Source organism: Saccostrea cucullata, unplaced genomic scaffold (assembly GCF_032062105.1).
Source record: "Saccostrea cucullata isolate Sc308-1 unplaced genomic scaffold, CSIRO_AGI_Scuc_v1 ctg3636, whole genome shotgun sequence".
Classification (NCBI taxonomy): Eukaryota; Metazoa; Mollusca; class Bivalvia; order Ostreida; family Ostreidae; genus Saccostrea; species Saccostrea cuccullata.
The window spans coordinates 1-123,927 of record NW_026940898.1 but is presented as its reverse complement, the minus strand read 5'-3'; the positions used below and the strand labels follow the sequence as shown (position 1 = coordinate 123,927).

The window sequence follows — 123,927 nt, the reverse complement described above, 5'->3', positions numbered from 1 at the left end:
GAAAACAAAGTGTTATAATTTACCAAAACCGCTAATTAAAGTAAACTATTATTATCTAATGCATAAAGATAAAAAATGTTTAAAGCAATGACGTGCACCCCCACTACGGCATCACGTGACTTCTATTAATAGCAAAATTTTCCTTAATAAAAAAGCTAACAGAACAACAATACATCGGAGTTTGATAATTTCTTTGAGTAAATAATGTTGTTGAAAAATATCTGTTTTGTCGAAAAAGTTCTGCTAGAATCCAACTGTTCCGTTAGTAAAATAATTATTCCACACATTCGCACGAAACCTTACCCGGTGTTTTGAATTTTTTACATGTGAACCCTGTTTTTTCATAAAACCATGCTTTACTCGGGATTCTAGCAGCACTTTCCAACTATTTTAGGAGGCAAACGTTCAATATGTACAAATCTTAAGTTTTGAAATATACAGCTTATTGTTGTTCTGTTGCAATTTTTGGTCTCAAATGACAGAGGAAAGGCCGACCGGGAAACATATATAGCTGGCTGTATTTGAAAGAGAATAAAATAAATGAAAATAACTTAGCATACCTGTATTATTAACTGAACTCCATATGAATATCACAAAATATTAACAATATTTGCTGCTAAACTCCATTTTATGTATCTTTGTACATGCCGTAATAGCCAAATTCTCTTTACACGGCATGATCAATTCCCGACTTTCTTGATGTACACATATGACGTCATCGGTGGTAGATTTTAATCAAAATGACAGAATACAGCATAACAAAATAAGGGCATTTTATTTTTGTTAATGTTTACAAGTTTCTATTCATTTTCTAGAGTTAAATTACATCTCTAAATGCCAATATTACGAAAACTTGTGTTTTAAAATTGACGTCATCTCGCCTACTATGACGTCATAATGTAGCACTGATTTAGTCAGGGTAGAATATTTTGTATGCTTCCTTATCCCCCCTGCGTTCCCCTTCACCCATAGATGCTGTATACCAAAATTGTTTGAAATTGGTTGGGTGGTTTCAGAAAATAAGGTGAAAATTTTCAAATATTAATAAATGCACAATAGACGACGACCAATGGATGATGCATGACGTAGGTCAGTTGCTCTTGTAATTCAAACTCACAACCTTCTGATCAAGGAGCAAGTGTTCTACTGACTAACAAGTATCATCAAATCAAGTTTAAGAAAATATCTTGAACAGTTTCTTTAACATTTAGCTAAACACTGTTTAAAACAAGAGGCTCATGGGCCTAATAGGTCACCTGAGCATCATGCAACAACTTTACAACGATTGAATTTGGTTCATGTTTTAAACTAGACATCATGGCATTCACAATTTTGAAAGAGGCACCATTCCTTATCATAAATTCACACTTAGCCTGTTTAGTTTGGTTACTTTAAATACCCACAGACAGAGTAGGGGAACAAAAAAAATCCATTTCGACTTATCAGTAATATTCAGCAATAATCAGTATAGTGCCACTACCACACATGAACCCCTGACCCTTGGTCCACGCATTTTACAATTTTGGAAAAGGCACCCTTGCTTATCAAAAATATTTGATTAATACATGCACAAAGGAGAAGGTTTCAATCAATTAATTCATTTCCAGTATATACGTAGAGCCACCCCCCCCCCACTCCCCCTATGATACCCCTGACCCAAGGGCGTTGATTGATTGATTGATATTTTACGCCGAATCGGCAATATTTCAGCCATATATCGGCGACCAGGGGCGTTGAAATTCACAATTCAGAAAGAAAGGCCTTTGCTCATCATATTTATATAGGTAGTTCATCTGCTTAATATCTAGGAGCAGAGATTTTCAAATAATTTCTGCATTTTCTCTATAAAACCAATAGATCCCCGCCCTAACACCAGAAGCCCCGACCCTGGGGTCATAAAATTCACAAAGGCATTCTTCTTCATCATGACTATGTACTTAGTTAGTTTATTTAATACTCAGGAGCAGAGAAGAAGATTTTCAAAGAATTAATGTATTTTCACTATATAATCAATAGATCCCTGCCCTAACATCAGAACCCCTGAGCCTGGGGCTATAAAATTCTGAATTTTGGAAGAAGCATTCTTGCTCATCATATCTATATACTTAGTTAATTCATTGAATATCCAGCAGCGAATAAAAAGATTTTTAAAGAAATAATGCATTTTCACTATATAATCAATGGAGCCCCGCCTCTTACACTAGAACCACGGACCCTTATAGGTAACAATTTTGATAGAGGACACTAATTTTAGTCGTTTTGGCCACATCCCTCAGGCCCCAGGGGGCAGGGACTATGAAATTTACAATTTTTGTTCCCCTTCACCCATAGATGCTTTGTGTAAAATTTGGTGGAAATTTGTTGAGTGGTTGCAGAGAATAAGCTGAAAATGTTCAAATGTTAACACACGACAAACGACGACAGACGAAAACGGATAGCAATAGGTCACCTGAGTTTACTCATGTGACCTAAAAAGGGAGGGTGGTCAAGTCTGAAGAAATGGTAAAATGTTGATGTGTATATATAAATAGTTAACATCAGTATGTATTATCAAATTAAGTTTTATAAAAATATCATGAAGGGTTTCTTGAAAACTGATCTAATCAAAAATTTAAGAAAGTTGAGGTAAAGGTTAAAGGATTAGGGTCAAAGTAAAAGTGAGGTTGAAGTCAAAGATGATGCAGTTGCAAAGCTTACATATGAATGTATCAGCATAACATGTTTGATTACACTAATGAATGGTTTCTTTGAAACTGAGCAAAACTCTAATTCAGGAAAAGTAAGGTCAAGGTAAACGGAAAGTCAAGGTCAAAAAATGCTGAAGCAATTTATAGCTCTCATCAGTGTGTTTCAATACTTGAAGTTTCATTACACTATCTTAAAGAGTTTCTTTCAAACCAAGCTAAATGCTAATTCTAGAAAAAAAATCAAGGTCAAAGGAAAGATCAAGGTCAAAAGATGATGATTTAGTTGAATAGCTCTTATCAATATCTATCAGCATAGGAAGATTGATAAAAATATCTTGAATAGTTTCTTTGAAACTGAACTTTGAATTGAGATAAAAACAGAGCCGAATGGTAGGTCTGGGAATAAAGACATGAGAAACCCATTGTGGCCTCACCATAGCCCCTGTAAAGGGTGGGGGATGTCATGATTTGAACAAACTTATGTAATGGGCCCAGTCATTTCTCAATGCAAGAAGAAGATTTTTAAAGATTTTTCTCATGTATTCCTATATATGTGTTAAACTTTTATCCCCATTGTGGCCCCACCATACCTGTAGGGGTCATGATTTACAATCAACACTATCTGATGATACTTCAAAATGAGTTTCATCTTTCTTGGCCAAGTGGTTCTAGAAAAGATTAGCTTTTTAAATGATGCCATTAATTTTTCACTTATTTATTAAATCCCCTTGGAAGAGGGCGTGGCCCTTCATCTGAACGAATTGTGAATCCCTTAACCCAAAGATACTTTGTGGCAAGTTTGATTGAAATCGGCCCAGTGGTTCCTTAGAAGAAGATGAAAATGTTTAAAGTTTACAGATGGAGGGATGGTATATACAGACAGATGGAAAGTCAGACATTCAAACTTTCTGCTCAGGTGAGCTAAAATCCCTCAAAGAGAAAGTATAATGTATCATAATGATTATGTATTTGTAAAGAATGAAATTAAGGTGCAACCTACCAAAACATTAGTACTAATAATAAGAAATCTGTGATCCAATGTTCACAAGAAATACCCTGCTCTGATGTGAATAAACACTTTCATGTTAATATTAACATGAGTTCATTTAAGGGCAAATGCACAGAAAAATTATGAAGTTGAAGTGTGAGATTCACATAAAAATTAATCCCACCATATAACACATCTCAACAAACAGTGTACTAAAAATTTCAAACAATATTTTGCTATGAATAGTTGAAGAAAAAAACTGCGACGAAAATTTCTTATGTATGAAACAGACAAAGTAACAAAGAGAAAAACAGGAAGTTGACATTTATTGCCTGTCTGAGAGAGGACTAGAACTGTCCAAACGGGACAAAATACCCCCCGCTGGGTTTTTAAGAAGTAAGTTTTTCCATAATAAAGATCTGTATCAAACACGAATTATGAAATTTTTCTTCCAATGACCTTAAACTTCCCCAAATGACCTTGGGTCAAGGTCATGACACACCATTGGGTCATGGACAATCTTTGAGTGAAATAAGAACCTACCAAGTTTATCCATAAGAAAGATATGGACAGGACACGAATTATGAAATTTTTCTTCCAGTGACCTTGAACTTCCCCAAATGACCTTGGGTCAAGGTCATGACACACCCTTAGATCATGAGCAATCTTAGTGTGGAGTAGTAGATTCTAATGTCCCTCTGTAAGAAAGATATGGACCGGACACGATTGCACAGACAGACGGACAGCTAGACAGACAGACAGACGGACAAGGTGATTCCTATATATCCCCCCAAACTTTGTTTGCAGGGGGTATAATAATGTGTTAAAATTTCAAGCATCTACAATGAAAAGATGCTGAGAAAACTGTGACGAAAATTTGTTGTGTATGAAACGGACAGACGCACAGACAAGCAGGAATTGGCATCAGATTTGAACAAAAATGTAAAAGCTTCTGCAATGATCAGTTTCTGAGAAAACTAGTTAAACTACGATGAAAATTTGTTACGGACAGACATGCATATGGACAGACAGACACACAAGGGTAAAACAGTAAACCCCCCCCCCTCTCCTTCAGATCGGGTTATCAGATATTATTTAGTTTTTCTACGAATGAAAGTTTTTTTTCGTTATTCTCTCTTATTTGAAATCAAATGATGCACAGACTTATGACCGAAAAAGTTTGTTGTGAAAGCAATCAATCACTTTTGGAGTTTCCAACAACTTTTCCATAAAAGGAAAGGCTGACCAGAGAATAGCCGATTCACTTTAATTTTACCCATATTTGTCCCCTGAGGCAGCAATGTGTCTAATATGAAAACTCAGATTTGTAAGTCGGAAGAATGTAAACCATCAACAGTAACAGAGCCTGATACTCCTATTTCTGTTCTTGAGTCATTTGTTTGTTGACAAAAACCGAATGGTAAGAAAAAATAACAAGAGGCCCAGGGGCCACAGCGCTCACATGAGCACATCGGGCTTGAATTTACTCCCCCCCCCCCCTCCAGGCGGTCATCATTTGAACAAACTAGAATATACACTACCTGAGGATGATTCCATATAAATATCACAAATTATAGCTTTGAAGAACTTGAAAAGAAGATTTTAAAAGGTTTCCCTATATATCCTTATGTAAAACTTGGGTCGGCCATTTTGGCCCCACCTTAGCCCTGGGGGTCATGATTTGAACAAACTTGAATCTGCACTTCCTGAAGATGATTCCACATGAGTTTCATCTTTCCTGGCCCAGTGGTTCTGGAGAAGAAGATTTTTAAAGATTTTTCCCATATTTTCCTATGTTAAACTAGGGTCGGCCATTTTGGCCCCACCCTTGCCCCGGGGGTCATGATTTGAACAAACTTGAATCTGAACTACTTGAGGATGATTCCACATGAGTGTAATCTTTCCTGGCCCAGTGGTTCTGGAGAAGAAGATTTTTAAAGATTTTTCCAATGTATTCCTATGTAAAACTTGGGTCGGCCATTTTGGCCCCACCCTTGCCCCAGGGGTCATGATTTGAACAAACTTGAATCTACACTACCTGAGGACGATTCCACATGAGTTTCATCTTTCCTGGCCCAGCGGTTCTGGAGAAGAAGATTTTTTAAAAATGCCATTAATCTTTAACAAATTCCCTTGGAAAAGGGCGTGGCCCTTCATTTGAACAAACTTGAATTCCCTTTACCCAAGGATGCTTTGTGCCAATTTTGATTGAAATTGGCTCAGTGGTTCTTGAGAAGAAGTCGAAAATGTGAAAAGTTTACAGACAGACGTACAGACGGACAGAAGGACGCCGGACAAAATGTGGTCAGAAAAGCTCAATTGAGCCTTCGGCTCAGGTGAGCTAAAAAAGTTGAAAAATTTTATGTGTTTATTAGTTTTATTTGATTCATTTCAATGCTACTCGAGAAAAAAATATGTCAAGGTTCCAAATTATTTTCATTTTTATTTTTTGACTGCCCAATGCATATTTTTGTGTCAAAAAATTGTAAACCCCCCAAAGATAAATTTGGCATAACCCTTGTCTTCACAACCTAAATGTGTTAAGTGAATAAACTAAAAGTTTCAATATTTATGAAAAGAGAGGTAGATTCTGTGAGACAGACAGACAGACAAAGTGATTCCTAAGCAACCCCCAAATGTGTTTGAGGGGTGTTGAATAAAACTAACAGCTGTACCAGATTATATACAAACAGAGAGGTAGATTCTGTGAGACAGACAGACAGACAAAGTGATTCCTTAGCAACCCCCTAATGTGTTTGAGGGGTGTTGAATAAAACTAACAGTACCAAATTATATACAAACAGAGAGGTATATTTTGTGATTTTTTGACTTACCGGGAAGCCCATCACGTAGTCGGCGTGCCACGCAGGTGGACGCCGAATCCTCGTAGACCGTCGAAGCTCCATCTACATAAAAATAAAAGTTCATCAGTACATTGTCCTCAAAGTTAAGATTTTCCTTAAAATTTAAAATAATTGGCACTATAGAGCATCCAGGAGTGTTTCTGGTGCATTAATGTCAAATAAAAGAATTACCTACTTGGTAAGTTATAATGGCCAATTTTTTTTCTCATTTCAAGTCTTATTTTTGCAATGAAGGTTAACATGTATTTAATTCTCAAATTTCATTTATCACTTCCTACTCACTAATAATTGAAATATTTCTTTCATGTTTTTAATTATCCTGAAGAAATATTCATAATTTATAGTTACACACAATACTGACAAACCAATGCAGAGCAAAATCATGCATATACTGTAAAAGCACAAATATTCGTTGGGGATTTAATTTCGTTTATTTCGTTGTTAACGACTATCAATGAAATTAAATCCTACATGAAATTTTTTATGACTTTAAATTAAATAGGGTTATTTTCTAAACAACGAAATTAAATCCCAATGAAACTATTTCTGATGGCAAATCAATGAAATTTTATGCCCATGAAAATTTGTGCTTCTACAGTATGCAGAAAGGGAAGGTTAAACTATATTAACAATATGATGGATAATACTGGATAGGTCATGCATTTACATGTATATCTACCAGTCATTGTTATTTTTCCTATATAATATCAATTAACTTCCAAGATTAAAATGTTAAAAGCTTAATAATGATTAAAACATAAACAACTGTTACAGACTTTTGGTACTCTTTCAATGAGGTAATTGTTGCCTCTCGTTCAAGGGCAAGATCAAAGATTTTAAAAAGTAGGTCAAACTTCAAGATCAAGGTCAAAAATCTTAGTGTATTTAGAAAGGTCTTGTCACATATAATGTAAGTTTTAATATGAAAGCCCCACCTCTTCTCATTCAAAAGTTTTGGCCAATTTTAAGTTTTTTTTTTTAAGAAGGTCAAACATCAAGGTGATGTCAGTTCAAAATTGGTGTATTTAAAAAAGATCTTAAATTGTCACATTCAACACACAGGTCTGATATGAAAGCCTCTTCTCTTCTCAATTTAAAATGTCATGATCAAGGTTCTTTTTTGAAAATTAGGTCAAACCTCAAGGTTATTATAGTCATGAGGGAAAAAATCATAAGAGTTCTTGTCAAAAATAATATACATATTTTCATATGTGAGACATGAAAGCCCCACTCCTTCTCATTCAAAAGATATGACCAGGTTTGAAGTGGAGACAGATAAACTGTCAGACTTACAGACTGACAGACGGACAGACAAATGAGATTTAATGTGACTTCCCTCATCTTTGTGAAAGTGGCAGACAAGAACGTCCAGGCAAAACTATTTTGAATATTTTCTTTAATATTAAGCTTCTACAAATCTAAAATTACTGTCAAGCTCATTAAGAAGGTCTACTAGACCAAATTAAGTCCACAGTTGCATGTATATAATTTTAGTTATGCCATAATTGAGTGATGGTCAATACAATTCATATTTTGAAAAACTGTTTACAGGGTAACCGGCACATGCACATACAGACAAATGGAGGGACAATGGACAAATAAGTCAAGATCTTCTGGTCTAATCAGTTAGTAGAAGAGCCATGTTACACAGATTGAGACCTGTTTGTAAACAGTCCAGTACGAAACAGTCTGGGCGGCTTGGACACGGCTCACGCACAGATTACGTCTCCAGAAACCCGTGCTTTAGCAGGTGGAGAGTTGCAAATTTTGTCTTATACTCGGCACTTACAGGGCCATTGAGCAGAGAGGGGTCTTTTTCTTGCCAGCACCTACTGCGACATGGGATCTCGCTTAATACAGTCTCATCTATTTAAGACCGGACTCCCATCCCACAATGGGATTCGAACACGGGACGTTGGATTTGACTTCTTACTCCACGCCTCTACAGCCTCTACAGCAGACGCTCTAACCATTGTGCCACACAGGCGACTTCAATAGTGTATACAAATCTGTGCATGATTATTTATTTATTTTCTTCTCAACTTAACGTGTACTGTATTTTTTAACTAAGTACATTTATGTAAGGGCCATCGGCCCGTGGCTGATATTTGGTGTCTCTGGCCACTCTCCATATGAGTGAAAAATTCTCGAGAGGAATGTTAATGACAACTTAAAACAATTAACCACACAGATTTGAGAATTTTATATTAACAATATAATAATGGTAAACATTATAAATAATTACAGCTGGTTGGTATTTAAATAATCAACTCTGCATATTGTACAGTTTGCCTGCATTATACCAGCTAGGGACATATATACTATATTCCAGCATGCTAGAGGTTCACGGCGAAATACTTTTGACTTGGCGCCGCGTTACCTCTAGCATCCATTGTAAAAATTCTCGCCGCTGAAACCCCAAGTGGAAATAAATTATTTTATTAAGAAATAAGGCTTAATTTGTATATTAAGGAATGGTACAAAATAATAAAATCCTCAATATTTAGGATAAAACTTACGCATAAAATACTGTTAACCTCTCGTATTAGCAATAAATCCTTTATTTTTTAATTGAAACAATTCGTCTGTTTAAAATTCAGAAATGGAATTCAGAAAATCTGAAGAAACAAAACTTAAGTGTAATGCAACAAAAATTTCGTTTTCTGACAACCAATCCGCAAAATTAATGTGAAGTCAAATCGAAAGTACTTCTGGTGACAAATTGGAATAATGACAATTTTCTTTAATTAACAATATTAATAATGCACACTGAATAAAATGGATTTTATTATTTCTTGTGGCTTTCATACCCCATGCAAACACGTAGGTACCTGAAAATTATTTGTTTACAGTTTATTTCAAGCATAATACGTTCCGCTCAAAATCTCAGGCAGAACGAGCTCGTTAGAAAATGGCCTTCGGATGAAAGAGTCCGAGGTACACAAGGAGCGTAGGGACGTTAACCGAGGCTCTTACTTGTAGGAGAAATATATACTAGTACATAGGTCCCTGATTATAGCGAGCGCAGCGAGGCGGCGCGAAGCGCCGCGAAGCGCCGCTCTGGTAGCGAGCTCAATAGACTTATGTGTACGAACGGAGGAAATTAAGGTTGAAATCTGCACATTGTTCCAAGAAATTTTTATCTCACCGCGTGAAAAAAATCCAAACTCCCAGTAATGCTTTGTGGTGCATAGCAACTTGGAGGATAAAACATAGCAACAACTTACTTGAAAAAAGAAAATACAAACAACGATTTAATGCAATCTCCATTCCATAAAACTATCGTTTGCGTACTAAGTCAACAGGACTTTTTATCTGACATCATTCTTTCGTCACTTCAACGTTTCGGGAATTTCCGATTTTGTCGGAAACTTTCGAGAAGTTTGGAATCTCGATCCCGATGCATGGGAAGTGATATATTTTCATTGTTTCGTTTTCTTGTTTGATATAGACAGTACATGTGTAGGCTTATGATACAAATAAACTGCGCTCGCCCCAACGGTCACACCGTAAAACATATTACATTTATACTGTTACGTATACAGTGCAATGTTTCCAAGTTTTGACTTTTGTTCTAGATGAGGCCCCCTAAACAGTTATACACCCTTATAAATGTGGATCTATATGTATGCCAGGCCAGGATGATCGACCTTTCATTATTTACTCTAATTGGACAGTATCTATGTGCACTCACTAAACCTACCGGAAGTCCAATTTTCACCCAAAATGCCAATACACATGTCAATATTTAATTTGTAGATTCACATTAAAACTAAAAAATGTGACAAATGGTACCTAATATACACGTGCATACATGCGAACAAGTATTTCCAAGTGTTAGTACCAGTCTAGCTATAAATCTCTGTTTTGCTGCAGGCCAACAATGGCGTCAAGAATGTTCGACTACTCACTGCGAGAATTGTTTTCCACAAAAACCCTTATAAAGTAATAAACTGATTAATATAACTACTTCAATATAAACTTACCTCGCCCAGAAGAAATCTTCTTCTGTGCAAGATGTCTTGAAGAATGCTGTGAAAGCGCTGAGTAGATGCAATGCAGAAGCAATGACAATAGTGACCGATATTGACAAAATGGCAATTTCAATCTGACCTTATAACCCAGGTCACGTGATCAAAGTTAGACAGTCCCCATGCAGAGCGTAGTGATTTTGGAAGATCTATCCACCTTATTCTATGAAAAGAAACTTGAAGGTGCGATATGCAATGTAATCCCTAAAAAAATATATAAAATTCTAAATCTACTCCTCTCGGGAACCAATGCATGAATTTATGTAGTTACCTGGCAAACCACAAAGAAACCGGGAAGGGGGGGGCAAGAAGGTCTTGAACAGCTTATTTTCTTAACAATATGTATAGCTCTTTTCCCCAACATGTTCTTTGAAAGGCACAAGTTTATGAACCCCGCCCACATCCCAACTTTTTGTTTTATCGTTATTAAATTATGGCTATATGATATATCAAAAATAGTAACAGTTGAAAATGTAAGTGTACAACCTACATGTTATTTGCGGATCTATGGAGGTTTAAGGGTTTGGACCCCTTTTTCAGATACAGAGAGAAAGAGAAAAGACAGAGAGAGAGAGAGAGAGAGAGAAAAAAAAGACAGAGAGAGAGAGAGAGAGAGAGAGAAGCGATTTCTGTCATATAGAATGATATTTTTAGGTCTATTTTACAAAAAAAAATAGTACTTTAAGTTCTGTCCTTGTAATTAATTTCCTCTGTGTTGCCTAGGCCACCAAACCATGGCTAACTTCGAAGACTCCGACCACCCACAAGTAACATGCATGCAAGGTTTCACTTATACCCCATTCATACGACAAAACTTTGTTTATGTGTGAAAATTTACTTCAGAAATTAGGTATCATTTTTAAACATCTATCGGGATATAAATACGGGTTGGTCACGAGATTAAATTCCATAAAGCTGCACAGGCATGCACGTAGCATCATTTTTGAAATGGGGGGGGGGGGGGGGGGGGGGCAACCTGAGAAAATTTTTTGTTTACTCTTTTGAAACGTTGACAAGCAAAAAAAAACAAAACCGGAAAGTAAAAGTTGCCCAAACTCGAAAATCCTATTTCGTGGGGGAGGGGGGGGGGGGAGTCATTTTCATAGCCAGTTTACTATCACTTCCAATTTTTTCCTTACAATCCTTCCTATCACTATGCTATGGTTATAAGGGGAGGGGGGCAACCATCCTATCAATGTACATTTACTATAGTAAAGGTTATGTTGGGAAAAAAAGAGGGGGGGGGGCAAGCCCCCCCCTGCCCCACGGATACTACGTTCCTGAAGCAATCAATAAAATCAATAAAGAGAAAGGTTAATACATAATTGGCCCCCACAGAATGTTGTAATATGTAAGTTTTAATTTGGAGAGTCCCCACACCTCTTGTTGCTGAAATGTCAAAATACATTAATTTCGCATTTAAATACCACAAACCCCTTCCCCGAAGAAGGGCTTTTAGAATGAGGTGCACATGGATTCTTTTTTATGCCCCCGAAATCGAAAAATCGGAGATATATTGTCTTTGCCCTGTCTGTCCGTCTAGCTGTCTGTTTTCCGCAAAATTTTAACCTTGCCCATCACTTTTGATTAGATGGGGCTATGACTTTCATATTTCACAAGTGTATTTCTTTCTATGGGTACCAAATTTTGACCTCTGACTTTGATCTTGGGAGTTTGACCCACTTTTACAAAAAGAAAACTTTAACTCTGGCCATAACTTGTGAACAGTTGATGCTAGGACTTTAATTCATACATCGCATGAGTATTCATTGCGACAAGATCTTTCAACAGGTATAATCATTGTTTACCCTGACCTCAGACGTTGATCACTTGTAAAAATCTTTATCATTATCTACACTGACTTTTGATCGAACAGGTACATATAGTTCTAGCTAAGGCTTTCGTGTTTTACAAGTGTATTCCCTCTGAAAAGAACTTTCTTTGAATACCAACTATTTTGACCTTTTGACCTTGACCTTGAGTTTTACTTGCAATTGAGAAACTTAAACCTTCGTAATAATTATAAACTGCCATATGGGGGCATCATCGTTTCACAAACATATGAGGGGCATTTCAAAAGTTCTGGCAACTGTTTATTAATTAAAGATTAACCGTTTTACGGAAATTATTGAGTTTTATATCATTGGAAAGATCAGAAAAATATATACCTATTGTGACGTCACTTTATAATTTTTATGATGTAATAACTCCGAAAATGACGTCAGAATATAAAATGTTTAGCGTACTGACCATAAAAGTGACGTAACGAAAGACACAATTAGATCAAATTAAAATTTGCAAGACAACTTTTGCTCATTATACTCAGACACAAGTTAACAGACGAAAATGCCAATTTGTGGAATGTTTACATAGACTATAATCTATCATATGGTATTTTATTTTGGAGATCTTTTTGTTCTGAAATGGTGTTAGCGAGTGTCAAAATTTGCATGGTTTTATCAAATCTCGCTCAAACTTTTACGTAAAAGAGACCTAAATGTTAGAAAAAGACAAAGTTGACAATCGAAGCAAAATAGGCGATCGTGTTACAAAATTCGATGGCATGAATTCGTCAGGTGTTTTACCAGATTTGTTGGGTCGAAGAAGCCGCAAGAGAAGTTAAGTTTAGTGTGCCCAATATTTTCTCGAAAAATCCAAAATGGCCGCGGCGCAATGTAACCCCACCGTACCTCCATATATTCGCAAATTTTAATGCATGGTTAATAAATAAGACCACAGGAGTCTGAAATTTTTATGGTCAAAAAAAAAAAAATCCAGAATTTTTTTTCCTACCCTTAACTAGTACGGAAGTGTATTGCTGCCACTTAAAAAAAATATTGTAAGTCGTACGAACGACATAATAAGTCGTACGTACGACATAATAAGTCATACGAACGAGATACTATGTCGTACGTACGACATACTAAGTCGTACAAACGACATAATAAGTCGTACAAACGACATAATAAGTCGTACGTACGACATAATAAGTCGTACGTACGACATAATAAGTCGTACGAACGACATGATAAGTCGTACAAACGACAAAATAAGTCGTACGAACGACATAATAAGTCGTACGAACGACATGATAAGTCGTACGTACGACATAATAAGTCGTACGTACGACATAATAAGTCGTACGTACGAGATACTAAGTAGTACGAACGAGATACTATGTCATACGTACGAAATACTATTTCGTACGTACAACATAATAAGTCGTACGAACGACATAATAAGTTGTACGTACGAGATACTAAATTGTACGAACGAGATACTATGTCGTACGTACGAGATACCATGTCGTACGTACGACATAATAAGTCGTACGAACGAGATACTATGTCGTACGTACGACATAATAAGTTGTACGAACAAGATAATATGTCGTACGTACGACATACTCAGAACGTAGCTGCAGCTTTATGGTTTTGTATTTTAGATTTTGGTCATATATTAAATGCAAATAATAGGCAATCTACGGCGCAAGATTTGAACACACTTTTGGGAGGAATTTTCACACTTTCCAGCATTGGTCTATCCCTAATTCTAAACACATTTTTTAACCAATATGTTTATTTTATCAACCCTCTAGCCCTTTATACGTTTATACGTATATTCGTTTCAACAGGCGATAATCTCGCTTGATTTGAATTTTCTGTTGGATTGCAGAAAATTCAAATCAAGTAAGTTTATCACCTTGCAAGATTCGAACTTGTGATTTTACATTGTTTATTTCATATCTATCTGCAAAACTGTTTATTACAATTCATAAATTATACACTAGGAAGGATAAAGATTTTATTCAATATGATATATTTATTCTACCCCTGACCCCGCATATTTTCAAAGCCTATAAATTTCGGGTTTAAAATGGTATGATCAAGAGTAAATGGCTATTTAGGATACCGTTTAGAAAGTCTGAAAGAGTGTTTAAATGTAGAGAGAAATTATAAATTACTTTTATAACAACAAGTTGCGAGTGGTATAATGTCTTTGGCACGTCAGTTAGTCCGTCAGCCCTTTTTTATTTCTTTATTTTTTTATAAGCAAAATTATTCTTAAACAGCTGCATAAAATTTCATGAAAAATTGTAGATAATTACGACACAATGTATAAATATGCATATTACTAAAACTGGCACGTAGCAATATTATTAGTCCCCTACCGGTGAAACCGGAGGGGACTATAGGTTTCCTCTGCGTCCGTCCGTCCGTCCGTCTGTCTGTCCCCGTCAGTCTGTCCCACTTGGTTTTCCGCACTTTTTTTCTAAACGCTTGCAGATATTGAGCTGAATTTTGGTACGTGAGTGTATCTGAATGAGTTACAGATCAAGTTTGAATTTCGTTTCGCTTTCATTGATTTTTGACAGAATTATGGCATTTCGAATATTTTTCATTCCCACTTGGTTTTCCGCACTTTTTTTCTAAACGCTTGCAGATATTGAGCTGAATTTTGGTACGTGAGTGTATCTGAATGAGTTACAGATCAAGTTTGAATTTCGTTTCGCTTTCATTGATTTTTGTCAGAATAATGGCATTTTGAATATTTTTTTCTTAATCGCTTAATTAAGATCGGGTTCGAACTGCGCTAACTTCCGATTGTCGACAAAAATATGAAGCGAGGAAAAGACGATGGATAAATGAGTTGAATTGTCGTCTTAATGTTTATTCTTTTATTAGATTTAAGGCATTTACAACTTGACAATCTTTCAGTTTAACCTTGGACATGACTTTTGCACATTAAAAATGACATCTAGAAGAAAAAGGGGAACCCGGTAGGGGACATGTATTGCTTATGCAATACTATCAGAATGCTTGTTGTTTAAAATTTGCATTGAAAGGCCGGTTGCCCCTTCCCCCACTTTGTGATACAGTAAAGTGAAATAAGGGTAATGTACATGTAGCATTTTTATGGGGGGAAATTGTACAGAAAGAAGTTTGAACTTTAAAAAGACCCCCCCCCCTCCCAAAAATAATGTTTTCTTGTTAGGGCAATTTTTACTTGTCAACTTTTTCAGGTAAGTTTTTTTTCTCTGGCTGCCCCCTTTCCCCTTTCAAAAACGATGCTATGACACTGCAAGAAATCTTATGCCCTGTTCACACGGAGAGTTTAATTCGAATTAAACGTAAAGTTACTGCGAATTAGCTTCGCTTAGCGTTCACACGGAGAATTTCATGCTAATTATTTTACTTCGCATTAGTTTACTGCACATTAAATTACTTCGCATTAGCTCCGTGTGAACGCTAAGCGAAGCTAATTCGAATTAAATTTTGGAGCATGCGTAATGGCAAAATTAAGTAAAATGCGTCATGTCGGTGGTCAGCTTTGAGTACTTGTGCTATTTTTGAGTGAAAAACTAAGAAAAAATGTGTTAATCATTAAAATATGTCTCCAGACACTGTGGCATGATGTCAAATGCATTTCCTTCTGCATAAGGTGACGTGATTTGCAAATGACGTCATAATAGCCTTCCTCACGCCTGACTGTTGAAGTAAAATTTTATTTTAATTCGCATTAGTTTACTTCGCATTAGCTGTCGTGTGAACGCAATTTAATTCGCATTAGTTTGATTCGCATTAGTTTACTTCGCATTAATTTACTGCGAATTAAACTTGTCGTGTGAACAGGGCATTAATTTCTTTATTTTTCTGGGTGAGCACTTTGTATGCGCAACTCTGCTTAAGAGGGGTGGGGTGGGGGGGGGGGGGCTGACGATGCCATTTTAGACAATATTGCTCTCCTTTAGAAGAAGAGCTCCATATGAAAATGATTAAATTAAACAGTTGTTTTCTACGGAAGCCCATTGGTGCCACGTATGAAAAATATTTTATCTGGCGGCCGCCACATATATATCTGGCGGCCGCTACTTATTATTTGGCGGCCGCCACTTATATATCTGGCGGCCGCCACTAATTATTTGGCGGCCGCCACTTATGTATCTGGCGGCCGCCACTTAATATCTGGCGGCCGCCATTTATTATTTGGCGGCCGCCACTTATATATCTGGCGGCCGCCACATAATTTATATGGCGGCCGCCACATAAATTATTTTGCAAAAGGTGAGTGTTATTGGGTTAAGAAGATGGATGTTGACACAACAGCTGCTTATTGATAAAAAAAGTAAATGATAAAAACGAATTCTGAAATATTGGAACACCATTCTTGGAAATCCAAAATGCAAAACTTCATTTAATTCTCAACCAATCATAGCTTACAGCAAACACCATGATTTATGTCAGTGACCCCTGATGAGGCTTCTTAATAATCGAAACACTTTACAAATACTTGCATAATTCAAATCAAATATTATCTGCTCTATGCAAAAACATATCTATTAGAAGTGGGGATTGGAGAGTTGGTTCATAATAAATCTCTTACAAGTTTGGTTGATTGATGTTGCTATTATAATTTTTACAGTGTATCCACCTCTTAAACCACATATTAAAACATGCGCGCAATTCAGGAAGCCAGGTGTTATCTGGCAGCCGCCAAATGTTATGTAGCCGCCGCCAGATATATAAGTGGCGGCCGCCAGATAAATATTTGGCGGCCGCCAATTAAATGAGTGGCGGCCGCCAGATAAATCATGTGGCGGCCGCCAAATAATAAGTGGCGGCCGCCAGATGTTATATAGCGGCCGCCAGATAAATTATGTGGCGGCCGCCAGATATTATATAGCGGCCGCCAGAAAAATATGTGGCGGCCGCCAGAAAAACTATGTGGCGGCCGCCAGATATATAAGTGGCGGCCGCCAAATAATAAGTGGCGGCCGCCAGATAAAATATTTTTCGTACGTGGCACCAATGGGCTTCCGTAGTTTTCTTATCATATACTACCCCCAATATTAGTTTACGGCTTATTTATTTGATAAGGAAACATTTCATGTATACAATGTATACATTAATTTTAGGGTGGCATCTTTGCTTAAAGTCATGATTTAAAATCTAAATAGCATGCATTCTGTTACGGCCCCGGGTCTTCAAGCTGATCATATACGTAAAACCTGTAAGAAAAATGTTATCTTCGCTTAATAGTTCAATAATCTTCTTAAAATCAAATTTAGAGGATATTCTGTCCCTCACATCATGATCATTTACTACTTCTGCGATTATTTTGATTTATTCGTTTGGAAACTTTTCCGAGATTAAATGTATTAGATTAATCACGCATTCATTGTTTTTGTTTGTTTGTTTGTTTGTTTGTTTGTTTTTTGTTATTTTTTTTTTTGGGGGGGGGGGTGTTTACTATAGGATCAACCGCATGTCATTCATGTTTTGTGTTTTTTTTCTCTTTTTTTTTTGGGGGGGGGGGGTTGTGTGTGTCTCCTTCATCGTGAGGAAGAATGAATAATTCTTGTCCTCAAACAATGAATGCTTACACTGTGGGATGTTTTTAGAGAATAATATTTCTGGTCTAAATTCTCATAAATGTCGTTTATCTCTAAAGAAAAATAAATCATTTATAGAGGAAAATTAATTGAAATATACAAGTCTGTTTTAATAGAAGTAAACGTGTGCCACCATGTGATTCGAACCAGGCCACAGTAAAAATGTTGAATGTCAGTCTCAAAACATCCGAGCTTTTCTAATGAAAAGGACATTAAACATAAATATTAACCATATATATAATTAAAAAAATATATTTTTAATTTTCGGGATTTTTGTAATTTTCACCCACATCGGTACCCCCTGAAAAGCTTAATTTATCATATTCTTTCGATAAAAACGTATCAAATTTTCAGATTCCTTGAGGGGTGGAGGGGGGATGTTTTGGATAGGACTTCTTAGTCAAAATGTAAAATTGACTTTTTTTAAAGTGTTAAATAGATTCGCCTATAGCAAGATTAATTTTTTCTTAAATGGAACTTCAATTAATTGGTACCAAAAGTAGGGTATTTTCACTGGAAAACAATTGTGAAATTTGGAAGTCGGCCAATGTTAAAGTTTTTTCATTAAGTACAAAAATCTCCAAGTTCAAGGCCAAAATGTCATGGTAATATGTATCCAGTGAAAAGTCTTGACACATAGAATAATTATGTAGAGTATGGAAGTCCTAGCCCTGACCGTTCAGAAGTTATAATCAAGGTTCATTTTTTTAAAAAGTAGGTCAAACTCCAATGTCAAAGTCAAAGGGTCAAAGCTCTTGTTATCAAATGAAAGGCCTTGTCACAATGATTAAATATGTAAAGTATATGAAAGCACTACCCTTAACTCTTAGAAAGTTATGTCAAGGTCAAGGTCAAAGGGTCAAAGTCCTTAGAATCCAATGAAGGGTCTTTTTACAAGGATTACAAATAATAAGTATAAAATCTCTGTCTCTTATTGTTCAAAAGTTATGGCCAAGGTTAAAGGCTAAAGCTTTTTCACAAGTACGGATATCTCCAAAGTCAAAGGGTCAAGGTTTTTGGTATCCAATGAAAGGTCTTTTAACAAATAATACATATGTGAAGTAAAATTGTCCTGGAACCTATTGTTCAAAAGATATGGCTAAATTAAAAGTGGGTCAAACTCCAAGGTCAAAAGGTCAAATTTAGTGGTACCCAAAGAAAGGTCTTGTCACAAGAAATACACTACACACTTGAAATATCAACGTCGGAACCCATAAATGCAGTGTAACGGAGAGAAAACCCGTGGGTTCCGACGATGTTGAAATATGAGAGTCATGGCTCCACTAAAGCAAAAGTTATTGGCAAGGTTAAAGTTTTTGCAGATAAACAAAAAGACAGACGGAAGGACACGATAAACGAAATGTCGTTTACGGGAGCATAAAAATTCTTACAAAATTATTGGCAATATGTACCTTTGAGCAAGCAAAACGCCAAATTCTACACACGCTAAAGAATCCGCTATACGGGACCTTTGGAGGGTACATTAATTCACACATGGTCTCTTAATTATTAGGGGTACAAACGACACATGATGGTTTGAAATATACTTGCGCAGAATAACAGAGTATCATATGACATTAATTAAAATTAAATAAAAAAAACATGGATTGTAATAAAAACTTACATGTAATCTAGATAAAGCTTGTGGGTATTTGTTTCTATGCAACAGTCTTAAACAAGAAAGCCATTGGCCACAATGTTCACCTTAGTCAATCTAATTGCCAAACTGTTCGTCAACAACATTTCTAACAACTTGTACATTTATATATTTCCCATCTTAATCTTTAAAATTTTGCAGCCCCATCCTATACCCTGAGCCTGGGCCCAGGGTGATGATTTGAACAAGCTTGAATTTAAGTTACTAGATGATGCTTCAATACCAATAAGTCTGATCATAGATTATCTGATAGTGACCTTTCTGTTCTTGAGATGATTTTTGAAATTTTTTCTACATGATGGGGGGCCGGGGGGGGGGGGGTTGCACTGCACTCTTACCCTAGGAAACACACCCTTTATAAAAGAAAGCCACTTTTCAGACAAAAATGAATGATGCCCGGTTGCAACCACTATTGAAATAACGAACATTACTTAATTATTTCAATAGTGGTTGAGAGTGCTAAAATAATAAACATAGATTGCAACCTCTATTGACATAGCACCACTATTGAAATTATTGTTTCAATAGTGACTGAGAGTGCTTTTCATTAGTTTTCAATGACAAACAGATTGCAAACACTATTCAAATACGACCACCTTGGAAACTATAAAGTTGTTTTTATGTTGTTTTTTGTAGAAATTCAAATTAATACACGGACGCTTTTTTTTATGTTTGGTGACTTTGTTGGCTTCGATTTTTTCCGCGCTTTTTCCAAGCTTGAAGGAAGCGCTGGAACCTGTACCCTTGGCTCTTTGAGAAGTCCCTTCTTGACATTAGTGGCATCATTACCGATTTTGTAGTTGCCCATAATATACTAGAGAATAGGCTTAGCTTGTCTCGAAGAACCTCCTCACACCTTCAGAGCAGCCACGGCAGCGCTCATGGCGCTGATTACTTCGATGTACTTGGGATGGGCCTGGGCGATCTTTGGTTTGGAAAACTTCTTGACGGAGGACTTTGCTGGTGCGGTATCTGCCATGTTTTGTTTTTCAGATATGAACGACGTTTTCGGCGGTAAGGAAATGAACTTCCAACTGCCGACTGTCTTATTTGAATATATGCAGCGAGCGCGGACGTCTTTGAAAACTCCCCAGTTGTTGGCAGTGTTCAGAGGACCGAATTTGTTAAACTCCTGATTCAATACCTATTATTTTTCCGATATCACTCTCCCAATTTCATGGTATGCTCTCAAATATGCCACGGAGCATTATCTTAAAACATTTTACTAGACGACCGATATTGTTTAAAAGTTTCTATCTGTCATTTTGAAATAAAAATAAATTGTTTGTTTATTCGGAAAACTCGCAGATTTCTGTACTAGCCAGAAAAGCTTCGCCCGTTATATGCAAATTATTCCATGTTTCCACTAGTGTTGATGCCCTGGCATACTATACTAACTATAGACAGTGATTCCTTAAATAATCATATGATAAGAATATACATGTACATAAAACAGTTTTAAAATGCTATCTCTATCTGTACGTTCGTCTGTCTGTCACGCTTCGGGGTACCCATCTCTTATTTGCAACTCCTCTTATGCCGTGTACTGAACAGAAGTGACTAGATATAAGCTAGGACTTAGTGTCCATTTACAGACTTGGTGCCTGTGGACGGCAGGGGTTGCCATAACTGAAGAGGTCCCATACCTGCACCAAGAAACTCTAAGGATTAGGCCTCCGTGTCCAGGTCCAGACACTCTCGTCTCAGAGATCTCGTCGACGCTTCCCTAATCCGGGGGGGGGGGGGGGGGGGGTTAGCGGACAGTATATAAGGAACTTATACTGCCTCGCTATAGTGAGCCAGCTTTTCAGCAACGGTGAGTCTGTTTAACCCTTTGATGGGTGACTTCTTCACGTTACGAAAATTACATGTACAATTTACATTATATAAGAAGGCCTTCAAAATTACAGAGAGAAATTATGTCCAATTGCCATAATGTCAATATTAACCTTCATTTATTTGAGCTTAGCATTTCTCTTATTCTTCTATATGGTTGTGAAATTTGGGGGGGGGGGGGGGGGGGCCTTCAACCCCTTTGCTTCTAAATTTCAAAACAAAGTTATTACATTATTATTATGGACAAAATATTCAACAAATTAAAATGTGAAACAATGCACATGAAATATTGCAAGGCTATTCTTGGAGTTCATAGAAAGTCAACAAACTTTGCAGTTCTATCTGAGCTAGGTAGATTTCCACTGTATCATTCGGTTATTAAAGCTATGCTAAGTTACTGGTTTCAAAGCTATGCTAAGTTACTGGTTTCGACTAGAAACATTACATTCACCTTTTGTCTACTCAAAGAAGCATACTCCGTCTCAAAAACCTCTTTTTACAAAATTAACCATCATAGTTTGCTTCCATTAAGACAATTTTGGGTCATTTAACTGCTTTCAAAAATATTGACTTATCAAAGTATAGTACTTGTTCATTTAAAAAGAAGTCATCGTGTATTATAAGACAATATCTTTAAACCAATGGTATTGAGAAAATAGGCAGCAAAATGATGGTAAACTAAGAGCTTATTCCATCTTCAAAACCAATTTTGGAAGAGAACACTATCCCCACATTGTCACTATGATCAGAGGAAAAATATAACTAAACTTTGCATATCTGTACATCAATTAAATATTGAAAGGGGAAGATATGCAGGACTTCCCCCTGAATCTAGAAAGCAGGGGCGTAGCTTCCATTGTGGCAATGAGGCAACTGCCTCACTAGATTTTTCAGCAACACCCCTTTCCCGTAATTTAATACATCACAGAAAATAATTTATTTGTTTTTTTAGAAAAACGTAACTGTTTTTATTTATCATTTAGACAAATCAAGAAATTATTGTACTTTCATATCAGTATGTTCTAGTTCAAAATTCACGAGATCGGGTTCTATTTTTAAAACACAGGCACTTGTTTTTGTAATAAAGTTTTGACCCATAGTACATCGTCGCTAGCCAAGGGTTTCTGATATGCAGAAACCCTTGGCTAAAGATGGCCATAGTATACTAAACTAGAGGTACTGTGATGAGCTCATTAAATGATACCCCCCGCCTCCCACATGGTTATAACTGGTGAAAAATGTTTTCCTGTTGCCGGGAAACCCAAATATGTGTCGGATCAAAAAGTAAAATAGGAGGTGCACAATGGCAATATGTAATAAAGATTCTGTGAAAGTTTCATCAAAATTCATTCAGTGGTATGAGAGGAGTTGCGGATAAGAGATGGGTACCCCAAAGCGTAACAGACGGACGGACGTACAGACGGACGGACGGACGGAATTAATGATTACTATATACCCTCCCGCTTTTCAAGCGGGGGGTATAATTATTATACTATGGGTCAAAACTTTTTTACAAAAACAAGTGCCTCTGTTCTAAAACGTAAAAGTATTTTTTGTGGAAAAATAATCGGCAAACAAAGGGGGATAGACGCAGTTGACATCCTTTCTAAGAAAAGGAAAAAATGAAAGTCTAGAAATTATAATGAACGTCATAAATTTCAAAAACCCTGTAAGCTAGTGAATGATTCTTTTACTAGTATCTTTCCAAATGATGCCAAAATTAATATATAGATATTTTAAAAAATGTGTTAGAAGTTCGAAAAAAGCATTTTTTTAAACCTTAAATACGTTTAAATTCAGTACGTACATGCAGTGTCATCTGAACTGATGAATGCTAAAGTTATAAAACGGGGGGGGGGGCGAAATTTCTGCGCAGGACAGTATTATTTTTACATTTTAAAATCCACCCAGACCCCCGGCCACAATAGTTTTGCCTCACTAGAAATTAAAGTCAAGCTACGCCCCTGAGAAAGTGTTTTCAATGCAATACACCGGAAGTAGAAGATAAACAACATTTTTTGCTCATTTGTCCAAAATACAGCATTGAAAGGTTGCAATTAATTGAAACAATATTAAAAATCAACCCAAACTTCTCTTCTTTGACACCTGATGAAAAACTTATATAGATATTGAATAATGAAAATAAAGAAATTTTATGCTTACTTTGAAAATTTATTTCTTAAAATGGTAAAAGATCCAATGTATAAATACAAAGACTTTATCATCATGTTTATTAAACGTAAGCCATTTAAATTTATACATGTATAGCATCACTTTTTAAGCGGTTAGCTACAATGTAGCTAACCGCTTTATGGCATGGGCTCCAAAAAGCCGGAAACTTCCATAAGGCGCTACCTATCGACATCGCTTTATCGCACGTAACCTTATCCTTCTGCAACCAAAACCGGAAACTTCACGAGGCGCTACCTATCGACCACGGTAACTTCAGCAAAGCGCTTCCTATGATAAGTATACTGTTGGCGTAATACGCCCCCTGGTGAGAGATTGACAATATGCTGTGTACGAAGAGTGGCTATTATAACGATTATATCGAATTCTTGTTTAAGTATTTACCAAAGCATTGACAATACTTAGAATACTAACTTCAAAGAACTAAGAATTTCGTCCTTATTACATGTACATCGTGCGATCGCGATTTATAGCAAGTGTTAGTTTATTTTTGAAAGTTGAACAATGCGGTTAATTATACAGCAGGTTGAAGGTTATTACAGACTGCAAAAACATCAGCAAATCTCTTGATCGAGTTTGATTTTTCTTGCCAAAGTATTAAGAAACACCATTTATTAAGTCAAGTCATACCTGGAAAACGTTTTTATAAAAACACCGAATACATATGCAAGTTAAACACTTTTTGTAACGTTTTTATGGAAACAATAGGATTGCCTTCACAATGAAACGTTTGTTTTCTCCTCTGTCTAATAAACAGTTATAAAAGCTCAGCTTCCAGGGGTAAATTCTCTGCTCCGTCTTTGATAATTTATTACAGATACAAACGATCATAAGGGATCACTTACTTTTCGTTTTGAAAATAATAATGGGGAACGCAAAGTAGTAAAATTAATTTTGAAAAAATAAATTGATAAATATCTTTTAATTTTAATCGGCATTGTGACCCTCTTCTAAAAATCAACCGATATTATGATTCACAGAAGAATGAGGTTTGAAAAATCTTGGCAATTAGCAAAAATTTAAAATTTATACCTAATGTTTATTTATAAGTTTTGAAAATTTGATCAATTCCTAGGGAACATATTATTAGCTGTGAAAATATTTTTTAAATTTGAATTTGTCCAATTTGTCGATCATTATTTCGAGCGTTTGAGAAGAATTAAATTAAGATACAGATACAGATAAAAATCAACCGATATTATGATTCACAGAAGAATGAGGTTTGAAAAATCTTGGCAATTAGCAAAAATTTGAAATTTATACCTAATGTTTATTTATAAGTTTTGAAAATTTGATCAATTCCTAGGGAACATATTATTAGCTGTGAAAATACTTTTTAGGGCTTTTCGACTTTTGTCGAAAAGACCTATTGTTTTCGTGTTGTTTATTAGGGCTTTTCGACTTTTGTCGAAAAGACCTATTGTTTTCGTCTTTTTTATTATTATTCTTATTATACTTAGCACTTTTTTTGCTCAGCGTTTAGGGATTGTCTTTAAAAATACCTATTTTATTTTATAACCACTAAATAGCAAATGCAAATATCTCCCGTCTAAAACAAGATAAACTTCCGGTAAGGTCACTTCCGGTTTATACTAAAGAAAAACTAAATTTCCTACAATACCCTATATCATTTTTATTTTTAAAGTCTACTCTCTCAAATTTAAAATATAAATTCTAAAGAACTAGTACTATAAAAAAGTGCGCGTACAGGATTTTTGACCACAGATACTTTTTGAGATAATGAGACTTCAAACATTCAAGAAGGGGGGATGGAATTTTAAAAAGTCACAAAAACATTACTAAAATTATTTTGAGCATAGAAACATTTTGAAACTAATTAGTAGAACAAATGCTATGAGTTTCATATCAATCAGAGCAGAACTTCCGGTTTTATGGGTCTTTGAAATTTGTCTACGGGAGTTTCTATGTTAAATTGAAATCAGGCATCACACGTTTTCTCTTAAAATGGTCAAGACATTTTTATGAAATTTTGAGGGTGAGATGACTCTGATATTGTCCCAACCTGATTAAATTATAAAAATGAAATACAAAAAATTAAGGGATTTCTAGGGGCCAACATTAAAAACAGACTTTTTTCCGTAACTTTTTTATTTCTCAGTGGATTTTCAAATAGTTTTCAGATTTGAGTTTAGCATAAAGAGGACAATCTAAAAATTATGGTCCATGGGGTCACTTTGTGACCTCTTATAGGAGTTTTAGAGACCTGAAATATTGTATTTTTAAGTTTTTTAGGAAATATTTGTGCAAGAGTTATCTTCCTTTGCCCACCTGTTTGGAACGTTATATGCTGTCTCTGTTTCAATTTTGGTATGCATCTGAAGAGTACTTCCGGTTTTATAAGTTCCTTTAAATTGTCTATGGAGATTTCTATTTTAAATTTGAAATCACGTAAGTTCCATTATCTCAAAAGGTAGGCAAGCATTTCTAGTGATATTTCATATGAATATTGACTCTTGCATTGCCTCCAGGTGGAAATGTCATGAAATTAAAAATCCCCAAAAATAGAAGGGATTTTAGGGGTCAGTGCAGAAAATGGCTATTTCTCTGTAACTTTTTAAATTCTCAACCAATTTTCAAACTAATTTTCGTATTTCATCACGCATAAAGAGTACAGTTTAAAAATTATGGGCCGTAGGGTCACTTTTTGACCCCTTATAGGAGTTTTAGAGACCTGAAATATTGCATTTTTAAGTCTTGTAGAAAATATTTAAAGAAGAGTTATCTCCCTTTGCCCACCTGTTTGGAAAGTTAAATGCTGTCTCTGTTTCAATTTTGGTATGCATCTGAAGTGTACGTTCGGTTTTATGAGTTCCTTAAAATAGCCTACGGAGATTTCTATGTTAAATTTGAAATCACACTTTTTCCATTGTCTCAAAAAGTAGGCAAGGAATTCTCGTGAAATTTCATATTGATATTGACTCCATCATTGTCTCCAGGTGGAAAGGTCATGAAAATAAAAATCCCTAAAAATAAAAGGGATTTTAGGGGTCAGTATAGAAAAAGGCTTTTTCCATGTATCTTTTTAAATTCGCATCCAATCTTCCAACTTATTTTCGTATTACATCAAGCATAAAGTGTACAGTTTAAAAAATATGGGCCTTGGGTCACTTTTTGATCCCTTATAGGAGTTATAGTGGATTGAAAAACAGTTCATTTTCGTATATGTTTAATAACCACGAAAGAGTTATGTTTCTTTGAGTAGACACTGATGTACAAAGAGAATTGTTATGTTTCCAACTAAATATTGATCTCAAAAACACTTTTGCAATATTGTATTATATGATTATTTTTATATTGTAAAATATTGATTTTTCTTTTAAGATTCTTTATTTTAAGGGGTCGAAAAGCCCTCCGTTTTTGTTGAACGACAAAAAGATCTAGTTATTAGGGCTTTTCGACTTTTGTCGAAAAGACCTATTGTTTTCGTTTTGTTTATTATTATTATTATTATACTGAACACTTCTATCGTTCAGGATATGGGGAGTACCTTTAAAACTAGGTGTTTTATTTAATAACTAATAAATAGTAAATTTAAATCTCACGTGCGTGAAACAAGAACAACTTCCGATATAGTCACTTCCGGTTTCTACCAAAGGAAAACTGAAATTTCTAAAGAAGCCAAAAACGTTTTTAATTTTAGTGTCTAGACTCCCAAATTTAAGATATGAATTCTAAAGACAGAATCCAATAAATAAATGCGCGTACGTAACTTATGACCACAGATACTTTTCAAGATATAAGACTTCAATCATTGAAGAAGGGGGGATGAAATTTTTGAAAGTCACAATTACGTTACAAAAATTATTTTGGGCATAAAAATATGTTAGAACTCATTAGTAGAACATATACTGTAAGTTTTATATCAATCAGAACAGAACTTCCGGTTTTATGGGTCTTTACAGTTTTATTTTAAATTGAAATTAATCATGCCACATTATCTCTTAAAGTAATGAAGATTTTCTTGTAATATTTTGCATATGAAATGGAGCTGATGCTGTTGTGACATCATTAGATAAAAAAATTAAAATTCTGGAAAATAGGGGATTTCTAGGGGCCAACATTGAAAACGGACCTTTGCCTGTAACTTTTTTATTTCTCAATGAATTTTCAAATAGTTTTCAGATTTCACTTAAGGATTAAAAGGACAGTCTAAAAAATATGGTCCGTGGGGTCACTTTTTGACCCCTTTCAGGAATTTTAGAGACCTGAAATATTGTATTTTTAAGTATTTTCATCAATAATCAAGCAAGAGTTATCTCCCTTTGTCAAACTGTTTGGAGTCTTATATGCTCTCTTTGTTTCAATTTTGGTATGGATATGTAGAGTACTTCCGGTTTTATAAGTACCTTAAAATTGCCTATGGAGATTTCTATGATAAATTTGAAATCATTCAATGTCCATTATTTTCAATGGGAAGCAAGCAGGTCTCATAATATTTCACATACATAATGACTTTAGCATTGCCTTTCGATATTTAGATCATGAAATAAAATTTCCTAAAATAAAAGGGATTTTAGGGGTCAGTACAGAAATTAGTATTTTGTTTATTTCTTTTTTATTTCTCCATAGATCTTCAAACTGATTTCTGCTTTGAGTTAAGCATAAAAAGGGCAAGTTAAAAATAATGGTCCGTGGGGTCACATCTTGACCCCTTAAAGGACTTTTAGAGACCTGAAATTTTGTATTTTAATGTATTTTCAAAAATAATTTTGCAAGAGTTATCTCCCTTTTTCAACCCATTTGGAGTCTGATATGCTCTCTATTTTTCAATTTTGGTATGGATATGTAGAGTACTTCCGGTTTTAAAAGTACCTTAAAATTGCCTATGGAGATTTCCATGTTAAATTTGAAATCATGATTGTTCCATTATCTCAGTATGTGGGCAAGCAATCCTTGTGATATTTCATATGAATACTGACTCTGGCATTGTCTCCAGATGCTAAGGTCATAAAAATTAAAATCCCTGAAATAGAACGGATTTTAGGGGTCAGTGCAGAAAACGGCTTTTTCTCTGTAACATTTTTAATTCTCAACCAATATTCAAAACAATTTTGACACTTAATGAAGTATAAAGTGTACATTTTAAAAATCATGGGCCGTGGGGTCACTTTTTGACCCCTTATAGGAGTTTTAGTGGATTGAAAATCAGTATATTTCCGAATCTGTTTTATAACCACGAAAGAGTTAATTCTCTTTGAGTAGACACTGATGTACAAAGAGAATCGTTATGTTTCCAATCAAATATTGATCTCAAAGTAAATTTTGCAATATTTTATTTTAAGATTTTTTAAATTGTAAAATATTGTTGTTTTTTTTTTCTAAAGATTATTCATATTAAGGGGTCGAAAAGCCCTCCGTTTTTGTTGAACGACAAAAATAAGGTCTAGTTATTATTATTATTATTATACTGAACACTTCTATCGTTCAGCATTTAGAGAGTACCTTTCAGAATAGGTATTTTATATTGTTACCAGTAAATAGCAAATTTAATTCTCTCGTGCGTGAAACAAGAACAACTTCCGGTATAGTTACTTTCGGTTTCTACTAAAGGAAAACTGAAAATTCTAAAGAAGCCAAAAAGATTTTTAATTTTCGGGTCTAGACTCCCAAATTTAAGATATAAATTCTAGAGACCTTATCCAATAAAAAAGTGCGCGTACGTAATTTTTGAACACAAATACTTTTCGAGATATAAGACTTCAAAGATTGAAGAAGGGGGGATGAAATTTTTGAAAGTCACAATTGCGTCTTCAAAATTATTTTGAGCATAGAAATATGTTAGAAGTAATTAGTAGAACATATACTGAAAGTTTCATGTCAATCCGAAAAGAACTTCCGGTTTTATGATCCTTAAAAGTTTTCTTTTAAAATGAAATTAATCGTGGCGCATTTTCTACTAAAGTTTTCAAGATTTTCCTGTTATATTTTGTATACAGAATGACTCTGATACACTTCTGACATCATTAAAGTATAAAATTAAAATTTTGGAAAATAAGGGATTTCTAGGGGCCAACTTTGAAAACAGACCTTTCCCTGTAACTTTTTTATTTCTCAATGAATTTTTAAACAGTTTTCAGTTTTGACCTAAGCATACAAAGGGCAGTCTAAAAATTATGGTCCGTGGGGTCACTTTTTGACCCCTTATAGGAGTTTTAGAGTCCTGAAATATTGTATTTTTTAGTTTTTTCATTAAATGATAGTGTAAGAGTTATCTCCCTTTGTCAATCTGTTTAAAGTGTTATATTCTTTTTATTTTTCAATTTTGGTATCTTTATGAAGGGTACTTCCGGTTTTATAATATCCTTAAAATTCCCTATGGAGATTTCTATGTTAAATTTGAAATCACTTTTGTTTTTTTTTATTTCAAAGTACAGCATGCAATTCTTGTGATATTTCACATGAATGATAATTTTTGCACTATCTTTAAGGGGTTTGGTCATGAAAACAAAGTTCCCCAAAATAAAAGGGATTTTAGGGGCCAGAATAGAAAAACAGTTTTTTGACTGTAACTTTTTTATTTCGCCCCATATCTTCAAATTTATTTCGGTTCTGAGTTAAGCATAAGAAGGACATTTAAAAAATTTTGGTCCGTGGGGTCACTTTTTGATCCCTTATAGGACTTTTAGAGATATGAAATATTGTATTTTTCAGTAGTATCAAAAATAATTGTGCAACAGTTATCTCCCGTTGTCCACCTTTCTGGAACCTAATATTTCCTCTATGTTTCAATTTTGGTATGTTTATGAAGAGTACTTCCGGTTTTATGAGTCCCTTAAAATTGTCTAGGGAGATTTCTATGTTAAATATGAAATCATACAATGTCCCATATCTCAAAAAGGAAGTAAGCAATTCTTGTGATATTTCACATGAATAATGACTCAATCATTGTCTACAGTTTGTAAGTTCATGGAAATAAAATCCCTTAAATGGAAGGGACTTTATGGGTAAGTACAGAAAACAGCTTTTTCTCCATAACTTTTTTATTTCTCAACCAATTTTCAAACTAATTATGGTTTTGCATTAAGCATAAGGAGTACAGTTAAAAAATTACAGGCCGTAGGGTCACTTTTGGACTCCTTATAGGAGTTTAATTGGATTGAAAATTAGTACATTTTCGTATGTTTTAAATATTTATGAAAGAGTTATTTCTCTTTGAGTAGACACTGGTGGACAAAGAGAATCGTTATGTTTTCATTTCAGAATTGATCTCAAAAGAACTTTGTGCGATATTGTATTATTTGATATTTATTTTTACTGTGTAATATAAGACTCTTCTTTTTAAGGGGTCGAAAAGCCCTCCGTTTTTGTTGAACGACAAAAATAAGGTCTAGTTAAATTTGAATTTGTCCAATTTGTCGATCATTATTTCGAGCGTTTGAGAAGAATTAAATTAAGATACAGGTGTTTAGAGGCACATTGATAGAAATGAAATCAGTGTATATTGTTTAACCGACATATTGAAGAAAGTGACACTGACTTTAAGTGTACATTTGAATTTTCAAATACTAGTATTTTTTTATTAGACAACTTTCTTTTTCACATGTTTTATTTGAGAGCAATATTGCATGAAGAGTATATGGCAAATACACATTATATGTCCTTATCTAGACATATTGTGCAAGACTTCTTTTAAATTATTCTCATATACCATTTACTTTATTCGAATTTACTTGTTTGAAAAGTCAATAATGTACATTTCATAAAGCTTGATAATCTTGTTTACTCGCCAGTCTTCCCGTAGAAGTAGTAGTTCATAATATTACTAAACGGAAGTATTCAGTATCTGTATAAAAATACAAAATGATCAATGATCGAGTTAAGAAGAAAAGCTGACTCCTGAAAGTTAAAGAGGTGGGATCCGCTGCCTACAAGAAGTAAGCATCCCTCGTTGAATGGTTATACCTGCGATGAGCCTACACAACTGGAGATCTCTGATGTCAATCCATTTACAAAGTCTCTGCTCAGTCATCCTTTTTTGTCTGACTAGCCATCTGTAGATCTACACTACTCCAAATCCATTATTCTAAAGAATTTAATTTGTCATTTATTTAGTTGTTTGCTATATTAGGCTTTACAATTACCTAACTTCAGATTCAATAGAGCATGAAAGACAATTAAATTTTGAACATCAAAATAATTGTTTTCATCCAGAAAACAATAGGATGCCACCAAGAGAAAACTTTTAAAAATGCACTTCCTGTCTTTCAAACTGAAGAAATCTCATGTTTAAATTTTGAAACATGCATTTCAATCTAATTAAAATTTATTTTAATGTTCCAAATCCGCTACTGCAAACATCTAACATCCCATTCGGGGTCACATCAGAGCGACCTTTCGATTATGAATACACGTATTAGTAAACACAAAAACTTTGGCCTTGTAGATTCACGCCTCGGTAAACAATTCTCAAATTAATTCCACGGCTACATATCATCATTATTGATACTGTCTTACGTTGAATTAAAGTAATTTTGGAATCAATTTCATTTTTAGTCTACAGTGTGGCATTTGCACGTGAATAATGCAAACGAAAGGGCACAAACTATACAAGATACCCTCACGTCAAACATAACACAGCTTATGAAATGCATATTTTGTTTTTTACAAAACTCCTCGGGTGTTTTGGTTCGGTGGTGAAAACAAGAAACCCATCTGAACTATAAGCCAAAATTTCGGAGGAACCGTTTTCTTTGGCTAATCGAAGATTCACTCTTACATGACCCCAAATATGATGTTGTTAGATGTTTGAGAAGCAGTAGCGGATTCGGAACATCTAATTTTAATAAGATGGCATCCATTAGTGACATCAGTTTGGAATGTTATTGGTTTTACTATTTAGTAAAGTATTACAAAAAACAGAATGCCTGTTATTTTTTACTCTGATGACATTGGACAAAGATATGCATACTTAAATATCATCATTTCATGCACTTTTTTCGGTACATATTACATGTAGATGAAAGCATGCTAACCGCTTTTCAGTACTTTGATTTGTATTGTTTTGTGATCATTGACATTCTTCTGGAGACCTGTATTATGTATGATCATTGACACTGAGAACAATATTATTATGTAACTTGCTCATCTATATAACTGTTTTAAAAAACATATTGTAAAAAGGGGGGCCCTTGATTGGTAAATAAAATATCTTGTATCTTGTATACTATTAATCAAAGTACTGAAAGAACTGAAAAGCGGTTAGCATGCTTTCATCTAATATGTACCGAAAAAGTGCATAAAATGATGATATCTTTGTCCAATGTCATCAGAGAAGAAAAAAACCAGACATTCTGTTTTTGTAATACTTTACTCAATAGTAAAACCAATAACATTCCAAACTGATGTCACAGATGGATGCAATCTAATTAAAATTAGATGTTCCGAATCCGCTAATGCTTCTCAAACATCTAACATCCTATTTGGGGTCATGTAAGAGTGAATCTTCGATTAGGCAAAGAAAATGGTTCCTCCAAAATCCTGGCTAATAGTTCAGATGGGTTTCTTGTTTTCACCACCCAACCAAAACACCCGAGGAGTTTTGTAGTAAAAAGATATGCATTGCAAAAGTTGTGTTATGTATGACGTGTGGGGTATCATGTATAGTTTGTGCTCTATCGTTTGCATTATTCACGTTTAGATGCCAGACTGCAGAAGATACATGAAATTTATTCCAAAATTACTTTAATTCAACGTAAGACAGTATCAATAATGATGATATGTAGCCGTGGAATTTATTTGAGAACTGTTTACCGAGGCTTGAATCTACATGGGCAAAGTGTTTGTGTTTACTTGTGCATGTACGAGGGTTGTCCCGTAAAATCGTGGACAAGTTGTCTAGTGTGAGAAATAAACATCACTGCGTTCTGAAATTTTCACTATTATCTAGTACATATTTTTGTAATATACACAGCAAATTTCAGATAAATATATGCATAAATAAACAAATTATGAGATTTTATGCCATGTATTGTATCACCTTACGGCGCATGGATTATAACGTCAAAGTGTCTAAAACAGCGTCACGTTTTATCTTTGCTGAAAATGAAGTTGGATGAGTCCGACTTAAATTTAGGAATTTCATTGATACACATTCTTTAGTCTCCATAAACAGTCGAAGAACCAATTGGTACCCTCGTGCGATCTTCTGAAGATTTATTAGTAAGGTACGGACAATATTCTCACCATCATTTAACTAATAGAAAATCTCATATCGGCGGTCTACTGTGACAGCGTCTTTTGCAGTTACATTATGAGTTTGTTCGTATGTTTTGTACTCCCCAGGGACTCGATCAAAAAAAAAAAATTCGCTAAGAAAACTCCTATTTCATTTGTATACTTAAGATATGGTGATATTTTTATAATCTTTTTTCTTCTATTGTCATTTCAAGTCTCTAAAGGTGTCATTACAACATCGAAATAAAACTGAACTGTTCTCCGGTGCGCCGTAACGTCATAAAACGTCGCCATTTTTCATGTGTTGTGTTTACCACTTTCCCATTTCAAATGCTCAGAAACTGCCAAAAATTAAGCAAATGCCTTAAATTTTTTACAAAGACTACAAAATTGATTGTGGAATTGAATTAGGATAATTTTAATCCAAATCTTATGTATTTAAAACTTTTATTTTGAATTCAAACTTGTGTATTCTTTAATAAAACCTTGGTTTTTTGACCGTGCGCCGTAGGACAATACCTCGTGCACATTCAAGCATAATAAAGTCTTTATTTTTGCCTATATTTTATCAAAAATATTATCATGCACTTAAGTATGATAAATAAACATTTACTGAAATTTTCAGCTTAGTGCGCCCATTACTTTTCGAGAAAAATGCTTTGTCCACGATTTTATGGGACAACCCTCGTATTCATAATTGAAAGGTCGCTCTGATGTGACTCCGAATGGGATGTTAGATGTTTCAGAAGCGGTAGCGGATTTGGAACATTTAAATAAATTTTAATAAGATTGAAATGCATGTTTCAAAATTTATACATATGAGATTTCTTCAGTTTGAAAGACAGGAAGTGCATTTTTAAAAATTTTCTCTTGATGGCATCCAATTGTTCTCTGGATAAAAAAAAATTATGTTGATGTTGAAAATTACATTGTCTTTTATTCTCTATTGAATCTGAAATTTGGTAATTGTAAAGCCTACTATAACAAACAACTAAAAAAGTTAAATTCTTTAGATTAATGGATTTGGAGTAGTGTAGATCTACAGCTGGCTAGTGAGAGAAAAAAGGATGGCTGAGGAGAGACTTTGTAAATGAATTGATATCAGAGAGATTCATTAATTGTGTAGGCTCATCGCGGCAATATAATTAACCTGTCAACGAGGGATGCTTACTTTTTCTAGGCAACGGATCCAACCTCTTGAACTTTCAGGAGTCAGCTTTTCTTCTAAAATCGATCATGATCATTCTGTATTTTGATACAGATACTGAATACTTCCTTTAGTAATATTATAAACTACTACTTCTACGGGAAGACTGGCGAGTAAACAAGATTATCAAGCTTTATGAAATATATTTTATTGACTTTTCAAACAAGTAAATGTTCGAACAAAGTAAATGGTATATGGGAATCATTTGAAAGAAGTCTTGCACAATATAAGGCACAATATCTAGATAAGGACATATAAGGTGTTTTTATCATATACTCTTCATGCAATAGTGTTCTCAAATAAAACATGAAAAAGAAAGTTGTGTAATCAATCAATACTAGTATTTAAAAATTCAAATGTACATTAAAAATCAGTGTAACTTAAGAAGTTATCAGTGTCACTTTCTTCAATATGTCGGTTAAACAATATACACTGATTTCTTTTCTATCAATGTGCCTCTAAACACCTGTACTTTAATTTTATTCTTCTCAAACGTTTAAAACAATAATCGACAAATTGGACAAATTCAAATTTTAAAAGTATTTTCACAGCTAATAATACGTTCCCTAGGAATTGATCAAATTTTCAAAACTTATAAATAAGCATTAAGTATATATTTTAAATTTTTGCTAATTGCCAAAATTTTTCATACCTCATTCTTCTATGAAAATAATATCGGTTGATTTTTAGAAGAGGATCACAATGCTGATTAAAATTAATATATATTTCTCCATTTTTTTTTCAAAATTGATTTTACTACTTTAAGTGCTCCATTATTTTTTACAAAACTAATAGTAATTAATCCCTTATGATCGATTGTTATAAATTATCAAAGACGGAGTAGAGAATTTATCCCTGGGAGCAGAGCTTTTATAATCTGTTTATTAGACAGAGAAGAAAAGAGAAGAAAAACAAACGTTTATAGTGGAGGTAACCCTATTGTTTCCATAAAACGTTACAAAAAGTGTAAAACTTACAGATGCGTTCGGTGTTTTTATAAAGGCGCTTTTCAGGTATTAACTTAATAAATGGTGTTTCTTAATACTTTGGCAAGGAAAATCAAACTCGATCGAGAGATTTGCTGATGTTTTTGCAGTCTGTAATAACCTCCAACCTGCTGTATAATAAACTTTCAAAAATAAACTAACAGTTGCCAGAAATCGCGATCGCGCGATACACATGTAATAAGGACCAAATTCTCAGTTCTTAAAAGTAAGTGTTGTAAGTATTGTCAATGCTTTGGTAAATATACTAATAAGAATTCGATATAATCGTTATAATAACCACTCTTCATACACAGTGCTCATATCCCTAACAAAAAAATACTATAGTTAACTATAGTTAACTATAGTTTACTATAGTTAACTATAGTAAATCAAAGTGTCAAAGTTTTCGTCAAAGTTTTTCAAAGTGTCAAAGTTTTCGCCAAACTTTTTCAAAGTGTCAAAGTTTTCGTCAAAGTTTTTCAAAGTGTCAAAGTTTTCGCCAAAGTTTTTCAAAGTGTCAAAGTTTTCGTCAAAGTTTTTCAAAGTGTCAAAGTTTTCGCCAAAGTTTTTCAAAGTGTCAAAGTTTTCGTCAAAGTTTTTCAAAGTGTCAAAGTTTTCGCCAAAGTTTTTCAAAGTGTCAAAGTTTTCGCCAAAGTTTTTCAAAGTGTCAAAGTTTTTTGTCAAAGTTTTTCAAAGTGTCAAAGTTTTCGCCAAAGTTTTTCAAAGTGTCAAAGTTTTCGTCAAAGTTTTTCAAAGTGTCAAAGTTTTCGTCAAAGTTTGTCAAAGTTTTCGCCAAAGTTTTTCAAAGTGTCAAAGTTTTCGCCAAAGTTTTTCAAAGTGTCAAAGTTTTCGCCAAAGTTTTTCAAAGTGTCAAAGGTTTTGTCAAAGTTTTTCAAAGTGTCGAAGTTTTCGCCAAAGTTTTTCAAAGTGTCAAAGTTTTCGCCAAAGTTTTTCAAAGTGTCAAAGTTTTTGCCAAAGTTCTTCAAAGTTTAAGAATTTGATAAAGTTTTTCAAAGTATCAAACTTTTCGATAAAGTTTTTCAAAGCATCCCAAGTTTTCGATAAAGTTATTTAAATTTTCAAAGTTTTTAATAAAGTTTTTTAAAGTGTCAAGGTTGGCAATTAAGTTTTTCTATGTGTTAAAGTTTCCAAGTCTTCGATAAAGTTTTTTAAATTTTCAAAGTTTTCGATAAAGTTTTCAAGTTTTCGATAAAGTTTTTCAAAGTGTCAAAGTTTTCGATAAAGTTTTTCGAAGTGTTAAAGTATCCAAGTTTTCGACAAAGTTTTTCAAAGTGTTAAATTTTTTGATAAAGTTTTTCAAAGTATCCAAGTTTTCGATTAAGTTTTCCAAAGTATCAGAGAATTCGATAATGTTTTTCAAAGTGTCAAAGTTTTCGATAAGTTTCTCAAAGAATAAAAGTTTTTGATAAAGTTTTTCAAAGTATCAAACTTTTCGATAAAGTTTTTCAAAGCATCCCAAGTTTTCGATAAAGTTATTTAAATTTTCAAAGTTTTTAATAAAGTTTTTTAAAGTGTCAAGGTTGGCAATTAAGTTTTCAATGTGTTAAACTTTTTCATAAAGTTTTTTAAATTTTCAAAGTTTTCGATTTTCAAGTTTTCGAAAAGTTTTTCAAAGTGTCAAAGTTTTCGATAAAGTTTTTCGAAGTGTTAAAGTATCCAAGTTTTCAAAGTGTTAAATTTTTTGATAAAGTTTTTCAAAGTATCCAAGTTTTCGATTAAGTTTTCCAAAGTATAAAGTTTTTTTCAAAGTGTCAAAGTTTTCGATAAGTTTCTCAAAGTTTTTTGATAAAGTTTTTTAAAGTGTCAAAGTTTTCAATAAACTTTTTCAAAGTTTTAAAGCATCCAAGTTTTCGATAAAGTTTTTCAAAGTGTTTTCGATTAATTTTCGCCAAAATTTTAAAGTTTTTTGGAGTATCAAAGTTTTTGATAAAGTTTTTTGAAGTATCAAAGTTTTCGATAAAGTTTTTCAAAGTGCGAAATTTTCGCCAAAGTTTTTCAAAGTATTTTTCGTCAAAGTTTTTCAAAGTGTCAAAGTTTTCGCCAAAGTTTTTCAAAGTGTCAAAGTTTTCGCCAAAGTTTTTCAAAGTGTCAAAGTTTTTGCCAAAGTTTTTCAAAGTGTCAAAGTTTTCGCCAAAGTTTTTCAAAGTGTCAAAGTTATCACTATAGTAAATCAAAGTTTTCAAAGTGTCAAAGTTATCACTATAGTCAACTATAGTAAACTTTAGTAAACTATAGTTAACTATAGTTAACTATAGTATTTTTTTGTTAGGGATACTTCGTTATTACGAAGTGATATAGTAGGGGCTGGCTTTAGTCAGACTTCACAGCATATTGTCAATCTCTAACCAGGGGGCGTATTACGCCGACAGTATACAAATCATTTGCTGAAGTTACCGTTGTCGATAGGTAGGTCCTTGTGGAAGTTTCCGGTTTGGGTTGCAGAAGGATAAGGTTACGAGCGATAAAGCGATGCCGATAGGTAGCGCCTTATGGAGGTTTCCGGTTGCCGACACATGCCATATAGCGGCTAGCGAAGCTAACCGCTTAAAAAGTACTATACTGTAGTAATGAAACCGAAACAAAGTAATGCATAGATAATGTCTTAGTTTAATCAAAAATAAATCTTTAATAGAAGAAAATTAAAGGAAAATGCTCGCATAAAAAATGTGATAATTATGTTGCAGTCAAGATTTTATACGCAGTAATTAAAAGCACATTTTCCACTTTCAAGGGGGAATTGTGTAAATACATAATAATATTATAATTATGTAAGTACCAAATAAAAGGTAGGCATGATTGTATGGTATACTGGTAATTCAAAATTTAGTTTAGTATTTTGATTAATATCGGGAAATTAATATTAAAATTGGGAAATGGAGAGGGGGAAAATTCTTACAATAAATATATTCGCTTTCTTGGTGAAATAGTTTTTTTTTTCGGAAAATTATCACCTTAAATGAACCACGGTTATTGTAAATATCAATTCAAATAGAGAAAAAAAACCCAGAAAAGTTTAGAATAGATTAAATAAAAAAATAAACGTTGAAATTTGATAACGCCATGTGAACGTCATGACATTGTCAGTGTTATATTTTTTTAAAGAATACATTGCATTTATGGTATAAGTTGTGTAGGGAAAACAATTCGAGATATTTAAAAAAAAATAAATAGATTTAGAACAGGAGTATCCAAGACACACTATTTTAAATATTAATATAAAATACTATCACCAGATGTTGGGACTAGGCGGATTTTGGTCACAGTGCCTAACGTACCTTCTTTTTTATGATACTTTCATAGAATCTTTATTACATGATGCCATAGTGCACCTCCTATTTTACTTATTGATCCGAAACATATTTTGGGTTTCCCAAAACATGGACACTGCCATTATATTCTTACCTATGAGTGAGATGTAGCGACTTCTGAATAATATGAGACACCACGAGTTATTCTTTGCACGTTGCCCCCCCCCCCACTTTTCCCCCCGACATTATCTTTAATTTAGTAAAATTAATGTTCATTGAAAGGATGCCCCCCCACTTTTTACCATAGTATATAGGGATATGAACGAATTGTATGGAAAAAATTGAAAGAGAAAGTAACTTGGCATTGGAAAAGTTGGCCCTTAGAAATAGAATTTTCGAGTTTTGGTAACTTGTAATTTTATTTTTTTTCCATTTTCAACTTTTTTAGGTGAGTAAAAATAAAATTTTCTCTGGTTGGCCCCCACTTTCAAAAACGATGCTACGTGCCTGCTGAAAGCTTTTAAGAAAGTTTTTGTTAACATCATACATGTACAAATATAAATTTCATTAAATCTAGGCTTTACATCAGCTGCAGATGACGGGGGTTATTCTGCATGGTCTTCTTGCTGCCGTGGGTGGCGCTGCCTGTCAACTGGAGCAGCCAAGAACTCAAAAACAAAAAAAAATGAGGGGAAAAGAATCTTTTTTTTTCATTTGTAACCGAACAGCAAATAACCATTGATATTGAAAAATTTTTTTTTTTGACAATTTAAACATCAATGACCTTATGCGATAATTATACACTGCCAAAACTGCCTTGGTTAATAATCAAACAGTTTTCTTTTTTTAACATGTTTAAGTAGACTGATGTGTGTCATCGCCAGTAAGGAGATCACTCATACCCACAATACTCAAGACATCAGTCTAATAGCATCATCAAGATGAACAAGAAATTAAAGAAAAAAATTCTTTTCCAAAAAAAAAAATCTAACTTCATATGTTTCTTACCATAGTTTCTGTAGGAATATAGAATATATAAAGGGGCTTAATTTACTCTATAATTCATAATGCATTGTTATTTTACGTTAATATTCATAAACAAAATGTTTTAATTAAGTGGATAAATGTTATGCAATTTATTCATTCGATTATCTTTGTATTGTGAACACTATCACATTTACTAAATAAATAACGTTTCTCTTAACGCTCTCTTAGAGGCATCTATTCGAAAAGTGTGGGTGGCGGTCAAAGCGCGGCCGTTTGTTGGTTTTTCATTTCTGTCTTGACATTCAAGCATTTTAACCTAGCTTCAAATCCGTCTTAGGTACATGTACGTCCTTGTTTACAGGGCGTAGACCACGTCCAAAGCTGTGACAGTCTTCCTCCTGGCATGCTCGGATCACGTTCTCCGGGGGTAACCTCAGAACTCCACGACTTTCCTCGTATATCAGAGCGGAGATTCGATCGTTTGACACCACCACAGCGAGCGTATAACCGGCTTGGTGATACCCTGTACGTTGTCTCTCAGGACTTTTCTGTGATGCTTACCGGCTCGATCCTTTTCCGAGACCTTTTTCTCCTTTGCCCTGTCTAGCCACCTTCCTTGATCAGCCGATGGTACTGTTGTGAGGACAGCGTGTAATTCGTTTTATTTATAGGCCAAATTAACGACCCGTTAGAGCGCATGTTGCTTTGAAAAGTTCGGTTCATTACCGAAGCTGCATTTGTTACACACTTTCTCATTGGTCAGCTTGGGTTTCGGAATTTTTACATTTCTTACCCCAAGGTGAATTATGAATTTCAATCATTTTATTTTTTCTTTTAAAATATTTTTTGTTCCTACAGACAAAAGCTAAAACAGTCCGAATAAAATGAAAACCATTGTAGCCGCAGCTACTTTTACCACTGAGAATGATCATTGAAGGCGGGTTCTCCATCCACTTTTTGGTGCAGTGTACTCAATTAAAAAAGGGTATCCTTGGTATTATAAAATGAAAAAAATTGTACTGAAAGAAGTTTGACCCCCCCCCCCCATTATCCTACACAAAAATAGGATTTTCGGGTTTGGACAATTTTACTTTCCTTTTTTGAATGCAGGGGATTTCTTTTGCAGGATTGATCCCCCCTTTTTTCAAAATCGATGCTACGTCCTTGAGTTAAATTAAGTCAATTGTACATGTAAACAACGTATTTCATATGCTATATGGGGTATATAAAATGTACATCTTAAGCATTTTTTGCCATAAGTCTGTTTAATATGATATAACCGTTGCTATAAATGCCAAGACTCTGATAGCAACCGTAAACTAAGAAACTCGTGTTTTGTCCAAATATATGTGTCAAAAATTACTTTTTGAATATTTTTAATCATTTCTAAGTATAATATATATATAATTAATCGATAGACGCATTGTCACAATTCAAAACGAACACACATTTTTTTGCTGACTAATTTTTAGGATAGCATATTTGAAGCTAAAAATCTGTTCCCCAAATCACATTGCAACAAATCTTTTTGAAATTGCTTACTTTCCATGTATATTGACTTTTAAAAACTTCTTCTGACTCGGTATGTCTTATCTAACAGCCATCGTATAATATTGTCACTTGAAAACTTTACTATTTCTAAATTATTAGAAGACTCTCCTTTAAAATACACATTGCAACATTTATAGAAATTCCTTACTTGTCCCGTGAACATGCACTTTTCCAGAGACTTATAATGAATTGAATACATATGGGGGTCACTATAGGGAATCAAAAGTTTTACGTTGAAATATATAGAAAAAATCTTTTATTCTTTTTACAGGCAAACTTGTAAAAAAAAGAAATTCTAACTTGTTTCTCTGGTTAACCCCCGGGGGGCCAGGAAAAAATTAAACTTGTTGGAAACATCCTTGACTACTGTGCCAAATTTATGGGATGTATTGTTCAAATTCATAAAAACCTGGGGATTTTTCTTTTAAATCAAAACGCCTCCAATTTTTACATAAAAATAATTCTGTAATGGTAAAAATCCTTTAAAATTTTAAGAGTTCAAGAACCAATTGGCAAATGGAATAATGATTTTTGTGCTGTTTTGAATAAGCATTTCTGTTTGCGGTAATGTATCTAATTCTAAAAATTGTTAAATCATGACCCAATTGGCCATAAAAGTTAGTAGGGCATATCCTGGGAGGGGGTACATCCACATTTTACATTGAAATTAAACATTTGGAAAAATCTTCTCAAGAAAATCTTGCCAGAAAAATTTAAATGTACCTGTATTTGAAAGTTACATCCTAAAATTTTAATGCATATTTTAAATTTTGAAATCCCCTCCCCCTATGGTGTAAAAAAATAAGGTCAATTTGGCAAATTTCAATTTTGCATTGAATATAAATTGTAGATTCTAAGTTGTTCAAATCATTGCAACGGGGAAAGGGCAATTAAATGGCACTATTAACCCAAGTTTTACATTGGAACATTTTGCTGACATTTAAAAAAAATGATATTTTAGGCCCGATAATCATGTTTGTAACGCTTTCGTTACCACACGATATCTCGGGAACCCTTTGAGCTTTTGCAATGAAATTTAGCATAGCAACTCCCTATGGACTAATGAATAAACCTGTTGATTTTGAGGTCAAAAGGTCAAGGTCATAAATAAGCAAATTCTGTCTGTTATAACACTTTCGTTTCCACACGATATCTCTAGAACCATTTTAGCTATTGCAGTTAAATTTTACTTAACAACTCCCTGTGGCCTAATGAAGACCCCTATCGATTTTGAGGTCAAAAGGTCAAAGTTCAGTCTTAAATTGATACATTCTGTCTGTGTGTAACATTATCATTTCCGGGCTATATTTCAAGAAAGATTTAATATGCAATGTAATTTTATACCAAAACTCACTAGGACCTCTTTTACCCCTCTCAATGTGCCCCGCCCCGTTTGTTTTATTAGTAGCTATAGTATTACATGTCGCTATTTTTAGCACAGGGGCATGAGGCATGAGGAGAAATATTGCGTATAAAACAGGTTCTCGGCGGACTTTATGTTCTTATAACATCTATAAGAACTGTTTAATAAAGGCTTTCAAATATATCAAACACCATTATTTTTTGATTTGAAAATCTTGAATAAGTCATTATCTAACTAAAATACCCATAAAAACATATCTTTGCAGGTTAATTTTCATGCAACATGTCTCGGAGTATATACCTCTAAAACTTCAGCAGTCAAAATTCGACATATAGAAGTGTAACATCATATTTTATTTAGCCATGTATACCAAATCACATCCAATTATTGTTAAAACTTAGGAAAATCATAAATATTCATTTGTCAAGGAAATATTTGAAATTTCTATTTGAAAACACTAAAAAATTGATGTTGATTGTGTCAAAATCTTTCAGAGAAAAAGCTCAAAATATCTTTATTTTAAATATTTCTCAAAATCTTTTATGTTTATATGGTATTTTTTCTTCACAATTATTAGAATTATATCTTAGGTTAGCAGAAAAACATACTTTATTGTGGTTGACCAGAAAATTTTTACAAAACAGCCTTTTGAATACCCATACCCCCATTTTTGGAATATTTATCTTTTCAATCGTTCTTCGCAAAACTTATAAAAAAGTAAATTTAAAAAGATGATATAGGCTAAAAATGAAAGATAAATAGATCTCAAGTTAGTTTGTTTAAAAAAAAAATAAAAGCTTTAGGTCCATAACGGCAATTAAGAATTCTCTGTCTGTGTATGTACTACATTACATATATAAATCCTATGGACAGAGTGTAAAGTGGTTATTCCTATAAATAATGTACATAAAATGCTTTGTGTGCACAATGACACTATAATAAACAAATATATACTTGGTAAATCATTTTCAATCATCCAAAAAGATTTTATTTCAATAGACAAGGATAATCAAAATTTTATATTGGTGTGTAAAATTAAAACCGGATCCGTAAAAGGGTGGACCTGCCTTAATAAAGGCTAAATATATCAAACACCATGGATTGTGTAAAATTTTGACAATACCGAACATGAATACTCAGCTACTTACTCTCAGCCATGAATTATTGGAGAATTTACACTCAAACACTCAAACTGATTTGATTATACTGGACTTCTCAAAGGCATTTGATAAGGTGCCTCACCAGAAGTTGCTGAGAAAGTTGGATAACTATGGAATACGTGGTAACACCTGGAGGTGGGTCTCTGCTTTTCTCAGCAACAGAGTACAACAGGTTGTCCTTGATAGTGAGGTATCCAGTCTAATGCCTGTGGTCAGCGGGGTTCCTCAAGGGTCAGTCCTTGGGCCCCTTGTATTTTTAATCTTTATAAATGACCTACCATCTTCTGTTACATCAAATACAAGGCTCTTTGCCGATGACTGTATCTTGTATCGACCCATTCATAATCAAAATGACTGTGTAATTCTTCAAAATGATCTTGACTCGTTAGCTAATTGGGAACATATCTGGGGAATGCAATTTCATCCTCAAAAATGTAATTCACTCAGTATTACCAGATCTTGCACACCAGCAAAATATACCTATAATCTGAAAGGACACACATAAGAATCTATAAAGACAGTAAAATATTTAGGGGTAACATTATCCTACAACATGTCCTGGGAACCGCATATTAATAATATAACTTCTAAGGCAAATAAGATACTGGGTTTTCAAATTTGCAGGTAAAAAATGAAGAAACAAAATCTTTGGCATATGAATCAATGGTCAGGTCTAACCTCGAATACTGTTCTTCAGTTTGGGCACCTCATACAAAAAAAGACTGAAAGATAAACTACAAAATGTTCAAAGACGAGTTGCAAGATATGTCACACATAGATATCACAATACTAGCAGTGTCTCAGATATGTTACACCATCTAAATTGACCAACATTAGACAATAGAAGAAATATATGTAGACTTATATAATAATGCTATTTAAAATTACATACAAATTAGTGGCTATAGATCAAAGCCTTTATTTAGTACCCCAGACAACGACCATTACACGTAATACTAGTCCTCTTCACTTTCAGACCTTCAGTACACGAACAGATTATCATAAATTTAGCTTCTTTCCCTTGTGGAATTCTCTCCCACATGCTGTGGTGGCAACGGCCTCTCTGGACCAGTTCAGAACTCTGGTCCCAAGCTATGTCCCATAACTCTTATATTTATATAAACAAGTAGTACACAATGTAAATACACATTTTTCATGCACAATTTTGTAAATTGTTTTTCATTGCACTAGGTTTATTTATACCTTCTATGGCACTTAGTTTTTTTTTCACAAACGTTTTATAATTAACATTTAGAGGTCCGTTTGCGCAGGGCCAGCGTATAATCATCAGGGTTGATGGAACGCTGTAATATGTAGATGTAGATGTGAATATATACAGGTATGTGACTTCACTTCTGCATATACTTAACAACATGTAAAGCGATTCCGTGGTCTAGTGGTATGTTTCTCGCTTCCCATGTGAGAGCTCCCGAGTTTAAATCCCGTACGGACCACTTTTTTTCCCTCTATTTTAGAAATGCTTTTTTCTTACTAAATAATAGTATTCAGCACGCGAAATGAAAAAATTACGAGGTATGGCTTGTATAACAGTGATGATTCTGTGAATTTGCTAAAATATCTGAAATAGGTTGGGGGTCGAGGGGACGAATTTAAGCATTAGTAAACCCCAAAGAGACTTAAATAATTGACACAAAATTGAAGATAAAAGCTTTATTTTATTCAAGAGATAAACACTTAATTTAACCCAGTTTGGCTTTTTCAATTTGCTTCTCAAAGAAAATGTTTCTGGCCCTTTTAGAAGCCACTGTGAGTGTTTCCTTTGCTTTCCTTTTCGACACAGTGTTTCTCTTTATTTGCAAACCTTGTTCTTTTGTAACTTTATGTCTTTTTTCTCTTAAGTTCTAGGGTGTAGTTTCTCAAAAAATAAACACTTACCATGTTTTTGCACAGGTTGACATCAATTTTTTCATGTAAAAAGTCTTTTTTCTGGAAATATTGTACTGCTGTCTTTCCTGATGCTGAAAGTTCATACCTTACTGTCTGTATAGCACTGAAAGTTGTGGCATTAAGTCGGTTGGACTTGTTGTCAATGATATCCGTCATTGAACTGAAGGATGCTTCTACCTGTGGTCCATGAAAACAACAAAGGACTGCTTTTACCATTCTTGTAAGTGATGGATATTTCTCCGATAATGCAGGATTTCCCCACCAATGGTCAATCCTTTCCTCATCCTCAATGTCCTTCAGCTGATCAACCTGGAAACGGCGGCAGTCTCTATCATATGGTTCCTCATCATCTAGAACGTTTGTGGCCAATTTAGGCAGATTTAATAACAACTTCAAAACTGATGAATGTCCTGCATCTGGGTGGATTGCTGCAACTGATCTAATGAATTTGTTTGTGAGAGGCAGCTTGTCTGTCAATGTTTTCCCACAGGACTTATAAGCTTCTATCACCTATGTGCAATTAGAATAGAAGTAAAATTCAGATTCAAGTTGGCCCAAAGGGAATATCAATAATGACAATACAGTTAAATTTATTAAGATTGAGGCTTGGGGTATCTCAAAAACTTTTTTCTAAAACACTTCTACAATACACATATTAAAACACATTAAAGCTTGATCATATTCATTATACACTGTTGCTAAAAACTTCTCAGCTATTCAAGTAAATAAAGTATTTTTCATAAATTTATTGACTTTGCATTTTTTTGTACCTGGTCTAAGAAGCACTTTACTGTGTAGTCTCCTGCTGAAGAACTGCTCACAAGATTCCTGGCTTTACTTCCAAGGAATATCTGTTCCCTTGACATAAGGTTTTTAGAGGAAGTAACATCAATGGCTTTTAACTTGCTTCCTGATGAAGCCTCAACAACCACCTCTGGTTTCACGAAACAAAGAAAGAATTCTTTCACCAAATCCATCTGTATAAAATTTTATGAATAATGATATAAGACCTTTATTTCTAAGATAAAAATTGTGCATGAATATGAATGTAAACATAAAGTTGTAAAAAATTTATTATCTCAAAACATTTAAACACATTTAAATATGATTGTATTATTTGCATTGCAACGTTTTACAACTGCATGTCACAGAAGTTACATATAATGATATACTGGTACCTGTCGTTCATGCAGCTGGTGAATCAAGGGCTCTTTCATCTCGAACAATACGACAAATTCTTTTAGCATGGGTAGGACAGATGAATACAGTCCGAGGATCAGCTTAATGCTTTTCCTATCCACAAATAGCTTCTCTACAATCCTCCTTTTCCTGTCCTTGCCGTCTTTTGTTAGATTCTTCTTCTTTAGTTCCTACAAATGTTCTTGATACTTAATGAACTGATCATTTTAAATCTAAAATTCTTTCAGTTTGCAGAAGTAATTTTGAGATCAAGGACCAACCTAAGGGACGACTGAGGCAAAAATGTCGCTTTGGAGCTCCAAACTTTGTTATAATTTATCACTGAAGTAAAGTTGAAGTCACCTTAACATTTGTAACCCCTTGAAAATTGATGTCATGCCGAGGATGTTGGACATGATTTCAGATCATTTTATTGTCAAATAATTAATTCATGCTGTGAATACAGAGATAGTTTACTGTTAAATGATGGAGTTACTGTTTAGGACAGATAGATGGGCAGATAGACAAGAAACGTTAAAAATTGTTCATGACAGGTGTTGCTTACCAAAGAGGTTAAACAAAACTGAGGACCTGATTCTTTTGATCTGCTACCTGGTGTAAATTCTGGTAAACTGTATGAAATAAATGTTTTTAATAAATGCTTTGAAACACCATGCAGTTAAATTTAAGTAAATGCATACAAATGAATGTTATTATTAATATTAACTAAAACAACAGAACTAAAAGACATTTAAATTTAAACAGCAACCCTAAAACTCAACGAAAAATACTACAAATCTTACCGTCATGATGTCATTTATCCGCTGCCTGGATTCCTTTGGAACTTTGAGTCGATGATAAACTTCCACCACAACAGGTAAATATTTAACTTTATCAAAGTCCAAGGAAATGACCCATGAATAGTAGAAAATGGCAAATGCATCAAACATCCGAAGTGTGTCCATGGTAACATCATACACGGATAGCCATCTATGGCTCACGTAACGTTGTGGCATAGTGAATTTTACACCTAGCATGAGACAGATTTCCTCCATACTTTCTCTGAGATCAGGTGACCACTTGAAGTCACTGAAAATGTCCAGGAACAATGACTCTACCACTATAAACTCATAAAATCATCATTACAGTGTGATCAATATTCAATATATAAAGAGACTTCTATATACATAATAAAGAATAAGCAATTAAATCTTTATATCCATAATGGTATATTTTATTTGCTTCAGTATACATGCATGTATACATTTAATAATTCTACAAATTCAGTGAGGGGGATCCGACTCCCTCCCCTTCCCCCGAACCGCGCATGTTTTACTTTTTCCTTAAGCGGGGGACACAACTTCTCTGAATTAGCTTGTTCTCGTTTAGTTTGAAAGACCTTGTGAGATTGTAACATTTATGTCCGTTTTTCGTAGGGGGTACTAAAACATACCCGGAGTAATGTTTCACAAAAAATAAACACCTAAAATATTTAATGCATAGATGCATCAGGCGCGGATCCAGAAATTGAAGTTAGAGGGGGCGCCAAAAGTAGGCAAGGGCGGCCTTGAGGCCCCCATGGTGGGTCCAGGGCAAAGCCCTGGTGGGGGCTCAGGGGGCGAAGCCCCCGGAAGCTCCTGGATTCTAGAGATTTTGAAGTGTAAAAAAGAGGTCTACCAAGTATACATATTTACATTTTCTAGACCAAACTGTGATTTACGTAAATTTTGACAATTTTAGGGGGGGGGGGGCTTAAATCCGCCACTGTGCATGATACGTGTTCATGTACAATATAGAATAGAAGATTAGAATTGATTTCGCTCGAGAACCAAACTGAGCCAAAATTTATCTAATATATTCAAAATTTAAATATATCAATGCCTAAAAGGAAACGACAAAACAAATGGTTGTTTGCATTAAAAAAAATAAATCTCATGCCAGGCTCGAACCAAAAAACATATAACTGTAAGCGCACTGAACAGGTAGCCTTACTTACTGAGCTATCTCCGCTACTCAAATCTATGAGATTCATAAAGGACAAAGAAGCACCACATTCACACATTTGGATTTTTTGGAGAAAAGTTCATTTTTCGGGGTCTCTGGGTCTTCTCTCAATTTTTTAAAAATATGTATTCGTTTCTTTGAATTAAAATAGTTAATACACACAAATAACGTTTCAAAATCATGGAGAGAAGACCCAAAGATAGAAAAATTTTAGAAAAACGTATTTAAAAATTTACCTTTTGTACCAAATGTCTGAACTGGCCAATTTTCAAGTTATTTTTTAGCAAATCAAAGCTCAATTTCGGGAAAAATATTATCCTTTCCTGTTGCACAGGAACCCGATAAATAAATAAAATAAAAAAAATCAAAATTTCATGTGACATGTCGATAACATTTTCACGTTTCAATTACGCCCAGATTCGTGCCGAATGCCAATCAAAAGCGCCCTCGTTCTTTCAATAATGAGAACTGAAATTAAATAATTCACAAATTTTATGTAAATTATTTTATAACATCTGAAGCTTGAAGCACTCTGCACGCCTTGTGCCGTCTTCTCTCTGGATCCGCGCCTACAGGGGCAATGATTAAATGATTATGAATCTCTACTATTCCCCAGGAAGATTTATTCCCCAGGAAGATTTTTCATGGTCCAGTGACTATTGGGAGCACTGTTTTACGTAGAAATATATAGGAAAAATCTCTTAAAAATTAGCTTCTCTTCGAACAGCAAAACCATAATTGGCCATATTAATACACAGCATCAAATCATGCTATCCTCCCTTGGGGCTGAGGTGGGGTCTCAAGGAGGGAACAAATTTTGAAAAAGAAATGAACGGAAAAATCTAGAATAACATTCCTCTCAAAAACTATAAGCAGTGACTGATATATGCACATGTATTTGGAGGAATTAATATGACTTTCATAGATTTGCTGTTCTTAGGAAGATTTTTAATGATTTATCCCATGTATTCTAATCTTTAACTTCAATTAGGGTTCCTCTTAAATGTAAAGAACTCGAGAAGGTTTCCATATCAATAAGTCTAATAATTGCTTAACTCTTCTCAAAAAGAATTTTTTATAAGCAGAACTAATCAAAAAATCATCCATTGTAGCTCCTTCCAATACCAAGGGCCAGGATTTAAACAAACTTGAATTTACACTACTTGAGAACACCTGAATTTGAAGTTCTTCAGATTTTAAATGTTATATCCTAGATGTAAATATTTCTATGTAAACCTTCCCTTATTATGGCCCCATCCTAGCCCCAGGGGTAATGATTTGAACAAATACTGTATGTATCTCCCTGTGGATGCTCAAGCATCCCCAGATAAGGTATATTCATATTTCTTTAAAGCATGTTCCTGGGGCTAGTGCAAGGCCACAATAAATGTACATTTTAAAAAAGCAATTAAAGCCATGATTAGAAAAGATATATGAAAGCTGCCTTGGGTAGTGTAGATCACAGTGTGGATAAATCACGCCCCTTTCCAGGAAAAAAGGGAACAGGGTGGGTATTTTTAATGACATATTCTTATCTTTTCAATGATAAACTGATGTCTACTCAGGTGAATGGTGTGGCCCGTGTGTCTCCTGTTTTCTGTACATTCTCAGTAAATCTTGGATTGTCCGTTAAACCTACCACTACTACTGAGCTGAATCAATTAGAATCAGCACTATGTCATGAAGTTTATAAATTTCCTTTTTTCAACCTCAAAAATTCCAGAGGACTTGTGGAAATGCCAATACAAATACAGGCACACACCATGGATGATCAGTAAAGCTTACATGTCAGCTGGTGAGCTAAAAATGGTCTTGTTTCAAAGAATTCCAAGAAAAAAAAACTCATATTACAAGTAATATTTTATTCAATCAAAATTTAACAGTTATGAGTGCATGTACTGAGATAAAATTACCAATACTAAATGTTTTAATCTAAGGTGAAAATTAAAGTTTGATACAGTTTGTACTTGAGCACTGTTGAGTGCTGTTTTGTGAAGTCCATTACAAGCAGATAATGTGTACTTGAGTACCGATTCCATTAAGGACTCCATCCTTGCCTGATAGTCCGGTAAACAATTGGCTGGTTTTTCTTGTGGAAAGAACATTGTAGGCGACTGAAAGGGACCTTCCAACAAGTGTCAGCAATCTGAATTATGTCATCATCCCTCTAAAACATAAATAATCAGAGATTATATTACAGAGCTAAACAATAATCTAGAAGTGTGCATAACAGGAAAATCTAGATGCAAGATTCATAATGTGCAACTTTTGTGTATCATCCATGAAAGTTTGAATCATCAATTCTTCATGGTTACTGCCCCAAAAACTTGAACCTGTTTACTCATCTGGAAAATGTCACATCCAGTGTAACCCTGGTATGCAACTTTAGATGTACCATTATATGAAGTTAGGTATGATTTCTTCTAAAACACAAGTGTGGGTTATCTGTATTACTTGTATTTTCAACCCCCCACTAATTTCTAAGGGAACTTAAAAATGGGTTGTACATGCACCATGTGGAACAAAAGATTTTTTTTTAAAGCCACAATTTTTAAAAAATATTCTTAAATGAAAACATGTCTACTCAGGTAATGGTGTGGCCTGTGTGTCTCCTGTTTTCTTACATTCTCAGTAAATCTTTGGATTCAAAACCTACCACCAGGGCCTATGAGTTGAATCAATTAGAATCAGCACAATGTCATGAAATTTATAAATTTCCTTTTTTCAACCTCAAAAATTCAGAGGGCTTGTGAAAATGCCAATACAAATACAGGCACACACCATGGATGATCAGTAAAGCTTACATGTCAGCTGATGAGCTAAAAATGGCCTTGTTTCAAAGAATTCCAAGAAAAAAAACTCATATTACAAGTAATATTTTATTCAATCAAAATTTAACAGTTATGAGTGCATGTACTGAGATAAAATTACCAATACTAAATGTTTTAATCTAAGGTGAAAAATAAAGTTTGATACAGTTTGTACTTGAGCACTGTTGAGTGCTGTTTTGTGAAGTCCATTACAAGCAGATAATGTGTACTTGAGTACCGATTCCATTAAGGACTCCATCCTTGCCTGATAGTCCGGTAACACAAGTGGCTGGTTTTTCTTGTGGACAGAACATTGTAGGCGACTGAAAGGGATCCTTCCAACAAGTGTCAGCAATCTGAATTATGTCATCATCCAGCTATAAAACATAAATAATCAGAGATTATATTACAGAGCTAAACTAATAATCTAGAAGTGTGCATCCCAAGATCACTCATCAGGAAAATCTAGATGCAAGATTCATAATGTGCAACTTTAGACGTATCATCCATGAAAGTTTGATCATCATAGGCCTCATGGTTACTTGGGAATGAAACCTGCACCAAAAACTTGAACCTGTTTACTCATCTGGAAAATGTCACATCCAGGATCTGATGCAACCCTGGTAGTATGCATCCTTAGATGTACCATTATATGATAGTTAGGTATGATTTCTTCTTTTGTTATAAGTGTGGGTTATCTGTATACATGTTTAACCCCCCACTAATTTCTATACTAGTACTTAAGTAATTCCGCCCCTTGAGTTGGAACAAAAGAGCATTTCAAAGAACTATAAAGCCACAATTTTTAAATGAAACAATCATCCGGACTAGTTATACCAAACCTATGAGACTAAAAATTAGAAATTGTAGACAGCATTATGTTATTATAGTCAATGAAAAACTTGCATTTTATACTACAACTTTTGTTAATAAATGATTTTTTTTTTCATTTTTTGGTTTATTTTTAAAAATAGTGTCAGGATCAAGGTGCCATTCCCTTAGTATGGGGAAAATTGGTAACTGATGTCTTTGGTGTCTCTTAAAAAGATTTCAATATCCCTCCTAATGAAACAATGAAGAAAACATATGGTACATACAAACAAAAATGTTCCCAGCACTTAAATAACTAAGTATTCTAGTGTAAAGTAATTAAATTTTGTAATTATTCACTATTAAATGTACATATTTTTGATAAGTTTACAAAATTGCTAACTGTAAATTGTATTTATATGCAAATATACATAGATGTATATCAATAATACAATTGTCATTAAGAGTTTAGTGTTTTAAGTTTAATAATTCCTGCTACTGGCAGTTTCAGTCCCCCTAGTAGTGCTGCTGAAGGGGAACCCAAGGACTGAGCCAGTCTATGTGATCTCCCCTTTAAACAACATGGGAATGTGTATTCATATACTCTTCTTTTCTTCTGAATGTAAAATTAATATTTCAACTTTTTCAATTGCTCATATTATAGATATTTAAAAAAAACACCATTATTAACATAATGTTGTTTAAACAAAACAATATAATTATCATTACTTATGTACATTTTTTTGGATTTAATTATTATGTGTTAAATTATCATATGATCATCCTGCAAGGTGATGTAGGATAAACATATGTAATATTATTGTATTTAGAAGAATAAAAAAAAAATTAAGATTGGGACTACTCAAAATTGAAAAAAGTACTTCTAGTATTGAATCAAAATTTTGTGTTGAGATCTAGTGGATTTAATTTTCAATAAAAAAGGAAAAAAAATAACAAAAAGAAGGCCCTCTGTTTCACATTGCAGGTTGCTTCTGAGTTCCCTGATATCGTCTTTATGCCTAATAACTTTGACAATGATATGCATGGGAAAATCATTATAAAACTAAAACTTATCATCATTATACGCCATGCCAAAAATCCAGCTACAGGTGTATTCCACAATTAACTTTTAAATTTCCTAGCTACCCTTGATTTTTAAATGACTGAACCCAATTTTTTACCGTTTCTATCAGCCTTGAATGTTTGAATTGCCCTTTGTTAGGAGCAATATGGGGAATAAATTTCACAAACTGCACACCACTGTAGAGGCATGGATCTTGCTGAGTTTGGGTTCTGTATCAGAGTTTGACTTTGAGTTTCACTAAGTACATTCATAGTCTTCACGATAGGAAGCCAAAATAAAATTTTGATTTAGGTGTTTGTTCTTTTTATATCAATAATGTCACAAATGATTGAATCAAGAACGCATATACATGTATATTGCACTTTAAGTAACAGTGCTGAAATTGACTGTATTTAGTTCTAGATCTTTACTAAAATTTTTGATACAAGTAATTTTTTGGATCAGGACATCTTTAAAGAAAATGTTTGGTTGCCCTCTCCTGACTCAGGGTAAAAATATAGGGTCAGTAGGTAGATGGGAAAATCTCTTTTAAAAGAAATTCAACATATTTGTTCATAGAATAAGAGGAATAAATAGAACATGAGATGTTTGTAAAACACTTATGCCTCCCTCTTCTAAATTGAATTTTTTCCAAGTCCAAGGGGGAAAACTCTAAAAAAAAATTAAATTGGCACAATCGTAACCAAATCAGAACTTGACCTAGATCATATTTGCCAACCTTTGCCATAAAAAAATCTGGTCATGACCAGATTTGGAAAGTAAAAAATCTGGTCATAACGCGTAACACCATTCACAACATGATTAAATTACATATATACAAGTATTTGTTTATTAAGAATTCTTTTATTTAAAAAAGGCTTTAACTTACAATGACAAAAAATTAATATATATTAAATTTTCATGTTAAAAAAGTGCATTCAAGGTTTCAATATTCAGTAATGACCTGATTTAAGTGTACTTTTTTTTTTAAAAGAAAGTCAACTTTGTGTTAAATTTGAAAATGTTCCAGTCGTGGGTTTGAAGTTTTTTTCTCTCTCTTAATAACAATGTAATTTAATTAACAAGTGCATGTCTTAAATGTACAGTCAGGCCTACAACATCTTAGCTCCCTTTTTTCATAGTATGAAAGTTGTTTTCCAAGATTCAAAGTTTAACTGATATATACATAATTAAATAGTCACCCGCGTGGCGCAGTGGTTAGAGCCTCTGCTCTAGAGTCGCGAAGTAAGGAGTCAATCCTTACCTCGCAGGTTCAAATCCCACTTTGGGACATTGAGACCGGTCCTTTGGATGAGACCATATAAACCGAGGCCCCATGTTGCAGTAGGTGCTGGCACGAAAAAGATCCCTCACTGCTCAAAGGCCCTGAGTGCCGAGCATAGGAAAAATTTGTATCCCTCCGACAGCAAGTGGTGGCGTCTCCATATGAGTGAAAAATTCTCGAGAGGGACATTAAACAACATACAATCAATCAATCATAATTAAATATTCTCTTTTTCTTGCCTATCTTGGTTCATTCTGTTCCTGTTGGTTTTGATACAATCTACTTCTATCGGAAGTCATTTTAAATTGACTTCAAACTTTGATTTGTCAAGACAACTCCCTATAAATTGTTTACACCTGCACTAAAAATTTACTGGTAAATGGCCTACTGAGCATAGTCATCGGAATTATGTATATCCAAGCTTGGGTTGTAACTGAAAGTTAAAAGTGCAACATAATTAACGAACCAAATCCGGAATTCGGGACTCTGTAGTAGCCCTTTTGCATTGAGCTAATAAAGAGTACTGATGTGAAGAGACAATATTCTTTACCTGAAACAGTAGTGCAGAATGAAATATGTCCATGGGAATGTTTGCGCTGAGTTGCCTGTTCTATGGAACATTGGTGAAAGCATCTCTTGTACAATGATGCAGTCTTTCTGAAAGAAAATAACTGGACATGTTTCAAATGAACAGTAAGGGCAGGGCAGACTAGAGTAATTGTAATGCCTTCTTATCAAAACACACTAAAGAAAAAAAGAATTCATGTACAATATCATCATTTTCTAAGCATTTGAAATTTGGGAAAACTCTATTCACATTATTATACAACTTAATTACATGTAAGAATTTGAATGTAGACCTCAAATTATCCAATTAAACAAAACTCAAACTATCAACTCCCCCCCCCCCCTTAACTACTCTACAATACACCTAAAGAGATGGGAATCAGGACAAATGGTGTAACAAACTCTAAACACTTACCCAAAACCTAACTTATCACCTGACAGACCCACAACCCTATTAACCATTAATGATGGGAAGATGCTTAGAGCAAATGACTAAAATTTACTAAATATGAACATTTAACCTAAAACCTACACTATCAGCTATTAGAACCCCAGACCATTTTAACCCATGTAAAGGGAGAGAAAGTGGGAATACAAGAACCTGAAACATGACAATCCTCCCCAAACTAAATATCAAAATATCCAATTTAACCAAAAACTATCATTTTTATGGACCCCACTCCCTTTTAACCACTAATAATGGGGAAATACAAGGAAATACTTTAAATAAACAAGACTCTAAAACCCCAATGGAACCCCCAGAACCAGTCAATGAAATGACTTTAACACAGATAAGGGATAAACATTTTCTAGAAAGCTGACTGCACACACCGAAAAAGCACAGCCTTCTAGATAATACGGGGCCTAAACTGTACCTAACGAGCGCAATCCCTGGGGACAGAAACAATGGCAGAAAGGACAGAGATACTCTAAACCCCCAGAACCTCACCTCCCCCTCGCCCTTAGCCCCCCCCCTCCCAAATACACCTATGTTGATGGGAATATGAACATTTAACCTAAAACCTACACTATCAGTTATTAGAACCCCAGACCATTTTAACCCATGTAAAGGGAGAGAAAGTGGGAATACAAGAACCTGAAACATGACGACCCTACCCTACCTAAATCTCAAAATATCTATACACCTGGGAGATAAGGAGAAATACTGCCAAAACCTCTAACACTTAACCTAAAACCTAACCTATCACTTAACTGGAGCCCCTCCCTTTTAACCATAAATAATGGGCAGATAATGAAATAAACTCAAAATCTAAACCCCACAAGAAAAGAAAGGACAAAGATACTACACTCCCCCCTTAAGCCCCCCTCCCACTACAATACACCTAAAAAGATGGGAAAATGATGTTACAAACTCTAAACACTTACCCAAAACCTAACTTATCAACTGACAGACCCCACAACCCTATTAACCATTAATGATGGGAAGATGCGTAGAGCAAATGAATATAAAATTTACTCCAAAATATATAAACCCCACAAGCTAACTACAATGGCAGAAAGGAAAGAGTTACACCCACCACACCCCATTAGTCCCCCCATCCCCAATACGCTTATGTTGATGGGAATATGAACATTTTAACCTAAAACCTACACTATCAGCTATTAGAACCCCAGACCATTTTAACCCATGTAAAGGGAGAGAAAGTGGGAATACAAGAACCTGAAACATGACAATCCTCCCCAAACTAAATATCAAAATATCCAATTTAACCAAAAACTATCATCTTTATGGACCTCCTCCCTTTTAACCACTAATAATGGGGAAATACAAGGAAATACTTTAAATAAACAAGACTCTAAAACCCCAATGGAACCCCCAGAACCAGTCAATGAAATGACTTTAACACAGATAAGGGATAAACATTTTCTAGAAAGCTGACTGCACACACCGAAAAAGCACAGCCTTCTAGATAATACGGGGCCTAAACTGTACCTAACGAGCGCAATCCCTGGGGACAGAAACAATGGCAGAAAGGACAGAGATACTCTAAACCCCCAGAACCTCACCTCCCCCTCGCCCTTAGCCCCCCTCCCAAATACACCTATGTTGATGGGAATATGAACATTTAACCTAAAACCTACACTATCAGTTATTAGAACCCCAGACCATTTTAACCCATGTAAAGGGAGAGAAAGTGGGAATACAAGAACCTGAAACATGACGACCCTACCCTACCTAAATCTCAAAATATCTATACACCTGGGAGATAAGGAGAAATACTGCCAAAACCTCTAACACTTAACCTAAAACCTAACCTATCACTTAACTGGAGCCCCTCCCTTTTAACCATAAATAATGGGCAGATAATGAAATAAACTCAAAATCTAAACCCCACAAGAAAAGAAAGGACAAAGATACTACACTCCCCCCTTACGGCCCCCTCCCACTACAATACACCTATAAAGATGGGAAAATGCTGCAACAAACTCTAAACACTTAACCCAAAACCTAACTTATCATCTGACAGACCCACCACCCAATTAACCATAAATAATGGGAAGATACGTAGAGCAAATGAATGAAATTAACTCCAAAACAAACCCCACAAGCTAACTACAATGGCAGAAAGGACAGAGATACACCTACCCCTCCCCCTTAGGCCCCCCATCCCCAATATAAACCTATGTTGATGGGAATATGAACATTTAACCTAAAACCTACACTATCAACTATTAGAACCCCAGACCTTTTTAACCAGTATAAAGGGAGAGAAAGGGGACTTACAACAACCTAAAACATGACAACCCTCCCCAATCTAATCTCAAAATATCCAATTTAACCAAAAACTATCATCTTTATGGACCTCCTCCCTTTTAACCACTAATAATGGGGAAATACAAGGAAATACTTTAAATAAACAAGACTCTAAAACCCCAATGGAACCCCCAGAACCAGTCAATGAAATGACTTTAACACAGATAAGGGATAAACATTTTCTAGAAAGCTGACTGCACACACCGAAAAAGCACAGCCTTCTAGATAATACGGGGCCTAAACTGTACCTAACGAGCGCAATCCCTGGGGACAGAAACAATGGCAGAAAGGACAGAGATACTCTAAACCCCCAGAACCTCACCTCCTCCTCGCCCTTAGCCCCCCCTCCCAAATACACCTATGTTGATGGGAATATGAACATTTAACCTAAAACCTACACTATCAGTTATTAGAACCCCAGACCATTTTAACCCATGTAAAGGGAGAGAAAGTGGGAATACAAGAACCTGAAACATGACGACCCTACCCTACCTAAATCTCAAAATATCTATACACCTGGGAGATAAGGAGAAATACTGCCAAAACCTCTAACACTTAACCTAAAACCTAACCTATCACTTAACTGGAGCCCCTCCCTTTTAACCATAAATAATGGGCAGATAATGAAATAAACTCAAAATCTAAACCCCACAAGAAAAGAAAGGACAAAGATACTACACTCCCCCCTTAAGCCCCCCTCCCACTACAATACACCTAAAAAGATGGGAAAATGATGTTACAAACTCTAAACACTTACCCATAACCTAACTTATCAACTGACAGACCCACAACCCTATTAACCATTAATGATGGGAAGATGCGTAGAGCAAATGAATAAAATTTACTCCAAAATATATAAACCCCACAAGCTAACTACAATGGCAGAAAGGAAAGAGTTACACCCACCACTCCCTATTAGACCCACCGTCCCCAATACGCCTATGTTGATGGGAATATGAACATTTTAACCTAAAACCTACACTATCAGCTATTAGAACCCCAGACCATTTTAACCCATGTAAAGGGAGAGAAAGTGGGAATACAAGAACCTGAAACATGACAATCCTCCCCAAACTAAATATCAAAATATCCAATTTAACCAAAAACTATCATCTTTATGGACCTCCTCCCTTTTAACCACTAATAATGGGGAAATACAAGGAAATACTTTAAATAAACAAGACTCTAAAACCCCAATGGAACCCCCAGAACCAGTCAATGAAATGACTTTAACACAGATAAGGGATAAACATTTTCTAGAAAGCTGACTGCACACACCGAAAAAGCACAGCCTTCTAGATAATACGGGGCCTAAACTGTACCTAACGAGCGCAATCCCTGGGGACAGAAACAATGGCAGAAAGGACAGAGATACTCTAAACCCCCAGAACCTCACCTCCCCCTCGCCCTTAGCCCCCCCTCCCAAATACACCTATGTTGATGGGAATATGAACATTTAACCTAAAACCTACACTATCAGTTATTAGAACCCCAGACCATTTTAACCCATGTAAAGGGAGAGAAAGTGGGAATACAAGAACCTGAAACATGACGACCCTACCCTACCTAAATCTCAAAATATCTATACACCTGGGAGATAAGGAGAAATACTGCCAAAACCTCTAACACTTAACCTAAAACCTAACCTATCACTTAACTGGAGCCCCTCCCTTTTAACCATAAATAATGGGCAGATAATGAAATAAACTCAAAATCTAAACCCCACAAGAAAAGAAAGGACAAAGATACTACACTCCCCCCTTAAGCCCCCCTCCCACTACAATACACCTAAAAAGATGGGAAAATGATGTTACAAACTCTAAACACTTACCCAAAACCTAACTTATCGACTAACAGCCCCACAACCCTATTAACCATTAATGATGGGAAGATGCGTAGAGCAAATGAATATAAAATTTACTCCAAAATATATAAACCCCACAAGCTAACTACAATGGCAGAAAGGAAAGAGTTACACCCACCACACCCCATTAGTCCCCCCATCCCCAATACGCTTATGTTGATGGGAATATGAACATTTTAACCTAAAACCTACACTATCAGCTATTAGAACCCCAGACCATTTTAACCCATGTAAAGGGAGAGAAAGTGGGAATACAAGAACCTGAAACATGACAATCCTCCCCAAACTAAATATCAAAATATCCAATTTAACCAAAAACTATCATCTTTATGGACCTCCTCCCTTTTAACCACTAATAATGGGGAAATACAAGGAAATACTTTAAATAAACAAGACTCTAAAACCCCAATGGAACCCCCAGAACCAGTCAATGAAATGACTTTAACACAGATAAGGGAACATTTTCTAGAAAGCTGACTGCACACACCGAAAAAGCACAGCCTTCTAGATAATACGGGGCCTAAACTGTACCTAACGAGCGCAATCCCTGGGGACAGAAACAATGGCAGAAAGGACAGAGATACTCTAAACCCCCAGAACCTCACCTCCCCCTCGCCCTTAGCCCCCCCCCCCCCCCCTCCCAAATACACCTATGTTGATGGGAATATGAACATTTAACCTAAAACCTACACTATCAGTTATTAGAACCCCAGACCATTTTAACCCATGTAAAGGGAGAGAAAGTGGGAATACAAGAACCTGAAACATGACGACCCTACCCTACCTAAATCTCAAAATATCTATACACCTGGGAGATAAGGAGAAATACTGCCAAAACCTCTAACACTTAACCTAAAACCTAACCTATCACTTAACTGGAGCCCCTCCCTTTTAACCATAAATAATGGGCAGATAATGAAATAAACTCAAAATCTAAACCCCACAAGAAAAGAAAGGACAAAGATACTACACTCCCCCCTTAAGCCCCCCTCCCACTACAATACACCTAAAAAGATGGGAAAATGATGTTACAAACTCTAAACACTTACCCAAAACCTAACTTATCAACTGACAGCCCCACAACCCTATTAACCATTAATGATGGGAAGATGCGTAGAGCAAATGAATATAAAATTTACTCCAAAATATATAAACCCCACAAGCTAACTACAATGGCAGAAAGGAAAGAGTTACACCCACCACACCCCATTAGTCCCCCCATCCCCAATACGCTTATGTTGATGGGAATATGAACATTTTAACCTAAAACCTACACTATCAGCTATTAGAACCCCAGACCATTTTAACCCATGTAAAGGGAGAGAAAGTGGGAATACAAGAACCTGAAACATGACAATCCTCCCCAAACTAAATATCAAAATATCCAATTTAACCAAAAACTATCATCTTTATGGACCTCCTCCCTTTTAACCACTAATAATGGGGAAATACAAGGAAATACTTTAAATAAACAAGACTCTAAAACCCCAATGGAACCCCCAGAACCAGTCAATGAAATGACTTTAACACAGATAAGGGATAAACATTTTCTAGAAAGCTGACTGCACACACCGAAAAAGCACAGCCTTCTAGATAATACGGGGCCTAAACTGTACCTAACGAGCGCAATCCCTGGGGACAGAAACAATGGCAGAAAGGACAGAGATACTCTAAACCCCCAGAACCTCACCTCCCCCTCGCCCTTAGCCCCCCTCCCAAATACACCTATGTTGATGGGAATATGAACATTTAACCTAAAACCTACACTATCAGTTATTAGAACCCCAGACCATTTTAACCCATGTAAAGGGAGAGAAAGTGGGAATACAAGAACCTGAAACATGACGACCCTACCCTACCTAAATCTCAAAATATCTATACACCTGGGAGATAAGGAGAAATACTGCCAAAACCTCTAACACTTAACCTAAAACCTAACCTATCACTTAACTGGAGCCCCTCCCTTTAACCATAAATAATGGGCAGATAATGAAATAAACTCAAAATCTAAACCCCACAAGAAAAGAAAGGACAAAGATACTACACTCCCCCCTTAAGCCCCCCTCCCACTACAATACACCTAAAAAGATGGGAAAATGATGTTACAAACTCTAAACACTTACCCAAAACCTAACTTATCACCTGACAGACCCCACAACCCTATTAACCATTAATGATGGGAAGATGCGTAGAGCAAATGAATATAAAATTTACTCCAAAATATATAAACCCCACAAGCTAACTACAATGGCAGAAAGGAAAGAGTTACACCCACCACACCCCATTAGTCCCCCCATCCCCAATACGCTTATGTTGATGGGAATATGAACATTTTAACCTAAAACCTACACTATCAGCTATTAGAACCCCAGACCATTTTAACCCATGTAAAGGGAGAGAAAGTGGGAATACAAGAACCTGAAACATGACAATCCTCCCCAAACTAAATATCAAAATATCCAATTTAACCAAAAACTATCATCTTTATGGACCTCCTCCCTTTTAACCACTAATAATGGGGAAATACAAGGAAATACTTTAAATAAACAAGACTCTAAAACCCCAATGGAACCCCCAGAACCAGTCAATGAAATGACTTTAACACAGATAAGGGATAAACATTTTCTAGAAAGCTGACTGCACACACCGAAAAAGCACAGCCTTCTAGATAATACGGGGCCTAAACTGTACCTAACGAGCGCAATCCCTGGGGACAGAAACAATGGCAGAAAGGACAGAGATACTCTAAACCCCCAGAACCTCACCTCCCCCTCGCCCTTAGCCCCCCCTCCCAAATACACCTATGTTGATGGGAATATGAACATTTAACCTAAAACCTACACTATCAGTTATTAGAACCCCAGACCATTTTAACCCATGTAAAGGGAGAGAAAGTGGGAATACAAGAACCTGAAACATGACGACCCTACCCTACCTAAATCTCAAAATATCTATACACCTGGGAGATAAGGAGAAATACTGCCAAAACCTCTAACACTTAACCTAAAACCTAACCTATCACTTAACTGGAGCCCCTCCCTTTTAACCATAAATAATGGGCAGATAATGAAATAAACTCAAAATCTAAACCCCACAAGAAAAGAAAGGACAAAGATACTACACTCCCCCCTTAAGCCCCCCTCCCACTACAATACACCTAAAAAGATGGGAAAATGATGTTACAAACTCTAAACACTTACCCAAAACCTAACTTATCAACTGACAGCCCCACAACCCTATTAACCATTAATGATGGGAAGATGCGTAGAGCAAATGAATATAAAATTTACTCCAAAATATATAAACCCCACAAGCTAACTACAATGGCAGAAAGGAAAGAGTTACACCCACCACACCCCATTAGTCCCCCCATCCCCAATACGCTTATGTTGATGGGAATATGAACATTTTAACCTAAAACCTACACTATCAGCTATTAGAACCCCAGACCATTTTAACCCATGTAAAGGGAGAGAAAGTGGGAATACAAGAACCTGAAACATGACAATCCTCCCCAAACTAAATATCAAAATATCCAATTTAACCAAAAACTATCATCTTTATGGACCTCCTCCCTGTTAACCACTAATAATGGGGAAATACAAGGAAATACTTTAAATAAACAAGACTCTAAAACCCCAATGGAACCCCCAGAACCAGTCAATGAAATGACTTTAACACAGATAAGGGATAAACATTTTCTAGAAAGCTGACTGCACACACCGAAAAAGCACAGCCTTCTAGATAATACGGGGCCTAAACTGTACCTAACGAGCGCAATCCCTGGGGACAGAAACAATGGCAGAAAGGACAGAGATACTCTAAACCCCCAGAACCTCACCTCCCCCTCGCCCTTAGCCCCCCTCCCAAATACACCTATGTTGATGGGAATATGAACATTTAACCTAAAACCTACACTATCAGTTATTAGAACCCCAGACCATTTTAACCCATGTAAAGGGAGAGAAAGTGGGAATACAAGAACCTGAAACATGACGACCCTACCCTACCTAAATCTCAAAATATCTATACACCTGGGAGATAAGGAGAAATACTGCCAAAACCTCTAACACTTAACCTAAAACCTAACCTATCACTTAACTGGAGCCCCTCCCTTTTAACCATAAATAATGGGCAGATAATGAAATAAACTCAAAATCTAAACCCCACAAGAAAAGAAAGGACAAAGATACTACACTCCCCCCTTAAGCCCCCCTCCCACTACAATACACCTAAAAAGATGGGAAAATGATGTTACAAACTCTAAACACTTACCCAAAACCTAACTTATCGACTGACAGCCCCACATAACCCTATTAACCATTAATGATGGGAAGATGCGTAGAGCAAATGAATATAAAATTTACTCCAAAATATATAAACCCCACAAGCTAACTACAATGGCAGAAAGGAAAGAGTTACACCCACCACACCCCATTAGTCCCCCCCATCCCCAATACGCTTATGTTGATGGGAATATGAACATTTTAACCTAAAACCTACACTATCAGCTATTAGAACCCCAGACCATTTTAACCCATGTAAAGGGAGAGAAAGTGGGAATACAAGAACCTGAAACATGACAATCCTCCCCAAACTAAATATCAAAATATCCAATTTAACCAAAAACTATCATCTTTATGGACCTCCTCCCTTTTAACCACTAATAATGGGGAAATACAAGGAAATACTTTAAATAAACAAGACTCTAAAACCCCAATGGAACCCCCAGAACCAGTCAATGAAATGACTTTAACACAGATAAGGGATAAACATTTTCTAGAAAGCTGACTGCACACACCGAAAAAGCACAGCCTTCTAGATAATACGGGGCCTAAACTGTACCTAACGAGCGCAATCCCTGGGGACAGAAACAATGGCAGAAAGGACAGAGATACTCTAAACCCCCAGAACCTCACCTCCCCCTCGCCCTTAGCCCCCCTCCCAAATACACCTATGTTGATGGGAATATGAACATTTAACCTAAAACCTACACTATCAGTTATTAGAACCCCAGACCATTTTAACCCATGTAAAGGGAGAGAAAGTGGGAATACAAGAACCTGAAACATGACGACCCTACCCTACCTAAATCTCAAAATATCTATACACCTGGGAGATAAGGAGAAATACTGCCAAAACCTCTAACACTTAACCTAAAACCTAACCTATCACTTAACTGGAGCCCCTCCCTTTTAACCATAAATAATGGGCAGATATAACCACCATATAATGAAATAAACTCAAAATCTAAACCCCACAAGAAAAGAAAGGACAAAGATACTACACTCCCCCCTTAAGCCCCCCTCCCACTACAATACACCTAAAAAGATGGGAAAATGATGTTACAAACTCTAAACACTTACCCAAAACCTAACTTATCGACTGACAGCCCCACAACCCTATTAACCATTAATGATGGGAAGATGCGTAGAGCAAATGAATATAAAATTTACTCCAAAATATATAAACCCCACAAGCTAACTACAATGGCAGAAAGGAAAGAGTTACACCCACCACACCCCATTAGTCCCCCCATCCCCAATACGCTTATGTTGATGGGAATATGAACATTTTAACCTAAAACCTACACTATCAGCTATTAGAACCCCAGACCATTTTAACCCATGTAAAGGGAGAGAAAGTGGGAATACAAGAACCTGAAACATGACAATCCTCCCCAAACTAAATATCAAAATATCCAATTTAACCAAAAACTATCATCTTTATGGACCTCCTCCCTGTTAACCACTAATAATGGGGAAATACAAGGAAATACTTTAAATAAACAAGACTCTAAAACCCCAATGGAACCCCCAGAACCAGTCAATGAAATGACTTTAACACAGATAAGGGATAAACATTTTCTAGAAAGCTGACTGCACACACCGAAAAAGCACAGCCTTCTAGATAATACGGGGCCTAAACTGTACCTAACGAGCGCAATCCCTGGGGACAGAAACAATGGCAGAAAGGACAGAGATACTCTAAACCCCCAGAACCTCACCTCCCCCTCGCCCTTAGCCCCCCTCCCAAATACACCTATGTTGATGGGAATATGAACATTTAACCTAAAACCTACACTATCAGTTATTAGAACCCCAGACCATTTTAACCCATGTAAAGGGAGAGAAAGTGGGAATACAAGAACCTGAAACATGACGACCCTACCCTACCTAAATCTCAAAATATCTATACACCTGGGAGATAAGGAGAAATACTGCCAAAACCTCTAACACTTAACCTAAAACCTAACCTATCACTTAACTGGAGCCCCTCCCTTTTAACCATAAATAATGGGCAGATAATGAAATAAACTCAAAATCTAAACCCCACAAGAAAAGAAAGGACAAAGATACTACACTCCCCCCTTAAGCCCCCCTCCCACTACAATACACCTAAAAAGATGGGAAAATGATGTTACAAACTCTAAACACTTACCCAAAACCTAACTTATCGACTGACAGCCCCACAACCCTATTAACCATTAATGATGGGAAGATGCGTAGAGCAAATGAATATAAAATTTACTCCAAAATATATAAACCCCACAAGCTAACTACAATGGCAGAAAGGAAAGAGTTACACCCACCACACCCCATTAGTCCCCCCATCCCCAATACGCTTATGTTGATGGGAATATGAACATTTTAACCTAAAACCTACACTATCAGCTATTAGAACCCCAGACCATTTTAACCCATGTAAAGGGAGAGAAAGTGGGAATACAAGAACCTGAAACATGACAATCCTCCCCAAACTAAATATCAAAATATCCAATTTAACCAAAAACTATCATCTTTATGGACCTCCTCCCTTTTAACCACTAATAATGGGGAAATACAAGGAAATACTTTAAATAAACAAGACTCTAAAACCCCAATGGAACCCCCAGAACCAGTCAATGAAATGACTTTAACACAGATAAGGGATAAACATTTTCTAGAAAGCTGACTGCACACACCGAAAAAGCACAGCCTTCTAGATAATACGGGGCCTAAACTGTACCTAACGAGCGCAATCCCTGGGGACAGAAACAATGGCAGAAAGGACAGAGATACTCTAAACCCCCAGAACCTCACCTCCCCCTCGCCCTTAGCCCCCCTCCCAAATACACCTATGTTGATGGGAATATGAACATTTAACCTAAAACCTACACTATCAGTTATTAGAACCCCAGACCATTTTAACCCATGTAAAGGGAGAGAAAGTGGGAATACAAGAACCTGAAACATGACGACCCTACCCTACCTAAATCTCAAAATATCTATACACCTGGGAGATAAGGAGAAATACTGCCAAAACCTCTAACACTTAACCTAAAACCTAACCTATCACTTAACTGGAGCCCCTCCCTTTTAACCATAAATAATGGGCAGATAATGAAATAAACTCAAAATCTAAACCCCACAAGAAAAGAAAGGACAAAGATACTACACTCCCCCCTTAAGCCCCCCTCCCACTACAATACACCTAAAAAGATGGGAAAATGATGTTACAAACTCTAAACACTTACCCAAAACCTAACTTATCGACTGACAGCCCCACAACCCTATTAACCATTAATGATGGGAAGATGCGTAGAGCAAATGAATATAAAATTTACTCCAAAATATATAAACCCCACAAGCTAACTACAATGGCAGAAAGGAAAGAGTTACACCCACCACACCCCATTAGTCCCCCCATCCCCAATACGCTTATGTTGATGGGAATATGAACATTTTAACCTAAAACCTACACTATCAGCTATTAGAACCCCAGACCATTTTAACCCATGTAAAGGGAGAGAAAGTGGGAATACAAGAACCTGAAACATGACAATCCTCCCCAAACTAAATATCAAAATATCCAATTTAACCAAAAACTATCATCTTTATGGACCTCCTCCCTTTTAACCACTAATAATGGGGAAATACAAGGAAATACTTTAAATAAACAAGACTCTAAAACCCCAATGGAACCCCCAGAACCAGTCAATGAAATGACTTTAACACAGATAAGGGATAAACATTTTCTAGAAAGCTGACTGCACACACCGAAAAAGCACAGCCTTCTAGATAATACGGGGCCTAAACTGTACCTAACGAGCGCAATCCCTGGGGACAGAAACAATGGCAGAAAGGACAGAGATACTCTAAACCCCCAGAACCTCACCTCCCCCTCGCCCTTAGCCCCCCTCCCAAATACACCTATGTTGATGGGAATATGAACATTTAACCTAAAACCTACACTATCAGTTATTAGAACCCCAGACCATTTTAACCCATGTAAAGGGAGAGAAAGTGGGAATACAAGAACCTGAAACATGACGACCCTACCCTACCTAAATCTCAAAATATCTATACACCTGGGAGATAAGGAGAAATACTGCCAAAACCTCTAACACTTAACCTAAAACCTAACCTATCACTTAACTGGAGCCCCTCCCTTTTAACCATAAATAATGGGCAGATAATGAAATAAACTCAAAATCTAAACCCCACAAGAAAAGAAAGGACAAAGATACTACACTCCCCCCTTAAGCCCCCCTCCCACTACAATACACCTAAAAAGATGGGAAAATGATGTTACAAACTCTAAACACTTACCCAAAACCTAACTTATCGACTGACAGCCCCACAACCCTATTAACCATTAATGATGGGAAGATGCGTAGAGCAAATGAATATAAAATTTACTCCAAAATATATAAACCCCACAAGCTAACTACAATGGCAGAAAGGAAAGAGTTACACCCACCACACCCCATTAGTCCCCCCATCCCCAATACGCTTATGTTGATGGGAATATGAACATTTTAACCTAAAACCTACACTATCAGCTATTAGAACCCCAGACCATTTTAACCCATGTAAAGGGAGAGAAAGTGGGAATACAAGAACCTGAAACATGACAATCCTCCCCAAACTAAATATCAAAATATCCAATTTAACCAAAAACTATCATCTTTATGGACCTCCTCCCTTTTAACCACTAATAATGGGGAAATACAAGGAAATACTTTAAATAAACAAGACTCTAAAACCCCAATGGAACCCCCAGAACCAGTCAATGAAATGACTTTAACACAGATAAGGGATAAACATTTTCTAGAAAGCTGACTGCACACACCGAAAAAGCACAGCCTTCTAGATAATACGGGGCCTAAACTGTACCTAACGAGCGCAATCCCTGGGGACAGAAACAATGGCAGAAAGGACAGAGATACTCTAAACCCCCAGAACCTCACCTCCCCCTCGCCCTTAGCCCCCCCTCCCAAATACACCTATGTTGATGGGAATATGAACATTTAACCTAAAACCTACACTATCAGTTATTAGAACCCCAGACCATTTTAACCCATGTAAAGGGAGAGAAAGTGGGAATACAAGAACCTGAAACATGACGACCCTACCCTACCTAAATCTCAAAATATCTATACACCTGGGAGATAAGGAGAAATACTGCCAAAACCTCTAACACTTAACCTAAAACCTAACCTATCACTTAACTGGAGCCCCTCCCTTTTAACCATAAATAATGGGCAGATAATGAAATAAACTCAAAATCTAAACCCCACAAGAAAAGAAAGGACAAAGATACTACACTCCCCCCTTAAGCCCCCCTCCCACTACAATACACCTAAAAAGATGGGAAAATGATGTTACAAACTCTAAACACTTACCCAAAACCTAACTTATCGACTGACAGCCCCACAACCCTATTAACCATTAATGATGGGAAGATGCGTAGAGCAAATGAATATAAAATTTACTCCAAAATATATAAACCCCACAAGCTAACTACAATGGCAGAAAGGAAAGAGTTACACCCACCACACCCCATTAGTCCCCCCATCCCCAATACGCTTATGTTGATGGGAATATGAACATTTTAACCTAAAACCTACACTATCAGCTATTAGAACCCCAGACCATTTTAACCCATGTAAAGGGAGAGAAAGTGGGAATACAAGAACCTGTAACACTAAATATCAAAATATCCAATTTAACCAAAAACTATCATCTTTATGGACCTCCTCCCTGTTAACCACTAATAATGGGGAAATACAAGGAAATACTTTAAATAAACAAGACTCTAAAACCCCAATGGAACCCCCAGAACCAGTCAATGAAATGACTTTAACACAGATAAGGGATAAACATTTTCTAGAAAGCTGACTGCACACACCGAAAAAGCACAGCCTTCTAGATAATACGGGGCCTAAACTGTACCTAACGAGCGCAATCCCTGGGGACAGAAACAATGGCAGAAAGGACAGAGATACTCTAAACCCCCAGAACCTCACCTCCCCCTCGCCCTTAGCCCCCCTCCCAAATACACCTATGTTGATGGGAATATGAACATTTAACCTAAAACCTACACTATCAGTTATTAGAACCCCAGACCATTTTAACCCATGTAAAGGGAGAGAAAGTGGGAATACAAGAACCTGAAACATGACGACCCTACCCTACCTAAATCTCAAAATATCTATACACCTGGGAGATAAGGAGAAATACTGCCAAAACCTCTAACACTTAACCTAAAACCTAACCTATCACTTAACTGGAGCCCCTCCCTTTTAACCATAAATAATGGGCAGATAATGAAATAAACTCAAAATCTAAACCCCACAAGAAAAGAAAGGACAAAGATACTACACTCCCCCCTTAAGCCCCCCTCCCACTACAATACACCTAAAAAGATGGGAAAATGATGTTACAAACTCTAAACACTTACCCAAAACCTAACTTATCGACTGACAGCCCCACAACCCTATTAACCATTAATGATGGGAAGATGCGTAGAGCAAATGAATATAAAATTTACTCCAAAATATATAAACCCCACAAGCTAACTACAATGGCAGAAAGGAAAGAGTTACACCCACCACACCCCATTAGTCCCCCCATCCCCAATACGCTTATGTTGATGGGAATATGAACATTTTAACCTAAAACCTACACTATCAGCTATTAGAACCCCAGACCATTTTAACCCATGTAAAGGGAGAGAAAGTGGGAATACAAGAACCTGAAACATGACAATCCTCCCCAAACTAAATATCAAAATATCCAATTTAACCAAAAACTATCATCTTTATGGACCTCCTCCCTGTTAACCACTAATAATGGGGAAATACAAGGAAATACTTTAAATAAACAAGACTCTAAAACCCCAATGGAACCCCCAGAACCAGTCAATGAAATGACTTTAACACAGATAAGGGATAAACATTTTCTAGAAAGCTGACTGCACACACCGAAAAAGCACAGCCTTCTAGATAATACGGGGCCTAAACTGTACCTAACGAGCGCAATCCCTGGGGACAGAAACAATGGCAGAAAGGACAGAGATACTCTAAACCCCCAGAACCTCACCTCCCCCTCGCCCTTAGCCCCCCTCCCAAATACACCTATGTTGATGGGAATATGAACATTTAACCTAAAACCTACACTATCAGTTATTAGAACCCCAGACCATTTTAACCCATGTAAAGGGAGAGAAAGTGGGAATACAAGAACCTGAAACATGACGACCCTACCCTACCTAAATCTCAAAATATCTATACACCTGGGAGATAAGGAGAAATACTGCCAAAACCTCTAACACTTAACCTAAAACCTAACCTATCACTTAACTGGAGCCCCTCCCTTTTAACCATAAATAATGGGCAGATAATGAAATAAACTCAAAATCTAAACCCCACAAGAAAAGAAAGGACAAAGATACTACACTCCCCCCTTAAGCCCCCCTCCCACTACAATACACCTAAAAAGATGGGAAAATGATGTAACAAACTCTAAACACTTACCCAAAACCTAACTTATCACCTGACAGACCCCCAAACCCTATTAACCATTAATGATGGGAAGATGCGTAGAGCAAATGAATGAAATTTACTCCAAAATATATAAACCCCACAAGCTAACTACAATGGCAGAAAGGAAAGAGTTACACCCACCACACCCCATTAGTCCCCCCATCCCCAATACGCTTATGTTGATGGGAATATGAACATTTTAACCTAAAACCTACACTATCAGCTATTAGAACCCCAGACCATTTTAACCCATGTAAAGGGAGAGAAAGTGGGAATACAAGAACCTGAAACATGACAATCCTCCCCAAACTAAATATCAAAATATCCAATTTAACCAAAAACTATCATCTTTATGGACCTCCTCCCTTTTAACCACTAATAATGGGGAAATACAAGGAAATACTTTAAATAAACAAGACTCTAAAACCCCAATGGAACCCCCAGAACCAGTCAATGAAATGACTTTAACACAGATAAGGGATAAACATTTTCTAGAAAGCTGACTGCACACACCGAAAAAGCACAGCCTTCTAGATAATACGGGGCCTAAACTGTACCTAACGAGCGCAATCCCTGGGGACAGAAACAATGGCAGAAAGGACAGAGATACTCTAAACCCCCAGAACCTCACCTCCCCCTCGCCCTTAGCCCCCCTCCCAAATACACCTATGTTGATGGGAATATGAACATTTAACCTAAAACCTACACTATCAGTTATTAGAACCCCAGACCATTTTAACCCATGTAAAGGGAGAGAAAGTGGGAATACAAGAACCTGAAACATGACGACCCTACCCTACCTAAATCTCAAAATATCTATACACCTGGGAGATAAGGAGAAATACTGCCAAAACCTCTAACACTTAACCTAAAACCTAACCTATCACTTAACTGGAGCCCCTCCCTTTTAACCATAAATAATGGGCAGATAATGAAATAAACTCAAAATCTAAACCCCACAAGAAAAGAAAGGACAAAGATACTACACTCCCCCCTTAAGCCCCCCTCCCACTACAATACACCTAAAAAGATGGGAAAATGATGTTACAAACTCTAAACACTTACCCAAAACCTAACTTATCGACTGACAGACCCCAAAACCCTATTAACCATTAATGATGGGAAGATGCGTAGAGCAAATGAATAAAATTTACTCCAAAATATATAAACCCCACAAGCTAACTACAATGGCAGAAAGGAAAGAGTTACACCCACCACACCCCATTAGTCCCCCCATCCCCAATACGCTTATGTTGATGGGAATATGAACATTTTAACCTAAAACCTACACTATCAGCTATTAGAACCCCAGACCATTTTAACCCATGTAAAGGGAGAGAAAGTGGGAATACAAGAACCTGAAACATGACAATCCTCCCCAAACTAAATATCAAAATATCCAATTTAACCAAAAACTATCATCTTTATGGACCTCCTCCCTTTTAACCACTAATAATGGGGAAATACAAGGAAATACTTTAAATAAACAAGACTCTAAAACCCCAATGGAACCCCCAGAACCAGTCAATGAAATGACTTTAACACAGATAAGGGATAAACATTTTCTAGAAAGCTGACTGCACACACCGAAAAAGCACAGCCTTCTAGATAATACGGGGCCTAAACTGTACCTAACGAGCGCAATCCCTGGGGACAGAAACAATGGCAGAAAGGACAGAGATACTCTAAACCCCCAGAACCTCACCTCCCCCTCGCCCTTAGCCCCCCTCCCAAATACACCTATGTTGATGGGAATATGAACATTTAACCTAAAACCTACACTATCAGTTATTAGAACCCCAGACCATTTTAACCCATGTAAAGGGAGAGAAAGTGGGAATACAAGAACCTGAAACATGACGACCCTACCCTACCTAAATCTCAAAATATCTATACACCTGGGAGATAAGGAGAAATACTGCCAAAACCTCTAACACTTAACCTAAAACCTAACCTATCACTTAACTGGAGCCCCTCCCTTTTAACCATAAATAATGGGCAGATAATGAAATAAACTCAAAATCTAAACCCCACAAGAAAAGAAAGGACAAAGATACTACACTCCCCCCTTAAGCCCCCCTCCCACTACAATACACCTAAAAAGATGGGAAAATGATGTTACAAACTCTAAACACTTACCCATAACCTAACTTATCAACTGACAGACCCACAACCCTATTAACCATTAATGATGGGAAGATGCGTAGAGCAAATGAATATAAAATTTACTCCAAAATATATAAACCCCACAAGCTAACTACAATGGCAGAAAGGAAAGAGTTACACCCACCACACCCCATTAGTCCCCCCATCCCCAATACGCTTATGTTGATGGGAATATGAACATTTTAACCTAAAACCTACACTATCAGCTATTAGAACCCCAGACCATTTTAACCCATGTAAAGGGAGAGAAAGTGGGAATACAAGAACCTGAAACATGACAATCCTCCCCAAACTAAATATCAAAATATCCAATTTAACCAAAAACTATCATCTTTATGGACCTCCTCCCTTTTAACCACTAATAATGGGGAAATACAAGGAAATACTTTAAATAAACAAGACTCTAAAACCCCAATGGAACCCCCAGAACCAGTCAATGAAATGACTTTAACACAGATAAGGGATAAACATTTTCTAAAAAGCTGACTGCACACACCGAAAAAGCACAGCCTTCTAGATAATACGGGGCCTAAACTGTACCTAACGAGCGCAATCCCTGGGGACAGAAACAATGGCAGAAAGGACAGAGATACTCTAAACCCCCAGAACCTCACCTCCCCCTCGCCCTTAGCCCCCCCTCCCAAATACACCTATGTTGATGGGAATATGAACATTTAACCTAAAACCTACACTATCAGTTATTAGAACCCCAGACCATTTTAACCCATGTAAAGGGAGAGAAAGTGGGAATACAAGAACCTGAAACATGACGACCCTACCCTACCTAAATCTCAAAATATCTATACACCTGGGAGATAAGGAGAAATACTGCCAAAACCTCTAACACTTAACCTAAAACCTAACCTATCACTTAACTGGAGCCCCTCCCTTTTAACCATAAATAATGGGCAGATAATGAAATAAACTCAAAATCTAAACCCCACAAGAAAAGAAAGGACAAAGATACTACACTCCCCCCTTAAGCCCCCCTCCCACTACAATACACCTAAAAAGATGGGAAAATGATGTTACAAACTCTAAACACTTACCCATAACCTAACTTATCAACTGACAGACCCACAACCCTATTAACCATTAATGATGGGAAGATGCGTAGAGCAAATGAATATAAAATTTACTCCAAAATATATAAACCCCACAAGCTAACTACAATGGCAGAAAGGAAAGAGTTACACCCACCACACCCCATTAGTCCCCCCATCCCCAATACGCTTATGTTGATGGGAATATGAACATTTTAACCTAAAACCTACACTATCAGCTATTAGAACCCCAGACCATTTTAACCCATGTAAAGGGAGAGAAAGTGGGAATACAAGAACCTGAAACATGACAATCCTCCCCAAACTAAATATCAAAATATCCAATTTAACCAAAAACTATCATCTTTATGGACCTCCTCCCTTTTAACCACTAATAATGGGGAAATACAAGGAAATACTTTAAATAAACAAGACTCTAAAACCCCAATGGAACCCCCAGAACCAGTCAATGAAATGACTTTAACACAGATAAGGGATAAACATTTTCTAGAAAGCTGACTGCACACACCGAAAAAGCACAGCCTTCTAGATAATACGGGGCCTAAACTGTACCTAACGAGCGCAATCCCTGGGGACAGAAACAATGGCAGAAAGGACAGAGATACTCTAAACCCCCAGAACCTCACCTCCCCCTCGCCCTTAGCCCCCCCTCCCAAATACACCTATGTTGATGGGAATATGAACATTTATTAACCTAAAACCTACACTATCAGTTATTAGAACCCCAGACCATTTTAACCCATGTAAAGGGAGAGAAAGTGGGAATACAAGAACCTGAAACATGACGACCCTACCCTACCTAAATCTCAAAATATCTATACACCTGGGAGATAAGGAGAAATACTGCCAAAACCTCTAACACTTAACCTAAAACCTAACCTATCACTTAACTGGAGCCCCTCCCTTTTAACCATAAATAATGGGCAGATAATGAAATAAACTCAAAATCTAAACCCCACAAGAAAAGAAAGGACAAAGATACTACACTCCCCCCTTAAGCCCCCCTCCCACTACAATACACCTAAAAAGATGGGAAAATGATGTTACAAACTCTAAACACTTACCCAAAACCTAACTTATCGACTGACAGCCCCACAACCCTATTAACCATTAATGATGGGAAGATGCGTAGAGCAAATGAATATAAAATTTACTCCAAAATATATAAACCCCACAAGCTAACTACAATGGCAGAAAGGAAAGAGTTACACCCACCACACCCCATTAGTCCCCCCATCCCCAATACGCTTATGTTGATGGGAATATGAACATTTTAACCTAAAACCTACACTATCAGCTATTAGAACCCCAGACCATTTTAACCCATGTAAAGGGAGAGAAAGTGGGAATACAAGAACCTGAAACATGACAATCCTCCCCAAACTAAATATCAAAATATCCAATTTAACCAAAAACTATCATTTTTATGGACCTATGGACCTCCTCCCTTTTAACCACTAATAATGGGGAAATACAAGGAAATACTTTAAATAAACAAGACTCTAAAACCCCAATGGAACCCCCAGAACCAGTCAATGAAATGACTTTAACACAGATAAGGGATAAACATTTTCTAGAAAGCTGACTGCACACACCGAAAAAGCACAGCCTTCTAGATAATACGGGGCCTAAACTGTACCTAACGAGCGCAATCCCTGGGGACAGAAACAATGGCAGAAAGGACAGAGATACTCTAAACCCCCAGAACAAATATACTACTACCCCCCCCCCTTCCCTCCCCCCTCCCACTACAATACACCTAACAAGATAGGACAAATGGTGTAACAAACTCTTAACACTTAACCTGTTTTCTATAAAATATATTGCCTACAGTGTATCTTACAACCCACTTGCCCAGGGACAAACAGCCTTACCTTTATGCTAACAACACACGTTACTGCTTGGATTCCATTTGTATCTGTTATCAGGGATGGTTTGAAAAGTTTGACAACCTTTATTCAACAGAACCTGTAAATGAATATTTTTCAACAAGAAGACAATTATAGATATATATATAAATTTTTACACATATTTTATATTATTTAATTAATTGGTTGTAATCTCAGCAGATAGTTCATAAAAAACAACTGATGTTCGTGAAACTCTTATGCCCCCTACATGCCTTGAACATGGATTTTTTTAAGTCCAAGGGGCATAACCCTGTAATTGCTTGATCATTCCTAAAACAGATCTTGACCTAGATATTCTATGATATTTTTTTTTACAAAAGTTTATTTCTGTATCTGCAACCTGTGCAAAGAAAATGAATGGAAACTGAAAATAAATGGAATTTTTTAAGGTGCATAACTTTCATCAGGTCATTCCCAAAATAAATTTTTACCTGGTTACTGTAGATCACTTAATTTTCGCGACACCTTATTTTCGCGAGTTAGTCATTAACTCTTGATTAGCGAGACAAAATTTTCACAAATTGTGGTTATTGCTCTATATAATCTTAAGGAATACTATTATACGCGAGAATTAAATTTTCGCGAGCAGTGTCTCGCGTAATTATGCGAAAATAAAGTTATAGCAAATAAAAAGTGATTTACAGTATTCCGATAATAAATCTGTATACAAAATTTCTTTTCTGCATGTGCAAAAAAAAAAATTGACCAACAGACAGCAGCAAAGCAATATGCCCTCATTCCTTCAAAGGAGGACATGAAAAATTAAGATTAATGATTTGACAAAATTTGGAATAAAATGAAATACAGCTAAAGTCACTTTAATGAGATAATTGACCATTGTTGACATATACTTACCTAATAAACATGTACATGTGAGTTTCAGAGACTGCAAATCATCCAGGCAGTTGCATCATGCACACCTATTAAAAAAATTATGTGGGATAATTTTACCTAAGCATTATATGAGTCCAAAGAAGAAGGTATGGTTTTAGCTTTATTGCGCCCTAAAAATTTAATGACATCAAAAAGTTTTGAAACTGACTTAATTAGTTAAATAAATGACTCTGATAAATCAGGAAAGAATATGGCATAAAGGTTTACCATTCTGCAAATATGTATCATTAATGTGAAGCATTTCTCTATTATCAACAGAAAAAGCCTCAAAATGGCACATTTCAAGGGTGATTTTCCTTTAGAAAACAGTGTCCACAGCTGTCGCCCACGTTAATTTTTTGATATTTTGTGCAAAATTCAATAACAAATCACATATCTCAAGTTCTTTGTGGGCAATGCCTGTGGACAATGTTATCAGAAATAAAAATCAATAGAAAATTGGTGTCCTCTGCAACTTTTTAAGAAAATACGGAAAAATGCACATGTTTATGACGTCATAATTAGCATTTAAAAACATGTGAGAAAAACGTCTTGTATGATTTTTATGTATTGAATTTCAATTATTTAAAAAGCACGAGTTTTCAACTTTTACACCAGTTTCATTTTTTAGAAAATCACAGGTCAAAATTTGTATGGAAACCGTACCTTCTTCTTTAATAGTCTTAAAAATAAGATTCCAAAAAAGAAATAGGGAGCTATAATTGAATAAATACACTTTAATTGGCTCTATCTTTATGTAGGATCTTTAAACCAACTATAAGTTTATGGAATTAAATGTCACTGTCATCATGTCATACAATTAAATGTCATGTTAAAGGAAATTTGCAGAAAATATCTTAGTCATACAGTTAAACTTGTCAAAGTGGTCACTTCTATCCAGCAGTCACCTTATTTGGCTCTTGGCTCAGAGATGCTTAAAACAGGGTTGTGGTTAACCACTTGCCCACTTGCCAATGTGATTAAATTTTCAAGTGGGTGATGAAGAAATCAAAATTTGATCGCCCACATGGTGAGCGTCTTGATCCCAGAACATGACCGTGCTTTGCTTGTATTTTTAAAATCCACTTCCTTTTTTCATAACAAACACTACGCTAACCATGACTTTTGGTGTTGTGTGCAAACTATTACATTTGTATACGATACAAGCAGTACGTTGCGTGACCTAGACGTATGCTAAGTGCCTGCTCAGCATTTTCAAATATTTTGTTGATGAGGTACCGGTATGTGGGCCTGTAAATCACATAGTGGGCCCCTAAACTTTGAAAAGTAAGGGGCCCACATGGCTCCTATGATGTAAATGGTTAACCACAACTCTGTTAAAAGGAAGTCTTCCACACCAGAGTTTTTGAAATAAATAAAAATTCACTGGTCAAGTGGACCAGTGATTTGGTGAAATTCACCCGTCCATACAAATATTCACTGGATCATCAGCATACAGATATTAAAAAACCTGAAAATTGTTTTAATTCCAGTTGGGCCTTAAAAAATTAATGGGGTCAAACATAAAGACTGAGTTAACCAGGTAAGATATTTACAGTGGATACCCAACATGGCTGTCTACAGTAGAAAACAAAGTTCTAAATGTTGTGGGGAAAATGTTTAATGTAACAATAAATTATTATTACTCTTTATATTTAAGGTAAATGATTATTAGGTTGACATATATTGCATCCCAAATAGAGCAATAATTAACTTTCTTTTTAAAATTATAATTGAATCAGCTGACTGAAATAACACAGATATCCATAAAAGAAAAAAATCACCCAGGAGTAATTTGAATGGAAAATGATTTTCTTCTACGGAATATATTAGGTCATGGCACTGCCATTTTATGAAAAATTAACTGTTTTAAAAGTCCTTCAGTTTATTCTATCACAGACACAGATTCAATCCTTTTGACAATCTCGCAAATTAACTAAAATTCCAGAGAAGTCATATTTTTTACATGAAGAAAATTACTGGACTTTTAAAATATTTAACAGTTTTGCCTGTGAGACCGGTGAACGGCTAGGAAAAAGCACATATCAGATCAGAACTGAAAGTTTACCGAGGTGGGGGGGGGGGGGGGGAGGGAAGGGGGGCTTGAATTTTAATCCCTGTAGGGAGTCATGATTTGGACAAACTAGAATCAACACTACATGAGGAAGTACTTGAAAAGAAGATTTTAAAAGGTTTCCCCATATATTCCTATGTAAAAATTTGATTTGCCATTTTGGCCCCACCCTACCTCTCAGGGGTCACAATTTGTACAAACTTGAATCTACACTACCTGAGGATAATTTCACATGAATTTCATCTTTCCTGTTTCAATGGTTCTTGAGAAAAAAATTAATAAAGATTTTCCAAGTTTCAGCTCGTTCTTAAGAAGATTTTTTAAAGATTTGTTCTATATATTTCTATGTAAAACTAAGATTCCCTATTGTGGCCCCGCCCTACCCCCTGGGTCATGATTTTAACAATTTAATATCTACACTACCCAAGGATGCTTCCACATAAGTTTCAGCTTTCCTGGCCCAGTGGTTCTTGAGAAGATTTTTTAATGACCCCTACCTATTTTTGTTCTTTCTTGATTATCTCCCCTTGTAAGGAAGTTTAAACTTTAACGCCGACGCCCATTACCCAAGGATGCTTTTGTATAGCATGAAAATTTGATTTATTGGTTCTTGAGAAGAAGTTGAAAATTTTTACAGACAATTTCAAAAATTTTGTGGGATAATTTTACTTGAGCATTTTAAGGTGAGTCCAAAGAAGTTTAAGGTATGGTTTTTTCTTTATTGTGATAGGTAAAAATTTATTTGACATCAAAATGTTTTGAAACTTTTAATTAGTTAAATAAATGATTGAAAATCTTAAGAATTGGCATTTAAATTTAAATTCTGCAAATAAATTGTATCATTAAGAATTCTGAAGAAGCATTTGCCAAAAAAATTTTTATCAACTGAAAAAGCCTCAAAATGGCACATTTTTAATGGTAATTTGTCCTTTAGAATAACAGTGTCAAAGCTGTAACAAAGTTAAGATTTTGTGCAAAATTTAACAAATCACATACTCACTAAAACCCACAGCTGAAAGTGGCAGCACAGCTTCCGTGGGCAATGCCTGTGGACAATGATCAGAAATTAATGTGTTAAGAAAATTGTCCTCTGCAACTTTTTAAAAAATGACGGAAAAATGCACATGTTTAAACGTCATTTGAATGTTTGACATTTGAAAAACATTTGTAATCAAAAAAGATATTTATTTATAAACTTTTTATGTATTGCAATTTGCTGTTTAAAAAGCACATTTTCAAATTTTGCAATTTCATTTTTTAGAAAATCACAGGTCAAAATTTGTATGGAAACTTTATTTTGAAAATTTTTTAAAGTTTAAAAATAAAAATTCACTGGTCATTTTTCCATGAAATAACTTCCTCTCTTAAAATATTTAAAAATAGGGAGCTAAATTTTATAAATACACTTTAATTGGCTCTATCTTTAACACAAATTTCTTTAAACCAACTATAAAAATTTTTGATATTAAAATGAAAATGTCTTTATATTTCATGTAAATGATTATAATTATTGCTTAAATTCTTAATAATTAACTTTTTTTAAAATTATAATTGAATCAGCAAAATTGAAATTCACAGATAATAAAAGAAAAAAATCACCCAGGAGTAATTTGAATGGAAAATGATTTTCTTCTACGGAATATATTAGGTCATGGCACTGCCATTTTATGAAAAATTAACTGTTTTAAAAATCCTTCAGTTTATTCTATCACAGACACAGATTCAATCCTTTTGACAATCTCGCAAATTAACTAAAATTCCAGAGAAGTCATATTTTTTACATGAAGAAAATTACTGGACTTTTAAAATATTTAACAGTTTTGCCTGTGAGACCGGTGAACGGCTAGGAAAAAGCACATATCAGATCAGAACTGAAAGTTTACCGAGGTTGGGGGGGGGGGGGGGGAAGAATCAAAAATTTTAATCCCGGAGTCATGATTTGGACAAACTAGAATCAACACTACATGAGGAAGTACTTGAAAAGAAGATTTTAAAAGGTTTCCCTATATATTCCTATGTAAAAATTTGATTTGCCATTTTGGCCCCACCCTACCTCTCAGGGGTCACAATTTGTACAAACTTGAATCTACACTACCTGAGGTTAATTTCACATGAATTTCATCTTTCCTGTTTCAATGGATCTTGAGAAAAAAAATTAATAAAGATTTTCCAAGTTTCAGCTCGTTCTTGTGAAGAAGATTTTCTAAAGATTTGTTCTATCTATTTCTATGTAAAACTAATATTTCCCTATTGTGGCCCTGCCCTACCCCCTGGGTCATGATTTAAACAATTTAATATCTACAGTACCCAAGGATGCTTCCACATAAGTTTCAGCTTTCCTGGCCCAGTGGTTCTTGAGAAGATTTTTTAATGACCCCTACCTATTTTTGTTCTTTCTTGATTATCTACCCTTGTAAGGAGACTTGGACCTTTATTTTAACAATTTTAACAATTTAAACTCCCTTTTACCCAAGGATGCTTTGTACCAAGTTTGATTAAATTTGATTCATTGGTTCTTGAGAAGAAGTTGAAAATGTGAAAAGTTTACGGACAGACAGACGAATGGACAGACAGACTGACGGACGACGGACAAAATGTGATCAGAAAAGCTCACTTGAGCCTTTGGCTAAGGTGAGCTAAAAAGTTTACAGACAGACAGACGGACAGAGGGACTACAGACTACAGAAAATATTATTAGATAAGCTTCCTTGAGCTTTCAGCTCAGGTGAGCTAAAAACCCCATTCAAGACTGCTAAGGCCCCATTCAGCAGTCATATCTTTCCAGGAAGAACCAAGACCATAAGAAAATTCATGAAGAGAAAATTTGCCATGAACAATGATGCAGGACTGAATACAAGAATTCCTACAAACACCACCCTGGGAACTTACCTTTAATGAAGCATGCTCTGTCTACTGCTGTTCCATCATAACCTGCTACCAGGGACAGTGCGGAAATTCCTGTCAACATTATTCCTTTTCCTGTCATGGACTGAAAAGCAATATGTGGAAATCTTCAGTGTTTCCTAATGACTTTGAATTAAAACTAGATATCATTGAGATGGTGACCATCTCAAAAGAAATGTAAGATTAAAGCAATATGAGCTGCATGTTTGACATTTGAAAATTTTATTTAAAATTTGTAATCAACTAAAAGATAATTTATTTATAAACTTCTGTTGCTCATATTTGCAATGGATTTTTTTTTTGATCATTAGCTTTGATTGAATTGAATTATTGCACATGTACAATAATGATTTCTTATATAAAACTGTATATTGACAAAATATTTTTCTGAAACATTTTTAAACTTTATTTTGTCATTGATCATAAAAGTTTAAATTACATACAAATTGACATTATAGCACATCATAAAAAAAAAATTCTCAAAGATACATGGGCTCATATTGCTTTAAGTTTAAAAGGTATATATTTGAAAAGGAACATTTGTGAGTGAAAGTGAAAGATTGGGCCAAGGAGAGAGAAAATGCTCCAATTTTTCAGATATAAGTTATCCTTTGTAGAAACTTGTTATATAAATTTACTGGTATTAAAAGGTGAAAAAATTATGCACCAAGCAAAGATTTTAAACATTTTCACACAATTCTGACTATGACCTTGAAACTTTGACCTAAAACATGGTTCAAGGTCACTACACATCCACTACCAATGGGCACTTTGTGGGTGAAAAATGAGCCAGATTGGGCCAAGGAGAGAGAAGATATGCTCCAAACAAGGATTTTTCACAAATTCTGCTATGACCTTTTTGACCTAGAAACATGGTTCAAGGTCACTGCACACCGGTTACCCAAAAGCACTTTGTGGGTGAAGTATGAGCCAGATTGGGCCAAGGAGAGAGAGAATATGCTCTCAGAGAAGGAAGAAGTAATTTGCTTGGACAAGTTTTCACACAATTTTCATATGACCTTGACCTTTGACCTAGAAACATGGTTCAAGGTCACTGCACACCAGTTACCCAAGGGCACTTTGTGGGTGAAGTATGAGCCAGATTGGGCCAAGGGGAGAGAAGATATGCTCCGGACAAGAGATCTCGGACGGACTGACGGACAGACTGATTACTATAGGGCGCCCACCGAGCGGGGCCCTAATGACAGGAAAAGACAAATATTTCTTAAAAGACTGTAAAAATTTGACTTTAAGACAAAGTAATCTTAATATATCATACTTTTACACAAAAATCTGAATCTGTAAATAGGGAATATTTTAAATCAAATCCAAAATGTATTACAAGTAGTAGAAATTTTGAAATTAGAATACATAAAGTTGTGCACTCACTGAATAGGGGTCATGGAAACTCAACACTGGAACTTTGTGAATCTGTAGGGGCACCTGTTGTAAAAGGAAGTAGAGTGGTCCATCATCTAAAACAACAACAAAATAGACAAAATTACTTTAAATTGAAACAGAAACTGTTAAAAAATAAATCTTAAGAAAATACTACAGAGATTTCACCTATGGAGATAAAATTTTTAGACACTTAAAGTAAATTATTAACAGATCCAAATTTTAAAAGGAATTTAAGTTGTAAAACTGTGAAGAGGGGGGATGGGGGTGACTTGATGATTTGTATGTCAAATGTATGAAAATTGTATATAAAATACATTTTGTGAATTGTCTAACATGTAATAAGTAATGCTATGTTTTATTATGCACTGAATATTTTCAACTGTATAAATGGAAAAATGTGGACATGTAAATAATGTATTATCGTATGTGTAAAATGTGACATTTTCTTATATGAGAGAGTCTATACCCGTAAAAATGTTATATACTTTTTTTAAAAAATCTTATTTTTCTTACCTGTGTGATAAACACAACAAAGATTACAGAGGTGATTGGTAGAAATGAGGGTATACGGGTGTTAACTCTCTGTTGATGACCAGACTGCTACATTGTTTATCAGCCATTATTGATCTTTAACAGGAGAGACTCCTCCTGAAATCAGATAAATTGTAGTCAAAATGAGTAGGGCTGGGCAATAATATGAATATTTCAATATAGTACAATACAATGATAAAAAATATTGTATTGCAATACGATTTTGTAATATTGATATATTGGCAATATACTAATTAAGGAATTAAGAATTTCAAAAATTCATTACATCTTAAATAGGCATATATTTTTGATAGAAAAATACTAATCAAAACTAGGGAAGGTCGCTTTCATTAATCTGACTGCTTTATTAATTTCTCCTAATTTTTTTCAAGTGTAATCAATATTTTCTGCATTGCCTATAATTTTCATGAAGTTATTTGAATTAAGAACTTATTTTGTAACCAATTTTCAAAGTAAATTTAATTTTTAGAGTTAACTGCGTACTTTTACCTTAAAGAAAAATTTTAAAAAAAAAAAACTATTCTGATGAAAAACGATCAAATGTATATTTTATATAAAATTCCTGTATTTTTGTGAATTGTCTACACATGGTGTATAATTACAACTAATGGGCATGTTTATTTTATGCAATGAATATTTTCATAACTGAGTCAACATTTATAAATGTTTTTATGTAAATTCTGTATATATGTGTTAAATTATAACATTATTCTTATATGAGAGAGTATGTATAATTAAAAATTTTTATATATACCTTAAAAATCTTATTTTTCTTCCTGTGTGATATTTAACACAACAAAGGTTACAGAGGTGATTGGTAGAAATGATGACGGGTGTAAACTCTCTGTTATATACCAGACTGCTACATTGTTTATCAGCCATTATTGATCTTGAACAGGAGAGACTGTCCTGAAATCAGATAAATTGTAGTCAAAATGAGTAGGGCTGGGCAATAATATCAATTTATATTTTCAATATATTACAATACAATGATAAAAAATATTGTATTGCAATACATATTTTGTTTAATATTGATATATTGGCAAAAATACTTAATTAAGGAAAAGGTTTTCATTAATCTCGCTGTGACAGATTAAGAAAAGCCTACTAAATTTTCCGGAGGAAATAATTAATCCCAAGATTAATTATACCTATCAATTTTCTTCTAAAGTTACAATAAGAACTTTTTCAGTATTAATGATAGAATGGGATTTTTATAAACTGTTAAAAATTAATAACACTTGAATATACATAAAGGGAAAAAAAACAAACCTAATCAAAATATTTCTTTGCCAATTGAAATAAAAAATTTTTTAAATTATTTATTGTTTTTAGAACCACAAAAAAAGTATTTTAACAAAAAACATCCGAAATTTTCATTTGTTTTCTACATAAGAATGACAGAGGACAGACTTTTTACCCTCACATTAAGGAAATAATTTCAACCTAATATTACTATAAAGCTTGAATTAAATTATTTTTTATTAGACTCTCAGCAAAAAATTCATTAAAGATAAAAAAAATATTAATGCTTAAAAAAAAATTTGAGATCATAAAAAATATGCCTTTTGCGGCTTTTAATAAATAAAATCGACAGTAAACATACCTACCCCGAAATGCACGTGGGATTCACATGTTGACAAACAGCCTACACACCATCCAGGAAGTTGCATCATGCGCACCTGAAAAAAGAGTGCCTTTTAATTCAGTGGGATAATTCTGCTAAAGAAATGATATTCCTAGTACATGAGTCCAATTTTAATACTGTAGGCCTAAAACAAATTGCCAAAAATGAAAAAAGAAAAAAAAAATTCTCTATATATATATTGAACTTCAATTGACTAAGTTCATTTTGATTGGCTATTTCCTTGCGTATCCTAACAGATTATTGAATTTTAGGCTAAATTTCTGTAAAAATTCATCTTTGGCATATTAATTTCAAAACTTGAAAAAATTTAATGAGTGAATTATTGAGAAAAAAAATTGAATGAATTGAAAGCTGAAATATTGTAGTTTTTGGAAATATATGCTAAAAAATAATTTCAACTCTAATTAATGAGCTCAAATTATCAAAGAAACAGGAAGTTAACTGACTTTTAAGGAATTAATTAGCAAAAAAGTGAAAATCTTAATTCTAAAACAAAGTCAGAGACTGGAAAAAATGGTTTAAAAAGAGAATTCAATAATGTACCTTGGAGCTTTGATAACAGTGATCACTGATTAATGGCTGGTGATTAAGATAAGGGGTTCTTAAGCAGTGGGGGGTGATGAGGCTTTTCCATCAGTCATCAAAGAATGGAGTTTCTCTAAGAAGTCCTTGCAGCTCTAAAATAAATAAACAACAAAAAAGTTTACAATACTTAAAACTGTGCACCACATACAATAACATATTCTTAGTAAAAGTCTACAAGTATACAGTTAAATAATTACCATGCCAAAAAAAGGACCAAGATGGTTGCATCAACATCAATAAAAATCAAAGTACTCAGAAGTACTGAAAGCCGCGCTCATTTACAGGGTAATGAACAAAGACCGCAATGACAGTTTATGATTCAGACATTGAAAAGATGATTATATAATTATATCATATATGTCATATATAGCATTAAAAAGCTTTAAAATTAATTAAAATGTAGCTAAATTTAACAGCGTAAAAAAATTGTCACACGTATCGGATTTCGGGGTTTTAATACCAACAGAAGTAAATAAACACTGATGCAGCAAGATTTTTAAGGTCAAACAATTATGCACAGATGGGTGGAGCTGGTGAGTTTTGCATCAAAAAAACATCAAGTCATTAATGGATGTTCCCCGCATTTGTATAAGCCTGATAGTACATTTAATTTATAGAATATGACGCAGAAATACCTGATGAAAAAAAAGAGAAAATAAATAATTTAACAAATGATTAATCATCGAAAAAATATGCCTTAAAGTATTTTATTATAATTATTTTTTAACAATTTCAGATAACTATAAAATAATTCAGTGTTTGTTTTGCTTCAAAGGTGATTAACAGTACTACATAACTCGTAAATTTATTTGACGGTGAAGAAGCAGCATTTTCTGTTGCTCACCATCGCAATAGCCGGGCATTTCTCTACGAGAAATGAGCCCGGCTAAAAAGGAAGTATTCCTCACAACAAAGGCCAGAAGAAAATAGGGACCACTAGCCCAGTCCAATCTCTGGTTCCCATAAAAAGACTAAGTAAAGAAGAATTTCAGGACATTGTACGGCCACAGAAAAATGGGGTGTTTGCAGTTATAGATGCCAAGAGCCGAAGCAGCGAGATGAAGTTTTAACGACCCGGGCCAAGTGAGGTCCAGCCAGTGGACACCTACATGGAATCTGTGTCAGATGACCCAAATTCATGAAAGAAAAAGTGAGCTAGCTCACATACCCCACGCTCCCCCAAAAATCTTCACATCAAAATGTCTTGCACATTACGACATTTAAATGTGGAATGAAATTTCTAGATAAATAATTGAATCAAAATTTCTTGGCATTGCAAATCCAACATTAATTTGACTGCATAGGTTGACAAAAAACAACAGTTAACAGGAGTTTGCTGACAAACTGTTCATCTCTATATTCAAAATAGGCCAAAAAGTCTAAGTTAAAAAGAGACGGAAAAATTCCCGGAAAAAATAATGAAATCGAAATTTCCTGGTAATATGCACATCAACACATTGTGTCCTAAATACCTGCAAAGTTTGACGAAGATAAGCGGTTTATGAAGAGTTGTGCTGACAAACTGTTCATCTCTATATTCAAGGTATGGCCAAAGTCTAAAAAAAGTGTGAAATTTCTCTTAATGAAATCCAATATGCACATCTACACATTGTGTAAATAACACTGCAAAGTTTGACAATTCTGTGCAGCGGTTTAAGGAGTTGTGCACAAACTGTTCATCTCATATTCAAGATGGCCAAATGTCTACAGTATAAAAAGTGCGGAAATTCTCGGAAAAAATAATGGAATCGAAATTTGTTAACTGGTAATATGCACATCTACACATTGTGTCCAAATACCTGCAAAGTTTGACAAAATTCTGTGCAGCGGTTTATGAGGAGTTGCGCTGACAAACTGTTCATCTGTATTTTCAAGGTATGGCCAAATGTCTAAGTTAATAAGTGCGGAAATTCTTGGAAAAAATAATGGAATCGGAATTTCCTGAAAATATGCACATCTACACATTGTGTTCTAAATACCTGCAAAGTTTGACGAAATTCTGTGCAGCGGTTAATGAGGAGTTGTGCTGACAAACTGTTCATCTGTATATTCAAGGTATGGCCAAATGTCTAAGTTAAAAAGTGCGGAAATTCAAAATTTAATGGAGATGGAATTTCCTGGTAATATGCACATCTACACATTGTGTCCTAAATACCTGAAAGTTTGACGAAATTCAGCGGTTTAGAGGAGTTGCGCTGACAAAAAAAAGAGGACTGACCTACTGTGAATCTGTGTCAATGCAACTAAATAAAAATTATACAAGGTACTTCACCAAGAAAAGACTGCTAAATTGTGGAACAATGCATTCAAAGAACACTTACAGAAGTTTCCTGACTGTGATGGTCCACTGGACTGGAATCAGCATGGGGAGGAAAAACGAGGCCTGGCATGGATCCTTTCCATTCGATGTAAGAAGTGCCACTATACCAGTCACTGAGAAAAGCTTTACGAAGAGGTGAGAAGATCTGGAAGGGGACGAAGAGCTGCACAGCTGAATGTGGCCATGGCTGTCGGTCACCTTGGTATCAGTCTTACAACAGAGGGTATGCGTGGTATGCTTCTTGGTGCAAATATTGAACCAGCGTCAGCCGCCAACATGCAACAGACCTGCAACAAAGTGGGGAAAATTATAACCGATGTAAATAAAAACAGTATGAAGAAAATTCGGCAGAATATTCAAGAACTTAATGAAAAATGTGGACTTCCGGATACCCCCATCAGAGCGGAAGGAGATTCTCGGTACAATAATGCCACCTTCAGTGCCATTGAGAAAACCCCATTCCAAGCTGCCACCCAAGTGACGTATACCGTAAGTGAAAATGCAACTCAGAGGAAGAATGTGGTAGCAGTTTTCTGTGGGAATAAACTATGTAAGAAAGGCGCACACCTACGAAGCAAAGGAAAAGAGGTTACCTGCCCAGGACACGAAGACTGCACTGCAACCATACCTCCGGAGACCACCATTGGAGACGAGAAGAGATGGGCCGCTAATTGTGTTGGTGATTTACAGAGTGATGACCGGCCACTGGTAATATCCCATTTCACCAGTGATGGAGACAGTGCCGCTGCATCTGGTGCATCTGAAAAACAAGGACATGTGATTGAAAACCTTAAGGACCTGCGTCACTTCTTTGACTCTCAAAGAAAACAGACTGCTAAGGCTCCATTCAGTAGTCAAATGTTTCCGGGAAGAACCAAGGCCATAAGAGAATCCATTCAGCGAAGATTTGCCTTGGACTTGAAGCTTCGATGCAGGACAGAGTACGAGAATTGCTACAAACACTACTCCGGCGACTTACCTTTGATAAAGCGTGCTATGTCTACTGTGGTTGGTTCCCTCATAAACTGCTACCAGGGACAGTGCGGGAAGTCCTGTCAACTCTACTCCTTTTCCTGTCGTGGACTGAAAAGCAATAAGTGGAAATCTTCAGTGTTGCCTAGTGACTTTGAATTAAACATGACAGAAAAAGACAAATGTTTGTTAAAAGACTGTATAAATTTGACTTTAGTACAAAGTAATCTTGATAGAATGAAATATCATACTTGTACACAAAAATCTGAATCTGTAAATAGGGCATATTTAAAATCAAATCCAAAATGTATTACAAGTAGTAGGAATTTTGAAAGTAGAATACATAAAGTTGTGCACTCACTAAATAGGGGTCATAGAAACTCAACACTGGAACTTTGTGAATCTGTTGGGGCACCTGTTTTAAAAGGAAGTAGAGTGGTCCATCATCTAAAACAACAACAAAATAGACAAAATTACTTTAAAATAAAACAAAAACTGTTAAAATATAAATTTCAAAGAAAAATCACAGATCTAAAAGATATCAGCTGTATGATAAAAAATCTAAAGACACTTACAGTAAATCATTGACAGATCCAAAATTAAAGAGGAAATTGTAAGACTGTGAAGGGGGGGGGGGCATTGATGATATGTACATGCATTTCAAATGTATAAAATTTGTATTTAAAAATATATTTTGTGAACTATCTTTAATACATGTAATAATTGTTTTTATGGTTCATTATGCATTGATTATTTTCAACTGTGTAAATGGGGAAAATGTGGACATGTGAATAATGTATTATTGTATATGTAAAATGTGACATTTTCTTATACGAGAGAGTCTGTACATGTAAAAATGTTATATTCTTTATTATTTAGCTCATTAAAATTTTTTGAATTAAAAGTCTTGTTTTTCTTACCTGTGTGATGAACACAACAAAGGTTACAGAGGTAATTGGTAGAAATCCAGGTATACGTGTGTCAAAACTGTCCGTTGGTGACCAGACTGCATGCCGCACTGTTTATCCGCCATTATTGATCTTTTCAAGGGGAGACAACTCCTGAAATCAGAGAAATTTTAGTGAAAATGAGAGTTACCTGTCCCTCTTTAGGTCTCACACAAGGAAATAATTTCACTATATAGCTTGAATTAAATTATTTAATTTATTAGACTCTCCGCAGAAAATTCATGAAAGAGAAAATAAATATTAATGCTTAAACAAAAATTTGAGATCAGAAAAAATATGCCTTATAATGCGGCTTTTAAGGAAGAAAATCGACAGTATAAACTTACCTACCCGAAATGCATGTGGGATTCACATGTTGACAAACAGCCTACACACCATCCAGGAAGTTGCATCATGCGCACCTGAAAAAAAAAGAGTTCCTTTTAATTCAGTGGGATAGTTCTGCTAAAGAAATGATATTCCTAGTACATGAGTCCAATTTTAATACTGTAGGCCTAAAACAAATTGCCAAAAATGAAAAAAAAAAAAATTGTCTCTATATATTGTAGCAGGTCTGGTGTTCATATAGCCTGTACTTCGCGTTGTGTTTATTTTTTTTTTTTTTGAGACGACTTTCTGAATATAAGACCTCTACATTAGATTATACATTGGAAATATTTGTAAATTGTAATGAACTATAAAAGAAAATAAGATTAACAAGACTTTACAATTTATTACCAATCTTACAGTACGTTATAATAGTACACAATATGAAGACCTTATTTCCCCAACCCAAATATGGCCTAACTTAACCCAAATATAGTCTAACCTAAGTAGTAATAATTAATTAAGACAGACGAACAAGGGACGATTCCAGTATATGAAGAGTTTAGCTAGCGAAGCCAGCTGTCTCCCTCCCCAATCTAATAGTTACATAGCTTTATATATGAAAAAGGAACAAAAGAAACTGTCAAAAACCTTATTGGCCGAAAGATAAAAGTGGGCCTTTCCAAATAAAACGTGGACAATTTACATCGGGATTGAAATGAAATAATTATGAAAACGTAAGTAAACCTAATCTGTCACATTCCTCCCCCCTAAAAGACAAATGTTATACATTTGACTATAAAATTAGAAGAAGAAAAAAAATCTCAAAAATATTGAATACCCCCTTCTTTTGTCTATTTGCTGCTTTTCCCAACTGACTATGAGCCAGCTCAAATGATTTATTTATAACTGACTGTACCCATTCAACATATTGAACTGAACATCTAACTTGTCTTTGATCTGGGGGTAACCCAACCATTAAGTCAAGAGGGCAGTTAATTAATATCCCTACCAAGCATAAGGAGGTTTGGCGTACACTTGGTGCTATTATGTTCTGTAGATCTATAAGCCATTAACAAATATGGCAAATGTTCATCCCAGCTATGGAAATTTTCATCAACACAAATTGAAAGCATCTGAATGAGGGTACGATTAAATCGTTCGACGAGCCCATCTGACTGGGGTCTGTATGGGGTCGTTCGAGTTTTATGAATACCAAGGAGGTCAGAAATACAACTAAACAGTTCAGACTCGAATTCCCTCCCCTGGTCAGTATGAATTTGTTCTGGGCAGCCAAATCTACAAAATACTTCAGTGACCAGTTTGTCGGCTACTGTTACCGCAGAGTGATTAGGTACTACAGCAAATGCTTCCTTCCACTTAGTATAGTAATCCCCAAAGACAATTATGTATTCATTATTTTTGTCTGTAATAGGCAATGGGCCGACTATGTCTACTGCTACAATTTGCATAGGGGCACTAGCATGAAATTGCTTTAATGGAGATTTCCCCAAACCAGGGCCAGGTTTTCCCCGGACACACCCATCACAATGTTCACACCATCGTCTAACATCATCATTTTGTTTAGGCCAATAGAATCGCTGTTTTACCGCTTTAATCATCTTATCTCTACCTAAATGTCCCCCAGTTCTGTTGGTGTGTAAATGTTGGAATAACACATTTCTAATTTCTTGGGGCGCGACAAGTCTTGAAATTTGGATACCCAAAGAGTTATCTCCCTTTAGATAGAGCAGATTATCTGATATACTGAGCATTTTGCACATTGCACAAAGTGACTTAGCCTCATCATTGAGAGTACTTATTTCATTCTCAGGGGGTACTGTTCTCCCATCTTGTTTCCACAATAAGATTTGTTTTATCCCTGGATCGTTTAATTGCATTTCTAAAATTTCCCCATTACTCCAAACATCTAACCAATTCGGATTTTCTCTCTCCCTTATTTCTGGTACACTAGTATCTGATATTGTTGTTATTAGTATTTACATGCTCATTGTCAAAAACTTGATTTTTACTGTTTGAAACTTGAACATTTTGAACTTCATTGATTTTATTGGAAGTTATTTGATCTGATGACAGTTTTTGTACACATTCAGGACAATTGGGGTTTTTAGATTGTCTGTTTGGAATCCTACTTAACCCGTCAGCGTTTCTATGCTTATAACATGCCCTGTACTGTAACTCAAAATCAAAATTCTCCAAGATAGTAATCCATCTAGCATACATCCCCTCGGGATCTTTGAAGTTTGATTTTTATCCAAATCAAAGGGGTGTGGTCTGTTCTTAATAGAAATTTCCTGCCTATCAAATAATGACGAAACAACCGAACAAAACAAACTACAGCTAAAAGCTCCCTTTGTGTGGTGCAATAATTCTGTTGTGCTTTGTTAAGTGTTTTACTTGCATAGGCTTAAATACGGTACTCTCTTCCCCATTCTGAATTTGACTAAGTACAGCTCCTATACTTTCTCTACTTGCATCAGTGTCTAACACGAAAGTTTCAGTTTCAGTCGGAAAAGCAAGAATAGGTGCACTTATAAGACAATTTTTAAGAATATTGAAAGCATATCCTCACATCTTTCATCCCACTTAAACTTTGATTTAGCACGAGTGAGAACATTCAAGGGATAAGCTTTAAGAGAGTAGTCGGGAACAAAACGTCTATAATACCCAATTAATCCCAAGAAACTTTTCACTTCTGATTTGTTTTCAGGTCTGGGTCAGTTTTTTACAGCATCAGTTTTTGAAGGATCACACTGAACACCCTTTTTGGAAACCACATGTCCCAAAAAACTCACTTGCTCTTGAAATAATACACACTTGGATGGTTTCAGTTTTAAATTAGCTCTTCTAAAACATTCAAATACACTTCTAAGATTCAATAAAGCTGTTTCAAAATTCTGACCAAAAACAATCACGTCGTCCAAATAACATAGACATTTATGCCAGTTAAATAGGTGTCCTAACACTTTTTCCATTAAACGTTGGAAGGAGGCTGGGCCATTTGATAACCCAAATGGTAGCACATTAAATTGAAACAACCCCCTATGCGTGGAGAAAGCAGTTTTTGGTTTATCTTTTGGGTGCATTTTAATTTGCCAGTACCCACTAGCAAGATCAAGAGTACTGAACCATCTACTGTTTGATAGGGTATCTAATGTATTATCGATTCGCGGCAAAGGATATGCATCTTTACGAGTAACCTGATTCAATTTTCTGAAGTCTACACAAAATCGCAATGACCCATCTTTCTTTGTGACCAAACAAACATTTGAACTCCAAGGACCTTCATTGGGTTCGATAATCTTTTCTTGTAACATTTTGTTTAGTTCTTTATCTATGACCTCTTTTTGTTTTAAAGGAATTATCTACGCAGTGGGATTTTAACTGGTTTTTCATTCCCTGTATCTATTTCATGTAAGACTAGATCTGTTTGACCCAGAGGCCCATCAGGCTCTTTAAAAATGTCTCTGTATTCCCCTAACAATTTTCTCAACTCATATTTCTGTTCTTCGTTCAAATTATTTGACACATTTTCTAATAGGGGCTGAAGATGTTCCGGTATTTCTTTTTGTTCTTTTTCAAATTGACTGGCCCTAGAGCAAATTCTTTCAATAGGGTGTATCATTCCTATTACAGTGTCAGATTTTATCTTGTCAGGTTTTTCTCCCAAGTTAATTAGGGACAAAACAATTTTACTTCCGGGGCTTACTAAGGTTTTAGCTAAAAGAAGTTTTCTCCCTTTTAAGAATTTTGCAGGCTCTACTAGACCCACCTCAAGAAAACATGGTTTATCTTGGCAACATTGAACAAGAATCTCAGAACAAGGGGGGATGTTAACACTTTCACATAACCTGACTGACTGGTTATACCGGATTCTAAGTTTGACTTGAGCCATACTTTGAACTTTCCAAGTTTAAGTATTTTCTTGTCTATGTCTACTTTCCCCTGATTTTGGGCAAGGAAATCCTTACCAAGAATTCCTTGAAACATTACAATATCGGCCACAAGAAATTTTTGCGATATCTCTTTACGACCTACTGAAAAAGGTAAAGTGACGCAACCATGCACATTGATCTTTGCGTTATTTGCTGCAGTAAGAGTTGTATCTGAGGGTTCGTATTTTTCATTTGTAACACCCAAGGAGTCAAACACTTCTTTAGATATTAATGATTTTGTCGAACCTGTGTCCACAAGCATCGAAATAAGTTTTTCACCTATTTTACAAATGGCAAACAAACACTGGTCTTTACTCAAATTTATTTTAATATGGTCAATTGCATTGTTTGTTTCAAATCCGGACGGCCGACTCTGTTCAGTTAAGGGTCGAACGGTCTAGGACTGACTCCCCGGCCCCAGAGCCAGTCCCTGTGAGTTTTCCGAATTCAAATTTCTGGGCGATACTCGCATAGGTTCTTGTGTTTGCTTAAGTGGACAACTCGGCGCAATATGACCAACTTCATTGCAGTAATGACAGATAATTTGAGATCGTCTTTCACTATTTACACTTGTCTGAGTGGGCTGTTGTACGTTATCGCGTGTTCTGACAACATTCTGTGACGAGCGAGAGTTGGACTCATTTCTAAAATTCATGGTATAAGTGTTCTTTGTATTTTGTCTCGCACGATTTTTGCAACTTCGTCCTTATCAACAAAGTCTCGGGAACAATATGCACTTTCGTCAAACCTAACACAGTTTAGACTGGGCTTTCTTATTTCACCACACTTTCCCACAAAACTTTCATACTCAACTGCCAGGGCTATTGCCTTGTCAATGGTCAATGGATGATTAAATTGAACATGTTTCCTAAGATCTACATCATCGAGACCGTAGATAAATTGGTCAATAACATGCGTTTCTAAAGAGCTGAACAAACAATCTGGGTACGCTTTAGTTGCAAGCCTAAAATCTTAAAGAATGACCATAATCTGAAACTAATTCCCCAACTTGTCTACTTTTAGTTTTAAACTCAACTTTATACAAGCTTTCTCGTTCTCTAGGATTGAAACGATATTTCTTAAAGATTCGATCCTTAAGAGCGTAGAAGTCGTCAATTAGTGTAACACTAATCTCACTCAAAATCTGTCTTGCTGGACCCTTCAGACTCATAATCAACTGACTTGCACATTCTCTCGATGTCCATTCATTCCATCGGGCTCCTTCTTCAAATTGCATGAAAAATTCTGTAATTTCACAACTTCCATCAAATGAAGGGGTTTTTATTTCCTTACGTTTATTAGCAGACCCACTAATTACAGTATCCCATCTTATATCTGACCTTTGACCTCTAGATAGACTAGTATCTGTATAACAAACACTCTCAGATTGTAAATATCTCTGTCTAATCACTCTCAGAATGTAAATTTCTAAATCTTTCAGAATGTAAATTTCTAAATCTTTCAGAATGTAAATCTCTAAATCTCTCTTCCTCAGCTTTCATTCTGTTTATCTCTTCCTCTAACCTAGAACATTCAGCAGTAATATTTTCAATCTCTCTGTCTAATTCTCTCAAATTCAAACCTCGAACTCTCTCTTGCTCAGTAACAAAACGAACGCTTCTGTTAGAGCGTGCTGGAGTAGATGTCTCAAAACCCCGACCATATCTTAAATCCTCCGACAACATTTCTAATTTAATTCAATTCTAATTAAACTAAACTATTTCAAAATAAAGTAGTTGAAAAAATATCAAAGTTTGAAATCCACAAGTGAAACTATTTACAACATACCTCACTCTAAGCCCAAGCAAAAGTGAATTTATTTTACCCAACAATAAAAAAAAAACAGGTTTTACTACACAAAAGATTTCAGCCAAGCCCGAATCACTGAACAGGACTCGCATCATGTAGCACGTGTCTATACAAGGCACTACCCGCGACAACCCAGGTTCGAATCCTGGTCACGGCACCAAATAATTGTAGCAGGTCTGGTGTTCATATAGCCTGTACTTCGCGTTGTGTTTATTATTTTTTTTTGGAGACGACTTTCTGAATATAAGACCTCTACATTAGATTATACCTTGGAAATATTTGTAAATTGTAATGAACTATAAAAGAAAATAAGATTAACAAGACTTTACAATTTATTACCAATCTTACAGTACGTTATAATAGTACACAATATGAAGACCTTATTTCCCCAACCCAAATATGGCCTAACTTAAACCAAATATAGTCTAACCTAAGTAGTAATATTTATTTAATTAAGACAGACGAACAAGGGACGATTCCAGTATATGAAGAGTTTAGCTAGCGAAGCCAGCTGTCTCCCTCCCCGATCTAATAGTTAATACATAGCTTTATATATGAAAAAGGAACAAAAGAAACTGTCAAAAACCTTATTGGCCGAAAGATAAAAGTGGGCCTTTCCAAATAAAACGTGGACAATTTACATTGGGATCGAAATGAAATAATTATGAAAACGTAAATAAACCTAATCTGTCACAATATATATGGAACTTCAATTGACTAAGTTCATTTTGATTGGCTATTCCTTGCACAAGACCTTTAAGACATCTAATTGGTACATTGTGTGCTTGAAAGGTGTGTCTAAGCTGTCACTGACGGATGTCAAAGATACAGACTTCCCCTTATCGTCCTCTAGATATTAAAAGCTGGTGATGTGGTGCCTATTCAATAGTGCTGGGTATCGCGGCTGAAAAATCGTATCGCGATATATTGCAATATTTTATTTTGTATTGCAATATATCACAATATACATGTTAAAATTTTAATAAATTTTGCTTTTCATCAATGTAAAATGAAGACACAAACTCAAATTACATGTATTCTCCAGTTAATATTGCAACTGCCTGATCACGTTGTGTGTAAGCAAGTGGCAAGCAAATTTTTTTGTGGCACAAATTAAGGTAGGACAAAACACCCGTGGATTCTATTTTAACCAATTTCTTAAAAATGTACTGGATGAAAAAAAATAATGTTACTATATTGACAACGATGAATGATCCCTGAAAGAACAATAATAAGTTTTGGCACATTTGCGTTATATTTTGTGAAAAAATCAGAGAATCCTATATATTGGTCACTTGGGAGCTTACATTTTGGAATGTGTTTACACTATCTAAGTGCAATAAACAAGCATTTAACAGTCTGTTATAAAATGCAGTGCAACTTTTGTTCCATAAAAAGTAGAGGGGTGATATTTGGACACATATATAAGAAGTCTATATTCTTTATGTACTACAAAGGTCAAGGTCATATCAGGAGGTCAAAGGTCAAATATTGTGACGTCATCTACTGAATCTTTTAGTTTTTGTCATTGATTTTTTTTTTAATCGCCAAAATATCTGAAACCACCAGTTCAATTTTCTTTATTTCTACACATTTTATTCTAGGACCCATTTGAATCATTCTTTTCATTTTTTGTAAAAATTGAATTATACATTTTCTCTTAATAAAACTTAAACTGTCGGAAATTTACATGTGAATTTTCAGTTCCTGACACAATGTATGTTCTATTTTACTTAATATTTTACCCAAATTTTCCAGTATCAATGTGACTTACTGATTTAAAGTAACAAAAAGGTTATCTTTATTTAAAGTATTACACAAATTTGCAATAGATCAATAGAAATTCTAAAATAAGGCTCATTCTCAAGTTGAATGACTGATTTCACAATTTTCTTACAGGGGTCTGACAGACCATATTTCAGACTATGTGGGCAAAAAATGTGCGGTTGAATTTCTTTCATATTATATATGAATAAGAGAGATTTTGTATCCCAGAACAAAATATCAAAGTTTCAGAAAAATTGAATTTGAGGAAAAATTTGACCTATCTATTTGGTCCTACCTTAAAGAATCAAGTTGTAATATTCAGATTCTGCTTTAACATGAAGGGCTTTCATGTAACAGTTGTCCTCTTTTCGTTTCTGACAGACATGTCTTTATTTTTTGATCAAACTTCACGTTGCTTGCCGCCATATTTCACTTTGAAAAGGGCAAATAACTCTTTTTGTAACAATTTATAGCATATCGAACCCGAACCGGTATTCACAAAAAAATACCGCAATACGTATTGTGAAGATCGAAATCGGGATACACCGATTAACCGGTAATCTTGCACAGCACTACTATTCAATGGCTGGACAGCCGTGTTCATGACAGATGAATGTTGTTGTTAGAGAAAGCAGATATTTCATTCATGACAAAAATCCTATACATTTTACTTTTTCTTTTAACAATCATAGTGAAATAACCAGAAGTCTCTGTCGAGACTGTAGCTCTACTGGTTATCTACTTATAATAAAGGAAGAGAAAAGAGAAACTTTAAAAAGCAACCAATAGAATAATGATCCTAGATCAAGTCTCTTTTTGTGGCAAGATTGCAATAAGACTACAACTGTAAGAATAGTTTTTAATAAAACTTAACAGAATTTTCAATTTTATTTACTATGGCAACATCAATCATCAAAAACACAAAACTGATAATTATGTATTTAAGTGTAGTCTACACGCATGCCAAATTACATTATAATCAGACTAGAACTGTATTTGGAATAGCATTTTGAAAGTATTTCACAGAAATTTCTACTCTTTATTAGTAACCATGGCAATACCATTCAGGGAAAACAAAAACCGATACAAAGAATTATGTAACTGTTATATTGTACTTTACTTATGTGCCAAGTTATACTGAAATCAGACCAAAACTGTAGGAGTAGCATTTTGAATTTATTTCATAGAAATTTCTATTTTAAGTTTCCAGAGCAAGACCGTTCATTGAAATTTAAAACGGATATAAAGAATTACCAGGTATGTATCAAAGTGCACTCTACTTGTGTGCCAAGTTATATTGAAATTAAACCAAAACTGTAGAAGGAGTGGCGCTTTGAAAGCATTTCCCAGTAATATCTACTTTAAGTAACCATGGCAACACCGTTCATCGAAATCACTACTGATATACAGAATTATGTATCATAGTGGCCAGTCTACTTACCGGTATATGACAAGTTATATTGAAATCAGATCAAAACTGTAGAGGGAATAGGGTTTGGAAAGTTTTCCTCAGAAATTTATATTTTTAGCAACCACTGCAACAACCTTCAACAAAATCAAAAACAGATATACAGAATTATGTATTTTAGTGTAGTCTACTTATATGCCAAGTTATATTGAAATCAGACCAAAACTGCAGGAGGAGTAGCATTTTTTAAAATTGTTTACAGATGGACAGACAGAGGGACGGACGATGGATGTATTACTATTGCATAAGCTCTTCTGGTCTCTGACCAGTAGAGCTAAAAAGAGAAACAAAGAAAATATATTTCTTGATCAAAATATCAAACATTGCATCACAATGGACAGTCCTTCTAAATTATTGTTTTTAATTTTTACCCTTGACCCTTTATTGTACTCACAATGTACACAAGCACTCCTAGGGGGCAGCAGTGTGACGTGGCATCAACAGACATGCATTTCTGCTCTCTGATGAGACTGGAGGATCCAATAAAGCTTAAGTCACTGGTCATCTTTTTGTGGCAACGTAAACTCTGCAAATAATCCAGATGAAACAAAATACTTGCTTTTAATAAAACTTGACTTTCAGACTTCAGAGTCTCTTCAGAATTCAGATACAGTTTTAACAGATCTGAAAGTAAAACACACTTATAAAGATTGTCACAGGGACTGATTCACTGACAATTTTACTTCATTTGATTCCTAATATATATACTGTATATCTGTAAACCTATTACATTTGGCAGTGTATTCTTTTAAGTGCTTTTGACAGAAAGATACTTCCGCTAATTATGCAAGTACATCGCTAAATGTCTTAAACATTGATACATGAATATAAGAACATCAAGAAATGCGCTAAATCATATCTACGCTAACTTGTTTAAAAATCATTTTCCACTAAATATTATACATTTACAGTATCTGTTATAATTGTTAAAAATATTTTAAAGTGAAGGGGACTGTATATCACTTCTGTTTAAGGGTCAACTCATAATAAGCATATTCCCTATAAGCGTGTTTCACTGTATATTGACATTCATACATTGTAAGGTACATACCAGTATGGGTTTGGTGAAGTTGCTGACTAGACAGACTTGCCATCAATGACAAACATGGCTCCCTCAGTGTCACTCACACAGCACTAAAAAAGGAATTAATTTATACAGTAAAACTCAGTTATAATGAAGTCACTGGGACCTATGAAATTACTTCGCTTTATCCGTAATTCGTTATATCCGAAAAAGAAATTCGTAAAATTTATATAGCTGGGGATCCAAGATAACTTCGCTATATCCGTGAATTCACAATATCCGTGTTCGTACTAACTGAGTTTTACAGTAGTTTAATGAGATAAAAACTTAGAGACAAGCCTAAAATGAAGCATGCTACCACAATCTTTCCATCTGAAATGACTGTTAAAAACAAAAGAACTAAGCTAATAAGCTGAAAATCATCTGTAGGATTTTTAATTTTTACCTGTTTCCCTGGGAACTAAACAAAACCTATGTGACTTTGGAGAAGACCCCTGGTTGTCATAGCATTGTCAGTGTCTGCTTGTGACCCCACTCATACAGTCTGACACTCCCATCTGCACTTCAAGTCAATTAAATCTTAAGAAAAAAGATTTACTTTCATTGCAAAGAACTTGGTAAAGATACAATTAAAATTCAACATTTACATCATAACCAGAAGTCTCTGTCGAAACTGAAGTTTTCTTAGTGTAGTTGCTTAACCCCTTACATGGCATATACGCATTTCTACGCATCTGACTTGAAAAACGAAAGTAGTATGAAAAAACATTTATAACTTCGTTAATACTGCAAATATCAGAATAAATCTTACACCGTTGGAAAGAGAAAATAATTACAATAAAATAATATACAGAAAATTTTTTCATTGGTTGTACCAGTTTTCTCTAGCTTGAATTAAACTTTGTGCACTATTTTAGCGATTTTGCCATTATTGAAATTATTGCAGGGGTAAGATGTTCTATGTAAAAATGCTACATTTTGGTGATTACCTCCCAACCCCACCTCATCCCCCCAAAATACTTAAAACTGGTTTGTAAAAAATGTATAACATGCTCATAATTATCAACAAAACAATAAAATATTTTTTAATATATTTAACTAAGCAAAAAAAAAAACTACAATGAAACTTATTCTTGAATAAATGGAAATTCCAGCATGATTATTGGGTATTTCGTTGCCATGGCAACTGAAATTATATTTTCATAATCATATTTAGAAACTACACAATACCTGCTTTCAGAATATATTTACATTGGTATGTACAAAAATTACAAGAAATACCCGAAATAATGCATTGAAATCTTAATATCAATTTGTCTAGAAATGCTTAAAATCTTTGCCATGGAAGCCTGGGTTAATGCATGCCATATTATATTATAATCAGACAAAAACTGTATGCGGAGTAGCATTTTGAGAGTATTTAAGAGAATTTTCTATTTTTAGTAAACAAGGCTATAATGTTCATCGAAATCAAAATCCCATACAGAGAATTGTGTATCTTAATGTAATCTACTTGTGTGTTTGTTGTAGTAACAACGCTAACACGTTCATCAAAATCAAAAACCAATATATAGAATTATGTAATTCAGTGTAGGCTACTTGTGTGTGAAGTTTAATATTGAAATCAGACCAAAACTGTAGGAGTAGTGGCATTTTGAAAATTTTTTACAGAAATTTCTATTTTTAGTAACCATGGCAACACCATTCATCGAAATCAAAAATCAATGCTCAGAATTATGTATCTTGGTGTATTCTACTTGTGTGCTAAGATATTTTGAAATCAGACCAAAACTGAAGGAGGAAAAGCATTTTGAAATTATTTCACAGAAATTTCTATTTTTAGTAAAAGGCCAACACCGTTCATCGAAATAAAAAACCAATATACAGTATTATGTGTCTTAGTGTATTCTACTTGTGTGCCAAGTTATATTGAAATCAGACGAAAACTGTAGGAGGAATAGCATTTTGAAAAATTGTTTACAGACAGATGGACAGACAGATGAACGGATGCCGGACACATTACTATCGCATAAACTCTTCTGGTCTCTGACCAGTAGAGCTAAAAAATTTGAGATCAGAAAAAATATGCCTTATGCGGCTTAAAAGAAAGTAAACATACATGTACCTACCCGAAAATACATGTGGGTTTCACATGTGGACAAAGAGCCTACAGTCACCATCCAGGAAAATACATCATAAACACATGAAAAAGTCAGTTAATTCCTTTTAATTCAGCTGGTAGTGATAATTCTGTAAAAGAATTTAGATATCATATTCCTAGTACATGAGTCCAAATTAAATACTGTAGGCCTAAAACAAAATGCCAAAAATGAAAAAAGAAAAAAAACAAAATGTGTTTGTGAAACACTGATGCTCCCGTTAGGCAACATAGCAAAGATTAAACTTTTCTTAAATGCAAATTTAATATGATGGTACCAAAAGTACGATATTCTCACTGAAAATACAATTGTGAAATATGAAAGTAGGCCAAGGTTAAAGGTTTTTTTTATAAGTACGGAAATCTTCATGGTCAAAGGTCATTGGTATCCACTGATTGAAAGGTCTTGCCACATAAAATAGTCATCTGTGAAGTATAGAAGCCCTAACCCTAACTGTTCAATAGATATTGCCAGGTTAAAAGTTTTTAAAAGTAGGTCAAACTCAAAGGTCAAGGGTCTTGCTATCAAATGAAAGGTCTTGTCAAAATAATTAGATATGTAGAGTATGAAAGCACTAGCCCTATAACCCCTTTAAAGTTATGGTCAAGGTTTGCTTTTTAAAAGTAGGTCAAACTCCAAGGTCAAGGTCAAAATTCTTGGTATCCAATGAAGGATTCAAAAGTTATGGCCAAGGTTAAAGTATTTTTCTGAAGTACCGAAATCTCCAAGGTCAAGGTCAAAAGGTCAAGGTTGTTGTTATCTAATGAAAGCTCTTCAAACAAAGAATACATATTTGAAGTATAAATGTCCTGGTATCTACTGCTCAAAAAATACAGCCAAAGTAAAAGTTTGGATTTTTTGTGTACAAGTGTGTCAAACTTCAAGGTCAAGGTTAAAAGGTCAAATTTAGTGGTACCCAAAGAAATGTTTTGTCACAAGGAAAAGAAGTATGAAATATGAAAATCATAGCTCCTCTAAATCGAAAGTTATGGGCAAGGTTGAAGCTTTTGCAGACAAACAGCTGGACAGACAGACACAACAAAAACTATATACCCCAGAAACTTCGTTTACGGTAATGGGACATAAAAATTGTACATGTCTCTCTATATATATGGAATTTCAATTGATTCATTTTGATTGGCTATTTCCTTGCTTGAGACCTTTAAGGCCTACATGTATACCGTATAATCCCTATTAACCGCCCTGGGGGCTTAGAAAATTGTGAAAAGGGGATGGTTAATTTGGTTTTCTCTTTATAATATCTAATGTCATAATTTAGCTTCGAAAAATCTTTTGAAAAAAAAAGTAAATTCAAAGAACCACTAAAACAATTTCTAACTTTACATGAAGATAATCTACCCAAAATGGTAAATTTTATGTTAATTGATTCATTTTCCACTGCGAAATTGGTTAAAGGACAAGTTTCATTTTCACTTTCTTCAAATTTTGGCAGACTTTTGATACCATTATAGATGAATCACTTTACGAAGGGCCCTTATTACATGAAAATTGCAAAAAGACCTAGGGGCGCTTAAAGAGGCAGGGGTGGTTAATAGGAATTATACGGTATGTTTAGAAATTTAACTTGAAAGCTTTATATTTGAAATATATATATAATACCTTCAGATATATATAAATAGATATAAATCAAATTGAATACTTTTATCAACTTCATTCATTATGTGTATAAATTTTACGATCAGCAACAATACAGAGAGTTACAATTTAGACTAATACTTTTTGGGGTTTTGTACTTTTCAACTCTAGCATGACTGATCATGGCTGGATGCAGGGCTGGCATGGATGTTGAAATCCTGAACCATGCTATCTGGCATTTGGCACATCTGAAAGCTTACTTTTATGTAGCTTCTGACACTTGTTCTGCTTTTTCATTCCTTTCCCTGGGTAGCAGGTCCTCTAATGTGTCATCTTTATGGGAGGAATGAGGTCTGAATCCTTGACAAGTCAAAAAAAAAAGTTTGTAAATCTCTGCATGTTTATATTTGAAGAAAACTACATGTACAAACTCTTTCTTGCTTATCTTTTCTTTTGGTTATCCAATTAATCACATTCATTGCTGGCATTTATTGATTCCCATATCTGCATTTTTCAAGTTCATAGTACACTGTAACAAGAGGCCCATGGGCCACATCGCTCACCTGAGAAGCTTTGACCATTCTGTTCTTTACCAGATTTCCCCTTTGTAATACATTATTCATCCCCAACCTACCCCACTGTCAGATCATAATTAAGGCATTTATTTATTTCTATATAAAACTTTGATTCCCCATTGTGGCCCCGCCCTTCCCCCGGGGGTCATGATTTGAACAATTTAGAATCTACACTACCCCAGGATGCTTCCACATAAGTTTCAGCTTTTCTGGCCCAGTGGTTCTTGAGAAGAAGATTTTTTAATGACCCCACCCTATTTTTGTCTTTCCTTGATTATCTCCCCTTGCGAGGGGATATGTCCCTTCATTTTAACAATTTAAATTCCCCTTCACCCAAGGATGCTTTGTACCAAGTTTGGTCAAAATTGGCCCAGTGGTTCTTGAGAAGAAGTCGAAAATGTGAAAAGTTTACAGACGGACAGACAGACAGACGGACAGACAGACAGATGGACGGACGACGGACAAAATGTGATCAGAAAAGCTCACTTGAGCCTTCGGCTCAGGTGAGCTAATAAAAAGAATCACAAAGTCATAAAATCAGTGCTACCTGGTGTCAGTAAAAGTTCAAATGAAACTGACAGTATATATCTAAACGTTATCAGCAAATCTTTATCATATTATAAGTAATTTAACGATTCTAACCTTTGTTTTCAAAAACATCAATTTCAAATCCTGGTGGATCTTTTTTTACCCAAAGCTGAGATTCCTCTAGGGGATTTACCCATTTCTTTCGCATTTTTTAGCTGTAATGAGCAAATATAAAAAGAATCTTTAAAATTTAATATAATGGTGCATACAATCTCCATGATAAAACTGACCATAGTTGCACATATTGCACATGACTGTTGAAAAACTGTAACTTTAAGAGCAATACCCAAGGACTGGGTGGGGCTATCTGTATACATTGAATAAACAAAGGAGCTAACCAAGACTACACATATTTTGTACATGGTACATCTAAAAAATTCATTTTCGCCACTTAGAATTTCTTTTTGCCACTTTTGAAAAAAATTTGCAATAAGCAACAATGGCGAAGCACAGCTCGAACCCTGCCCGGGAACGACCAAATCCGGACACGTTTACCCTGGACGGGTAAATTTCCAAGATAATGATGAGAGTAGTAAATATTCCTGAACCAACCCATTTGCATAGACTTTTTTTTTAAAATTTAATGCTAATATCTTTATGATCTTAAATTAACATGCTCCAAGCTATATCTGCAGATATATACATGTAATTTCAGGGAAATGATTACCTGAATATGAATCTATCTGTAGCCTACAGTCTTTCTCTTGTCAAATCATTAAGATACATAACTTTATTATATACCTAATGTGTATCACCCAATTTTACTGTTGAATTTACGCTATCACGTGACGTCGTGATCCGATTTTCCGGATCACCAACATGTTGGTCTCTGAATCCATATCACCACTCTCTGAAACTGATGACGTAGTACGCAGAAATATGACATAATTTTTCTTGCGCGTAAAAAAGTCCCTTGTAATTATGCTTTGTTTAATGGATAAATATTATACAATTGATCTCTAACGGTTTATTTTAATATATTTAGCTAGTTATAATGAGGTATATATATAATAAATCTATTATCATAACAGTAACTTGATCCGAAGAACCGTATCACGTCTCGTTGACAGGCGCAGATCATCAGATCAAACTCGACGCTTCGCGTCTCGTTAGATCTGATGATCCGCGCCTGTCAACTCGACGTGATACGACCCTTCGGATCAAGTTACTGTTATAATAATATATATATATCAGCATTTTAAAACAAATTGTCGGCATTTTTGTGTAAATTTCATTTATTTTCTCCATTTGTTTATTTATTTAATTTTTTTTTTTTGGGGGGGGGGGGGGGGGTAGGTTACTTTTTTTAATTAATTCTACATTATTCTCTGCACTCAGTTATCTGATTGCGATTTTTTCGGAATATTCTAGTTTGTCACGGGCAAACACATTCGGTTTTGAACCGTCTAAGGTGTAAAAAATCGTCGATTATTTTAATTATTGACATTAATTTTTGCAATTGTCGTAATATCTAAGTTCTTAAAGTTAATAAACAACGATGAAACACAAACAAATCCCATTATTTGAGTGTAATTAGCTTTAAATCTCCAAAATGAAGAAACTGGGCTTACTACCCATTTTAGTCACCGGGAAAATAACAATTGTTAATTAATTATAATTGAAAAACATAATATCTGGTGTTAAAACTCTCAGCAAAGACACATTTTGTTATATTAAATTACATCTGTAAGTTTCGTGACGAAGAATTCAGTATTATAAGCGAAAACATGGTTTTCAGTGTCAAAATTCCCGGCCCTGGTTTTACTACCCATTTTAATCACACTCTTAATTTCCTAGATTCAATTGTACTTGTTATGAAAATTTTGTATATTGAATACTTATATTGCCACTGATATAGATTCCTCAGGGATAGTAGTCAGTGTAGAGAAAATTCTAACTGTCAATACATTTAACCCATGGATGGGTTCACTTGATACAACGATTCCCGTCTATAGACTATATTTGGCGGGATATTATCATGTTAATGGAAACATTTGCATTGATCATATTACATAAATAAAAAATTTTAAAAAAACCTTATTTCTAATCTTGAACATACCAGGGATTTATCTAGCTATTTTGTTTTACTACCGTTTTATATGTAAAGGGGGAAAATGAGAGCCGCAGGCTCGATCTGAGCACCGGAGGCGCGAGTATGCTAGGGGGGTCTGGGGGCATGCCCCCCTGGAAATTTTTTTTAAAAATGGAGCAAAATCCTGCATTCTTAGAGCTTCTGAGGGCCATTTGAAGACCTTTAATAAGGCCACAAAAACTTCACTTTTTAGACAAAATATTAAATAAAAAAAAAAATTACACCAGGTCAATAATTTTATTTATCTATCACAAATCAATTCTGTTTTTCATGTTTCACTACTAAGTTAAACATTGTTTTTGTTGTTACTCCATTCTTCCGATCTATAGAGATATAAGCTCCATCTTACTCATCTACACTTTTCTTTTTAACTCTGCAATCCAGACGTATATTTGACATCATGGACATGGCACATGTTTACCGATCAATATCAAATAGAAGCTTGAATATTTTACTCTCTCTTTTATAAGCGTTTGAATGACTAGGATGGTAAATTGGGATATGCTGTTAAACTTCAATCGAACAAAAACGGAAATTTTCAGTACGATGTTTTAAATATTCTCTGTTTAATCAGAGAATTTTCTATCTGAAAAGGGGAATTTTTTCACTTTTTTCAAGAGGGGAAAGGTACCATTTACCGGTAGTAAAAACAGCCTTGATAAATCCCTGCATACTGAACACAGACGCCCGAGACGTTGCCTAAGCCACGAAGAGAGGAGGAACTCAGGAAGACATGTTTTTTTTTTCCTAGGCTATGGGTATTTTGATCACAGATTGTTTCGTCCACGGTCATTTTGTCACAATCATTGTTAACTTATGACGTTATGTTATTCAGTTTGATTTACACCAATATACATGATATATCCGTGTGACATCTTTAATTCTTTATAAACTTTTTAAAAAAATAAACTTCTTTGCTTATAGTTCTATATTATAAGCATAATATAAAAACAATTTTCATTCGTTTTGCTTGATTTCATTGTAAGGAATTTCGAAAGTCTGTAATATCAAATTATAAAAAATGCTGAGAGGGAAAGGATGATTGCACTTAAGGACATACGTTATCCAAACATAACTTTTTATCATTGAAATGACAGTAATTTGTTTAGAATTTGTACAGATGAATGAGATGATCTATTTAACTAGAGTACGTGTGACCTACATTAGCTAAAGTGTTACATTCTAAGATATAATGAAATTCATAAGCAGTTACTTTTTGAGCATTATTATACATATTAGTGTACAGATTATATCACACATTGATATAGGCTTACCATACCATCTTTCAGTCTCTACTGGAAAATAATGATTTGCGTATACATGAAAATAAAATTTTGTAACTATTTCTCTAAATCAAGGAGATATCAATATAATTTTCAAATCCAAAACTTTGTTTAAAGATTCTGTAAATCTTTCATTTTGAAGAATTATTTACGTTTAAAATATAACTGTAACGTTAGGATATTTTCATTATGGCCTTAGGAACGGGGGGTGGGGATTGGGACATGCCCCCCCCCCCAATAATTTTGCCGATATAGATTACTACATGTATAGTAAACACAGATGCCCCCTCAATAATAAAAACGTCTCATGACCTTTTTTCTTTCTTTCTTTTATTTAAATTTTTTTTTTATTTTTTTTTTTTTTTTGCTTGTCAGGAAATTTTTGGTAGTGCCCCTGAAAATGTATGGCTGTGCCCCCCCCCCCCCCCGTTAGAATAATCAATGTCTTGGTACAAACCCTTACTGGGTTAAACCGCGTCCGTAGGACAGTATGTATCTATGTCCCCCCCCCTCCCCCAAACTGAATTTGCCTTCTACGGGCCTATTCATAACCATTGACTGTATTTATAACTTAATATATTAAAATAAAAATCCTAGATGAACAATTGTGGAAGAAACTCGTTTTCCACTAATGGTTTTTAAAAAATAAAAATTAATTATGGATGTAATTTTTGAGCAAAATAGGCCGAATGCATTTTCCCAGCTTATTCTTGACAAAAAAAGTATGTACATATAAGTTGTCAATCAGCAATGAGGTTTTATGAGTTGTAAGTATGTATTCCATAGCCATGAAATCATAATTTTAGTAAACATACCTTATAATCACGGTGACATCAGAAAATATATCCACGAGGTCATTCATAAGTCACCGCGTGTATCACTTTTGTCATTGAACATTAACTTCCGATATTCCGTTTACGCATGCGCAAATTTTTCTGTGTAAAGAAGGGAATTGCAGTAGAAAATTACACACACACTGTGTAAATGAAATCAGGAAATTGGCTCCAAATGAACACTCATATATTTTTTATTTTTTCTGATGAAATTTAATCAATCGAAACTTCTGGAGCCTTTCCGACAAGCAGAAAATGTATTTCCGACCTATGACGGAAATACCCGAGATAATGCGATTGGAAATGAATGAGAGCAACACAAAAATGACGTTAAATCAACTGAACACCTGTGTTCAGGTGTCCATTTGAATTCCAGGTGATCAGTTGATTGGTGTGTATTCTTTGTGTCTGGTTCAATTGGCGGTGCTTACAAACACACACACACACACACACACCCTTACGTGTGAAGGGTGTCAAACGGGGACAGGGGTTAAAGACTGTCAAAGTGGGGACTTCTTCATTTTTAATATTTCAGTGACTTTTGACTTTAAATATTAATCACCATGTAACCCTGATGACAAATATAATGAGAACATATCAATATCTTTAATTTTAAGCTAAGCACATTTCACAGCACAAACGGGGACCTATTTCACACTCATTAATATTCACACACCAGTTCTTGTTTTCTTGTATCTATACGGGGACATTTTCCAAAACGTATAAAATCCTCTCTTCTGTGCCTTTTATTCACTCATTACCACCGTTTTCATCACTGATTAAGACCCCTGTCTTCATAGGCACTTGAATGCTTAATATTTTAAATCAAATATGGAAATTACGAACAGTTATTGCATGATGAAAATATATTTTTAATTTTTCTTCTCAAATAATTTTTAAAATAAGGAATCTGTCATAAATTTATCAATTTGGCATCACTAACCTCTTTGTCGCAGTAGCATGATTAATGGAATTTAAATATGGTGATTGCAACATAGTTTGCAAAATTCAAAGCTACTTGTTTTACATGTAATTTATGATTTTCCAAATTTTTTGTCTCAGAATTAGAGTATTGAACAAGAAAAATGATTGTCATTTGACATACTTACAACTATAAAAAATATAACAAAAGGTCTGAAGGGGGCGCTGATAAAACAACTCCAGAAAATGACCAATTTCAAAATGAAAAGAAAAAATTTTATTGGCCTTTTGATAATGTCAGCTATTGAATATAATCGATAAATACTTTAAAATCAAATCCACTGCATTTACGTATACGCTTCATTACAAAATCGGAGTACGACGACTTCTTTAAAATATTTACATTACATTGCATATTTGATCAGGTACGGTACTTTTATTAAAAAAAAAAAATTAACTAAAAAATTTTTCAAATCAAGGACAATTATTCATTTTATGTTTTACGCAGAAAACCAATGATCCGGAAGTATTATACCTGTGCAGTATTTTTATGGCACAAAATGTTTATGAATAGATTTCACTAAAGTCAAATAATTTTATTTTTTATAAGAAATATACAAATGAACTAAATTAACAGAAATAAAAAAAACACAGGAGTTAAATATGTTTTCCACAACCGTTGCTTAAATTATAAAAGACTAGTGCTAATTGTAACGGGGACCGTTACAGATGTTCCCCAAACGCTCCCCAACTCCCTTTTGGTGCCATATTCCCTGTAAGCTTCATTTATTAACACAAACTCTATGCATTTGAAATTTTAACAATGTTTACCCAGAAATGTACCATGCTCATTCAAATTTTAGCATTGCATGTGTGCGCATGTGAAGGCATGTACGTAATGACCATATCATCTTGTCTACACAATCTATATATTTTAATATATACTAAATATTAAAGTATTTAATCCAAAAGTATTAAAAAATTCGCTCATTCAAGTGTATTTTTGATTTTACCCATTTCACGTGCACGCACGTACATACATGAGCATGGTGACCATACCTTCTTGCAGAAGTTCATTAAATCTATCTATGTTCTAAATCCCATCCCGTTTGGTTGAAAACCAAGGGAGTTAAAACTGTTTAAAGTTTCAGCCAATCAGATTGCAGCGCTCGTACACGCACATGTATGCATGTGCATGGAGACCATACCTTCTTGTAGATGTCCATTATATATATCAATGTTCTAAATCCCATCTTGTTTGGTTGAAAACCAAGGAAGTTATAACTGTTTAAAGTTTCAGCCAATCAGATTGCAGCTCACGTACACGCACGTGTATGCATGTGCATGGTGACCATACCTTTTTGTAGAAGTCCATTTAATATATCTATGTTCCAAATCCCATCCTGTTTGGTTGAAATCAAGGGAGTTATAGCTTTTTAAAGTTTCAGCCAATCAGATTGCAGCGCACGTGCATGCACGTGTTTTCATGATAATTTCTATAAATCATGTTGTAGGATATCCTAATGCATGGCTATGTTCAAAATTTCAAAGGATTTCCTCAAAAAACAAGAAAGATATTGAGACTTTAGTTTCAGCCAATCAGAGCAAAGCGCACGTGCATGCGCGTGAGATCTTGCTAGTTTGACCATGTTATATTGTCTATATTACTAATATATCCTTACGTTATGAGTTTCAAAGCATTTCATCAAAAATTTAAAAAGGTACGCCTATATCAATTAAATCGGTCATTTTACATGTTGCACGTGCGCGCTCTTGCAAGCACGTGCGCGCAAAATGACCTTTGTTCGGCAAATCTTCATAACATGTCTATTGACCCTAAAAACATTTTACCTTAGTCGGATGTGTAGTTTACAAGATCACTCAAGGACAAAATTTTCCCAGGAATAATAATAATAATAATAATAATAACTAGTGCTAATTGTAACGGGAACCGTTACAGATGTTCCCCAAACGCTCCCCAACTCCCTTCTCGTGCCATGTTCCCTGTAAGTTTCATTAAAGAAGGCAAAATCTATGCATTTAAGACGTAAACAACGTTTTTCCAAAAGTATACCAAGTATTTCAAATTTAAGCAATGCAGGCGTGCGCATGTGATTGCATGAGCGCAATGATGATATCATCTTGTCTACACTATTTTACTCATTTGCACGTGCACGCACGTGCATGATGACCATACCTTCTTGTAAGAGTCCATTATGTCTGTCTATGTTCTTAATCCCATCCTGTTTGGTTGAAAAACAAGGGAGTTATAGCCATTTAAAGTTTAAGCCAATCAGATTGCAGCGCACGTGCATGCGCGTATTTTAATGACAATTATTATATATCATATTGTAGGACATCTTAAAGTATGCTTATGTTTTAAATTTCAAAGCATTTTGTAAAAAAACAGAAAAGATATTGAGATTTTTGTGTCAGCCAATCAGAGCAAAGCGCACGTGCACGCACATGCATGCATGCGAATGGTGACCATACCATCCTGTAGGAGTCCTCTATGTCTATCTATGTTGTAAATCCCATGCTGTTTGGTTGAAAACCAAGGGAGTTATACTCATTTAAAGTTTCAGCCAATCAGATTGCAGCGCACGCGCATGCGCGTGATTTCATGAAAAATTTTATATATCATATTGTAGTACATCCTAATGCATGTCTATGTAAGAAATTTCAAAGCATTTCATCATAAAACAAAAAAGATATTGAGATTTCTGTTTCAGCCAATCAGAGCAAAGCGCACGTGCATGCGCGTGAGTTCATGCAAATTTGACCATGTCATCTTATCTACACAACTTATATATCTTTATATAATGAGTTTCAAAACATTTTATCAAAAAATATAAAAGTTACAACCATATTAAATATATCAGTCATTTTACTCATTGCACGCGCCCGCACGTGCATGCGAATGCGCGCAAAATGACCTTCGTTCGGCACATCTACACAACATGCCTACTAACCCTAAAAAGGTTTTAACTTAGTTTGGTGAACAGTTTCTGAGAACACTTCCGGACAAAAAAGTACCGGAGAAGAAATAAGAAGAAAAAAGAATAATAATAATAATAATAAGAAACAGAGTAAAAACAATATGTTCCCCAACTTCGTTTGAGGAACATAATAAGAAACAGAGTAAAAACAATATGTTCCCCAACTTCGTTTGGGGAACATAAAAATTTACAAGACATTTCAGTTGCGACTGCTGCAAATAGGGTACTTTAAACCAATAAACTTTTTTGCAAAATCATCTGATTGCTTGCGATATGTATACTGTACAGTAGGGACGGGTTCGAGCACCCTCGTCCTCATTATTGAAAAAAATTATTTCAAAATGTAGACACTTCTGTTGTAGAGTTGCATTTCCCCCATAGCCAACTCCCAACTGCCCCACAGGGAATCGTACTCTAGAGCAGAATTTCCCTCCAAGGGGACTTCACACACCAGAACCAAATTACTCCTTAAAGTTCTCTTTCTTAGCTGCAGATCTGTAGCTCTCCGAAAAAATATATTGATAGACCGGAGAGCTTCAGTGCCACCCATTGAAAAAAGTGTCTATTTATTGCGCACAAAAAAGTGCGCTCAGTTCTCCATTTATTTCTCCATGTTTTTAAAGCTATAATCTCAATCTATATATTACTAACCGTGTGTTCCTTACATATTCTTTCGCTGTTTCCACAGCCAAACATTCCTCATAATTGTTGTTAATAGACTAAGTCCTCAGAACCCTGATATTGTAATCATTTCCTTATTTGCAATAGAGGTAAGAATCGGAATTAATCAAGAACAAAGCGCACTTTTTTGTGCGCAATAAATAAACAGTTTTTTTTCAATGGGTGGCACTGTAACTCTCCGGTCTATCAATATATTATTTCGGAGAGCTACAGATCTGCAGCTATCTCTTTCTCGGAGTAGGATCTCCCATCCCTTGTCATATAGAGAGTAAATATAAACCACAGCCGCATTATAATAAAATAAACGACAAACAGATTTTTGAATGGTAAATGAGTGTTGCATTTAGGAAGTATATATTTCAAATCATCAACCAAATGTTTAGATTTCAAAAGAAACCAGATCTCCCCAGATTAGATGTATTAACACCTCAAATGGCTCAGCGATAGATGTATTTTTAATGTTCTTTTTGACAAGGCTGTTCAAAGATTTTTTTCATAGAAAGTCCTTTATTTATGCATACTTTTTATTACTTATCTTTTGCTTGAATCTAATGAACGGAAGAATTGATTGAGTTCGTATCATGTGAAAACGAATTGATTATTTCATGAATAGTTAGTTTTCTCCTTTTATTTTATACATCTACTGATTTTTTCCTCTATAAAAGCTACGCAGTAAAATGTGAATAATTTCCTAGAAATCTCTGCGAATGGACTAATCCTCGTGAGATAGTCAAATGATCTAATCCTTGCTTCGGAAGTTAATTCCCCGGTTATCTCTTATCTCTAGATTTTACTTTTGTTTCGGTTCTAATATGTTAAGGGGCTAATCCTCGTGCGTTAGTCCGGAAGCTAATCCCCGGTTATTCGTAATCCTTTATTTTCTTTAATTACTTTTATATCGGTATAATAACATAGTCAAAAAGTATATAATTGGTGAGTTAGCAAGATTCTAGTTCCCCTTGACCAGGACTATTTCCCGAGACACAGCCACTATTATCCGATGACTAATGAAACCACGCCCTCAAGCGTAGCAACTTTCAACACTGCTTAATTTGATGACGGTGATATTATAAAAAAAAATATTGTTTGTGCAGAATTCATGCGCGCAAGGTTCATTATACCCCCGCTTGAAAAGTGGGAGGGTATATATAAAAAAATGGTATGCTCGTCTGTCCGTCTGTACGTCCTTCTGTTACGCTTTGGGGTACCCATCTCTTATCTGCAACTCCTCTCATACCACTGAAGGAAATTTAATGCAACTTTCACAAAATCTTTATTACATATTGCCATTGTGTACCTCCTATTTTACTTTTTCATCTTACATGTATTTTGGATTTTCCAGATCAAAACATGGATACTGCCATTATATTCATATGGGAGGCGGGGGTATTATTTAGTGAGCTCATTGCTCACAGTACCTTTAGTTGTAATATGTTTTCATAGAATATTAAGAATATTATAATGCATAAAGCATGTAGTTAAATGCTACTTTGGCATTTTCACCCTTCGAAATCTTTGGCAACCTTGGCTGCGCATTAGTTGACACTGGTTTTCTTTGAGTGAAAATGATCCTTTAGCCGCGGGTTTGAGACCGTATAAACCGTAGTCCCGTGTCGCAGTAGGTGCTGGCACACAAAATACACAATACAATAGGCGACATTTGTGTATAAAAAACTACAACACAATAGGGAACATATTTTGTGTATAAAAATACACAATACAATAGGGGACATTTGTGTATAAAAATACACAATACAATAGGGGACATATTTTGTGTATAAAAATACACAATACAATAGGGGACATTTGTGTATAAAAATACACAATACAATAGGGGACATATTTTGTGTATAAAAATACACAATACAATAGGGGACATTTGTGTATAAAAATTCACAATACAATAGGGGACATTTGTGTATAAAAATTCACAATACAATAGGGGACATTGTGGGTATAAATGATCACAATACAAAAGTAGATATTCCTGTATATAACATGCAAATGCAAAAAAAATGTGAATGACGTATGTATATACATGTACCTTAGGCTTATCAAAATACAAAAAGGAACATGTTTATGAATCATTCTAAAACCTCAATGGAGGAGAATTGAGTAAAAATACGGAGTGTTTTTTGAAAGGTAGCAATTATAAAATTTAAGATGCCGAAAAGCTATTCTCTGATAACAATTACTTTTGTTTCTATTTTGTTTTGTTCGGATGAAAGCTTGAAATTGAGTTAGAATTTTGTTTAGGAATTAAATACAGTTAATGTGGAACTCCCATCCACACCTCATCAAACCTCCAAGCGCATAAATCAATGTTAAAGTGAAGTAATAATTAGATCGACAGTAGTGTACTTATTCTGAAAAGTATATGCATGAAACAATTTGAAAAGAAACAATATATTAAGCTGCCACGATATTATTTACTTCCTTTAAAAGACCATCCGACATTTTTGATAGAAAAAGTATGTCATCAGTAGTTTTTATGTCTTAATGTACAAGTGCTTTGTATCTTTTAATCGAGCTAAAATATCAAATATCATAGTGTTGAATTGTACGGTACACATATTATATTTCCAAATTACCAAAATCTGTTTTCAGAATTTGTATATACCCCTCAACCCCGGCGAAATTACTAGATCTGCCTATGGAAGAGAACAAATTCATCTTCATAGTATACAAATTGAAAATTTAAGATCTTGAAAGAAGACAATTATAAAAAAAAAACATCTTTTAAGAGTTTATATATGTTATACAAGTTATTTGATAATTGGAAACTTAATTCGTTGCACATGACGTCATTATACGTTCCTACTGAATAACGACGATACCGGATTGACATTTTGACTTTAAGGTCATATGCAATATACTTTGAACTTTATTGAGGTCTTCCCTGGAGGTGAATTCTACTAGATGATGGACCTGTGTGCAATACTTTAAAATTTTATATAATTATGGATTTGCACACCTCTTCTAAAACAAATTTGAAAAAAGAATCTGTAAATTGTGTTTTGTATTTTTTGTATAAACCTTTCTTTGAATAATGTTAAATTTTCATAATTTGTTATCTTTCAAAAACCCTGGTAATGCATGCTGATTTTTTGTCTATAAACATCTGATGACACTATATCTTAAATTTAAAATATCTTGAAAAATTATCAGCAGGTAAGGTACCTTGCGTATGTCTTTAAGGACCCGTTTTCGTAAAAGCAGTCAAATGATTATAAAAATTTTTCTTCATTATTCTTAACGCCTTCTTCCTTTCTCTCTTTCGACTGTGATCAAACGTAAGCATTGTACTACATGTATATGTCCATGCATAACAACTTCCACGTACCGACATACCGGGAGTGGACTGCTACTTATTCTGTGTATTATAAAAATATGATTTTTTTTTATATTTTTAATTTGAAAATACTAGTAGCAGATATAATGGTTGTACGAATATTTACAATGGTTACTGGTTCATTATAGGTAGAGGATCCTTTTAATTAATCAGATTTATTGTAAATACTCTATATAAGCTAACTTTGTGAATCGCACAAGTTTCATATAGTATATAGGTTTTTTAGCTCACCTGAGCCGAAGGCTCAAGTGAGCTTTTCTGATCACATTTTGTCCGTCGTCCGTCCGTCTGTCTGTCTGTCCGTCCGTCTGTCCGTCTGTCTGTCTGTCTGTCCGTCTGTAAACTTTTCACATTTTCGACTTCTTCTCAAGAACCACTGGGCCAATTTTGACCAAACTTGGTACAAAGCATCCTTGGGTGAAGGGGAATTTAAATTGTTAAAATGAAGGGACATATCCCCTCGCAAGGGGAGATAATCAAGAAAAGACAAAAATAGGGTTGGGTCATTAAAAAATCTTCTTCTCAAGAACCACTGGGCCAGTAAAGCTGAAACTTATGTGGGAGCATCCTGGGGTAGTGTAAATTCTAAATTGTTCAAATCATGACCCCCCGGGGAAGGGCGGGGCCACAATGGGGAATCAAAGTTTTATATAGAAATATATAGGAAAAATCTTTGAAAATCTTCTTCTCAAGAACCACTGGGCAAGAAAAGCTGACACTTATGTGGAAGCATCCTGGTATAATGTAGATTCTAAATTGTTCAAATAATGACCCCCGGGGGAAGGGCGGGGCCACAATGGGGAATCAAAGTTTTATATAGAAATATATAGGAAAAAATCTTTGAAAATCTTCTTCTCAAGAACCACTGGGCCAAAAAAGCTGAAACTTATGTGGAAGCATCTTGGGGTAGTGTAGATTCTAAATTGTTCACAATCATGACCCCCGGGGGAAGGGCGGGGCCACAATGGGGTATCAATGTATTACATAGAAATATATAAGAAAAATCTTTGAAAATCTTCTTCTCAAGAATCACTGGGCTAGAAAAGCTGAAACTTATGTGGAAGCATCCTGGGGTAGTGTAGATTCTAAATTGTTCAAATCATGACCCCCGGGGGAAGGGCGGGGCCACAATGGGGAATCAAAGTTTTATATAGAAATATATAGGAAAAATCTTTGAAAATCTTCTTCTCAAGAATCACTGGGCCAGAAAAGCTGAAACTTATTTGGAAGCATCCTGGTATAATGTAGATTCTAAATTGTTCAAATAATGACCCTGGGGGAAGGGCAGGGCCACAATGGGGAATCAAAGTTTTATATAGAAATATATAGGAAAAATCTTTGAAAATCTTCTTCTTAAGAACCACTGGGCCAGTAAAGCTGAAACTTATGTGGGAGCATCCTGGGGTAGTGTAGATTCTAAATTGTTCAAATCATGACCCCCAGGGGAAGGGCGGGGCCACAATGGGGAATCAAAGTTTTATATAGAAATATATAGGAAAAATCTTTGAAAATCTTCTTCTCAAGAATCACTGGGCCAGAAAAGCTGAAACTTATGTGGAAGCATCCTGGTATAATGTAGATTCTAAATTATTCAAATAATGACCCCCGGGGGAAGGGCAGGGCCACAATGGGGAATCAAAGTTTTATATAGAAATATATAGGAAAAATCTTTGAAAATCTTCTTCTTAAGAACCACTGGGCCAGTAAAGCTGAAACTTATGTGGGAGCATCCTGGGGTAGTGTAAATTCTAAATTGTTCAAATCATGACCCCCGGTGGAAACAATGGGGAATCAAAGTTTTATATAGAATATATAGGAAAAATCTTAAAATCTCAAAAATCACTGGGCCAGAAAAGCTGAAACTTAAGTGGAAGCATCCTGGTATAATGTAGATTCTAAATTGTTCAAATAATGACCCCCGGGGGGAGGGCGGGGCCACAATGGGGAATCAAAGTTTTATATAGAAATATATAGGAAAAATCTTTGAAAATCTTCTTCTCAAGAATCACTGGGCCAGAAAAGCTGAAACTTATGTTCAAATAATGACCCCCGGGGAAGGGCGGGGCCACAATGGGGTATCAAAGTTTTACATAGAAATATATAGGAAAAATCTTTGAAAATCCTCTTCTCAAGAACCACTGGGCCAGAAAAGCTGAAACATATGTGCCCATGGAAGGATCATGGGGTAGTGTAGATTTCAAAATGTATAAATTATGATTATAGGGGTAGGGTGGGGATGCATTATGTATAACAAGGGGGAAATCTGGTAATGAACAGAATGGTCAAAGCTTCTCAGGTGAGCGATGTGGCCCATGGGCCTCTTGTTCAATATCTCGTCTTCACAAACTCCGAATTCTAAGGGGTATGATCAGATCGCTGTGGCATATAGACAGCATAAAATTAAGGAATCACTGTCTAGTTAGTATAGTATGCCAGGGCATCAACAATAGTGGGAAACATGGGATAATTTGCATAACGGGCGAAGCCCATTATGCATAAATTATCCCATGTTTCCTAGACAGTGATTCCTTATATTTCCATTTCATTGTGAAAATAAAATTGTAGATTTAGACTGAAATAAAATGCAGACATAGATTTAACTTACACGAGGATTCCCATCCCAGTTTCAATAGCCATTGATCACTGAAGTCAAACACAACAGCAGCCGCACGAGATTTTCATGCAAATCTGGTCTCCTTAGCGTTAGACTCGCAGACAGATGCGCACGAGATTTGAATGCATATTACGCCTCCTTAGCTCCTGACCTATTGACCTGCCTAACTTACGTACATGTAACGGTATAATTACCAAGGAATTAACTCCGCTAAGTTTCAAAGAGTTATCACAGAGAGAAAAATTAGAAATGGAAATATTGCAGCATAACCCCCCTTCCTTCTCTTCGACGTCACATTAAACATTTCGTTTTCATGAAGCGAGGCATTTATTGATATTTTTTTGGATTCCTTCCAGTGTTTCTCCCCTGCAGAAATCTTAGACTGTCGAAGCTTAATTTTTAAATTTTATTGTTGTTAATAGCCCTCCTGTGATCATCAAAAATTTCGACTATTTATACTTTCAATTTGGTTTGCAAGATACATGTAATTTGGTCCAACGCACTTTGTGCAGATGTCACCAGTCCTACATTTGAACGAGAGTTTTTAAAGATATATCTTTTTTTGCAGTTGAGGTAAAAAAAAAATTGGAAGAATAAATTCAGAACTAAGCGCTGCTTTTTGTCCGGGCAATAAATATACAGTTTTCACAATGAATGGGACTGTAGCTCTCCAGTCTGTCAAAATATTTTTTCCGATAACTTCCGCTCTGCAACTAGCTTTTGCCACACTACTATTACAAGGCACATTGTAGGAATCTCATGCATGTATATGGATATGTCTACAATCCTTAGCTATACAAATAACAGCTTAGAAATAAAATGGTAAAACACTGTATGCTATAACTTTCCAACCCCAACCCCGCTCTTATCCCCCCTAAAAAAGAATGCATGACAACGTTCAATTCTGGTGAAATTTATATTTGCATGAAATTCTTAAATTAACTATGCGAATTATACTAAAACATTTTTATCTAAATGAGTATTATTTTGTCAATAAATCAAGAATTATGTTTCAGCTTTAATAAAATCAACCCTACTGCAGATGAATTCAAACATAATATAAAGAATATTATTTCAATTTATCGGCTAAGTCCTCCCCTTTTTTGCAAAGAAATACATTATGTGGACATTGAAAATAGGGTTTACGGTTTTATTGGGGATTAACCCATTTTAATATTAGCCCCCCCCCCCCCAGTTTAACTTGCTTTCGACGCCTATGAATTATGCTGAATGCATCGTGACTGTTTATCGTCAATCATCAAACTGCAATATTGCGTGGTTTATAACGTGCAAACTGCCCCACGTTATGTTAGAATTATCGCATTATTCGAATAACATAAGTTTCAATGACCTTCATTCCTTAAAAAAATTATAGACTCGATTAAGAAACTTAATTTAAATGCGTAAATACTAAGTCAATCGTACATCTATAATCCAGATTTTCCAATGACACGAATGTTTGTCAGACTGACTGATGATCATGCCCTAGTAACGTAAAATAATATATGTAACCTTAACATTTAAAAAAAAATACGGACTTAAAAATAAGAAAGAGAATATATCTCAAGGTAATGTTTGTTTCAGGAAAGGTCACGTGACACGTTTTTCACTATACTACCGGGGACACGTGTGTAACCCCCAAGTACGAACCTTCGCTCATTATGAAAAGTTCACACTAACACACATCTTTTAATCCTAACTAACCGGGGACATTTTTTCAACATGTTAAAAAATGGATTTTTTCGGCTTTTTGGGGTAATTAGACATCCCTGATTTCGAATTTGGCGCTATTTTTAATCGAAGACAACCGGGGACGTCCCCGGTTGGAAGGTCGTCCCCGGTTGGAAGGTGTGTAAACAAACAAATGTCCCCGTTTGATACCCTTCACGCACGCACACACACCCTCACACACACACACACACACACACACACACACACACCCTTACGTGTAAGAGGTGCCAATTCAACATCTGAACTCCCCACCCTGCAAATGGACACTAGCCTTAATATCAACGCTATTCAGAAAAGA

General features: G+C 35.2%; 2 protein-coding genes across 2 annotated transcripts; one reads left to right on the top strand and one right to left on the bottom strand.

Annotated features, from left to right (window-relative positions):
* Window positions 1–46,202: 46,202 nt before the first annotated feature.
* Window positions 46,203–90,005, bottom strand: LOC134256589 (uncharacterized). Its single transcript, XM_062739270.1, has 11 exons — window positions 89,937–90,005; window positions 88,460–88,586; window positions 84,819–84,904; window positions 52,495–52,641; window positions 51,770–51,877; window positions 51,512–51,621; window positions 48,254–48,539; window positions 48,016–48,111; window positions 47,450–47,641; window positions 47,042–47,248; window positions 46,203–46,781 (listed from the first exon to the last, which is right to left on the bottom strand). The coding sequence occupies exons 1-11, from the start codon at window positions 90,003–90,005 to the stop codon at window positions 46,203–46,205; spliced, it is 2,007 nt and encodes a 668-aa protein (XP_062595254.1).
* Window positions 90,006–90,118: 113 nt separating this feature from the next.
* Window positions 90,119–91,331, top strand: LOC134256588 (uncharacterized). Its single transcript, XM_062739269.1, has 2 exons — window positions 90,119–91,091; window positions 91,276–91,331. Exons 1-2 carry the CDS (start codon window positions 90,119–90,121, stop codon window positions 91,329–91,331), a joined length of 1,029 nt encoding a protein of 342 aa, XP_062595253.1.
* Window positions 91,332–123,927: the final 32,596 nt, after the last annotated feature.

Excerpts from the sequence above, each read along its gene's own strand:
- LOC134256589 (XM_062739270.1), bottom strand. The coding sequence starts at position 90,005 with ATGCCAGGCCTCGTTTTTCCTCCCCATGCTGATTCCAGTCCAGTGGAC. Across the intron at positions 48,112-48,253 it reads GGATAAATGACATCATGACG|CATTTATTAAAAACATTTAT; the intron begins GTAAGATTTGTA and ends GGTGTTTCAAAG. Across the intron at positions 46,782-47,041 it reads TAAAGTGCTTCTTAGACCAG|GTGATAGAAGCTTATAAGTC; the intron begins GTACAAAAAAAT and ends AATTGCACATAG.
- LOC134256588 (XM_062739269.1), top strand. The coding sequence starts at position 90,119 with ATGGCTGTCGGTCACCTTGGTATCAGTCTTACAACAGAGGGTATGCGT. Across the intron at positions 91,092-91,275 it reads CATGACAGAAAAAGACAAAT|GGGTCATAGAAACTCAACAC; the intron begins GTTTGTTAAAAG and ends CTCACTAAATAG.